The sequence below is a fragment of the Oryzias latipes genome, chromosome 19 (assembly GCF_002234675.1).
Source record: "Oryzias latipes chromosome 19, ASM223467v1".
Taxonomy (NCBI): domain Eukaryota; kingdom Metazoa; phylum Chordata; class Actinopteri; order Beloniformes; family Adrianichthyidae; genus Oryzias; species Oryzias latipes.
Genome location: NC_019877.2, coordinates 3,442,745 through 3,575,733, shown reverse-complemented (window position 1 = coordinate 3,575,733; position 132,989 = coordinate 3,442,745). Strand labels below are relative to the sequence as shown.

The 132,989-nt window shown below is 41.8% G+C and overlaps 3 protein-coding genes across 5 annotated transcripts; 2 read left to right on the top strand and 1 right to left on the bottom strand.

Moving 5' to 3' along the window:
• Nucleotides 1-2,424: 2,424 nt before the first annotated feature.
• tmem130 (transmembrane protein 130) lies at nucleotides 2,425-8,372 on the top strand. Of its 2 annotated transcripts, none has more exons than XM_011487876.3 (8): nucleotides 2,425-2,550; nucleotides 2,618-2,688; nucleotides 2,771-2,930; nucleotides 3,008-3,150; nucleotides 5,039-5,123; nucleotides 5,266-5,468; nucleotides 7,115-7,221; nucleotides 7,917-8,372. In XM_011487876.3, the coding sequence occupies exons 1-8, from the start codon at nucleotides 2,543-2,545 to the stop codon at nucleotides 8,055-8,057; spliced, it is 918 nt and encodes a 305-aa protein (XP_011486178.1). In that variant the 5' UTR covers nucleotides 2,425-2,542; the 3' UTR covers nucleotides 8,058-8,372. The 2 variants fall into 2 exon arrangements, with proteins under 2 accessions (XP_011486178.1, XP_004080199.1); XM_004080151.4 differs by having other exon boundaries at nucleotides 2,426-2,550; nucleotides 2,759-2,930.
• Nucleotides 8,373-12,843: 4,471 nt separating this feature from the next.
• On the bottom strand, nucleotides 12,844-21,134 carry LOC101167577 (neuronal pentraxin-2-like). 2 transcript variants are annotated; one of them, XM_011487875.3, is made up of 5 exons: nucleotides 20,175-21,134; nucleotides 18,444-18,663; nucleotides 18,116-18,357; nucleotides 17,859-18,038; nucleotides 12,844-14,727 (listed from the first exon to the last, which is right to left on the bottom strand). In XM_011487875.3, exons 1-5 carry the CDS (start codon nucleotides 20,613-20,615, stop codon nucleotides 14,497-14,499), a joined length of 1,314 nt encoding a protein of 437 aa, XP_011486177.1. In that variant the 5' UTR covers nucleotides 20,616-21,134; the 3' UTR covers nucleotides 12,844-14,496. The 2 variants fall into 2 exon arrangements, with proteins under 2 accessions (XP_011486177.1, XP_004080256.1); XM_004080208.4 differs by having other exon boundaries at nucleotides 18,116-18,360; nucleotides 20,175-21,128.
• A 5,280-nt stretch (nucleotides 21,135-26,414) lies between these two features.
• On the top strand, nucleotides 26,415-128,783 carry trrap (transformation/transcription domain associated protein; the record flags this gene model as incomplete). Its single annotated transcript, NM_001164878.1, is given in 74 exon segments — nucleotides 26,415-26,528; nucleotides 27,644-27,693; nucleotides 27,795-27,905; nucleotides 28,408-28,512; nucleotides 28,598-28,681; nucleotides 29,314-29,370; nucleotides 29,499-29,624; nucleotides 29,985-30,062; nucleotides 30,389-30,477; nucleotides 30,759-30,855; nucleotides 30,955-31,093; nucleotides 32,414-32,492; nucleotides 32,689-32,923; nucleotides 33,027-33,137; nucleotides 33,267-33,363; nucleotides 33,449-33,546; nucleotides 33,647-33,841; nucleotides 33,923-34,114; nucleotides 35,164-35,329; nucleotides 35,402-35,658; nucleotides 36,194-36,394; nucleotides 39,032-39,120; nucleotides 41,043-41,242; nucleotides 41,871-42,088; nucleotides 42,183-42,380; nucleotides 45,422-45,682; nucleotides 45,765-45,926; nucleotides 46,052-46,148; nucleotides 46,300-46,421; nucleotides 47,859-48,029; nucleotides 49,964-50,032; nucleotides 53,010-53,129; nucleotides 53,587-53,706; nucleotides 53,936-54,100; nucleotides 54,184-54,365; nucleotides 54,698-54,896; nucleotides 58,908-59,036; nucleotides 61,479-61,745; nucleotides 61,816-62,022; nucleotides 63,945-64,103; nucleotides 64,557-64,694; nucleotides 65,533-65,643; nucleotides 66,257-66,403; nucleotides 69,239-69,452; nucleotides 70,692-70,820; nucleotides 71,353-71,502; nucleotides 73,178-73,377; nucleotides 73,653-73,774; nucleotides 75,769-75,982; nucleotides 76,062-76,241; nucleotides 76,467-76,613; nucleotides 77,163-77,282; nucleotides 79,425-79,712; nucleotides 79,812-79,949; nucleotides 80,080-80,192; nucleotides 80,277-80,412; nucleotides 86,279-86,470; nucleotides 90,961-91,156; nucleotides 92,326-92,444; nucleotides 92,528-92,674; nucleotides 93,097-93,197; nucleotides 99,567-99,768; nucleotides 100,716-100,877; nucleotides 104,845-104,935; nucleotides 106,161-106,366; nucleotides 107,151-107,412; nucleotides 112,888-113,114; nucleotides 118,186-118,199; nucleotides 118,202-118,322; nucleotides 118,381-118,420; nucleotides 118,773-118,957; nucleotides 120,205-120,408; nucleotides 125,524-125,718; nucleotides 128,495-128,783. Coding segments are annotated over 74 exon segments (11,298 nt in total), but the record flags the coding sequence as incomplete, so codon positions are not given.
• Between the last annotated feature and the right edge of the window lie 4,206 nt (nucleotides 128,784-132,989).

Below are 132,989 nucleotides of genomic sequence, written 5' to 3'. Positions count from 1 at the left end.
TGAAATCAGGGTAGTTGGACCACCGGGGGGAGGAGCTGAGTCTGTCCATCCATCCCTCTTCTTTACCGGGGTCATGGGGTCGCCGGAGCCCAACCCAGCTCCAGCTGGGCGAAGGTGGGGTACAGTCACAGGGTCACAATCACACACTCATACACACTCACATGCACACTTTATGTGGTGGAGACAAACAGCTTAAATGAAAACCAAAAATAAATAGTAAATAACCGTCATTTGCAAACAAGCATAAGACATTTTCTCTCAGGGGATTTGTAAGATCGAATCAACCTCTTTATCCATAATTATGGTGGTTTCAGGAGCTGTAAAGACAGTTGGAATTTGTTATTAATCACTAACTTTATTTTATTTTACAAAGAAAGCTGCTCCAAAACCAAACATTTGTCTTTGAAGAGGTCATTTGCTCCCATGTGCTCTATGCCACCGTAAAGATGCTACGATACTATGGTTTCAGTTCGTTTCATTAAATCATCCAGAATTTAGCATAAAACGCAATTTATTTACAGCCTGAAGGAACTGCAAAGACTTTGAAGATGTCACATGATTTCAACACAACCCAGGAGATTTAAGCTCTTTATTCAGTAGAAGAAAAGAATTTGGCGACCCACACTTCTTCTTTAATGCTTTTTTTTTAAGCAGAACTGAGTGACATTTTCTAAACATAAAAACAAACTTCCCAGCTAAAATACAACTGTGTTCCTGGAATTATTTATTTTCTACTTGTTGTTTGGAATTTTACAGTGATTTCACTCTAAGATCTAAAATTTGTGTTTTTTTATTTACTCCCTTATTGCATTATTTATTTCTAATGAAATTTAAAAAATAGTTATACACACACACACATATATATATATAAAAAAAAAAAAAAACTTGCCCCTTTCACCCTTTCGTGGGTGGTTTCTCCTCCAAGCTCGGGTCCTCTACCAGAGGCCTGGGAGCTTGAGGGTCCTGCAGTATCTTAGCTGTTCCTAGCACTGCGCTTTTCTGGACTGAGAGGTCTGAGGTCTTTCCAGGTATCTGTTGTAGCCACTCCTCCAGCTTGGGGGTTACTGCCCCGAGTGCTCCAATTACCACAGGCACCACTGTCACCTTAATTTTCCAGGCTTTCTCCAGTTCTTCTCTGAGTCCCTGGTATTTCTCCAGTTTCTCATGTTCCTTCTTCCTGATGTTCCCGTCGCTTGGCACTGCCACATCCACCACAACGGCTTTCCTCTGTTCTTTATCCACCACTACAATGTCTGGTTGGTTCGCCATTACCATCCTATCAGTCTGGATCTGGAAGTCCCACAGGATTTTTGCCCTCTCATTCTCTACCACCTTCAGGGGTGTTTCCCATTTTGACCTTGGGGTTTCCAGTCCATATTCTGCACACATGTTCCTGTATATTATTCCAGCCACTTGATTGTGGCGCTCCATGTATGCTTTACCTGCCAGCATGGCAGGTAAAGCATACATATATATATATATATATGTATGCTTTACCTGCCAGCATGGCAGGTAAAGCATACATATATATATATATATATATATATATATATATATATATATATATATATATATATATATATATATATATATATATATATATATATATATATATATACATATATATATATATACATTATTTATACATTATTTAGCAGGTCAGGATTAAATGATACTCTTGCAATTTACGGTATTAAGGGGATAAAAGTCTAATTTTTTTTTTTACTGTAGCAATCTCTCCCTCAACTTAGTGGCCTAGAGGAAGAGTGTCTACCCTAAGACTTTAAGGCTGAGGGTTCAAATCCATGGTCAAGTCATACCAAGACACTCAGGGTGGTGTCCACTGCTCCCTGCTCTCCCAGCGGTGGGTCAAAATGCAGAAAATACATTTTTGCACACTCAGGCTTGAGACGAATGATGGGACTTTCTGAAATGTGCGCAGCTTTGGAAGAGGAAGAAAGTCACAAAAAGTCTTTTATCACACTTCACAGGAAAAAACAGCAGAGTGAGAAATGACTCAGCATTACTTAGTGATTTGTAAGCCTCTAAAAAATTCACAATACATGTTTTGACTAAAAGAAACGGCAAAGAAGAGAAGTTTTCATGAAGACATGTTTGAAAGAAGTACTTTGGTTTTGATTAAATTTTTGAATCTATATCAAATTTTACTGAAGGAATAAAAAATATGCAGGTAACTTGAGGTTTTGAAAATAAACTGAGTAGAATTTACATAAAATAAAACTATATTCGATAATAAAAGACCAGCTGACCCTTTTTTGTGTGTGGTTGTGATTCTCTCCACCTAACCTTTTCCGTTTATCTGCAGATAAACTGAAGGAAACGATGAAACCGTCCATGTCTGATGTGGTGTCATACCCCGCAGAGGAATGTGACCCCGGCTCAAAAAGCTGGCTGTTGTTTGTGAGCCTCATGACTGAAACGCATTACCGCGATTTCAAGCTCTTATAACTCCTGTTGGAGTCTCACAGCGGGATCCTTCAGATAATCGGCCCACTCTGACTTGGTGAGGTCCTCTGCAGACATGGAGAGGTAAATCAAACATGTGGAATAATGTTAAGGAGTGCATTTCTTAAAACCTCTGGATGTGTGATTACAGAAAACTTCAGGGTTGGATGCTGGTTCTCCTTCCAGCTGTGGTGTGGGCTGTGTCCCCAATGGCAGATCTGGGTATGTTCTCCACAAAATCTTTACCTTTTTTAACCTCAACTTAACAAAACATGCTGTGTCTTTAATCTAGAAAATATTGCAGGAAAGTTGGTTTTCTATCAAATGGAAGGTAATGCCACCTATGTGAGAGACTCAGGAGAACTGGCATCAGATGTTCCCACAGAGACGATGTTCGAACTCTACGATCCCCAAAGGAATTTCAGCAAAGCAAACTTTTCCTACACCTGGGATCTGGGGAATGGGTATGGAGCCGTCATGTTTGAGATTTTTTCAGGCCTGCAATGCTCACCGTGTTTCTTTTTTTTTGTGTTTGATGCAGGAAAGTGATCAAAGGGACCAAGCCGGTTGTCCGCTACCATTACTCGGAATCGGGGAACTACACACTGCGGCTGAAACTTGGAGCCAATATGACAGATGCTGCTGAAATCAGTGTGGTCTACTCTAGAGATGTCCAAGTGCTTGGTTTGTACTTTTATTTACACAAAAATGGTTTCTGGTACTCATTGAAAAGTTTGGTCCTGTATTTTCCTTAATGTGGGGATAAAAATAAAGTTTTATCAGCTTCTATTTTCTCAATCTAAAGTGATTTGATTCTTTAGAAGAAGGTAGAGGTTTTGTATCTTTCCCTCTCACGTGATTCGATACACGTCCACGAATTCGAAGATTTGAAGTTTTGTGTCAGCACACTCCAATTCTTTGAATCAGGGATCTGCAACCTTTTACACCTACATTGTGTCTCTCTGGTAAAAAATATATATATATAAGGATTTCATTTTAGAAAGTAACTGTAAAGCAGGGGTGTCAAACTCATTTCAGCGTAGCGGCTGTCCTCAAAGGCCAAATACAACTTATACATGTAACTAAATGTAACGAAAAATAAATGTAACTACTCCTTAATGTTAAATAACTCATTATCTATGTACTATAACTTTTTAAAGTGACAATTACAGTTGCATGGAAAACATATGTTTGCTTGTTACTCTAGCATAAATCCTTTTACATTTGATTCTGTCAGGTTAGGTTATATGGACAGTGTTTAAGTCCTAATGTATAGTGGCCCAATCCGATATTTCAAATCCAATTCCCCCTAGATATGAATAAACACACACCAATTCTTATTTATTATTTTAAGAAATTAAAAACTTTTAGCTCTCGCGGGCCACATAAAATGACATGGCGGGCCACATTTGGCCCTTGAGTTTGACACACGTGCTTTAGAGTAAAGATTAAGTAAGTAGTACAGTAAAATAGGAAATAGTAAACTAACTGAAGTTTTAATTAACTCCTTAACAAACAGTTGAAGAAAAGTACACAAGTCGAGCTAAAATCCTCTTAATTGATCAGTCAGTCATCCATAGCATAATTTTACTAAGGACATCCAATTGATAACCACAACAGAGCCTTAGGGTCACCATAAAAGAAAAATGATCATATTGAAAAAAAACTAGTTAAAAAGACAAAGAAAAAAATAGAAGAAGCATCATTTTTATGAGAAAAGAAATCCCCAAAATATTAAGTAAAATGTCTCTATTTCATAAGAAAAAAGTAACAAAATGAGAAAAAGTCGTAAAATCACGAGAAAGTCAGAATTTCAGAATAAAATATTGTATAAAAATGTGAGAAAAGTCTACATTTTACAACAAAATAGTCCTGAAATAAGAGATAAAACTGACTAAACTTTTTGAAATAAAGGGAATACAATGATGAGAAAAAAGTTGTTAATAATGAGAAAGTCAAAATTTTATAGGTAAAAAATGTAAAGGAAATGTGAGAAAAGTCAAAATTTTACTAGAAAAAAAGTTCTAAAAATGACAGAAAAACATCTAGATTTTATGAGAAAAATGTAGTAAAGTCGTGAGAAAAAGTTCTGAAATAATGTGAAAGTTGGAATTTTTGGGGGGGAAAAGGCAAAAATATGAGAAAGGTGAACTTGTGATAAGAAATAGTAATTTATGTTAATAGAAATTAAAAAGAAAAAGATCAAAACTGTATGAAAAAAAATCCTAACAACATGAGAGAGAAAAAAAGTTGAAATTTCATGAGAATTAAGGCAGACAGGTATGAGAAAATATTCATACAATTATTTTTCAGAAAGTCATAATTTACCAAGAAAACATCCTCCTTTTTCCAAAGTAAACTTTTACATTTAGCTTTTAAAATGTTTCACCAAAGACAATCGTACGATTACTGTTTAACTCATGTTGCAGGACGTTAAACCGCTCAAGAATCTCACTGTATTGTATGTACAACTTTATTGTAATCAAATTATACCTTTATTTTCTAAAAGCGTAACTAATATTCACTGATTTACTGAATAAAAAGAAAAACTAAAGTTTTATCCTCTGTGAAGATGCTGTGAAGAACGTCAAGATGAAGGGACCGTCAGACTATGCAGTCTCTCAGGACGCCAGTTTGGCCTTCCATGTCGATGGAAGGTAAACCACCAACATTAACATCATAGTTAAACGCAAGAATGTGAAAAGCTTTTTGAAAAAGAAAAAAAAATCTTTGAAAACTTCAAAAAATGTGGGATTCTGCAGAGAATAACAGCTTTTTTCCCCCTTTGTCTGGCTTTAGTCCTCCAATGTGGGTGTGCTGGCGTTTCCTGACAAACTGTGCGCCTGACAGCTCTGAGGGCTGCACGCTGACCATGCTGTACAACAGCACCCTGCAGCTCAACCACACCTTCACCACGGCTGGAGTCCAGTGCCTGGACATGAGCGTTCGCAACGACGTCAGCAAGCTGCAGACGTCCTTCAGCCTCTACGTCCGCAAAAACTGTGAGCTGACAAACCAAGCTGATAACAGTAGACTCTTTTATCTGGGGTCATGTGAATTTATCCTTTTCATCCTGTGGTTTGCTGGGTAGCTTCTTGCTCTGAACTAAAGGGTGTCTTAAGAGCGTCCAAAAAAATTAAGAAATAGTTTAACAAAAGTTATAGTTTGGGATGTTTTGGATGCAAATGCCAGTTATAGAACACGTGTCACACAGCCACTACCAACATTTTGCGCACGTATATAAATCTGTCATAAATATGTGGAAAAGGTGAGAAAAGCTGTGGTTCTTTACAATTTCACAGATGTATCACGAATGAACCACGTTAAAACCACATCCGTACGAATAAACCACGCAAAAAACACGTAAATCTATTAACCGTGAGTGATTTTTGCACTCTTCATATGCAATTCATTAGTGATTTGTGCGTTAATTACATAATTTTAATGAGATATGTGCAACGTTAATGTGATATAAAAGTTATACATCAGTGGTACATGCGTGAACAGTCCGTCAGACGTATGTGAAATGGTCGTGGAAAGCCAAACATTTGCACATGCCTTTCGCAAAATCACGCACAATTGCGTAAGATTTACATAATAAGTAAGCAAAGTGCATTAATTCCTGATAAAGCACACTTTGAAGGCCATTAACCCGCTTATACCATGATCACTTACAAAAGAAATGAATATTCAATCAGTTTTTAGTCCTTTATTCTTGTCAGTTTTTTGGTTTGGATCACTTTTTTCACAAAAAGCGGACTATTTGTGACGTGGTGAGGCGCGTTGTCACGGTAACGTGACAGTGCGCAGCTTAGCCGGATCAGACCTTGACTGCGGCAGCAAAGCAAAGCGATATCTATATGCTGGTCGTCACTTTGGGTCAAATAAAGCATCAGTTCAGAGAAAGTTCACCTCTTAATGCTTGTTTTTGTCCAGAGCTGCCAATCAGAATCGAGTAGGGTATTCACTAGGAGGACCATGGTATGATTGTGTATAAACCAGGTATAGTAAGAGAACATGGGTGAAAGAGAAAAGGAGCTCAAACATTTTTACAGTTAATTCCATTTGTATTTTTTTAGGGGTTTTAGTTTAAATTATTGGGGAAAAACTCACAAATATTGAGATTAACCTCAATATTTAAACTCAATGCTGTTTAATGTACAATTTCTGTATTTATAGTCAGTATTTTAATACATTACAACTAAAAAAAAGAGGAAAGGTTTGACGTTTATATTTAAGTTGCATCTTTATGAAAAGGGGATTTTTTTAAGGAAAATTGATTATTTACGCTGTCATGTGGTTTCTCACTATTTGTGATTATGCTGCATTGGTTCCATAACTGAGCGCAGTGATCACACTTGTCCTCACATGTCTGCTGTACTCAATTGATTTTCTATCTCTGTGACCCCTTCAGAGTTGAGATGTGTGCAGCTGTGAGCTGAATCACCATCATCATCATTCTTCCTTTTTGTTCAGATACCTTGTAAGGTAGCGTCAGGTTTGAAACATCCCCCCTTATCACTTGTTAGGAAGGAATTATATTGACTGTGAAACTCAATAAATGCGCTCCACATCATCGCTGTAAACATCTGATTAGATACAGCCTCACATCGTGACCTAGAAAATACTTTCTGTGTATTTGCTGCAGATAACGCGAACCTGCTCTTCATCTTGTCATGTGCCGCGGTTCTTGTGGCGACGTTCTCCTTTATTGTGGTCATCGCCTGTCGTCCCCATCACCAAAAAGGATCACAGGTAGAGTCCTTTTTTAAAAAGTCAGTACATTTAAGAAAATAAGAATGGACTGCAGGATTTTTAAGTATTTTCTTTTCCCACTCCAATCACCTTTGGATCTAGTTTCAAAGCGGTCTTTTCATTATAATTATGCTGTTTTTTGCCTAAATGAAACAAAAAATTGTCGTTTTCTCAGACGCAGTTTCTGCAGAGCGAGAGGAGTTCATTAGAAATTCACCTATGAGTTGGGGCTGCCCCCACTTCCCGACATCCAGCTGTTAATGTAACATTATGGGTGCAACAAAAATGGCGAGCAATATTGGTGCTATCCAGCCGTACAGTTATAAGTCAGACGCCAGTTTAGACGAGGACAATGTTAGTGGGGCAGGGAGCTTGGGGCTTCTTTGTCATACCTGCAAGCTGTCCAACTGCATTTTTTCATCTGCCCTTAAATTCACAAAGTTTTTAATAAAGAAATACTCAATCAATTTCAAGCTTAATTTTCTTTAAATGTGTCCTCCATCATTAGAAAAATGCCACAATAGCATGCTAAAAACACCAAAAACGCCATTTTTATCGGAGTGGGTCTTTACGGAGAATTCTTGCAAATGTTAACAAATAACATAACTTAAGAAGCCATAGAAATTCTTTGATTTTAAAAGAAAAAGAAATTCATCCCCCCCATTGACAAATGCAGATGTCTCATTGTCTTGCAGGTTGCTTCTTCCAGCAATGCTGTGTTTTTGAAGGACCAAGACGCAGAAGAGCAAAGCAAAATACACTTAAGTGTTTCCGCTGCGGAAAAGGGGGAGAGAGAGCCGCTGATTTCACAGCAGGGGCCCCAATATTCCACTTAAAAATCCCACTTAACATCCAGGAGCCTCCAGACTGTCTCTGTGTGAATTTCTTCAAGAACATCTGCAATAAAAATGTTCTGCTCTGCATATTTCTTGATGCTAAAGAGTGCATGACTCACACAAATTTGTCATGACTAAACTCCACAAAAATGTCTGTTCATCTGATCATCTTTTTACTAAACAACTAATTTGATGTTAGGCTGTCATGAATACTGGATTTAATTTAGAATGAATTTATTGCCATTTAAATTTTTGTCTAGATCTTCTTTTCTGTAATTTCACTTTTTAAAATGAATAAAGAACATGAAAACATTGTTTTTTTTTTCCTTTTTAAGAGAAAAATATGTAAGAAATTTCAAAATAACTAATAATAATAATAACTTTACGCATGACAGAGTTGTTGGTTAATTTTTCAGAATTCAAGCGTGTCTTTAGTGGAGCACATTCTTGCTAAAGTTACCATTACAACGTGTTTTCCAGTTCAGGTCATGTCTTTTCCAAAAAATTAAACAATCTTATTAAGAGATAAATTAAGATTTTTCTTTTATTTCTCCTTTTTTTAGTTTTACTTACTTTTTATTTTATTATTTATTACATTTTTCCATACATTAAGCTTTCCTTGTTCAGGTCTGGTAATTTCGTTTTTGTTTTGTTTTTTTGTTGGTAACCTTCTCAATATTCCAATTGCAAATCAACTCCGGTTATGTGCACTTCCACTTCTTGCCCAAAGTTAAAATCTCTTAAAAAGGTGTTTCCAAAACATAAATTTGATAGTAAATACTCCATCTGTTTGTTTATTGTTATGGATTTTATCCTTTAATAATCAAGGTTGACGTCAAATTTGACCAAAGAACTACTAACATTACATTATTAAACATGTTAATTATTTGCTGATAAAATCCTTCACTCTTGTCTTGTTCCTTGAAATGATCTATTTTGCTTCAACCGGTTATTGTTCACAACTTATTTAAATTATTTGCTGTCAGAATCCTCCCTGAGTCCATTATAATGGCTTTAGATTCCAGTTTCTTCTCTGGTATTGCTTACCTGTTATTTAACAGGTTTAACATCAATTTGTGTGTTGAGCCTGTAGAATCACAAGACAATAACATAGAAAAAATTTAAATAAACTTGATTATATAATTTAAGCAGAAAAAAAACAAAAGAGCATGTCCTTATTAAGTTTTTTTCAGTTTTCAAATTGAGAATTACATTTTTTAAAAAGCGGAGTTATAATAGAAAAAATTACAAATAGACTGGTGTTTGCTGTTTGGGAAGAAGTACTTCATATGTAAAAATATCAGCCTTTTTCAGCTGCTGAGTCTACGCAATTCTGACCTCCACTTTTTGACATAACTTCTGTTTGTCACAGCCGAAACACATTCTTAAAGTTTATTTGAACCTTTTGTTGTTCCGTACCTCCAGGCTTCCCTTAGACCCACCTGCTTCACCAAGAACTTTGTCATATTTATTTAAAGCTCTCTTTTTTTGTTTTGAAATTGAGTCTTTAATTGAAGATGATCCTTTAAAAAACATTATAAGGGATGATTAACATAAAATATTTATCTTTTAGATGTGCAGTCTGACAGATATTTGATTAAAACTGAGCGTGTCTCATTAAAAATGACCTAAACCTGTTCAGAATAGAAACTAAATACAACAATTTCTCTGCTGCACTTTAGAAAACTAGAGCAGAAGTGAAACATTCTTGGAAATTTGACACAAAGAATATTATGAAATTGAGAACTTCTTGTTTACTTGCACTTCTGTATCAGAAAAAGTTGGTTTCCCTTTGCTCAGCTGACTGTGTGCACTCATAAACAGTTCTACTGAGGCTACAGCACCTCCTACTGCTCATGTCTTATAAAAGAAAAACCAAACAAGTTGGATAACTATAATCCTTACAATTATCAAACTTAGTTCAGTTTTACTCCATGCAAATTCTTAAAACTATAAAAACAAAAAGTCTTATTGATTACAGGTATATTGGAAAGTTAAAAAAAAACCTTTTTCATGTTTCCAAAGCGTGTTCGTTTTCTGATTCCGATTAAAAGTGAAACTGTTGATTTATTTATTTATTTTGCGGCTGGGTAGCTCGGTTGGTAAGGTGGGAAGCTACCACGCAGGAAACCAGGGTTCGATTCCCGGAGGGGAATGAGCAATGGTACTGGGGGCAATTACCATATCAATGGCGAGCAGTTAACATCACCCAGTGAGGGTCCTTAGGCAAGACCCTTAACGCTACTGCCTCCCGAGCGCGGTTTCGGCTGCAGCTCACCGCTCCCCAAGGGGATGGGTCAAATGCGGAGAAAGAATTTCCCTTCGTGGGATAAAATACAGTGTATAAAAAAAAAAAAAAAAAAAAAAAAAATTATTCTTTTTATTTGTTGTGATCCTCATCTAGTCTCACATGACGTGATTATGGCAGGGTACACCTTGAACAGGTCGCCCATCTGTTGCAGGGCCACACACTGACATGCACACCTATAGGAGCAATTTAGAGACACCAATGAATCCATATGAAGCAGGTTTTTGGACTGTGGAGGAAGCCAGAATGCTCAGAGAAAACATACAAACTCCACACAGAAAGGTTCCAGCTAGGATTTGAACCACCATTCCACTTCATGCAACATCTTTAGACTGCGGTCACAAAAAGGATCCGTGCATCCAAGTTAACTTTGTTTCCATCATCTCACTCTTCTTAACTCTGGGTGTTTGACAGTCAGAAAAGTCTATTCAAGGTTGTGTAAAATGGACAATGGACATCTACTAAGCAGAGACTGATGTTTTGACATGTGACGTGTTCAGTGACAGGTCTCGCACCGGGAGTTAAGCTACCTGTACCAGGAGAATCTCTGAATGATGTCATGAAATGTGATTACCAGTGCTTTTGTACTGCTCCTTTAAATAAATCCGATCTCTAAACATCATCGGGGTCTTTCATGCATACACAGACACTGATCTGTGTGTAGTGAAAAGGTAGCTCCTCCCACACGAGTCTGGGGGTCAATTTATGGACATATTTTTGGACAGGCAAGCAGAATTTGACATGCAAATTGCGTTTGGTGTGAAGGCAGCTTGAGGCTCTCCTTTTTTTGCACAGGTTCTCACATAAATCGGCTTTGCACAACTGATGTGATATTTGCCTCTGAAATGAAAAGGATGAACTTGTTTGAGCAAATTTGAGTTTGTAACTTTTTTTTGGAGAAATTTCGTTGCGTGCGCTGGACGTGTTTTCTTGTGCGCTGAGAATGTGCGAGCGGCGGGCTGTTGGCCCTTGGCGGTTGGCAGCCGGTAGCCCTCGAACGGAATTTGATTACGACGCACACATCGTCCAGTCAGAGCTGCTGCCAGTCGGCGATCTGGCTACCGCCGTCCAGTTGTCGCCCGATTTTGTAATGGCGTCATCTATCTATGTAACTAACAACTGCTTGATTGTCGCCGTCTACATTCATGACCACGCCAACGATTTTCCAAAAAAACGCGTGGCAGCAGCCGTTTTTGAAGATTCTGCCAATGCCTTCCCATGGCGCTCTGGCAGTTGTAAAGTATGACCAAGGGGTGTGAGACACCAGGCCTTGAGGGCCAACATGCCCAAAACCCATCCTCATTATTTTTTCTTTTTGATTACCTGGATCAGGTGTGTTTTGAAGCTTCAATAGCAGGCTAGTTGGAAAACATAAAGGAGTTTAACACGTGTCTTAAGTTCATCAAACCTTTTTAGAATATGTAGAACTATTATAAAAACACTTTTGGTTTGGTGTCTTGGTTGAGGCCTTGAAGCTGCATGTCGTCTTCCTCGTTCTAAATAAATGAATAAAGTACATCAACAGATCTTGATTTGGAATGAATCATGATGTCAATGAGAGGGATAAATTGTTTTTCTGTCCATGGAGACACCGACAGTTTATGTAATAAACAAGCTTGTGTAACCTGATCTTTAATCACTCGGAAAAAAACAGACAGAAGAAGAATCACTTATTTTTAAATCAGGTTTGATTGGCTTGTTCTGTTGGATACACGATCTCAGCAGGTTGCAGTGGAGCAGAAGTTGTCCCCGATTTATCAAAGTCGAGCTCGTTGTTTTTGTTAATCACTGCGTCTAAACACGGGTAGATTAGATCTAGTTTAATGAATATCTGTAAGACTCCAGCTGTGATTTAACTCTCAAAACTGCTTTTCCGTTCTGCGGTTTGTTGCTCTCACTTTGATCTTAAATTGGAATTCCTCTATTCTTCTAGGCATCAAATGTCTCCTTTGGATTTTTGGTGAACAGTTTTGTCAAATTTTTTGAACAAGCGCTACTTTAGATCTTTCATTGCCACCAGCATCACCTGTATGACCATATCATCCCAATTTGCACAATTATTCTATTTATTTTTTGTTTGTTTGATCCGATAACTGAGAAAAATGAAGTAAGGAAATAAAGAAAGGACGAGAAAACAATGATACAAGGAGCAGAAATGCAGTTTGTTGGATGTGAAGCAACAATTCTTTGGTAGAACAGATAGGAGGCATTGTTGTACTGCACCATCTTTAACCTTTTGTCCTCACTAATCCTGCAGGAATCACACACCTGCTGTGTCAGTCGGAATAACCCGCTCAGCTTTAGCTATTTAACAACTGATCCCCTCTTTAACACATGGAAACCATAAACAGGATTATTCAAACTGATGTGCAGTGTGCCATGCTCAAACAAGGTGAAAGCCTGTGTCAAACGCATCATCGACAGAATACCAACACAACAGCAGGCTGAAGACCTATTAGAAGAAGACGAATGAAGCTCTTTTGCAACAGTTATTCTGTTTATTTCATCCAAAACAAATCCATGTCAAAAACCTGGAAAAAAAGACATTTAATAGCACTTACAGAAAGGCCACTGGACAGGGACTGCACTAAAAAACACAAAAAACGTTCAACTGAAATTACCTGTTTTAACATGAATCTGTTTCTGAATGTTTGACAACACACAGCACCCTCACAAAGAGCAATGTTGCACGTAATAAAAGCAATAAATCTATTTTATTTATTCTGGATTTGAAATAATTGGAAAAAAAAAGGCCAGAAGGCAGAACTTTCTTGTCACTCATATTTGCTATGCAAGCTGTTGCACTAAATCAGATGTAATTTTTAGATATACTGCAAGCAAGCATCTCAAAAAAACGGCACCGATTTGTATTTTTTCTGTTTTTACTTTTTTTAAAACCACAGAATGAGACATTTTTATGTTTTAGAGCAGGAAAACACCTGTAACTCTATATAATCATTCGTACTTTGATACCCACACTTCTGACACCCTCATTTCAAAACCATGATCAAAAATGACCTTAAAAACTATTGTGTGTGACTTGGTCAATGTTTTCTGCCCTGTAGTTCATCATTACTCCACTAGAGGCAGTAGAAGGGCTTGTCCTGCTCATTCCAAAATGGCTGCTTTCAAAAAAACTCAAAAACACTTTTGCCGGGAAACGTTTTGCTCAATTTTTGGGAACTTTATGGTGAAAATAACTTTTTTTTAAATGACAAATTTCTGTATTGAAAAAACTGCTAAATTAGTTGATAATTAATATTTTAAACTTGTGAACGAAAACATATCAAATCCCTTAATGTACCATAATTGATACTATTAATATCTCATTCAATCTAAATTGCAGAATTAGTTTTGTGGATTTAATCAAAGTTTATAAAGCATCTTAATACCAAAAATATTGATTTTTCCGGTCAATTCTTTGATGTAGTGGGCTTAACAGGGATGATTTAGGACCCTTCAGCGATTACGCTCGGCTTCTGATTCAAAATTTGCACTTAGGTGTGTTCCAACCACTCGCTGTTCATGAGACCTGGACCATTGAAAATATCTTACTTCCAGCTCCAATGAACTGAGATCAATTCACTCGCCATTTTTTCTAATTCTGAAGGCCGCCATGTTGGAGCCATGAAACGCCATACAGAAAGCGGTGATTGGTCCGAATCGGTCTGGATCATCGTTTCAATGGCAACCACTCTCACCAATCATAAGTGAAGTTGTTCGAAGGCCACACCCCTACCACTTATATGCAGGCTCGGGAGAATAACTGAGTAATAATAGCTGTTTATCTCTCTATAGAAGTCTAGGTGATTTTGGCTTCTTTGTGCCCGGAGTCACTTCCTGTTTGGAATGCAGGGGGGGAAGGGGTCCCTCAATCCGATTCTCATACAAAGTCAATAGTTCCAACCATTTTGCTTGTGTACAAGTTTTGGTGCCTCATGTTTCCACTAAAATTTTCCACCTGGTCTCAAATAAAATCAGGATTTTACCGGAAGCGAAACAAAGCAACAATGTTGCCACACTGTGAAATTAAATCCATAAAACAATGTGAAAGCGATCGATTCTGGAAAATCCTGAAAGGATTTTGGAAAAACCAGCAAACAAACTTTGAGGCAGACAGATGACAGAGATCTAGGCATTGGGGACACGCTCCCGACAGATTTCCAAGGGCCGTTTGGCCGCTCCTCTTCCAAAAATTTCCACGTTGCTCGCCAGCCAGGAGATCACATTCCCCGGGATGTAGGAGCTGCAGTTTGCCATGGACTGGATCTCAGTGGGCTTCAGGATCCGATCCCAAATGTTCACCTGACTCAGTTCCCCCACGAAAGCCTGTCCAGCATCGAAGCGCCCACCCACCACATCCTGCCAGGGCGAGAAACAGATTCATCAACAACACCCTAACAGTTTTAGTAAAACAGACGTGTCTTTATGCGTTAAAAACTTTTTTTCTCATGACTTATTGCTTTGTTGTAACGTAAATTACATTAACTAACATGCGTCCTGAAGTTTTCTAGCAATCATTTTAAAGCTGGAAATACAATTTAGGACAGCTTTCAAACTTTTCCTGTTAGTTTATTTACATAACACTGTTTTATTTTCCCCTTTCTGCCTAGATTTATGCATTCGGCAGCTGGTTAAAACAGTAAAAACAAATGTTTTATGTCGAAACTTCATTTTCTCTGCTCACCAGGAGACACCAACTGTAATCCTCCTGGGAAAGAAACATTCAAACATGTAAAATTCACAAAAAGTTTCCCGTTCTTTTCATTTACTTACAGACGACTTTCACTTTTATCCCTTTTTATTCTTTTGGGAATTGGTCACAACAAGCAACTTGTTTTTTTTTTTTTTCTTTCTTCAAGCTGTTTTGAATTCTATACAGGATTTGAAAAGCTGCAATTACAATCATCCCAAATCTCGCTTGTCCCAGTAGATAAACAGATTTTTAGAAACCATATAAAGGGGTTTACATATTTAGATGATTATATTAGTTTATTAAAGTTTATAGAAAATTTCCCTATATAGAAACGTCTTATGGAGTAAAAGTACTAATGTAAAAATTGCCAGTCCTTATATATAAAATAGTATTTGATAAAAACTCCATAGCCTTCAGTTTCAAACACATTGTAACGCCACTGAGCATGGCGGTGGAAGGATGATAATTAGGCATAGTTATGTAGACAAAAACTTATTTCCATTCATTTCTTCTTTTGGCCTGAACCTTTTTTCCACTTTAGTGTTTGGTGTGTGACTGTATTTACCCAGCATACCCAGTAAAACTCCAGCCTAATTAAAAAGAACTGATAAACTCAACAAACTGAAGCAGCATTAGAGGAAGTGAGGACAAAACCTCCCTAAAACATGCTGTACGTCACACAGATAACCTTAATTTGGGGGCATAAACATGCAGTTTAGGGTGAACCAGCATGAAGACTCAGATTTTATTGAGGAAAACAGACTTTCTGTTTGTGTTCATGTCTTTATGTGGTTATCCCAAAGTTAACATGATACCAATAAAAAAATGTTTTTAATTCTCAATCACCACATGTTTTGTTTGGTTTATTGGACTCAAAAACCAAGACTTGCGTGAAAACAGACTAGTTTTTGGTGTTACTAGCTTCTTTTTTTAAAGGCACCATACTGAAATGGAAGATTGGAATGCAATATGTGAGACATGATCAGCTTAACGCATGCATTCGTGCAGATTCTCAGTTCTCATTATGTCTGAACTTGAAATTCAGTTGATTTTATCTACAAACTTCTACCTGTGCCAACTCCTTGGTGAGAGTTCAGCGGTCCTTTAAGGTAAAGCAAATGTTAATCTGCTAACCTGCTTAGCAGACATGCTGATGTCAGTGTGAAGCAGCACTTGTTTACCTATGGAATAGTGAGCTTGTTAGCTTTTATGCCTTTGCTTTTGTGTATTTGATTGGATTAACGTGTGATTTTTATTTTTCCAATTTTGTCAGAAATCTGAATGTTAGACAAAAAAATCAAATCACTATAGTTTCATTTTAAACATTTAGAGCGATTCAGACAAATTTGTTTTTGAAATTAAAGCATCAGTTGTTGAACCAGTCAACCATGTAAACAACTACATAAACAAGTACTGGAGTACTGTATATGTGTTACTGCTGGAAAAAATACTTCATAGTCCCACTCTGATCATCTTTTGATCTATTTGCAAAGCGTTCCCTGTGGTCTTTTAATCATAACTATGCTGTTGTAGCCAAAAAAACTGTTGTTTTCTATGACATAGTTTCTGCAGAGCTGCAGGAGTTCATTAGAAATTCTCCTGTAACTGTTCCCCTCCCATTTGCTGAAGCTGCTCTTTGTTTACACTCTACTTCTAGCTTGGAGCTCTTCAAACCCACAGCCTAACGTTAGCGGTCCAACAAAAATGGTGAGCAATATTGGAGCTGTCCAGTCATACATTTCTGAACCAGACTTCAGCTCAGACAAGGAAAATGAAGACGTGTCTAGTCGCCAGAATGGAGCCAAGCAGGGAGCTTGTGGCCCGCCCAGTGTATTTTTTACATCACACGCTCTTTTTCTAGCCGCCTTTTTATTAGTCTGATCCTGATTTATAACAATTCGAATGAAGAAAAACTCGGAAATGGCATTTTAAGCTTGTTTTTCTAGAATAATGTCCTTCATCATCAGATAAATACCACAATAATGTAGAAACTGCAATTTTCATTGGAGTTTGTCTGTAAAAAATGTAACATTTTAAACTAAATCCAATCAATCAAATAAAAAAATACAAACATTTTAATTGGAGTGGCCCCTGTTGTCTAATGTTTCCACACAGCAGAGCCAAGCCATACGTCTCTTTTTAAAAATTAAAGTCCTTTTTCGTGTCTCTGTGCATTGTGTGTGGGATCATGGGGTGTATGTGTCACTGGACAAAGGGGGGGGGGGGGTGTATTTTGATGACTGTGTGTTTTTAAACTGTAAAGCGCTATGAGATGTAATGCAAGAAAGGTGCTTGTTTTAAAAAATAAAATAAAGGTTGCTTGATTTGGAACTGATGAAGTCTGATTAACATGTGTTTAAAGGTCTTTGTCCTTTAAAACAAACAACTGGTTTTTATTTTGCTCTTGATAGCAACAAAGGAAATCAGGCAACAGTGACATTAGTAAAAGAAATGTTACTAAAAGAAACTTTTTTTTCCATTTGTCCTCGTCTTCTTAAGTTGATGGTTAGTGTACCGCCAAAATAAGAGCAAAAACATGAAGATTTTGATGTTCGGCAGAAAAAACTATTTTCTTTTTGTTTTTATCAACTTCATGATGTCACTTCCCATCGGTTTTAGTAGTGTGTCACAATTTAAACATCATGTAAAGTCCGAATGCTGGCCACAGAGGGGTTTCACCCTCCATAAGGGTCGCTGAGAGAAAAGCTGGAGGGAATCAGGTGAACTTGGCTGAAGCTTTAGCATGAATGATTGGCCCATTAAGTGCCTCCTTTTTTTCCTTATATTCACATTTTACCTGCTCCTGCCCCAGGATGATGACCCCTCCAGGTTTGATAGGGTGCCAGGCTGCAAGGTTGTCCCCTGCTCCCAGCCTCTCCCCATCTTGATAAGCCTCCCACTGGCCGTCCCTAGTGCTCCAGCAGATGCAGATATGGTGCCACTTTCCATCACGCACCTCCAACGGCAGCTGAGCGACCTACAGCGATCACTGTAATTATGTTCCACTCATTATAATAAGCAGGAACCCTCCTCCCCCCTCCCCCCGAGACTTGCCTTGTCATTAATGAGCAGCTCGATTGGGTTGTTTCCCCATTCTATCAGAACAATCTCATTTGCTTGACCCGGCACTCCGTATGAGAATGGCGTCCCGATGCCAGGGCTGGAGCTGGACCTGATCCACATGCAGATGGTAAAGGCGTACATCTCTGGGAGGCTTTTGGTGAACCGGCCGTACAGGTAGTTGGTCCTCTGAGGGAGGCACAACTTAAACTGCTCTGGGGACTTGAAGTCCCCTCCTCCTGGCAAAAGACAGTTTTCATATATTTTTGTCTGCAGCTTCTGTGATGAATAGAAGCACAAATTGTTCATTGTGTAACTGTACCTTTCTCCAGCTCACTGATCCTCTCCACCAGGGCGTTCAGAGCGCTCTCTGTTTTCAGCCTGTAGGCCGCCGTGGCGTTGGACAGCATGCTCTTCTCCTGCTCCAGGCTACTGACTTTCTTCAGGAGCTGCTTCTCCAGCTCCCCCAGCCGACGCTGCAGCAGATCCCGGAGCTCACTTGGAAACGAGGCACCGGATATGTTGGCCCTCATTTGCTGTTGCTACGGAATCACGAGCGGAAGATCATGAGCAGGAACTACACACACATGATCAAAGACACTGATTCCTCCTGAGAGGTGACGTCTTGCATCTCTGTTTGACAAGTTGCCCCTCTAAGGTGTGCTCTGACAAACTCATGGAAACTTCTAACTTTGGTCTTGAGCTCCATCAGAAACCTGCCTCTCTTCTGGGCCACTTTCCTTTGCTTGTTTGCAAGAATGAAATGAGAGAACTTTGGAAAAGAAAAACATTTTTGTGCATTCTTTTGTGGGCTTTCCATAGCTTTTGTCCAATTCACTCAGTCCAAAAAGCATATTTCCGAGGTTGTTTTGCGACTTTTACGTTCGAGTGGTTGATTCTTTAAAAATGTGGTTCTGTAAATGGCCACTTCTCCAGGATCTTGCCTGCATCTGCTCAAAAGTTACCAGCAGAAAGCTCCAGAAACCCCTGTAACCCAACTCAGGCTAAAGCAGGCTTATATAATGAATGGATGGAGGGGTAGCCTACTTGCTGCAGAAGCAATATAAACACAAACCGCCTGATCAGGTTTAGTAGTTTTAGGTTAGCCACTTAGCAGGCTAAAATTATCCGTGCATCCAAAAAAAACCTTGTTTAGGTGACATTAATAATGAAACCTGATTGTCAGAGTGGCAACTGTTTTTTAAACTAAAGGTTCTGTGATTAAATTCACATAAATTCAGTGTTGATATTTGCCAACAGCTGGAAAACGATACTGCAAATTTAATGTTAAGATAACCATCTAACACATTTTATTCTCATTTTGGATCCCATTAACACGAAAAAAAAACACATTTGAGTGAAATTCTATTTGAGTCTGAGAATCTGGGCCAACATGACGTAACTTTGAGATGTCAAGTAATATCTTTTGACAAGACAAATGTGTGTTTAGGCATTTTAAACACAGTTTTCAGCCATTTTAACCTAAATATGCTCCTGCAAAGCGTTTCAAGGCCTGAAAGTATCATCCACAGAATTAAACACCTAAAATTTGTTCACAAATTAAAAATTTGGTATCGGAGTTTTTTTATCACTTTACTATATTTAAAACCAGATATAAAATCTATATTGCAAGAAATTAAAAACTAAGCCATCTAAGTGCATTATCTTAATTTATTATTAAAAACATTGTGATGTTTCTGTCTAAATGTTCTGACAATCTCACCAGCGACAAATGAATTTAAAAATAGTTATTTTTTCAAAAGAATTGGCAAACTAAAACATGTATCTATCTCTTTTGCTTTTGAATTTTGACTTTTTAAATATTTATAAATGAATAATTCAACGACAAATGCAATTATCATTGGAAATATCAGTCTAAAACTGAAGAAATTTACTTAAACTTGATGTAAATATGGGCGATTTTGCTGTTAAATAATTTACTAATACGTTTTTGCTTTAAATATGACACATTTTTTATCCTTGTTGAAAAATTTCCACAACCAACTGAGGATTTTACGCACGGCGCATTGCGCAGGGGAGTTGGTGAAATTACCTCCAAGTTCTCCAGCCGGTCCTTGAGCCCCTGCATGGTTTTTCCTAAATTCTCTATGGAGTCATTCGGATCTCTCGGAACATCTCCCATTGTGTTTTGCTTGTCTTTCCCCCATGACCCCCCTCTGCCGTACTTCATTTCGTTTGTGGCTGATGCGCAAAGGGACAGCTTTGTGGTCAGCTCGTTGATGGTGCCCAGCTGCTTGGAGATGGTTTCCTTCTGCTGTGATATGGTCTCTCGGAGCTGCATGACGGTGTTTCTGAGCTCCTCTTCCTGACCACCGACGCTCAGATCGGGTAGTAGTGTCACCGGACAGCTGGCGTCCCCGCTCATGGCGACCGCGCGACAGATGTAGCGCTTTCCGTCGTCTTCCTGGCCTCTGGTCAGTTTGACGCGCTCCATGGCGCAAAAGCACAACAGTCCGAACAAGAGGTAAAACATTTCGCTTCTGGTGATCGTTGCGCACAAACAAAACCTAAACTCTCGGCTCTGGTGTGGACTGCTCCCTGTTACGCGTAAAAGCCCAACCTGTCAGTCAAAATATAAAACAATAACGCGATCTTAACTCTTTCCAGAAAGTAGCGCCATGGAGCAAAACGCAGAAAATCCAATCAAGTGTGAGTCTGTCACTCTAAGCCCGTTAATGTGTCTTGCACTAATAAGACTATTTCAGGCGCAGAGAGCGCGCACAGTGGTGCTGAACGGACAGCTCATCTTGTGAAAGCGGATTACCAAAAGAGGTGTCTGAAGGAGCGCGTTGGTTGGTTGTAAATGTTGACGTCACGCCCCCGGGTGTAAAATTAGTGATTATTTGTTTGTTGAACTCATTTTCTCAATGACGCGTTTCCAATAGTTGTTTCCTAAGTTCTAATTGCAAATCATGCTCTTATTTTGAAGAACCCTTTCCCACTTTTTCCGTTACTGTCTCAAGAATGAAGCAAGATAACCACATCAAACATTTCTATCATTATTTTAAAGACCCCAGATTTAGGATCTGAACAAACAACAAACAATGCTGCGGCTTCATCAGCAGAAATTCATAATGAGGTCAAAATGAAATAAATACTACTGTATGGGGACAATCATTTGCAGGAGGGGGCATTTTAATAAAGCAAGCGATGAACACAGGATGTGGTGGTAAACAATTAGCAACGGTCCCCAGCCTGGCTGTGAAAGGTCACTGATGCCTGGTGTGTGCACTGGAAGACCCGCTGCGCACCTGGGTCATGCAGCATCCTGTGCTATAATTCCCACAGTGTGTCATGGGTTTCATGCAGTGAGAAGACATTAAAGACTAGGAAGCTGTTTGGAACAAAGAGAAGTCAGAGGATTGGTGCAAATGGTGAAAATATCTCTATTTGTTTTTAGAGACCCACTCTGATCATTTCTTGAGCTTTTTTATGTAATTTTAACCAAAATGTTAAAAACGGGTGTCATTTTCTAGGACATAAATGCTGCAGGAGTTTATTAGAAATTCACCTCTGAGTTGTAGGAGGTACAATTGTAGCAGAACACCCCCTGTCCCCTTTTCCGTCACCCAGAGCTGAGAGCCCACTGTTTACACAGACAATATGGCGACCAATATTGGAGAGACCCAGATGTAATGTTTCGTGTCATATGCCATTTTGGATGAGGAAAACAAAGATGTACATGGATTGGAGCATTTGGACGTATTTTCAATGCCACAAAAACGCTTTTCTTCAAACTGTGTTTTTTCATCTGCACTTGATTCAGAATCAGAATCAAAATCAGAATCCGATTCAGCTTTATTGGCCAACAGTGCATGTTCAAGGAATTTGGCTTCGGTGTCTTGTGCGGAGAGCTCGGAGTAGAACCGCTTCTCCTCCACATCGAAAGGAGCCAGTTGAGGTGGCTCGGGCATCTAGTTCGGATGCCTCCTGGACGCCTCCCTGGAGAGGTGTTCCGGGCATGTCCCACTGGGCGGAGGCCCCGGGGAAGACCCAGGACACGCTGGAGAGACTACGTCTCTCGGCTGGCCTGGGAACGTCTCAGGGTCCCCCCAGAGGAGCTGGAGGAAGTGGCCGGGGTGAGGGAAGTCTGGGCATCTCAGTCTGCTGCCCCCGCGACCCGGTCCCGGATAAGCGGAGGAAGATGGATGGATGGTCTTGTGCTGTCGTGCAAACCAGCAAGGTATGTAAAGGTGTAAAGAGGTAAGACCAAAAAGGATCAATAATAATTTTTAAAAAGTGATATAAGGTAGATATAGGCATAAATAAACATAACTAAATAAAAATAAAAAAGTAGATCCAGTCTGACAGTTGCTTTGATTTTGTTCTGTGTTCTTGAGTGGTCAGGATTCAGGAGTTCATCAGAGTGACGGATCAGGGGAAGGAGCTGTCTTTGTGGCGAGTGGTTTTGGTTTGCATTGTCCTAAAGCGCCGCCCTGTCAGGAGGAGGCTGAAAAGGTAACGTTCGGGATGAGAGGTGTCTTTTGCGATTCTGCCAAACCTGCTTCCTGACCCTGAACCGGATCCGGTCCTGAATGGAGGGAAGGCTGGAACCAACAATCCTCTCAGCAGACCGTGATGGATGTGGTCAGGACAGACTGGATTATTGCCGTGTAGAAGATGGTCAGCAGCTCCTGAGGCTGGTTGAACTTCTTAAGTTGTAGCAGGAAGTAAAACCTCTGCGGAGCCTTTTTCCGAAGTGAGTCAACTTGAGAGGTCCACTTAAGGTCCCTGAGATGGTGGACCTTGGGAACCTGTGTGAGTCTGTTGAGGGGACAGGGCTGTTGAGAAACAAATATCGTCATTCAATTTACAGATTTGCCACTGCAGCTGTTTTTGTGCCAAAATGTTATTTTTTCCGATTATTTCAGTTCAGCTGTTGTTTAAAATTGAGAGGTGATTAATATAAGATGCAGGTCTGTAAAATGATTTTAGTGATTAAAATGTTGGTTTTATATCCAAATGAATGGCAAAACTATGAATATTCTGATATATTCCCAAACTATTAAGTGCTAAATATGAATAAAACGTTTCAAATGAAAAGAAACTAATTCTTTTGGCTTTCGTTTGCATTTTTCCACGTCTAAAAAATGTTTCTCAAATTCTCCTTTTTTACCGATCATTTGGTTGAATGTAGCTTAGGAATTCACAGTTTTTTGGGTGCTCATTTTGGATTTGAGACTTCAATAATGAAAAGAATGACGTTGGAGTAGATCTTCTGGGAGCAGAAATGGACTATCAACACCTTCAGGCGGCTACTACACTTGGTTAAGATGCCTGTGGGAGTCTCTGCCTCCTTCTATGTAATTCTCACAGTGACATCACACCTATTTTCGGGTCGCTGTATAACACAGACCAAAGTAACCTGCTGGCAACAGCTCATAGAAATGGGAAAACTAGAATCTGATTACATGAAGAGGAACGCTGCCCCTCATACAATTAGGATTCTCTGTATCCGCCACATTCACAGAGACAAGAGCGTCGGTCAAAGCCTTTTCCAGCAAATAAGGTCAGCCTGAATGTAGATGGTGCTTTTAGGTGCATGAATGGATTGTGGAACATTTTTTATTTATTTCTTTATGATTCAGTCTCTGTCTCAAGGAAAGCACAGTTTTTCTATGGAGGAAATCATGCAATGGTGATCCAGCGACACATCAGCAAACGCACTGGTGTACCTTCAAAAACACACAAACCTAATGGACAGATGAGAGGTTTTTGTAAGCTGCAATGTGTCATCCTCTCTTTTTTTTTCAGGACAAAGACTTCATTAGCAGATGGAGGGAAAAGGATGACGTAAAAAAAAAAAAGAAAAAAGGACGGCTCCAAAAGCAAAAACACAAACATCTTCAAAATTACTTATGGAACCACTTGTGCAAAAGAAAAAGACGTGTCACGTTTTCTCTTATGACTTTCATGCACTGAGATCAGACTAGAGGGCTGTAAAGGAGTGGGGGCCCATTAGTACAGCCTTTAAGTACTACACAATAGATCAGCAAAAAAAATAAAAAAATGAAAGAACATCTTTATTTCTAGCTTAATAATTTTAAAATGTATTAAAGCAAAAAACTCTTGAACTAATTAAAATTCAAACTATTTTGACAAAACAATGAACAGTTTGTTGACCCTCCAGAACAAATAAAATGTGAAGCAATTTGTAATCTTTTGGTTTTGATATGGTAGCTCATGAGTTTCGTTACACAAACAAATATGACAAAATGGTAAAATAGACACGGCAACGTCAAAGTAAAACGATTCAAAAGCTCGTCCAACTACATAAAGAAGAAACATTTAGTGCCTAAACTGACTTCAGGTTTTTTTCATCACTATTTTTGATTTATGTTTAAGGTCCTATAAAATGCTGTTCTAAAGCCTTTAAAGGTAAACTATATCTATTTCATTTGGCACACTAAAGATCACATATTTTTATGAAGTATAAGTTATTATCACATCTCTGAGGCACCGCCTTTCGCTTCTTGTGGGTGACGCCCATTTCATGACATCAACCTGGAACCGGCCTCGACAGCGTCTATTGTGCACACAAATGGAAAGTGTTTTTGCAGATCACTGCTAGCTCCTTGAAGAAAGTGGGTGTGTGTGTTAGCCTGGAGGCGGTGCTGGCAGAGCAGACTCTTCCTGGAAGGGGCTGTTCCTCACTTTGTGACATCACAATGTGAGGACCTAGTCGTTTTCGTGGATTGGGGAGGGCTTGTGTTTAGGGCGCAGAGGTTTTTAGAAGATTATTCAGATTTGCATGAATGGAGCAAAATACAGCTTTTTTTTTACGTTAAAAGTTGATTTTGCATGAGCCCTTTAAGTAACTCTGGGTCTTGTTCGTGACTGAGGGGAGAACGGAGATTGACAGGTCCAGCAGCTGCAGTAATGCAGGCACCGATCTGTTGTGAAGAAAGAGCTGCGCCGAAAGGAAAAGCTCCTTATTTACAGGTAAATTTATGTTCCTATACTCTCATCAATGGTCATGACTTAGGATGAGGATAAGCGCCTCTAAAATCAGTTGGTCTTTTTTCAAGGCGCCCCATAGAGAGAGGGTGAGAAGCTTGGTCATTTGAGCTGAGCTTGAAGTGGAGCCCTCCGCTCCTCCACTTCCAAAGAAAGTGGTTGAGGGGGCTCAGGCATCTCCTTAGGACGTCTCCTTGGGGGGGGGGGGGGGGGGTGTTCCAGGCATGTCCCACACTAGGAGGAGGCATTTATGTTAATTAAATTCTAATATGTAAGATATAATTTCTGAAGACCTATGAAACAAATTTAAATGAAAACTTTTGATCGTTAGAAAATAAGAAATAAAATTTATTTATATGAATTCATAAAGGATGCATTCTTTTCTTTAATCTTTGATGCACAGCATCCCTCCAAAAGGAGAACCGTCACAGAAAGCAAAAGACCATTGTAAACGATGGTCTTAACACTACTCGTTTGTACAATGGATCCCTCCGATGGTACTAGTACACAACAATGTGTACATTTAGTCTAGACCAAGCAACCCCTGGTGAAATTATATGATTTTATTATTTGTTTTAAAATAAAATAAAAAGATCTAGTTTGCTCACAGCTAGTTTTTGTTTTTTATTAACCGGCGTTTAATAAAAAAAAAAATAAGAACGCGGAGTAATATCGTCAAACGCTTGCACTCAAACCGCTCGAGCGAGCGCGGCGAACACGGAGTTCTGTCAGCTTCCTGTCGGCGGCGCAGGGTGAGTACTACCGGTGTTCTTTCCAACTTTAAAATACTTTTCGTATAGTTTTACGAACGCGCGTGACGTGCAAACGAGTTGGGACCGTGTTCGTTTGTATTTTATGATTCCCTTTGGCTCCCACCTCCTTAAGTGTTGGCTTTTGTGTATGGGGATGCGCGGGGGGGGGGATTTCGTTTGCTAGTAATCGTGGAGTCTACCCTAAAAAAATTAAAGGCGATGTTTTTGCTTTACTTACTAAAGAAACACGCGTCTGCTAATTCTTAAGTAATGATCGCCAACACGGGTTTCGAAAAACATTAGTTTTATGGTTAAATGGTAGGAACTTGAAATTTGGTGCTACCCGGCGCACATTGTGACGTAATCACCACGCGCCCATCACATTGCTTCTTAAAAACATGTTGAATGACTTCTTCAATCGACGCGTGTGTGCTTATAGGAAATAAAATGTATATAGTTTATTTTTTAGTGAATTTGTCCTCTGTGGGTTTTATTTATTCAGTAGCTGATGAATTTGCGCTGACTGCACGGATCTGCGCAGACTCCCGCCTGGTCTGCCCCCCCAGCGGCCACCATCATGGCCTTCGTACCTGCGCCCAGCCCCACGGTGGTGGACCAGACCACTCTGATGAAGAAGTACCTGCAGTTTGTGGCAGCGCTCACAGACACCAACACACGTGAGTCTAAACAAGACCAATGTGTTCATTAATAAACGGTGCATTTGTTTGAGGAAATTTCTGGAATTTAAAATATAGAGTTTTGGTTCATCTAAAACATTACAGGATAGTTTCACTTGATTCAAACTGATTAGATGACTATTTGAAGTTGACTGAGTTTGTAAAAAAAAAAGAATATATAATAACTTTAATAACCCACTCCAATGAACGGCGTGTTTTTAAAATGTTCTTGTTGCGTTTTTCTGTTATGTAAAATTAAAACTGCATTTCTAAGTATTTCTTTATTCAAATTGTACTAAATCTGTAAAAATTCCGTTTAGATGCATGCAAACTACAAATGGTGGACCACTAGATCCCCGCTCCGCCACATTCTGATGCATCCACTTGCAGACAAATAGATCTATGAACGTCTTAGTTTTTCTCGTCAGATCTGGTTTCTGGATCTAAACTGTGCGGCTGGACGGCTCCAATACTGCTCGCCATTTTTTTTTTGCAGCGGTAAAGTTAGGTTTGGGTTGTGAGGGGCTGTAAGCTAGCAGGAGAGAGTGTAAACAAAGGGATGATGGGAAATGAGTGCCGTCTGCCAACAGTCCCGCCCACAACTCAGAGGGTGAATTTCTAATGAAAGTCTATGACTGAGAAAATGAAGAATTTTCAGATTTTGGCTAAAAACAGCATCATTACTGGGAATGCTTTGAAAATAAATCACAAGATGATTAGAGTGGGTCTTTAATATCATTTAATCTGCTATAAAAATGGAAAACAAGCATGAATATCTACTGATTGGAGGTGTTATAGATGAATAAAACGCAAGACTTTTGTAACTATGAGGCTACCGAGTGGAATAAAAATGACATCTGTGTGCTTAGTACGGGTGGCGTGATGAGAGCGATACGCTTTAGTCCAGTAAAAGGTACGAGTGCGTGTGTGAGTGTCTGCTGGTGTGTGTGTGGTTGCTTGTTTCTCGATGTACCTTTTGTTCATTCTGGACGGTGAAAGTAAAACTGATAAGAACTGAAAGCCCCAGCTAAGCACATTTGGGAGTTCAGCGAAACGGGCGCCGGCGTCCTCATCCTGTTGGATTAACGGCCGCTCTCTGTCCTTCAACCCCGCAGCCGACGAAACCAAGCTGAAGATGATGCAGGAGGTCAGCGAGAACTTTGAGGTGCGCTGCGTTCATTTTCCTTTCACTGGACGTGCAAAACGGTTTTATTTCCACTTTACGACTCCATGAATCTATGAGTGACTTGGACTTGTGTGTTTCAGAATGTGACCTCTTCACCTCAGTATTCCACCTTCCTGGAACACATCATCCCTCGCTTTCTGACATTTCTCCAGGATGGCGAGGTGCAGTTTCTTCAAGAGAAACCCACACAGGTATGTAGCTAAGCCAAGGTTCACAAGCCTGAAAGTAAAGTGAAAGTTGTCATTTGGACTTGGCTTAGCCAGCTCTTTGACCAGCTATTTCAACTTTAAAAACCAAGTCCAGATGACAACTTTTAAACCTACTACTGCGATGGAATCAACCTGGATGAATGAGAGTTTTCACAGACATAAAGTCAAAGAAATAGACCTGCAGAGCTGGAAAACAGAACACCAATGGGGGACCTTTCCTTTTTTTTATTATCGAGTTGGACATGATACAAAACACAATCCTGATGCATTACAGAAACAAGTGTTTATAATATTGTAAATCTTAAGTCAACAATGTTATTATAAAGTAAAAATAATGTGGCTAAGATGTTTCTATGAGGCTATTTTTGGCCGTTTTTAAATGGTATATTTAGGGACACAATCTGGACTAAAGTGCTTCGATTAAGAAGAATTTACCTGAATTCTGACTTTTTAGCTTTTCTAAACAATCTCTCCTTCTGTTCAGCAACTGAGAAAGTTGGTCCTGGAAATCATCCATCGCATTCCGACCAACGAGCACCTTCGCCCGCACGCCAAAAACATCTTAACTGTGATGTTTCGCTTCCTGGAGGTTTGGTTCAGTGTTTTTTATTGTTTTAAATTCATTGTTCTTTTCTTTATAAATGTAGGTTTCTTTTGATTATTTTGTGTTCTAGATTGAAAATGAAGAAAATGTGTTAATCTGCCTCCGCATCATCATCGAACTGCACAAACAGTTCCGTCCTCCGATCTCTCAGGAGGCGAGTATCTCTGTGCTCCTACTTTCTATGGTTTCTTATCTTTCAAGTCCCACTCTGATCATCTTCTGATCTATTTTCAAAGTGTTCCCAGTGGTCTTGTATTTACAATTATGTCATTATTTTTAGCCAAAATAAAGAAACCTGTATTGTTTTCTGGGAGATAGTTTCTGCAGAGCGCAGGAGTTCATTAGAACCTCCAAGTCGCCAACTTGCATCTGATTTTTCATTTCACAGTTGTAATAATTAATAATAATAATAGTTGTGATTAAAGAATTTAATAAAAGCAGACATAGCATCAGTAGCTGTCAATCAGGGCTGGGTTTAAAAGAAAAATAATGAATTAGATTGAATTGGCAAATGCTTTATTAATTGAGCTCATTACTTTTAAAGCTATTTATTAATTTTTTTAGGTTAAAAAACTGCTTCTTATTTGGTTTATGGTAAAAAAAATCAAATGATAATAATTAAATGTTTACTTTCCTTCGTTGTTGTTCACTAGTTGTATGAAAATAGTTTTTCTAAATAAAAATTTAACACATAAATTGATATAGAACGGATCCAAGTCCAAAGTCTGGTATGTTTGGTGATGATGCCCAGTTTTTATATAAATGTATGTTTTTTTTGCACCGCAGATTCACCACTTTTTGGACTTTGTGAAGCAGATCTACAAAGACCTGCCTAAAGTTGTTGTGAGTGTGATCACCATCATTTCCCCTGAATCGCACCTCCTCATTTCTTTTACTCATGTCAGCATGTTTTCATTGTTATTGCTTTCCCAAAAGAACGATTCTTTTGTTTTTTGTATACATCTGTTCAGGCCAGGTACTTTGAGAATCCCCAGGTGATCGCAGAAAACACGGTCCCATCTCCAGAGATGGTGGGAATGATCACATCAGTGTTGGTGAAGACCGCGCCCGAGAGGGAAGACAGTGAAACGCGAACTGTGAGATGGTGTTACTTTTATTACTTTGCTGCCTTTCTTTCTTGTTTTTGTTTTTTAAACAATACCGCGTGTCACCACTGGGTGGCAGTGTGGTTCCAATAGCAAGAAGAGGACTGTTCCGTTAGACTTAAAAAAAACACCTTTACATCTGAGAATGGAGATTTGATTCATTTTTTTAGGTTTATAAATGTCTTTATAATGATCAAAGATATACAATTAATTAACACAAATTTCAAAGAAATAAGTGTTTAAAGAAGATTCCTTGTGAAGATGGAAAGACTTTATGTTTATTAGAATCATTTAGGTCCTAAAATGTTATACTCCTTCTGTCTGACCTTTGTTTTTTTTCTCCTTCTTAAGCACACCATCATCCCTCGGGGGTCGTTGTCCCTGAAGGTGTTGGCAGAACTCCCCATCATTGTAGTTCTGATGTATCAAGTGAGTAATCTCCTCTTAATATTTCTCTTGGATCAGATTAAAAATTCTGAGACAGTAGCTGCTTTTACATGGACAAAAGTAATCAGAATAAACCACTAACCAACCAGACAAGGAATAAATTACAATTTTAGTTTATTTTGTTAAAAAATGTCAGGAATTTGTTTATATCCCGATCATTGTATGTATGTTTATAAGAAAATATGAAAGCGATCAACAGATGATGGAAAGGAGTTTTAGACCTCATCCCTGGAATTGGAGACTGTGGACTGGGGTTCGCTGCCTTAGATGAACTGACGCGTTCACTTGTTTTTCTTTATTTTTTTCAGCTCTACAAGCTGAGCATCCATAATGTGGTGTCAGAGTTTGTGCCGCTTATCATGAACACCATCATGCTACAGGTGTCTCCTCAAGCCAGGTGAGATCCATCTGCGGAACCAGTCGGATCATTCTGGAATCTTTACTTCTACTAAATCTTTGGTTAGGAAGTTTTGTCAAACAGGAAGTTGAATCAGCTGTCCAAAAGCAACATGGAGGAAAATCTGATCGTTTTTCTCCTCGACTTTTATGATAGATTTTCATATTTGTATGAAGACAATGATAGAAATTTCATCTCATTTCATTGCTTTTTTTTCCTACTTGGACTAAGACAGTCAAAAAAGTAGAGATACATTTTTTTCTAACTTTTTTCTTTTGCAGGCAACACAAACTTTATAATAAGGAGCTTTACGCAGACTTCATCGCAGCCCAAATCAAAACTCTGTCCTTTCTGGCTTACATCATCCGGATCTACCAGGTCAACACTTCAAGTCATTTTTGAGTATTTTAATGCACCCATACGTGTAACTGATTACCCAGAGTGACTAAACCTCGTTCTTTATCCGCCCCCCCCCAGGACCTGGTGGCGAAATACTCCCAGCAGATGGTGAAGGGGATGCTGCAGCTGCTGTCCAACTGCCCCCCGGAGACCGCTCACCTGCGCAAGGAGCTGCTCATTGCAGCCAAGCACATCTTGACCACCGACCTCCGCAGCCGTACGTTGACGTTGGATTACAGACTGCTTCAGATCTTTAGGAACAATTTTTATTATTTGTTTTTTTGTCCTAAATTTCTTTACATTTCTCGAAATCGTTCTAATTTTTTGCTGCCATAACAAAAAAATTGCGTTTTTGTAGCTGTAGTGATGCGTGAGGAGCACAGGAAGTCACTCTAAACTGGGGTGAATGCACGCCATTGTGCGGAAGTAGCTTCTTAGTCCTGGATTATCGAATGCAGCCAATCATCGTTCAGTATCCCTGTGGCATCATGTCAAAGGAAAATAACCAAAAGTTAAATGCAGTTACTTATCTTTTTCTTTTTTAACATTTTTATTTGTTCAAAAAAATGAGGGGGTCCCAATGGCGTGATCAGAAATCAGGCCCAATCACGTCGTTTCAGACGTTTCATATCGGAATCGTATGTTTCATTCCAATAAGGGGATCTGACAGCAAGTTTCTCTATTGGTTTGTCTTAACGTAAACATTTCAAAAGAAATATGATCATTAATTAATGAATTTTATATACGAGAGCTAACTAAACAGCAGAGAAACAGCTGCCAAGGGAGCGTCTACAAAGTGCAAATTTTAAGGGGAAAAAGATAAAAGAAAGTCTAAAAGGCAACAATAAAAATTTTTTTATTCATATGATCTTGTCATAAAAACTCATCATGTTAACGGCACAATAAACATTTTAGAAGATATTTATTTTTAAAAATTTTAAATGTATGCATGAATCTGATCAAAAACCTAAATAGTTTTGAAGATCCTAAAGCTTCAGAAAACTTTCTCATATGGCTAATTATCATCTATTAAGACTAGTTGGGTAACTTTTTTTCTAGTTCCAGAGGAATCACTGTACAAGTTTAAATAACAGGAAAGAGAAGTATTTGCGTCTGAAAATGAAAATACATGACAAAAAGGTTTAAAAAAAGATGTGTGCATGTACAAGGGAGAGCTGGAAGGAGTGCAAATACAAAAGGAGACATAGAAAATTGCACGTTAGCGATTATGAAAGACGGATTGCACAGTTGATAGTTGCACTAGTTTTACTTGATTGTTGAAACTACCTTGCAATGGTGCTTGTTTAAGTGATAACTGATGAAACGAAAGGTTCCATAAAGCTAGGGAGATATTTTAATGTGTTGCAAAAGCATCAGATCAGAACTCAAAATCGAATGACTCGAAATCAGGTTGGGCTCAGAAAACCTGATCAGGACATCCCTGTTGATAATGAACTATAAAGATGAAATAAAAAGGTGTTATAAAACGGTTTCTGCATCTATTTTGTAGTAAATCCTTTCTTTTGCCGTGTTGCAGAGTTCATTCCTTGCATGGACAAACTTTTCGATGAGGCCATCCTGATCGGATCCGGTTACACTGCCAGGGAAACTCTCAGGTGAGTTCTCGTACAGAACAGCCAGAACTTCTCTGAAGGTTAATCGCTGATTCGCAGGCTTTGTTGCTAGAATAAAGTCTCTTTCATATACGGTACAGGAAACGAGAACTGATGAAATCCCTTTGACCCTAATCCTCATTGTCTCTTTTTACTGCATTCGGTCTAACTTTTCTTTTCTTTTTTTTTTTCCCATTAGGCCCTTGGCCTACAGCACCCTGGCAGACCTGGTGCACCACGTCCGTCAGAACCTGCCCCTGACGGATTTGTCTCTAGCCGTGCAGCTCTTTGCCAAAAACATCGACGACGAGTCGCTTCCCAGTAACATCCAAACCATGTCCTGCAAGCTGCTCCTCAACCTGGTGGACTGCATTCGTTCCAAGTCGGAGCAGGAGAACGGGAATGGGCGGGACATTTTGATGAGGATGCTGGAGGTGAGAAGCTCCACCAAAACCATTTTTTAGCACACCCCGAGGCCGGGATCTGTTTTTTTTTCTTTCTTTTCCCTCTAACCATATTCATTTCTTTTGGAAACAGGTGTTTGTGTTGAAGTTTCACACTATTGCACGCTACCAGCTCGTCTCCATCTTCAAGAAATGCAAACCTCAGTCAGAAATGGGCGCGGTCGACCCGGGAGCTCTGCCTGGGGTCCCAGCCACGCCCACACCCCCAGCCAACCCCGCCATACCACCGCCCGCCCCTCCGACGCCTGTCCCTGCCGCGCCCACCCAACCGGGGACGGCGTTCGACCGACCCGGAGAGAAGGAGGACAAGCAGACGTTCCAGGTGTCGGACTGCCGCAGTTTAGTCAAGACTTTGGTGTGCGGCGTGAAGACGATTACGTGGGGCATCACTTCCTGTAAGGCCCCTGGAGGTGAGAGCGAAACAGCGGAAACATTTACAGATATTTCAAATAACTGTATTTCAATCCAGTATTTACCTGAATCTGTTTTCTACAGAAGCTCAGTTCATTCCTAACAAGCAGCTGCAGCCAAAGGAGACTCAGATCTACATCAAACTGGTGAAATATGCCATGCAGGCCTTGGACATCTACCAGGTTGGAACCTCTTAGGAGCCAAGTTGTTGTTTTTCTAGTTTCTGATACTGAGATCAAAGGAAAGTGAGCTGTGAGGCGTTGTGTTGTCCGTCCTGAACAGGTCCAGGTTGCCAACAACCAGCAAACCTACATCAGGGTGGCGAACTGCCAGACGGTTCGCATGAAGGAGGAGAAGGAGGTTCTGGAGCACTTTGCTGGCGTCTTCACCATGATGAACCCCCTCACTTTCAAGGAAATCTTTCAGACCACCGTGCCGTACATGGTGGAGAGGATCTCTAAAAACTACGCTTTGCAGGTAATCTTAAAAAAAAAAAGTTTATTTTGTTATTGTTTCATGTTTTATGGATTTCATATTTTTTGTTGTTGGACATTTCAGATCGTGGCTAACTCCTTCCTGGCCAATCTGTCGACTTCTGCCCTGTTTGCCACCATCCTGGTGGAGTATCTTCTGGAAAGGCTGCCGGAGATGGGCTCCAACGTGGAGCTGTCCAACCTTTACCTGAAACTTTTTAAGCTGGTCTTTGGCTCCGTTTCGCTGTTTGCAGCTGAGAACGAACAGATGCTGAAGGTAAATCTTTATGTTCATGTTTTCTTACATTCTGTCTAACATTAGACGTACAAATTTGATGTCAGCTGCCCTTTGCACACAGTTACAAGATTTTTGGGGTTATAAAAACTACCAATTTTGTCATTTCAAGGTAAAAGGCTAATATTTGAAGCCGATATTTATCTGCACAAATAAAGGAAAATATTGGCATAGAAATTGGAATATTTCAAACACCAACAATTAACTTTGTTTATTTAGAAAACAAGTACATAAAAAAGTAAATATATAGCTAGAAGTGCAGGAAGGAAATTCACTTTTTTTTTTTTTTTTAGAAAAGTTAAACAGTTCCCTGGAATTTATCATCATAAATAAAGTCAAAATTCAACTTAAAGTGCAAATCTTCTTTCTGTCAAAAAGTGTCATATCTTATGAGGTCAAATAAAAAGCTAAATAAATAAAAATCTTATTAAGTAAAGAAAACATTTTGGGAAAAATGTGTCTGTTAAATCGTCATTCCTGGTGGGCAGCACAATAGCAAAGTTGTCAAAGTTGTTGTTATCGCTGAAGATATGCTGACTTGACACTAATGGGGTGGTGCACAAAGAAAGGTTTTTTGTTTTTTTTTGTGTATGGAGGTTTTATACTTCGTTTGCAGCGCAGGAGGGAGGGGCCACAGTGATACCTGCGCACAGAGCAGCCGAGGCGCTCGTGCTGTTATGTTTCTCAGTATGTGGAGGACATACATCCATTTTTAATGCACGATTAACGGCGCACTACCAAAAGTGCTAGTTGTGTGACATGCAGAGGACTGAATGCGGGGCTTGCCTAACCAATCAGAGAAAAGCCCGGCTGAATCTGAGCCAAAATAAGCAGCTCAATATCGGCCTGTCGGATAAGAGAAAAAAAAGCCAGATGTTGATACAAGTCAAAATAACAGATATCGGTGCAGAGAATCAGTCTGGCTGATTAGAAACAGTCAACCGCTACTTCAAAGTATACGAACGCTTGTCGTGGGCTTTGTGCCTGACGAGAAGATTGAATCTTTACTAACACGATTGTCTTCCTCTTAGCCTCACCTCCACAAGATAGTGAACAGCTCCATGGAGCTGGCCCAATCAGCGAAGGAGCCCTACAACTACTTCCTGCTTCTGCGCGCCCTCTTCCGCTCTATTGGTGGAGGCAGTCACGACCTTCTCTACCAGGAGTTCCTGCCGCTGCTTCCCAACCTCCTGCAAGGTCCGGACTCCTAGACCGTCTGCCCCGAGCTGCAGGCTGGGCGACGTTTCTAACGCGTTGGTTCTGTGTCAGGTCTGAACATGCTGCAGAGCGGCCTTCACAAGCAGCACATGAAGGATCTGTTTGTGGAGTTGTGCCTGACGGTTCCGGTGCGTCTGAGCTCGCTCCTGCCCTACCTGCCCATGCTGATGGACCCGCTGGTGTCCGCTCTCAACGGCTCCCAGACGCTGGTCAGCCAGGGCCTTCGTACGCTGGAGCTGTGCGTGGACAACCTGCAGCCCGACTTCCTGTACGACCACATCCAGCCTGTCCGGGCTGAACTCATGCAGGTCAGACTGAAAGGGACCTTTTCCCCTCCGTCATCAGGAACGCAGTTAAACTGGATTAGTTTTTGGGTGGAAGATGGAGTTTATCTGCCATCTAGTGGAGCAAAGAGGACACAGCACTTTTCTGCACCAGAGAGCCATTAACACCACACATTTAAAGTAGTTAAAATTCTTTTAATGTTGGAGTTTTTAGGGGTTTGAACTCTGGTTTAAATCCAGTTTTATAACCACCCAACTGGAAAGTGTGTTAGATACATTTCTTGCCTGTTTTTTTCTCTACTTAACAGCGTCTCTTATGTGTTCAACTAAAAAAGTTTAAAGGGAAAAGCTCTTGGGTAAACTTTAAAAAGAGCTTCGGAAATGTTGAATTTGACTAAATAAATCTGTAGACTCTGCAGGATTTTCTTACTTTTAGGCTCAGATGGAGTTTGCCTCGTATAGTTCATACCAGCTTTTTCCTTTTTTTTTCTTCTTTTTTTTTTTTACTTACGTGTTTATTGGCGGCGTCCTGCCGACGGCTTTGTGATCACCACTTCAGGCTTTGTGGCGTACGCTCCGCAATCCCGCTGAAAGCATCTCCCACGTGGCTTACCGGGTGCTGGGAAAGTTCGGAGGCAGCAACAGGAAGATGCTGAAGGAATCCCAGAGGCTGCATTATGTGGTGACTGAGGTCCAGGGCCCCAGCATCAAGGCTGAGTTCACAGACTGCAAAGCGTCCATACAGCTTCCAATGGAGAAGGTAAGGAGCTGGTGTGGAGACGGGGGCTCTTTTCTTAATCCGGATTTACAGACCAAACCGCAATTCTAACTATTTCATAAATTATGTTTGAATAGTTGTTATATTTATGTATTTAATCACCATCATTTATAACATTATGCAGACTACAAGATCAACAGATTTAGAAAGAAGTAAATGGAATTCATCACTTTAAGCAACGTCAAACTCAAACGTTTTTTTCTGTCAACTTCCGGGTTAACTTCAGCAGGAAGCAAAAAATAAACATCACTGGTGTTTAACTATGAAGTCTAAAAAATGTTCCCCACAGTTTTTCCGTCCTCCAAGTTTTCTGACTACAGTTCCAGTAGATCGATGAGGAGAAGATAGAAAAAGACGACGCAGCAACACGTCAATAAAAATGGAACAACTAGAAAATATAGATTAATAACCAGACATATAAATAGATGAATTCATACATAATTATATAAATGAAAAATTGAACTGAATAGAAACGTTATCAATCCTGAAGTGAATTCAAAAGTGGCTAGCTGCTTGCAGAAAATAAATATAATAAAAAAAGAATTAAACGATAAAAACAGCCAAAGATCAAAATGTAAATATAATAAATCCATAAAATATTTATAAATTAAAACAATGAGGTTTACTATTGATGCTCTGTCAGGGAGTTGTACTGTCTTAAAGCACCAGGGACAAAATAAGCAAATTTAAATTCCGTAACGTAGAGTGAATTAAAAAGATAAATTCAATTGAGTAAAAAGACGAGTAACTTAAAATTATTTAAATATCTTATTTCAATGATTTATTTTAATATCAAATAAGGAAGTATTAAACACAATCATCATGGGGTTCGAACAGGACCGTATGACTATTATCCAGCGAGTTATGTAAAGACTGAAAATCATTTCTTTGTGTTGAAGAAACCTTTGTAATCCTTAATGTTTCTCCCCACTGAGAACCGTACATGTCTGTGAGTGAGGAGGTGTGTGTGCCCTTCAGGTAATTAAATGCACCTCCTGTTTGTGCTCCTCATCCCCAGTCAGTAATCATCAATCTAGTGTGGGCCGCCATGACGGCATTATTTGCTCTCACTAATGGCTGCTCCCTCTTCCTGGAGAGCCTGTGTGGGTCCTATCATTGTGGGCATTGGCATTTCCTCACACACACCCCCCCCCACACACACACATACACACACACAGGCTGTTTCATAAAGCCTATAATGCTTTAAACTGGTGGACAAAAGTTTGGCTTTCCAGCTTCCTCATTGTTTTTTTTTTTTTTTTTTTTTTTACTTTTATAAAAAAAAAAATTCATTATTAAGTTTGTGTTTTCAAAAAACAACAATTTTATCCATACTCATTTATCACAATCATTGATTGTAAATGTGAAAATGAGACATTGTAAATTAATTGGAGAAAAAAAAGACACATTGAAAACCTTTTTAAACTTAGCTTTTTAAACTTAGACATGTTGAAAATTTGAACAATTGAAGTTATAATTTTTGAGAGAAAAAAGTAACTAGAAAGAAATATTAAAAATTTGAACAGTCAAATTTGTAAATTAAAAATTAGACTTGAAAGAAATATAAAAAATGAAAAATGAATTGCCAGCGGCGGCTGGTAACCTTGTGGAAAATAAAAATTGGGCCATTTTAAAATCGGCATTAACCGCGACACCGCGCCCCCTGGTGGTTCATCACCGCGGTGATAAAAAATCCGACACCGTCACAGCTCTACGCGAGCGTGAAATGTGTCTGGACAGCCACTGAGCGTGGTTTAAATAAACTCATCCGTGGCTGTAGAATGTAACTCTTTCTTAAAACCTCCCCAGCCGCCGTGCAGCCAGTAAAAAAAAAACTGCGACTCTCGACTCCCAAGTTTTCTAAAAAACTTTTGGTGGCGGTGTCATGGCTTTGAGAGATCTGTGACCGTAGTCTTATGTTGAACCAGATTTGGACTCATGTGAGTCCAGGTTTTTAGAAATAAAACAAAAATCATCGGTGGAGGAGACACGGCACAGAGAAGATTGAGTGACAAGGTCAACAGCCAATCAGGATGCAGAACACTATCCATTGGGAAAACTAAAAAAATAATAATAAAAAAAATTCTGTAAAAACTGAAGCTTGTTATTGGAGGGGGGACCACTGTACAACACAATATTTAGCTATTTTTAAAGTGTTTGTCATATTGCTGACATCAATGTTTCCAATACACTGAAGTGTCGACAATTTAATTATGCAGCATCTTAATCTCCTCCCATTTGCTGGATTTTTTCCCTTTTTCATCCTCCCTCTGAGTGGCATTAATTGGTTCATTCTCTCCCTCTTGAAGCGCTCGGCCGCTGTGGCTTGACAGCCCATAATGTAGAAATGTTGATGACCTTTGATCTTCCAGATGGCGCACTCCGCTGCTTCTGCTTGCATTGCCTCCGCAACCCCAGAACGTATTTAAGAGATGTCCTCTCTCATAGTGGTTTAGCATTTTGTGTCACTCAGACGGAAGTTATGAAGACAAAGTAAACCGTTCCTGCTTCCTGTCCCCCCCCCCCCCCCCCCCCCCCCCCCGTCTCTTCTTAAAGGCAATAGAGACGGCTCTCGACTGCTTGAAGAGTGCCAACACAGAGCCGTACTACAGACGACAAGCCTGGGAGGTCATTAAGTGCTTCTTGGTTGCCATGACGAGCCTGGATGACAACAAACACGCTCTCTACCAGCTCCTGTCTCATCCCAAGTGAGCAAAAAAACTTTGCCGTTGTTCCTCTTTGTTTTCTGTCCCTTTAATACATTCCCTTTCGAGAGCGCTAATTATGCATTGGGAGGCCACCCGCCCTCTGTCAGGCTTCGCTGCGAGCCACCATCGCATACATGAGGAGACAAACGGGACAGGGGGGCGGGCGGTCTGCTGGGTTAGTCGCATTACCATCATTGATCTCCGGGCAGAGGCTAATTGACTTTCTTCTCTCTGTTGATGCTACACTGTGCCCCTTACGCTCTCATGTCATTACGCATAAACACACATTTCAACTCATACAGAAAAGTCTCTGTGTGCACGGGAATAATGAGGTGTGTCACTTCAAATCAGGGGGGTGTCTCTCTTTTAGCCCTTAAGATGTCTAACTCTGTCCCGCAGTAGTCCTGGACGGCACGGACCACATTGTTTTTGGAATTCTTCTGTTTTTTTGCGCCTTTCAGCAAACAATTTAGCCCCCGCCACAGACTTAAACACACCAGAATGCGCACGCGCTTAGTATCCGATTAAAAATGAATTTCTGACATAGGAAATGACCTCTCCCAAGAAATGATGACATCACAGCAGGAGAAACCATCAGAAAAATGAATGGGACCAAAATCTCCCCCAAAAATGTCAAAATCCACAAATAAAACCAAAGCGTGTATGGGGATATTCAATGGAAGTCCGAAAATTATTATGGGATGGCCTTAGCACTGATAGCGTCGTGGCCATTTTGTGGCAAAGCAAACTTTGGTGATTTTATTTATTTATTTATTTATTCCCCCCCCCCCCCCAATGTGGCAAAACAAAACTTGAAAATTTGTTGACCTTTGACCCGGGCAATGAGGCCACATCTTGAATATATACATTAAAAAAAACTACAAATTACCTTTAGGCCCAGCTACAAATTCGACTCCTCCTAGCGGTTTTGATCAATTGCGCCCTATCTCCCTGAGCGCCACTTTGGGAGGAAACTTGGGATTGAAGTATGAAGTTTTTGAATGGCGTTAACGTGGCGAGCTCGCAAAAAGGAGCATTGTTGTTTGCCCATTTTTTTGCTTTCGTTATTGTGAAATTTTGATACACAAATCCTTGGCTCAAGCTGAACGGACCAAAATGACAAATGATATGAACATATTAGGAATGAGGGCATGGTTGACCAAAAACCTCAGTTGCCAAGGAAATATCAAATTTTACTTCAGTTGATTCTTCTAAAAGTGACATAAATCTGTTCGTCAACCCCAGACGACTAAAAATTGAAATGGTTGCTATGGAGATAAAACCACCAGGAAAGCCGCCATTTTGAAAAATGGGTTTTATTCCACTCTGACCAGGGTATGGGCAGGCACAGGTGGCCCCCGCAGGCCAGACAATTTTGCCAGCTCTTCATCTTCTAAGATGTTGTTTTTACTTCACTGCTTCTTTTTCATGGCCCTAATTTACTTTGCTTCTGATGAGTGAAAAGGAAGAAACGGCGATTAGTCTGCTAAAGGGCAGCAGTGGGCATCTCTCCGAATGAGCAAAGGGGAAATTGATCCGATATCCTGCCGACGGTGCCACCCACCGCTGTCTCAGCCTGCCACGCCCCCTCCGCAGCCCACATCCACCTCCCTTTTCGCAGGAGTGCTTTTAAAACGACACTAATAAAATGAAGCGGTCCATCACGCCTGGCTGTGGCCTGTGGCGTTATAAAACACAAGCTCAAGCATGGGGAAAACAGCTGCTCCATCACTCCACGGCCCGGTTGCCTTCAGCTGCTGTAAATAACAAATATCCTGGCGGTAGGGGGGGAAGAAGTCGCAGGAACAGTTGGGCAAAGGGAGCTAAGTGGAAATGTTGGAGCAAATTGAATCAGAAGTCGTCTGTCTGTCACCTGTCTGTCAACTGCTAGCTCCTTTGCCGACTGGTTTTCTGTCCCGTAGCTTTACAGAGAAGTGGATTCCCAGCGTGATCATCTCTCACCGCTATAAAGCCCAAGACACACCGGCCCGCCGAACTTTTGAACAAGCCCTGACCGGGGCCTTCATGTCCGCCGTGATCAAAGACCTGAGGCCCAGCGCCCTGCCTTTCGTCGCCAGTCTGATCCGGCACTACACCATGGTCGCCGTGGCTCAACAGTGCGGTGAGGAACTGTTCCAGCAGTCGAGATGTATGCAAACAGATCCACATCCCCCCATCAGGTTTTTTTGTCCCGATCAGATTACGAGTCATTTGCTTTTTGATATTTTTTTAACGTAAAAAAAAGAACAAATTTAATAAAACAGATCCAGGTTTTTGTTATTTTAGTACCCTTCTTTGATTATTTAATATTTAAACAGAGCGTTTCTGTGCAGTAGCTTGACCAATCAATCACTCAATCAAATATAGAACAACTATCAACTAGAAAAAATTGAGACGGTTTGGTGACTTTAGCTTCAGAATCTTCAGAAATATTGAATATTCTGATCATAGTGATTTGCATCTTCATGAACAATTCCTAATGATTAAAAATTACTTTCTAAATTATAATTTTTATCTTTACAGAGTTTGCATTTTGTAGACGGGCCCCTTGGCCCTTGTGCTATCTTCTGGGGTCCAAATGACCCCACTCCCAATGTTAACGTGCCTCGGAGGCACAAGATAACACAAGGGCCTCCTGCTTATACTAATGCCGCATTCTGCTGGGGTGATCCATGATTTTGGATCGGGACATCATGGTCGAAAACATGCCGACCCTCTCCATAATCTCGCGGTTTCCTCTCCCTCTGCAGGCCCCTTCCTGCTCCCATGTTACCAGCTCGGCAGCCAGCCCAGCACAGCCATGTTCCACAGTGAGGAGAACGGCTCAAAGGGCATGGACCCGCTGGTCCTCATCGATGCCATAGCCATCTGCATGGCCTACGAGGAGAAGGAGCTGTGCAAGATTGGAGAAGTGGCTTTGGCTGTCATCTTCGATGTGGCCAGCATCATCCTTGGCTCCAAAGAGAGGGTAAACCATCAGTTTACCATCAGAAGTAGAGAACGATGTTGGTTTTCCTTCATCTGTTCCTTCGTGGTCACACTAATCGATGTGGTTCCTCCAGGCTTGCCAGCTGCCCTTGTTCTCTTACATCGTTGAGCGTCTGTGCGCCTGCTGCTACGAGCAGGCCTGGTACGCCAAGCTCGGTGGCGTGGTGTCCATCAAGTTCCTGATGGAGAGACTGCCTCTCATCTGGGTTCTTCAGAACCAGCTGACGTTCCTGAAAGCCCTGCTCTTTGTCATGATGGACCTCACAGGAGAAGTGAGACTTCTTTCTCTTTTTGTTTTTCCTTTTGCTTTTCGGGTTTTGTGTTTATTGGTGCTATAAAGTATTCAATAAATTATCTAGCAATTATTTATAGCAGTGTTTTTCAACCAGTGTACCGTGGGAAATGACCCATTTACTGATCTAAAAACATTTCCCATCTCCAGGATATCAGCTCTGTGTTCATCCAAACAGGCCCTGATAAAACACTGAGTAGTTAGGAATATGAACGATCATAAAATGCTGTTTTCTTTGTGTTTATTTGATTTTATTAAAGACACTTCAATAAGAATGGTGGTACCGCGATTTAGCCGCAGCTTTAGCTCTGTTTTGGGAAAAGTCCCGCCCCTTTAACTGTCTCCACCAATCATTCTTGGAGGCTTATTCACACGTCATCAGTCTGACCAATCAGAAGTGGTTAAAGTCTTCTTCCTTGTTCCGATTCTGCTCGTAAAGTCTGTCAGTTCCAACAAAAATACCAGCTAAATCTCGTCTTTATCGGTGTAGCTTTCCACAGAATCCGGTGTCAGACCGTGGAACAAGTGAACAAAACAATGAAGCTCAGAGAAGTGAATCTGTCTGCAATCTGCGGCAATTATGCACTACATCTCCCATGATGCATACGGTTAAAGTGACAGCGTCTCTGCGTAAAATGAGTCTTCCCTGTTAAACTCCTTGAAACCACAACGAGCACACATCAAACAGTTTTTAAATCTTCTTGATGAAATCAGAGGTAAACAGTTTAGTTCTCCAAACATCCCAGAGTTTGGTCCAAGTCATCTTTCTAAATGAAACACTTTTCTAATTAGGGTTGTGCCGATGGACGATATCATCGTCCATCGTGATGGGTGACTGACATCCCGATGGAGAGCCCACCATCGTGATGCCACGCCCCCGCCACGTTTCGCGTCGACACCATAAGCCGCGGTTACATGTACAAAATATCTTGATGGGATCAATGGTCGGATTAGAATCCAACCGTGTACATGGGCCCAGAAAAATGTTTTGAGAATATAAAAACGTTCACTAAGGTCACACTTTCCGTCGGAATAAATCATTCGCACATGCGCAGTAGGGTTTGAAAAACGGAAGGATATAAACTCCGCCGAGCGGCTTTTTTTCTTCAAACTTTATTGTATGTAACAATTCAATACAAAACATTGTTAAACAGCGCCGAGCGGCTATATACATTGACATGTCAGCTCGGTAAAATACGAGATGATCTTCTAAACGTGCTTTTAATAATGTTACGGTTATTATGAAACACCTGTTCGCTCATCATTTGAATTTTAATCCGTGTGGTCAGTGCTTTTTCTGAACGAAGCCAGGATTAGCAGTATGCTAACACGGGCTAACAACATTAGCTTTGGGTGGCGCTGCATGCTGTGAATAACATCAGCCTTTATTTAGTCGGGACACGACTGGAAACACAAATCCGCGTGATTGTTTGAATGTTTTCTAAGGACTGAGCGACATTTCTGCTTTGAAGCTCAAACCGCTGTGTGTCTGCTGACGATCCGAGCTGTGCTCAGACACACACTTTTAGACCCGGTTCTGAGTTCGGTAGGTAGTACCCCTAGAGCTGCGGGACGGATCGCAGTCTTAAATCTCCCACACATATCGCTCATGTACCCCCCCCCCCCCCCCCCCCCTTCCCATCAAACACAAAGCTGTAAGTCCGCACTCCTCCGGAAGTGCGGGAGCGGACTACTTCTCTTCTATTTTGTTTGTTACTTTTTTTGTTAAAGTCACTTCCCTCAGTTTATACTGGATCATCGCAGATTGGGAAATAAAATGAAAAAAGCAAAAAAACGAATAGCAGTTGTATAAGAACAAAAAATGTAAAAATACCCCCCCAACCCCCCCCCCCCCCCCCCCCCCCCCCGACGATGTCATCGTCCATCCCGATGGTTGACAGCAAACATCGTCAACGGCCAATTTAAGGGACATCGCCCAACCCTATTTCTAATAACGTCTGGGTTATTTTATATGTTAAACTTAAGAAGAAGTAATAACAACATTTAAGAAACAGGATGAAGGTGAAGTGGCCAACAGACACAAGTAAACTAAATTCAAACAATTTAATCATGTAAAAAGAAATAAAACATTTTTGTTAAAGTTTTCAAAGATTTCATCTTTGATTAAGACAAAAGAAAAACTAATAAAACTTCAACATGTTCACTTTTTGTGTAGCTACAAAAAACATAAATATGTTAGTTTTTTGTGTAAAATGTATTAAACATATTGTGATCATATAATTGTTCCAAAAATTACAGTTGGCTTTGCAGTAACATTGAAATAAATAAAAAAATAATAAATAAATCATTATTTAGAAAGAATATATTTGATTTTTTGTCAGGTTACATAAAATTTCATGTTAATAAACTGAAGGGAAAAACAACTACCATGGTAAAATTTCAAACAATCTAGTTAAAAATTATTACAGAAAACTAACTTAACTTTTATTACATCTTTTAGAAAAAACAGCTGCAACTTCCAGCTTTTTCTGCCCCAATTATCACAAGAATGCACATGAGATTATAGAGGGACTGTACATCAATACAGATTATGAGTTTTCTTTTTTGAATTTTTGGATGCGGTGTCAATTGTCAAGGAAAAAGTGTGCCTTGGCTCAAAAAAGGTTGAAAAACACTGATTTATAGCATTCAACCCAATGTTTTTATCATAGTACCTTCTGCCATTTTTTGGCGCTTAATTCCTTTTACAATTTTCAACCAGTTCTTTCATCTTTTTAAGATATTCCAGGATTTTTTGGATTTTTGCCTCCATTGAAAGTCATGGGGAATCCCTGGTGCAGAAGCTCGCTGGCATTTTTCACAAAAATATCTTTTTTGTTATTGTGCTGCTTTCACTTTATTTATGGTCAACATTGATCATTTCTTTATTTAAAATTTTTTTTGGGTGCAAATTATTACCCTTTAAGTTCAATTCTATTCAGCAATATAGCATTCAACCTTGCATTTTCTTCTGGAAGTGCAGCTCCTTCCAGTTTTTTTATTGATTTTTTCCCCCCGCAGGTATCAAACGGGGCAGTGGCCATGGCCAAAACCACCCTGGAGCAGTTGCTGGTGCGCTGTGCCACTCCTCTGAAGGATGAGGAGAAGACCGAGGAGCTGCTGGCTGCTCAGGAGAAGTCCTTCCACATGGTAACCCACGACCTGGTCCGGGAAGTCACTTCCCCCAACTCCACCGTCAGGAAGCAGGCCATGCACTCCCTGCAGGTGCTGGCCCAAGTTACCGGAAAGACTGTGACGGTGATTATGGAACCACACAAAGAGGTAACGCATGTTCCTTTAAGCTTCTCGGGATTTCAAGTGTCATTTTTGAGGGCCCTCTATTAACGAGATTTATTCCCTTCAGGTTTTGCAAGATATGGTTCCTCCCAAGAAACATCTGCTGCGACACCAGCCTGCTAATGCCCAGATCGGCCTAATGGAGGGCAACACGTTCTGCACCACCCTGCAGCCCCGCCTCTTCACCATGGACCTAAATGTCATGGAGCACAAGGTCTTTTACACAGAGGTGCGGAACTTCCACTCTTCATCTTTGAACGCCACGGTTTCACACAGAAGAGGGCTCCACCTGTCCTCAACTGATCAGTCGCTCCTTTCAGTTTGGTGAACTTGTCCTTCACTTTCTCCGTTTAGCTGCTGAACCTTTGTGAGGCAGAGGATGCAGCTCTGATGAAGCTTCCATGCTACAAGAGTCTTCCTTCCTTGGTTCCTCTCCGTATTGCCGCCCTCAGTACGTATCAATCCCCTCTCTGCATTTTCTTCTCCTGTTTTTGACAGCAACTTTTTCTTTCAAACCTTTTCATTCTGAGCGATAGAAGATTGGCAATGCTGTCTTTATTTCTGTTTTAGTAATTCTAAATTCTGCTAAAAATCCTCATTAGATGCCCTGGCAGCCTGCAACTATTTGCCCCAGTCCAGGGAGAAGATCATTGCTGCTCTGTTCAAAGCCCTAAACTCCACCAACAATGAGCTGCAGGAAGCAGGAGAAGCGTGCATGAGGAAGGTCTGTTCACTTCTTTTTTTTATGTAGTTATTTTCCTAAAAGACCCACCCCGACGGAAAAGGTGTTTTTAACATTGTAGGCATTTTTCTAATGGGGGCGGACACATGTAAAGAAACTTAAGCTCATAATTACAATTCATAGTATTTCTTCATTCTAACCGTTGTAAATCAGGAGGAGTCGTTTGAAAAAGATCGTATTTGTGACGTAGAATATGTGCTTAGCGGGCCACAAACTCCCCGATGCGTCCACTTTCAGACAAATAGATCCATGTAGGTCTTAGTTTTCCTCGTTCAGCTCCAATATTGCTCGCCATTTTTGTTGAACCCGTAATGTTAAGTTGTGAGCAGGCCAGCACCATAAATTGCAAACTTGTTGTCATCGCGAAAAAAGCCTGTGTGATACGAGTATCGCAATATCGCGATAAATATTTACCGTAAATGTTTTCGATCTCAGCTTGAAGTACTTGAAGAATAAGATGGAGGCATTTATGCATTTGACCCTGGAGTTTAATTGAAGTTACGTTGACTTTATTCTAACAAAACTGTTGCAGTGCAATGGAAAGTACGTACTATGTATCACAATTCATATCGTCTCTGCAGTATTGATCACTAATAAGGGATGGGGGTGGGGGGGTGCTTCATTCAAAAAGTCCTGCCAACCACTCTGAGGTGAATTTTTACTGACCGTCTGCTGCTCTGCAAAAACTGTCCTAGAAACCCCCACAGTTTTTTTTTTAAATTTGGGCTCAAAAGGGCATCATCATAACTAAAAGACCACTGGGAACGCTTTCGAGGATTCCAGTAATTCATGCTGCTACTTTTTTTTTTTAGTATTTCTGCCCTCGTTTTTGTTGGATTGTATTTAAAGCGTTTGTACCTTTTGCTGTCCTTAGTTTTCTCTGCTGATCTCTCCTCTCACTTTACCTAATCTGAGCCTTTCAGCTTTATCACACTTCTGCTGAACCAGCTCTTCCTCTATTCATCAAAATATCCACGCTATATTAGCCTCCATCCACCTTCTCTGAGCTCTTTTTTCTGTCATCGTCTTCAATACCTCATGTTATTTTTTTCCTCCTCCTTATTTTTCTTCATATTTTCTCTTTTTGCCCAATCTTTCATCTCTGCCCTACCTGCGCTAATGAGCGTTGCCATGGTTAGATCGATACAGGATGGAGTGTTTGTTCTCAGCGCTGAGAGGAAAATGAATGTGGCTGCCATGCATCATTCCCCTCCGTCTGTGTGAGCGCGTGCGTCATCAGTGTGGCATCCGTGCTTGTTTACAGCTCACAATGTCCTCGTTTGAGTGGCCTCTGCTCCTAAATAAAGACCCCGCGAGTAGGAATGACTTCATCAGCTGGTTATCATATCAGGGGGTGCTAAAGAAGAGCTTAGAATTCTGAATGTATGTCAACTAATGCACTCTCATTGTCCTGCTTAGTTCCTAGAGGGCGCCACCATTGAGGTGGACCAGATCCACACTCACATGCGGCCGTTGTTGATGATGCTCGGAGACTATCGGAGTCTGACGCTCAACGTTGTGAACCGCCTGACCTCTGTCACCCGGCTCTTCCCCAACTCCTTCAACGACAAGTTCTGTGATCAGATGATGGTGAGAAACGTTTGCATACACAACAATATCAATTCAGTAAAAATAAATAAAGTAAAAAAGTGATAAAAAAGAGAAACAGATAAACGTATGTATATATAAATTGTGTCACAATATAGATATAATAGAAATAATTTAAAAACCGCTAAAGTGCAAACATTTCAAAACACACTTATGGAGAAAAAAATCGTTCTGCCACACTTGATGGTCAGTAAAACTTGATGGTCAGTAAAACTTGATGGTCAGTAAAACTTGATGGACAGTAAAAGCACATCTCGGATCCAATGTGATCATCTTTTGATCTATTTTCAAAGCCTTCTCAGTGATCTTTTAAGGATGATGATGCCGTTTTTAGTTTGTGTTGTTTTCCGGACATAGTTTCTGCAGAGCGGCTTGTAGGCAGGACCTTTGGCATGGAGTAACCCCGTCCCCCCTTCCCCTCCCTGTTGCTGAGAGCTAAGAGCTGGCAGCTTTTGGCCCACCCAGCACATTTTCACAATGCTGAATCACAATGATTTGAATGAATGAATACTTAAAAATGTAATGTAATTCTTTATATTGGTCCTCCACCATGAGAAAAATGTTACAAAAACATGTTAAAACACCATTTTAATCAGACTGGATCTTAAATAAAGAGTTTATTCCAACAAAAACAGTTTAATAGTGAAGCTCTGCTGCTTCTGTCTCAACATTTTAACATTCAGTTCAGTGTTGTTAAAAGATCATTTTGTTGTGTGTTTTTGTTTTACTCATAAATTTACATTTTATCACATAAATGAGCATTTTTTTATTAATGACTAACCTTTCAGTCTTTTTCTGATTAAAAATAAAAGTCTCAAAATGAAATTATTCAGCTTAAGGGGAAATATTTTTCATGTGTTATCTGTTGTCGTTTGCCAGAGGCTTTTATCCAAAGTAGCTTCGGCATCCTGCCTTTTAAATAAAAACTGGTTATCCCTGAAGGAAAATACCAAAAACAAATAATGTATCTGTGATGCTAATATCAACCATTTCCTTATAAATATACCTCTTATTATCGTATCCTCAGTTTCTATAAAAATGTAATTTTTGATTTAAGATTTTTTTCTACATTCATAAATTCCCTAAAAACCTTTTGCCTATTTTTGCTCCATTCTCTGTTATTCATCTGCTTTCTACCTATTAGTTTGCCTTTTTTTTAACCAATTAATAATTGTTTTGTATTTTTCAATTACAGAATCCAGAGTTTCATTAAAAGTTTTTTGAAGCTTTTTTTTCTACATTGACACATTTTCTAAGAAAAGCTTTGCTTATCTTTGCTTTTCAGCTCTTGTTTACATCTGCATTCAACCTTTTCTTTCTGTTAAACAAAATCCAAATCCACTACTTTGGTTAACGTTTACTTTATTCATTGCACCGTCATCAACACAACGTCACTTCCCCTGCCTCTTGCCCTTTCACAATAAGAGCACACATGTGGAATTACCGTAAAACAAGTAAAGAAGTATTTATTTAACAGTTTCTGTATTTATAGCTTAACAATTTCACCTTCGTTTACCTGTTTTTAATTCCTTTTTAACATTTCCAAACTTCATTCCACCTGTTCAATCTTTGTTGGAGAAGATATTGAACACAAAAACCAGTTCAACTCTACGTGACAGAATTTTGGTGGTGTTGAGTATTTCCCAACTTTTCTGACTGTTTAAAGTCCCAGAACTTAAAATGAAACCTTGTTTCTATTTTTATCATTTATTTTTGGGTGATTTCTTGCTTTTGGAAAATGTTTTCTTATGTAAAGCACTTTGGATAACATGTGTTGGAAAAGTGTTAGTTTGATTTGATACGTTTTTTTTTTTTTTAAAGAATCTCTCAGGGAGTGTTCTTTTCGTTCTGTGTAGAAATATTCTCAACTCGCTTTGACATTTTCATTGTTGCCGTTCTGCCTTTTTGTTCCACAGCAACACCTGCGGAAATGGATGGAGGTGGTTGTGATAACGCATAAAGGAGGCCAGCGCAGCGATGGCAGTGTAAGTAAACCCATTTTATTCAGTTGCAACCTTTTACTGCTGTGGGGGAAAGAAAAAAGATTGCAAATCTTTAACTTTGATCGTTCACCTCTGCCCAGCAGAAGAACCATCATCTGGAGTCCAACCATAACTGCCAGATGCTAGATTTATTATTATTATTTTTTTCTGCAGCTGATTTGTTGTTCAAACACCAATTTACATTCGCCGCAGAGTGATGGAAAGTTTTCCTCGTGAGGAGCCGTAGTTGTAGTCCAGGCCCACACTGTGTGGCCTCCTCCCAGATGAGTTGTGAGTGTCCATATTTCAATCAATGATTAATTAGGCGCCAGGCAGGCGGCGGTGGGCCCAGCACTGCGCCTCCTCATTATCTCCTCGACAGATAACCTTGTAGCAGCAGAGAAAAGGTGACAGAGGCGGAAATTCTGCTTCTTCTCGCGTCTCTTTCTGACAGTTGGCCCTGACTCATCTTAAGAGGGAGTGTTTAATTAGATGCAAATTGGCCTTTTGTCTTTCCTGCCCTCCAAGTTGTGTTCTTTGTGTCTGTTGACAGCATGGCTGGCAGTGACACCACAGCCAGGGTCAGCCTAGCTTGATAACCACTAAAACCTGGGGGCCAAAATGGCGATAATCAAGCCATGATAGAGACTTTTTTTAAACAAACTTTATTGAGGCTGTTTGATTTTTTTTTTTTTTTTTTTTTTTGTTTTTTATGACTCAGATTTAACCATCGGCGGTACGTTAAATAGTTAATGGCTTATTTCCTGCTCTGGTGACGTGAACATTTTTATGGAAGCCGCCACGTTGGAGACAGATGCCGTCAGTATTGGCTTGAGTTGGTCTGAGTCATTGACTGTATGAGAATTGGATCGAGTGACTCCTCCCCCCTCGCATTCCAAACAGGAAGCCACAATCCCATAGACCTCCATGGAGAAATAAGCAGCTGTCACTCATCCTATTTGTCAGAAGAACCAGTCTTCCTCTGATAGCAAAACGTTTGACATATTTTGTATTTTCAAGTCGAAGGGGTGTGGCCGTCCAACAGGCTCACTTCTGTTGCCATAGAAGCGTGGACTTAGACCTATCAGACCAATCGCTGCTTACTGATGTCACCAATCTGTCCACACCCTTACCGTTTGAAGGTGGGCTACAAAAAACCTGTCTATCAAATGTTTTGAATGTTGGACAAGGGAGCCAGCAGGCCCCACCCACTTTTATTGAACAATCTGATTGGTCAGTTTATGACTTGAATAACATGAAATACAGAAAAAGTGTTAAGAAAATGAAAAAATTAGTACTATCAAGAAGATATTGATAAATAGGCAGCTGTTTATTTCTCCATAGAAGTCTATGGGACTTCCAAGCCCCCGCAGGTACTTCCTGTTTGGAACGCCATCAGTCCAGCTCTCACATTCAGTGATGCTTCCATGCTGGAAATAAGTCCGGTTACTCATAGCCCGTTCGGGTGATCTTATTGCCCTCTGTGTGGGTCAGAGTTGGACAGCGCACACACAAACACACACATGCTGTTGTGATGACTCTGATCACTGTCTCCCGTTCTGGTGCAGCCTGCGATGGAGGGTGTCGAGGTGAGATGTGACCCGGTGTTGCGTCCTCTGTTAGTGGTTTGGACCAGTGTGGTGGTAGAAGTGGACTGTATTTCTGTGTCCATGTGTCTGTAGTCCTCTTCAGGAATGTCATCCCAGGTTTAATCTAACTTCACATTCTGACTTTTTAGAAATTCTGCTGTTTTCTTTTCAGATTTTAAAATCAGGAGTCATAAACAACAATCATGCTTATTCTCCTACATTTGTTTAACTCATTTGACAGACTCATTAAGGCTACGTTCACACTGCGGGCTGAAACTACCCAATTCCGATTATTCTTTTGCCCCTATGCGACCTGTATCTGTTCTTTTCATGACAGTCTGGACGACACAGATCCGATCTTTTCAAATGCAACCCAGGCCTGAATCGGATACGTATCCGATCTTTTGAAATGCGACGGCTGTCTGACTGGCCAGGCCACATGTATCTGACCCGTACGTCATCGATACGCTACAAAAGTCATAATTCTGCATTGAAGCAGGTTGGAACCAGATCATAAACATCAACCATGGTGGACGATGCTGCTGAGACCAGTCAGTGGACGAGAAGCAAGGTCACTGATACTTATATTTGGGGTGACAGCTCTATTCAGGCCAAACTCAAGGGCTCTTATCGTAACCGGGCAATTTTAAAAAAAAAAATTCCAGCGAAATGGCCGAGCGTGGTGTCCCAAGGCAGATCCTCCTCCGGGGTTCATTTCCCCGTTGGGACCCTCAGATTCTCCAGAGTGGGTTAATAAAGAGTCAATAGCATTTATTCTGGGGGAAACGTTCTTTTATTACCGTTCTCCTTCCTCCCTAACACACAACATGAATGCGAGCCCCCACTGCCCCCCTCATTCTCTACCGCGCTGCACGCGCTCTCTCCTGTCTCTTACACACACGCGCGGCCCCAGCACATACACATCCCCATTCCACAATAGTGGTTACAGGCGATCCTGGCTCCAATGCCTTCTTAAAATGAAAAGATTGTTATTGTGCTGGCTCCTTTGTGAAAATAAATGTAATAATGCAAAAAGAGCTCCGCTGTTGACATCACTGTTGTTGACATCCATTGCTAACGTTTGCTACTTCCACAAACAACGAGTGACGTCGTTCACCGTTGAGTACTATTCTGCGGGTCACTTCTGGGTCATTTCAAGCTCACATAGGAGATCACAAAAGTTTGCATTTAATTGGAAATGTGAACGGCCTTGCAAAAAAAATCCGATTTTTTTTTCAAAAAATCAGAATTGAGCATTAAGCCCTGCAGTGTGAACGTCATCTTTCTACAGTGGCTGTCCTGTGGAGAAAATTATATTTGTCTCCAACGTATCCGTCCCGAGAACTTCGTCCTCCCCTCCTTTTGTTTTAATGATGAAACTTACCTTGTAGGAGATGAAGATCTGCTCTGCCATCATCAACCTGTTCCACCTGATCCCAGCTGCTCCTCAGACTTTAGTCAAACCTCTCCTGGAGGTGGTCATGAAGACGGAGCGCGCTATGCTGATTGAGGTGAGGCAGCAGCTGAAGGGATGAAGGTTCATGGTTAGAAAAGTCTGAAGAACTTTCCAGACTGAAGACCAAATCCTGGCAAATATTTTCTTTCTGTTGGTTCTGCAAGTGTGTGAAAATGCAGGAAACATGAAAGCTTTAATCTGAAATAAACCCAAGTGCAAAACTTTTCTGCTCATCTACCGTTCAAATGGGAATTTTTGTGGACAGTTTTGGATTTTGTGGGGAAAAAAACTTTCTGACTTGGGGTATTATATGTCCATTTGAAATCTAAACAGGCTTTTAAATAAATAATTGAATGCAATTTGTACAAAAAGATGTAATTTAATAGTAAAAGAAATGCCAACAACATATCAACTTTACATGGAAGGGGGGAAAAAAATGTACATTTTGACTTTATTAGAGCTGTTATTTCCATTTTTCAGCCCCCTTCTTCACTTGTCTTTGCTGTCTACAGGCCGGCAGTCCCTTCAGGGAGCCGCTGATCAAGTTTCTGACTCGTCACCCGTCCCAGACGGTGGAGCTGTTCATGATGGAGGCGACGCTCAATGATCCCCAATGGAGCCGGATGTTCATGGTCAGAAAATGGCATCTTTGAGAAATACTGAAGCCCTTGTTGATGTACTTGTCAATAAAAGGTTTTTGTTTGGGGACTTTCAATAAAATTAGGGTAAATTTCTCTTTTCAATGATCAAATGTTTCTTCTCGAGCCCACACTGCTTTTATTCTGAGTTTAAGTGCAGGAAATGGAAAATCTTCTGTTCTTTGGGTTTGATCAGTTCCAGTCATGTCGGTTTTCTTTGCAGAGTTTCCTGAAACACAAAGATGCCAAGCCACTCCGAGACGTGCTGGCTGCCAATCCCAACCGCTTCGTCCCCCTGCTCGTCCCCGCTGGCACAGCGGCGACCGTCCGACCTGGGTCTCCCTCCACCACCACGGCCAGACTGGACCTGCAGTTCCAAGCCATCAAGGTGAGCGTGGTCCCACGAGAAACCCGCGGATTCGTGGACCCCGCCGGACTGAACCCCCCCCTTTCCTCCGTCGGTCTGTGCAGATCATCAGCATCATTGTGAAGAACGACGAGGGTTGGCTGGCAGGGCAGCACTCCCTGGTCAGCCAGCTCAGACGAGTGTGGGTCAGCGAGGCCTTCCAGGAAAGACATCGCAAAGACAACATGTCCGCCACCAACTGGAAGGAGCCCAAGCTGCTGGCATATTGTCTGCTAAGCTACTGCAAGTATGTGGACTCCTTTAAAATAAAACAGCCTTGAGTTGAAAGAATTTTGAAAGGGGGAATTAGAGAAACTTATGTATGGAAAGAAATTCCTGATTATGGTTCATTTCTTTACCTTTAATGACCATTAAATTAGAAACACCCATTTTTATCAACATTTTCTAACTATTATTGTATTATTATTATAATTGTATGATCAAAATATTAAAATTTCTGCAGAGGGGCAGATTTGGTCTTCTTCTTAAAAGAAACTTAAACTTATTCCAAATGTTTGACTTACGATGACTGAGAATGTTGCACCCCTCGGTTAGACGTTTGGACCTTCTTGTCAACAGGCGCAACTACTCGGAGATCGAGCTGCTCTTCCAGCTGCTACGCGCTTTCACGGGCCGCTTCCTTTGCAACATGACCTTCCTGAAGGAGTATATGGAAGAGGAAATACCCAGAAATTACTCCATCGCCCAGAAACGCGCCCTGTTCTTCCGCTTCGTAGAATTCAACGATCCCCACTTCAACGACGAGCTGAAGGCAAAGGTACGTACGGAGCAAAACTTTATTCTTCCCTCAGTAAAATGCAGACTTGGAAGTTTCCATCAAAGTTTTGGTGAAGTTTGTTGTTTCAGATATAAGCTTGTATTTTTTAGTTCATGGTGGAGGCATCATTTTGTTCTGTCCTGCAAGCTGATGATGCATCCTTATGAATCATCCATGTAAGACCCCCACATTTTGCTTACTTTTCTTTCCCGTTGTGGAAAATGCTGCGTTCGAGGAGCTGATCTGTGTGACTTTTACGGTCGGAGCGTTTTGCGCTTTGGTGTAACCGGGAAGGTCGTCGTGTCTGCTTTGACCCTCGGAGGCTCACAGATGAATGCCCCTGTCCTCTCTACCAAATCTGCTGCTGCCAGCGCTCCAGCCAAAGGGTTTGCTTCTTAATTAAGCCCCCCCTTCCCTCACGCTGGCACACAAGCAGACGCAGACACAGGGGTGTACGCACACGCTCTGCACAGCTGGAATCCACACGTAACTGGACTCTTGAGGAGCGACAGCGCCTCTGTGAAACACAAAACGCTTGGCTCAATACAGCATGGCATGGCAGAAACGCACTTCTGCAATACGCTGCTAAAGGCACAATGAGAACAAAATACTAGGGTTGAGTATTGGCGAGAATCTGGCGGTACAGTAGGCATCACGATACACATGATGTCATGATACCATACATCACAAGACTGTGTAGTAGTTGGGGAGTAGGGAGAGACTTCAGATATAGCCAATATATCAAAAGTGTGCTGCGTAAATGTACTTTATGAGGTCATTTCTACTGGATTAAACAACCAAAGAAGTTGAACACAACACTAAGACACTGAACTACATGTTTGATAAATTTCAATTGATAAAAATGTGTTTCAGTTGTATTATTGCTAAATAAAATATTGTGATATTTCACAGAATTTTCTTTTTCCCCTGCACCCCTGCTAAATACCGTGCTGGGTCTTTTTTTTGTTTTTTTAGTTATGTCTGTTGCTGTACGGACTGCTAAATGGAGAGTTCAACTCATAGCTTTCTTGGCAGAAATGCTGGAATTGATTCTTTTTAAAACCAAAACTGAGAGCTCCAACACTCCCACTGCAAACCTCTATTGTGCCTCCACTGTTTTCCTTTCCTCTTAATTGTTGGCTGCCGCTGTGCAGCAGCTGCTCGCTGTGACTGGACCTACTGAGAAAAGATGTATTTCTGTGACAATAACTTTGTTGATTGGTGTATGAGTCACAAGCATGAGAACATATGTGGGTGGCATCTTCATTGACATTTAAATAATTGCCTTCAGCCTTTTCCCCCACAGGGAGAATACCACAGAAAGGCCTGTGTGTGTTTGCACATTCTTTGTTTGGCGTGCACCTGTAGAAAATGAGGTTTTTATACAAATATTTGAAAGAAACAGCAAGAACCTGCCTTAAGCTGCTGCTGAGTTTTCTTTTATCAGCTATTGATGGAAAAAATGTTGACCGTTTTTACTCTTTCGGAAGCCGAAGCATGCCGACACCCATACTTAGATCTGCTGGCTCCTGTAAACCATACGAATACATTTGCAGTTTGTTGTCAAACATTTTATGTCATTTTTTTTAAATTTTTTAAACTGCAATAATCACTTAAAGGCAAGCAATTGTCACCCGTTTGCTCTTGTATGATCCAGGACTGTAATGGCTGTAGGAAAGCTCTGATATTTGCGATTTGGTCCAAGAAAAATCGACTACGGATGTTGGTCCAAGATTGCTAATTCCCGATCTTGACAAATATAGTAAAGTATAGTAAAAATATGTTTCAGGCAATGTAATTAGTGCTCAAATAATGTTGGATTTAAGTATATGAACCAAAAGCATGCGCTACTGTCACAGGAAGTAAATAATCTTCAACGTAAAATGTCGGTGAAAGTTCTAATTTTCAAAGTAAAAGTATCAAGTGTGTTTTGTACTTTGGTACTTTCTTGTAAAAAGGAAGTCAGTGAAGATTTTCACTCATCCAGGTGGTTTAATCAGGAGGTGGAGTAGAAATGTCTAGAAGGAAGACATTTTTAAGCCCAGTTGCTATGACTCCACCTCAAGACGGAAATAAGTTGTCAACATTTTATTTGATTAAATATATTGAATAAATTAAGAGTATCCTTCGTTTATTGCAGGAGTTGCCTCGATAGGTCAAATCTGCAAAGTAGAACTGTAGATGTTTTAAGGCTGTAAAAACTCCTCTCTACACACTTTTTCAGACATTTTCACACTTTTCTCCCTTAAATTTTCAAGCCTTCACAGAAAAATGAGTCCAGTTTTATAGAACGCCAACAAAAAAGTGTCTGAGGATTTGGCAAACTGAGGGGATTGACTGACAAGGTCAACGGCCAATCAGGACCCAGAATGCACTGTTGGAAAATAAATGGAAGAAAAAAAGTGGTAGTATCTAAATTTTAAGGATGGAAAAACTGTGGAGAATATTTTCAGGATTTGCTCTTAAATGATCTAAACCAACAATAATGTTTATGATTTTCACTGCTGGAGTTGACCAGGAAGATGACTTCTAAGGGTCTTCTAAACGTCTAGCCACTACGTACATTATGGCATTTTTACATAGGTAATTTCCGCCTTTTGTGATACATGCGTGATATGTGTAATTTATAAGTGTTTCTTGCGTTCGTCGAGGATTTTAGCAGACGGGTGAATTTACGTGAATTTGGTTTTGAGTTATTAGGAGTTGAGAATTATGCGGTTGACACATATTTTACGTAGTTTATACGCAATTAATACATTAAACTTATACAAGTCTGTGTTTTTAGCGAGATGCAGATGCAAATCTCGTTTTCTTGTACCCCTGATGGATAACTTGTACCGCGAAAACTGCACACACATCACGTTCACGTACCTAATATACGCACAAATCACTAATGCATTCCATATAAACAGCGCAGTAATCGCACGTAATTCATCTTCTACGTTGATTTACGTGTTCTTTGCATGGTTTATTTGTACTTCTGTTGTTTTAACGTGGTTCATTCGTGATAAATCTGTGAAATTTTCATATAAAAAACCACAACTTTTCTCACTTTTTCCACGTGTTTACGTATGACCAATTTCCATCCGTGCAAAATGTCCGTAGTGGCTGTGTGACACGGCCTTTTGATGGGAAGAATCGTGGGTTGATGTGTGAATCGTTGATCTTGATTTGTGAATCCACAGCTCTAGTATTTTCTCTGGTGGCTTCCTCTTCATTGCAGCCATGTGTCCTGCCTCATATGAAAATAAAAAGCTTATTCCTCCCTTTTCTATCTGTTTAAACTCACAGTAGATGCTTGAAGCGGCTCGCTGATGATGGGCTCTTAGAAGGCATCGTTAAAAGGATTTGCTGTTACAGTGATGGATGCGTGCGACGCCGTGTGCGTGCACGGACGGGCCACAGCGGAGAGCAAAGCGCTGCTCGCCGCCTCTCTGTGGATGCGTTTCCGTCCGTCAGCCATGTCTGCTCACACTCCAGAATGTGTGTGGACGTCCCCCTAATGAAGAAGTTGGAGCATCTTCTTCCTCGCCGAGCACTGCCCTGCACCCCCCTTAAAATGATGGATTGAATGGGGAGGGGGGGGTTCATTAATAGATAGCAGCTTCTTTAATAAATGCAGTCATTAGCAGTATTGTGGTGGAGTCTTTCTGCATTTTAAAAGCTAATCAAGCCTCTTTTCACATCCCTGCAGGTTTCAGCATGTTAGGAAATTGAAAGGTTTTATCTGTCTTTGGAGATAGCATGGATTTCTGTTTTTTTCCTTTAAATGCTTACAGATAAATTAAAAAGATATATTGTTTCCTCCTTTAAAATTTACCTTATTAATCCTATAAACAAAAGTATTTAGTTTTCCTTTTATAAATGTCCCAAAAAGGCAAAGTGCTCATTAGTTTGTGGTTTCGTGAAGCTGAGCTATCACTATAAGCTTTAATTGCAAAACTGGGAAAGGAAGGAAACAAGTAAACATGGCAATATTTAAGAGTTTCTCCTGTTTCTCTGGTCTTCTAGGTGCTGCAGCACATCCTGAATCCCGCTTTCCTCTACAGCTTTGAGAAGGGAGAAGGCGAGCAGTTACTGGGACCTCCCAACCCCGAAGGGGACAATCCTGAGAGCATTACCAGTGTCTTCATCACCAAGGTACAGATGAGTGTCCGTCTTCCTTTAAGCCTCGGTCACAGCTGGCCATCTGTGGGTGCAAAATGGTCAAACCTGGATAGGGGAACAGGTGGCCCATATGAAATGTAAACCGTTCGGAGAGCCCATAGAGAGAAGTCTGTGAAAAACAAATATCCCATTGTGGGATAAGTAGATTCAACTAATTTTTTTTTTTAAATCATTAAAGTATTATGGCTAAAGGCCCGTACACACCGGGACGAATATTCGCCAGGCGTAATTCGCCAGCCTTTTTCGCCACGTTTTTTGTGTTCACACCCAGGCGATTTTCGCTGACGATGAGCCGAGCGAACATGCAATTTCATTCCCTGACATTAGATGGCGCTTAATGTAAAACAGAAATACTCCTGTACACAAGGTGGCGCTGCGCAACTTTACGCTTCTTAAAGACGCTTTTCACTCAGAAGAAGAGAGTAAGTATTTACACGCTTGTCAGAATAATACAAAGAAAACATGAATATTTCAAGCACCAGTAGCTCCAACTGGTGCTTGGTTCGGGGATATTTTAGAATGTCCGTCATTATTTCTTCGCGGCAGTGTAGACGCTACTTGGCGTCTATCTTCTTCGCTGGTATGTGTGCTCAGCAAGGCAGTTTTGTGTTTGAGCGCCCCCAAGTTGTGTTTTACTTCAACTTCAGAAGCTCCAGACACGTGTGCAAAAGCGGCATTCTCATCTCAATTTTTCGCGTCGGTGTGCACACTCTCATTGGTGCCCTTTGTTTAGTCACGAGGCGTTAAATTCGACCCGGTGTGAACGGGCCTTAAAGCTTTCAAAATGCTATCAGCTTTTTTTTCTATTGTAGTTGTGCTTGGATTTAAACTCGTCGTCTGCCAATATTTTGTTCTTATTTGGCTCACTTTACATCCTTTTATTGAGATATTTCCTCATCAATGACGATATTTTAAGAGGTATTGATGTTCTTTTTCTTAGTTTGTCTCCTTAATTTGATCCCATTTCATTCATCGGGCCAGACAATAATTCCTGCTGTAAATGTCACCGTGTGACTGTACCAAAAGGTCAGCATGTTTGTTTGTGCCGTGGCGGCCTTCATCACCAACAGCAGCTCCAATGGCTGCTAATGGCTCCTCATTTCCCCCCCTTTTCCGCTCTCTATATGAAGGAATCCTTCCTTTTATGTGCTTTTTAGCTTTCAATGGATATAGAACGCGTATGTTGGGTTGCGAATCAGATTGCCAGAGGTTTAAGCGACGTATGCAAACGAGAAGGCAAAAAAATAAAAATAAAATGGCACAGTTATCAAAGTAAAATATGCCTAAATGTGGAATCTTTGGGAAAGTTTTGGCCTTCATGAAGAAAAGTATAAATGTATAAAAAGACTTGACATTGCTACTAAAAGGCTGGTAAAGACACTTGTTTAATGTAACAGATGAAAAACCATATTCCTTTTGGAATTCATAAATATTTCTGCAATACTTTCTCAAAGTTCAGTTATATCGTGATGCATTAACTAATATGAGTGACTTTTATCGGCAAAACTATGCTTGTTTGGGCTAATTTACCTATAAATAAAATTAAGCTTTTTAAAAATGCGTCAGGAAGACAAATAATGACAAAAGCCCAAATCAGGCCTTTATATTGATCATGGGCTCATCACTGAAGTTTAATGTCTTGATGGGATTCATTAAGATCACATCCAACACTATAGGTTCCTGAAGATCCTATTTTTTCCTAAAGATGGAAAAGATTTTAGATTCATAAGGTAACATTACATTTTTGTTTGTATTTAGTTAAAAAACGACAGATTTATTCAGCAAATTTCTATAATAAAGGGTTTTTTGGGTATGAAAACGTTTCTTTTTTACAGAATAGGTGACCTTAACTGAACAGAGGAGAAATTATTTCATTAAGGAAAAGAAAAGCTGTTTTTTTTAATGACAGAGTAAATAGAGGGAATGAGAAATTAATAGAGAATAAACGAATAAAAATATGAGAGAAAAGTCAAATATTTACGAGAATAAAGTAATAAAAGTAGTATTTCCTCTAGTATTCTTGTGAAACCTCGGCTGAAGTGACTGCTTAAAATACATTTTACAGCTTTCATGCTGCAGTTTTTGTTTTTTCTTGCTTCTGAAATGTATGAGTTTATTTTGTTTTTTCTGTAACTTTATTCTCGAACAATATTGACTGTTTTTTATTTGCGTAAAAAGGACTCTATGACTTTTTTAATTCATTTTTTTACAACTTAATTCTCACAAAACATTGACTTATTTCTCATAATTCTATTTTATTTTCCTAAATTATTATTTTTATGGTGGCCCTAATACTTCGTTGTAGTTTTTGTCTTTAAAAAGTCAGGGGAAAAAATCATACGTTTTTGGATTTAATGAATGTATATATTGCATTTTTAAAATAAATATTATTTTTGATTAATCTGTCAATTAAAGGTGCTGGACCCCGAAAAACAGGGTGAGCTGTTGGACTCGCTGCGGATCTGCCTGCTGCAGTTCTCCACCCTGTTGGTGGAGCACGCGCCCCACCACATTCACGACAACAACAAGTCCCGCAACAGCAAGCTGCGGCGCCTCATGACCTTCGCCTGGCCGTGCCTGCTGCCTAAAGCCTGCGTGGACCCTGCCTGCAAATACAGCGGACACTTACTTCTAGCGCACATCATTGCAAAATTTGCCATCCATAAGAAGATAGTCTTACAGGTGAGCTGTGGGAGAGAAAAAATAAAAACGCAAATGAGAAGAGAGAGAGCAAGAAACTCTGTTTGTGTAGGTATTCCACAGCCTTTTGAAGGCCCACACCATGGAAGCCAGGGCTATTGTCCGTCAGGCCATGGCCATCCTGACCCCAGCGGTGCCGGCCCGAATGGAGGACGGCCACCAAATGCTGACCCACTGGACTCGAAAAATCATCGTGGAGGAAGGACACACAGTCCCACAGCTGGTTCACATTCTGCATCTTATAGTGCAACACTTCAGGGTGAGCCAATTTACGCGTATCGAATGTGTTTAGTACGCAATAATGACATAAATCTTGCGCAGTTGTGCGTGGTTTTTGCGCGATGCATACGCAAATTTGTACTTTTATGTCGCGTCACGCTCAAATTACTATACACGATACACGAATCACTAATGAGCAGCGGTTCACGGTCTACGTTGATATACGTGTCCTTTTCGTGGTTTATTCATACTTCTGCTGTGGTTCATTCCTGATACATCTCTGAAAATTTCCAGTAAAGACCACAACTTTTTTTCACCTTTTCCACGTATATTCTTGTATGACCTATTTTCTCCAGCGCAATATGTGCAAAGAAACGTACGCAGCGGCGGTGTGACACGGCCTTTAAATGCGACCGGTCCTCTCTACGACCCTCCACGGGCCAGGACAAGCCAAAAGCCTGCGGCGCCCGTACGGCTGTCCGTGAATAAGCCTCAAAGGAAAGCTGCCAGCAGGAATATTGAAAGGGCAGTTGCTGCTTTTGTGCTAACAGACAGGATTTGTGTCTGCTGGCAGTTCGCTGCTGACTAACGCAGGGAGAGAACAACAGTGAACCTGATTACCTGAGTGCCTCTTAACAAGGCCTCGTTGGAAAAGTTTCTCTGTGAGCTGTAGTCACCATTGTTACTGCGCCGCGCCGTCTCTTAATTACCGTCTGTTGCTTGCATTTGCATTAAAGACGATCCTTTCTAATCGGCGCAGCCGTCATATTTGTGAAGCCGTTAACAGGCGGGCATCATTTTCCTTTACTTCTGACCATCCTGCTTTAACTTCAAAGAGCCTTTTTAGCCCGTCACAGTCTTTTAGTGCGAGACTGACATTTCCCCTCAGCTTCCCCCTCTGTCTCTTTGACAGGCCACTCTCACTGGGCCAGATGACTAATCTAATGTAATCACATCTGCATAATTACACTGGGGAGGAGATAATGACAGACAGATGAGACGGACGAGAGTGTGTTTTTGATGAAGTCATACACAGACGGGTCTGCCTGCACACGTGATGGACAGGGCTTAGCCGCTCCGTCATTAAAGTCCTGCTCCGTTGACTATAATTACCCCCAGTGTGAGGAGCTTTAATATTCTTCCGCGCCGAAGGAAGATCGCAGATAGACATCTAATCTTTGGCGCTTCGCATGCGTTTGAGGGTCCGAGTTGAGTTTTCAGAAGCTAAGTGACTCTTGCAAGTGTTCAGGACCAAGTTTGAATCGCGTCCTTGAAACTAATTGAGTATATGATGTCCTAGTTTGAATGTTCAGACTCAGTGTTGGTGCGGAGTCCCAGAGGAATGGTGGAGCCCATTTCCACTCATGTGTTTTACCCCAAATCTTGCAGAAGATGCTTAGTTTGTAAGGATATTACACCTTTTTGATTAATTGCCTTATTTCTCAATCATCTATAGCTGTATTTTTCAGTTTATATCTTTATAATATTACTGCATTGTTTAAGACCAAAAAATATTACTGCAAAAGCTGAATTTAAGCATGTAAATATGGCTTAGTAGCTGCTAAGGTGATAGAAAGCAGTTCTATTCTGAAAAGACTTAGAGAAGGGACGTTCATCTCGTTTAAAGTAAAGTTTTGATGTTATTAAACTAATACATGATCAGATCAAAAAAGGGGTTTGATGAAGTCAAGTCTTTTTCGGTTCCTAGAAAATCTGAATAAAACTCTTTTATTTAAAAAATGAGAGTGGAGTCGGCCTCCAACCGTCCTGTTGTGTCACCCTTTAATGTATAAAACAAAAATTAGAAACTAAATAATATTATCTCATGTTTTTACAAAAGTTCTGTCGCTGCATAATTTGTTTCCAATGCACAATATTTGTCTGAAAATCTCTTATTGATAGAGGCAACAGCATTAAATGAAGGCTCGCTGTCCCACTTGAACCCAACCCTCTGTCTTGAAGGTGTACTACCCCGTCCGCCATCACCTGGTGCAGCACATGATCAGCGCCATGCAGCGCCTGGGCTTCACTCCCAGCGTGACCATCGAGCAGAGGAAGCTGGCTGTGGACCTGGCTGAGGTGGTGATAAAGTGGGAGTTGCAGAGGATCAAAGACCAGCAGGTGAAAGCAGCTCCTCCTCCAGCATCTATAACATTACCATCCATTTGGGACTCTTAAAATGGGGATGTGGAGACATTTCTTGGACACAAACCGTTTCAAAGTCTCAAAAAAAACAAAAGAAAGGATTTCCTGATATATTTGACACAACAATTAAAATGATAGTTTAATTTAAGTAAAGAAATCATTCATCTTTTGATTTATTTTCAAATCATTCCCAGTAGTCTTTTTATCTAGGACATAGTTTCTGCAGACTGGCAGGTCTTATTCAGAAATACTGTTGGGACGGTGCAACCCCACCCCCCTTCCCATTACCCATAACAGAGAGTTATGGGATAGTTTTTCTTTATCATTTAAATGATATTTTGTTCAGAGTTGCATAAAAAAATCTGAATTCTGTTCATCCAGATAAATGTCTGCCATTGATCTCTCATTCATCTTCCTTTGGCGTTGCAGCCGGAGTCTGAGGGCGAGGCAGTGGCGGGTGAAGGGACCAGCGGGGGAGCCGTGAAGAGGGGGCTGTCCCTCGATGCAGCCGCTGCCGCCGGTCAGGATGTTAAGAGATTCCGCACTGCGGCCGGCGCAGCCTCCACGGTGAGCTCAACCTGCAATTAATCAGATGGCAAATGAGTGTCGCTGTAATTAACAGCCTCAATGTCTCTTAACCCTTAGCGTACCGCCCATGTCTGTACTCTGCTGTGTGGGAAACGGCCCGATGAAAGAAAAAAAGCCTCATCGGAAACCTTTACTTGAATTCTTTGGGAGAAGTTTTCCTAAAAACCTGCTACAATTTCAATTGATTATCAGATTACAGGTTACAGATTCACTTGATTGCTCCCAAAATCATTTTTCACTTTTATTTTTTTGTGAGATGCTTTCTCACCTTTATAGTTCAAGTCCAGGCTGATGTTGTCACTTTGCTCTTCTCGCAACTGTATTGCTGACAAAATGTCTGGAGCCAGAAAGTCAATAATGCTAAAATAAAATTGTAATAATTTGCACCTATTGCATGAATAACGACGTGAATATACATGCAGAAAGTGAGAAAAGTTGTTGTCTTTTATATAAAATTTTCATAGATTCATCAGGAATGAACCACAACAACGGAAGGAATAAACCACTCAAAGTACACGTAAACCCGTCATTCATTAAAGTTCTTCACTTTGACATTCAGAGAGCAGAAATCACATGGCGTCAGCACCATGGTCAGCTCCCATCGCGGGCCCTCATGATGTTTTGTTTTAATTCACCTGATCTGCACCAGCTCTAAGTCACAGGAAACTGGCGCTAGCCGCAGCTGGGGAGATCCCGGCACATGTCCAGAGTCGCATTGGCCCCCGCTTTCCTTTCCCACCTACCACCAGAGACCCGAGCCTCCCCCCCCGCCTTGACAAGCCAGATGCTGCGAGTTCTCATATATTTCTGTTTTCAGGCGTTTGGTCGCAGTCAGTCCCTGCCAGGAGCGGAGAACCTGCTCAACAAGCCCGTTGAGAAGCAACACACGGACACTGTTGTCAACTTCCTCATCAGGATTGCTTGCCAGGTAAGATCTCCACGATGGTTTCACACTCACTTCATTATTTAGCCATTTCTGTTCAAATGAATCAAAAAAATATATTGGTCAAAACGTCGCTTAAAAAAAAAAAGAGAGAGGATCAAAATGTATGAGAATTTCTGGAGATATACAAATATTTTAAGATCATACGGGTTTCTAAAATGAAATCCTCTCAAAAGTCAACAAACATACAGATCCTCACACAGCTGTCACAGTGGCAGCTTGGACTTTGGTCAGCGCCTGAAGTCACGCTGCTCAGAACCCCCACAGGGGGCTTTATTCTCACTGCTCTTCCAGCCATCTCTGTATTTTTCTCTGTTTATTATAGTCTATTCAATCGTGACCTCTTAGAGATCCAAAGCTCTCCTTTGTGATACCAAGCTGGTCTCTTCTGAAGAATAAGAAAAAGATGCACCCTCTGGGGGAGAAATATCACTCAAAAACCAAACCTGGCATCCGTTTTCATTGATAATGCCAAGAATAAAGCCACAGTCTGGATGATCTGAACGATGCGGCAGAAGCTGCTGACGGATGCTTCTCCTTCTGTTTTAAGATAAAAGCCTGTTGCCATAGATACCAGCTTTCCTTCTGCTTTGACCAGGTGAACGACAGCACCAACGTCGCTGGCTCTCCCGGGGAGCTGCTGTCCCGCCGCTGCGTTAACCTGATGAAGACCGCCCTCCGGCCCGACATGTGGCCCCGCGCCGAGCTCAAGCTCCAGTGGTTTGACAAGCTGCTAATGACCGTGGTGAGACGGCATCTGGCCTCAGCATGATTGAAAAAACACAGATATGGCAAAACGTGTCATGATTATGTCGTCGCACCTCTTTAGTGCCACGCCAGAATCCATGCAATGGTATTAGTCGATGTTTTGAGCAGTGGATCCAGCTCCTCTGAACAGGTTTATGGGATCGGCAAAGTCATCCGCATCATCCGAGGTTTTCTTTTAGGCAGTGTTGAAATATCAGGAAATGCTGTAAAATAATGAAGCACTTTAAGGTTTATGGTTTTCATAAAACAAAAGTATTTTATTCTTTATACATAAGTGAAAATATTTTTTAAAAAATCTGACAGTGTTTCTGATGTTTATACTAGGGATGTCCCGAATCAATCACACGATCAGAAACAATTAGGATATTTTTTTAATTCTTATCCTTTATGATCACCACTACATATTTTAAACTCATTATTCCAAATAAATACTCTATTAGAAGTCTGCATATCTTGAGCAAATCAGATTTTATCAAACGTTTGGAGTTTCAGAAGGAGGCACACAATCGCAGTTTGGTAAAGTTAGAGAGATATTTACAGATTCAGACTCAATAACTCTTTTAATAAACGATTAAAACTGACAGCAAGTGTCTCGATTGGTTTGTTTTAACGCAAACCGCAACCTTCCAAGGCATTTTAAATGAAAGAAACATTTAGTTCTACTTTATTTATTTTTTTATGAGAAATGAACTGAGAGACGGGAGCGACACGCTGCCAAGGGACCGTCTACAAAGTACAAGCTCCAGGAAAAGTAAACAAAGAAAAAAAAAACAATAATGTACCAATTTGAGTGTTTGTTTGTTTTTCAACTGTGGTGTGTACAACAAAATGAAAAAGAAAAACATTGGAAGTTCCTAGAAACACGCTCAAAAATGACTGGAGTTTGAGAACAAAAAATCCCTGAAAAATAATAAACTGATCCTACAGATTTATTAAAGTTTGGATGAAATTCCTGATGCTTTTTTGGACGCCATAACCAGCGGACCGAAGTTCCCTGAAAAGTTTTAGGCTTAAGCTCCGCCTGAGTGCCTGTTTTATCTCCTCTGAGTCCTTTGTCCATTATCTGTAATACACAAAGTGAGGCACCAACAGCCATAATGGCAAAATAATGACAGTGGAGAGATAACCAGGGTGGGTCCGTGTTGGTTTGTGCCTTCTCATTTAAACTCCATCCCTCGTTCATCCCCTGCCACCGTGCCTCTCTGCGTATCTCTTCGCCTTTGTGGCGTCGAACCACTTCCCTTCTTCATCTTTCCGTTTTTGAATCCATCTTTTGCTCGCGCTGCTCGTCTCTCTGGTGTTTCTGTGGCGTCTTTGTTCGGGGAAGGTTATCGGCACGAGCTGGTTGTTTCCTTGCACGTTTCTTGTTCTCTTTCGGGGATCGCTTCATCGGCCGGGCCTTTCTCTCCCTGCTCTCACGCGTCCCGCAGGGGATGGCCTGACTTTTTAAAAAAAAAAAAAGCCTTTCTGAGGGTCTTATGCAGATGCGCGCTCTTCCAGCCCCTCGGGGATTCGCTCTACCTGCTCAGCCGTCTTACTCAGACTAATGAACAATGCTCCAAATCGGATTACCTTTTATCATCTCATTGTACTGGCATGGCAGTGATTAAGAGTCGGGGAGAGTGGCTGACGGGGGTCGGATGAGGAGCGTAAGAGGAGACGCGCATAAACATGCAGAAAATCCCAAACTCAATCACGTCGTGTTTGTGCTCCATCCAGAACAGGCTCCGGTTCTGCTCATACGAATCAATACAACCCTAATGTCTACCAGGAACCTTATCACGGGAGCTACCTTGTTCATTAGAAAAGGTTAGAGCCATGGATCTGTTCGCGATGATCCTTCTGGCCCTATCTATGTAAACCTGGATTGCAGTTTAGACAAATTAGGCCATTGATTTCTGATTAAGCTTCTATCACGAAGGCTTGTTTTACATGTAAAAAAAAAAACAAAAAAAACCTTGGTGTTAACTCTTTGGAACCTAGAGCCTAAAACGTTGTCTTCTTCGAAATTTAGCTCTGTATTTTCAATAAAAAAGACTACTTGCTTGCTTATCTGGTGTTGTTTTAATCAGCACGAGCTCGCCTGTTTTGTCATTTTTCCATGTTTTATTCGCACACCAGACATAAAAATCACACAAAAACTGAAACAACCGTCTGGAAAAAAGTGTTTACTTTTGCCCCAAAAATCTTCAACGAACCTTTTTTACAACGTTAAAGGCGAGTTTTAGGAGTAGTTCTATAAAACCACAAGAACAAATGTTTCCAACAAACTAATTTACATTTTTTTGAATGAAAATGCAAAGAAAACTCCTCGAAACTCACAGATTTCTTTGCCTCAGATAAATAAAGAGCTTCTGTTCAGCTGAGCACAGGGGGAGATTACAGGGAGATTACACACCTCCATGATGTGACCTTTCTTGTGTTGTTATACAAGCAGTGTCTGTACTTCAGTCTGACTGTGCGGCTTTAGCTTCCAGGCAGCCCAAAACATTTGAATTATTGTAAATGTTCCTTAATATCTCAGTGGAAAAGAATTTGACTGGACTCTTTTGGAGTAAAGTCTGATCTAGCTGGATTTGACTTTCGTGGTGAACTGCGCAGTTTGCGCATTTTTAGACGGCGCTGGTGCTGTTCTTGAAAGATCCTGCTGCTCCTCATCCCAACATAAAATAATGATCGGTTTTCTTGTTATATTCGATTTCTGATGGCTGATGGCTCCGCCCGGCCCCTGCGGCTGGTCCTCTGTTTTCATGCGAAAACGCATTAGTCAGTGTCAAAGGGTTAACCAGCGCATCTCTTGTTAACGTCTTAGGAACAGCCAGCACAAGCCAACATCTCCAACATCTGCACCGGACTGGAGATCCTGTCCTTCCTGCTGACTGTGCTGCAGTCCCCCGCCATACTGGCCCACTTCAAGCCGCTGCAGCGAGGCATTGCTGCATGCATGACCTGTGGGAACACCAAAGTTCTGCGGGCCGTCCACTCCCTTCTCTCTCGCCTCATGAGCATCTTCCCCACTGAACCAAGTAAGTAAGCAACCTGGAAGATCTGCTCCCTGCTTTGTTGGTGGATGCCATCCACAGTCTCATCGGTCAAAACAAAAGCATAAAGATCATTTTCTAATACTAAATTGGAATTCTTCTGATTTATTTGCCTGCAAACATTCTCAGACTTGAGCTCCTGATTCTTTACGAAAACTTATCCAGTTCTGTTCACACCTGGGGCCTAGAATTCAGCTCCTGTTTCAACTCGGTAACACCGAAGCTTTAGATCCATCTGTCGGCTACCATAACTCTTCAACCGTTTACGTAATTAACATAGTTCCAGCAAAATGTGGCTAAGTGGCATAACCCTAAAGGCTAAACTTTTATTTAAATCTTTTGCATTAATGGAACGAGTTCTCCTGTGGCGAAACTCCTTCATCACACAGAAACGTCGTCTTAGACGGTTCAAGCCTAGGCCAAGCTTAAATATAGTGGTCTCTCATTTATTGCATGGGTTATGCTCTAAAATAAAAAAAAACTTTTAAGGCTGTAAAACTGCCATCTATGTGCATTTTGGTTTGCTGGAAACACAAAAATTGCATAAAAGATTTTTCATAAAATAAATGTTTTTGGTGCTGCGGATCTGGTGATGTCTTTTTTTTTAGTTGTCATATTTTTGTTTGTGAGCTTAGTGGGTTCAGAAACCATCTGTTAATCGGTTTGTTAAGACTGCCACTTCATTTGTTTGGGCTTTGTTTTTGCCAGACTTGATGATTATTTACGGCCGCAGTGAATTGTGGTCATAACTGATATCGTACACAAATGGCGGAAGAAAAGACACGGCAGGAACTTCAGTTCAGGTTCCAAGTCTAAATCATGTCACATAAAAATCTAAGTCCAGATGACAACCCCTAAACCTACTACTATGATGGAATCAACATGGATGGATCGACATGTAACATAGGGTGCCAACTTTATGGTTCATTTGCAAAACTTTATTTTTTTAAGAATAAATAATCTGAAATATTTTCTGCTGCAAAATGGAGACTTACTGGGAGAAACTTGGACATTGCTTTGCAGAAAAGTGTATATTTCTCAAAGTTTGAAAGGTTCTCAGGTTTTAATTTCATTTTACAAATGGAGATTTTAAACAAACAAATGCTAAAAGGGCTATTAAATCTTTCACTTTTTACAGTTTTATGCCAAAAACCAGGTTTTCAAACGTTTTTTCTTCTTCTTGGTTGCTCTTCAATGATGCAAACATTGTTTTGTTTTTTTCAGGCACATCCAACGTGGCGTCCAAGTATGAGGAGCTGGAGTGTCTGTATGCAGCTGTGGGAAAAGTCATCTACGAGGGGCTCACCAACTACGAAAAAGCCACAAGCAACACCAATCCCACACAGCTTTTCGGTAAGACCCAATGTCCAGCTGTCTCATCATTTCATTAACGTTTGATACACATGGAGAAAAGTCACTTCCTCTTGTATCTTTAAAATCAAGAGGCCTCCTAAAAGTCGTCAAACGTGTGAGCAGGGAGTTAAAGGACAAGCTGAGAGAAACTAACATCTGGTTTGTTTAAACTAAAGACCAGCAGAGTAGAAAAAAAGGTCCATTCTGCATGGTCAAATATTACCATTATCCCAAAGAGGTGCAATTAAAACTTACATTTTGTAAATAGAATGGCACTTCTTAATGCGCTGATGTGATGTATCCTTCACGCCAGAAATTTCCATTTTAACATCTGTTTGACCACCTTATACGCCAAGAACTAACATCGCTCATTCCATCTCCTGCCCCTGCTGCAGTAAAACATTGACTTCCAATACTTTGTCGAGTGTTGAGAATGAGCAGCAGCTGTATGTCTGCTAGCGTCCCCTGAAGAAAGAGCGCGCGTTCTGCCTTTTTGTGGCGTTCACCCTCCTTTTTCCATTTATCTTCAAAGGAACGCTGATGATCCTGAAGTCAGCCTGCAGTTATAACGCCAGCTACATCGATCGCCTCATCTCCGTGTTCATGCGCTCGCTGCAGAAGATGGTTCGGGAACACCTGAGCCCCCAGCAGGCCAATCCGGGGGTGACTGAGACCAGCACAGGTACGTCTGTGGATAGACCTTAGAGGAAAAACACAGATCACAGTCATAACATCTGTTTTTTTTGTTGAGATTTTAAACCTATAAATGTTCAAATGATCTTTGAATTTAGTTTTTCCTCACAGAAGAACACTTTCTCATGAATATTCTTTGCACCACTGCTGTCCTGTCTGACGTGCAGAGCTTTGAAACCTGTCGCCTGAGCGACTGAACGTCATCCTGCTAGCAGATTTATGATTATGATTGTTGCGTATGATGACTGCAAGAGACTTCAGATGCTATCGGTCCTTCAAATGGGTCCTTAATGGCCGTATCGGGAAACGCTGACATTAGCCTCCTCTGTGGACAGTTAGTCACTAGACCAGCGAGGCTTTTACCTCTAAAGATTCTCCAGCTTTCAGTGATTCAATAACTGCGTCAGTTCCACCCGCACGGCTGTTTTGAAGCTTTTAAGGCCCACTCCGATGACAAACATGTGTTCACGTGTTCTTGTGGCAATTTTTGATGATGGAGGACATGTAGAAAGAAAATTCAGATCATTTTTGGATTTATGAGCATTTCTTTATTCAAATCGTTGTGAATCAAGAGCAGATGAAAACAAAATGCCAAAAAAAGGTCCATGTTCTGTTCCATTCTACAGACGGCTGTGCTATAAGGAACACTTCAAAGCTTTCATTTTTGTCAAAAAACAACAACAGCGGGGCTTATAACTCAGGGCGCCTTATGTATAGATTGATCAACGCAATTTCAGACTTACATGGCGTGAAAATGTCAGGTTTTTTAATGTTTAAACAAGTTTAGGTTCTGTTGTGACTACAGTAACTTGTAGCAAGGGACTGAAAACGTGTATCTTAAATCTCATATCTTGCAACTTGCCCCCTTTTTTTATGTATATATTCTTTTCGCCTGCTTCTGTTTAGTGGTTGAACGCACCTCTCTTCCTCCTCTGCTTTTTGTGTGCCAGCGTGTTCGCATCAAGTGAAATGGGCAAGATGTCGTCAAAAATAAATGCTGGAGACAACTTGAAAAGTATAAACGCCACTCTGGAGTTCGTCACAGTTCTCCTGGACGGTTGCAAGCAAATCCAACTTCAGTATGAACTAGACGGCGCCATTCTGGAGGCAATTCCTGATGACCGTGAAATCTAAAATGGCCTTAACGCAGCTAACTTTCTAGAGTTACTGTGAGCTTGTGTCTGACTCTTGTTTCGCTTTATGTGTCTTAAATATGACATCAGTTCAATAATGACTCCCTATAGTGTGAAAAATTTGGTACGTCTTTGTTTTCCTCGTTTAAGCATCTGGATAGCTCTGATATATTTTGGCGGATGGGTTATGTTAGCTTGGGGATTTGAGTGCCTGTAAGCTGGTGGGAGAGTGTAAACAGAGAGCTCTCAGTTATGGATGGCAGGAGTCCTGCCCGCAATTTAGAGGTGAATTTCTAACGAATTACTGCCACTTTACAGAAACTATGTCCTAGAAAATGAAACAGGTTTTTGGATTTTGGCTATAAACTGCAGAATCATAATTAAAATACCACAGAGAATGCTTTGAAAATACATCAAGATAATCAGAGCGGGAATTATAATCCAGGAGGACTTGAGAAATGCTTCAGAAGAAATGAAGATCAATCAGAGATTCCTTCGTGTGTTGTTTAAGTCGTCGTCTTGTTTCCACAGTGACCAGCGAGTTGATAATGCTGAGTCTGGACCTGGTGAAGACTCGGCTGTCCGTCATGAGCATGGAGATGAGGAAGAACTTCATCCAGGTCATTCTCACCTCCCTGATCGAGAAATCCGCCGACCCCAAAATCCTCCGCGCCGTTGTGAAGATCGTGGAGGAGTGGGTGAAAAACAATTCTCCCATGGCCGCCAACCAGGTGAGAAAGTTCCCGAAGTGGAGTTGCTAACAGATGACCAATGGGAACGCTCGACTCAGTCTCTGATAACCGGAGCAGTTTCTGAACTGATGACTGACTCAACTAAAGCCCCTTTTCTTCAATCCAGGAAGGTTGACAATGGCATAAAACACACAGAGATGTTCCTTCTTCCTATAAGCTGCGGGAAAACAATTGTTGCATTTTGTCAGTTTTGAGAAAAAAATCGTATTTCAATTTGTTTCCTCTTCTCGCGTCCGGTTTCTTTTCCCCCTTAGATGCCAAACCTGCGCGAGAAATCCATCTTGCTGGTGAAAATGATGACCTACATTGAGAAGCGTTTCCCTGATGAACTTGAGTTAAATGCCCAGTTCCTGGACCTGGTTAATTACGTCTACAGGTAATTACTGCCATTCATCACATGGTCAAATGGCCACGCCGGGGGGCTGCCATTGAATCCGCTTTAGCAAGAGGGAAGAAGGTCGGAAGGTCATGTTGGGGTTTGGCGTGGGAGAGATGCAAGAATAAAAGCAAGTCAAAGACAGGAGGATGGGAGGTGTCAACAATGGGTGTGGTGGACGGAGTGCAGGTGACCCAGAGCTCTTTCCACTCACTTTAAACAACCTCTGCCCCATAGTCACATCCCATCAGCAGACATTCCCTGTAAGGCCATGATTGACAGCTGGGGATGATAATAGAAAGATAAATCAGTTTTTTCTCCCCATTCTTGGTTGGAAAAATGGCTCAGCTTCAGAATACGCAGGACCTTTTATCCTGCTCCTTTTCTGTAATCCCCAGAAAGCTTCTTCAGAACAAAAGGAGGGTAAAAACGACCATTGCTTGTTGAGTTTATTGATTACCAGCAGTAAAGCTGGGCAGTTTGGTAATACATTTCATCTACAGGATGGAACATTTCTGTTGTTTTATATGAAGCACTCTCATTTACGACGATTTGTGGTTCAGCTTTGCTTCAAAACGTTCTTTATGCAGCAATCCAAAGCACCACAGAGGTTTGTAGACGTATGTCAGACCAGAATAGTTATGAAGACACCACATCCTGCTTTTCTTAAGCCTTTCAGAGCAAACTATAGCCATACATATGATAAAGACCAATTTTTTAAAATGAAATACGAGTTATTTTCTCAGCTCATTTTTCTACATGGAAGTAAGACGACTCGATCTGAGGCTCCGCCTTTGACCCCTTGTGGGTGCCGCCCATTTCATGATGTCATCCTAGAGTCAGCCTCGGCAGCGTTTCTCGCACAAAAACCAATTAACATCCAAACTTTTGCAAAGATAGATGTGCATATTGTGCATATAAAATGAGAAAGTGGGTGTGTCTGTTAGCCAGGGGGCGGAGCTGGCAGCACAGACTCTTCCTGGAAGGGGCGGTTCTTCACTTTCATATGTAGTTGTCTTCGTGGGTTGGGAGGGGCTGGTGCTCAGAGAGCAGGTTTTTCTTTTTCTTTACAACACTTAAAAGCCCAAAAAGAGTTGATTTTGCATAATAATGTACATGTCAATCAACATGAAGACTTGTACCCCAAAAAATGGCAACTGATGTCGCATCGACCTGTTTTCAAAATAAGACCGCGGCTCCCAAGAAAGTTGACGAGCAAAAGTCGCCCAAAAACAAGCAACAACATAAGCACCCCCCCCCTCCCTGTAACAAAGTTAACTTCATTGGCACATGTCACAATGTCTTACTTTGAAAATTCTTTTAAATCTCATGAAGGGAAGACATTTTTAGTTCATCAATGTATCATTTGAAAATGTCTTTTCCACATGGCAACTATATATGAGCTGCTCATAAAGTTTAAATTTTGATCTTATTTAGGGTTTTACTACATTAACATTCAGGTGTTTCAACGAAAGACCATTTGATAGACAATCAAACAATGTCAAATCGTCTGAAGTTTGATATATAGAACTGCTGATTGTATTGTTGTGTGCATTATTCTTGCTTTGATTACTTGAAATAAACCATTTCAAATCAAAATCAATACTTTTAACAGACCTGGACGAAATACTGATAATCATACATGTTCCAGTTTATTATTTCTGACTAAAAAGCAATGCTAAGTAGCTTGTCTTTTATTTTTTAAATAGAATAGAAGTTAATATTTCATATTTTTATAGAGTTGTTCTAAAAGGTGGTAGATCACAGAGTTAAACTTTTTGGGAAATTAATCAACTTTTCCTTTAAATATTTAATTCTAAAAACAAAAGTCTTCCTGTTTTATGACAAAAGAAAAAGGAAATTTGTTTCCTGGACTGATCCTTCAGATGAATGTTCCAGTAAATATTTCCAAATAAACTTTTATAAGGAAATGGAAAAAAAAGTTCAAGTGAAAATATCTTCTAACATTTCTTATTTTAACATGAACTCTTCAGGGATGAAAGCCTCTCAGGAAGTGACATCACATCCAAGCTGGAGCCTGCCTTCCTGTCTGGCCTTCGGTGCACTCAGCCTCTAATCAGGGCCAAGTTCTTCGAGGTGTTCGACGCCTCCATGAAGCGCCGCGTCTACGAGCGGCTGCTTTACATTTGCTGTTCTCAGAACTGGGAGGCCATGGGCAACCACTTCTGGATCAAACAGTGCATCGAGGTAAGAGAACTTTAACTTACATAATTGAGGGTTTCTTTGTGTGTTTTGATGCTTATATGATGGGTTCTTTATTTTCCAGTTATTGCTCGGGGTGTGTGAGCGAAACACCATCATCGGCACCAGCTGTCAGGGATCCATACTGCCCTCCATCACCAACGTCATCAACCTCGCTGACAGCCATGACCGCGCTGCCTTTGCCATGGCGACACACGTGAAGCAGGAGCTTCGTGAGAGGGAAAACAGTGAGACCAAGGAGGAGGTGGGTCACCTGTTAGAAGAGTGTTTGATACTTCAATCTGTAGATGGATTAGAAGATTTATCTGTGGAATCTGGATGTGTTACCATTAATCTTCAATTACCAAAAGGCAGCACTCTCTTAATATCATGTAAAGCTCCTTTTTAAGCAGCAATTAGTCCATCCAGTGAATTAAATGCCAATGCTCTTTAAATGGACTATAGGTTTCTCCCCAATTTCCTGTTGCAGGATGTGGAGATTGATATAGAATTAGCACCAGGGGACCAGACCGCCATTCCCAAGACTAAAGAGCAAGCGGAGAGAGACACGGGCAACCAACTGCACATGCTCACTAACCGTCACGACAAGTTCCTGGACTCGCTACGGGACGTCAAGGTAGAGTTCTGCAACTGTTAAAGTGGTATTACTCTATAAAAACCCTGTAAAATAATCTAAAGACTTAACTGACTTTATTCAAGTTCCACTCCGATCATCTGTTGATCTGTTTTCAAAGCGTCCCCCTTTAGCCTTTTTGGTCAGGATTATGCCGCTTTTAGCCAAAATCCGATAAACCCGTGTTGTGTTCTAGGACATTAGAAATTCACCTCTGTATTAAGATGGAGCAACCCCGCCCCCGTCCCCCTCCGTGTTACTGAGAGCTCGGAGCAAAGTTTGTAGCTGACGCAGTGTATTTTCTACATTACAAATGAGCTTTTTCTTCAAACAGAATTTTTCCATCTGCTCCTGATTCACCACAATTTAAACAAAGAAATACTCAGAAATGCAAATTTAGGCTTCATTTTCTTAGTATATCAGAAAAATGCCACAAGAACATGTCAGAAACACAGTTTTCTTTGGAGTGGGTCTTTAACTAAAAACAATTTTCAGCTCTGAAATCACTTCAAACCCTAAAAAAAGGGAGAATTAACTGTTACTTTCCCATAGACGGGTGCTCTCCTGAATGCGTTGGTTCAGCTCTGCCACATCTCCACACCTTTGGCTGAGAGGACGTGGGTGCAGCTGTTCCCCCGGCTGTGGAAGATCCTCTCTGACAGACAGCAGCATGTGAGAACAAAAAGCTCCCTCTGTCCAATTTTCCTTTATGCATGGCTGTTTTTCTTTCTTATTGCAGAAATCCAACATTTATCCTAGTGTTTGTTTTATTTTAGGTAGATTTGTTCCGACTATACTGCTAAAAGGAAGCCCAAAAATCCGAAAAGACTACTGACCTTCAAAAGAAAATCACTATAAAGTAGTAAAATGACCTGCACATGCAGCAAGTTCTTTTACTTGACAAGAAATCTTATATAAAAATATCAAAATCTAGAAACAAAGATATCCAGACAAGCATTCTAAAAGGAAACATAACCTAAAACGGGCAAAGTGTTGGACAAGAATTACTTTGAACCGAATGTTACACAACCCAATAATAAGCTTTTTTTGCTAGCTCTAAACAAGCAGTTTGTATTCTGAGTTTTTATGTGCCTAATTGTAGTTTATTTTGATTATGATAAAAAAAAAATGTGTACAAGTGAAAATCTGATTTTAGTACCAGTTGGCCCATCTCACAGTAGCACAAATTCTTAGAGCATGAATTTATATTTTTGTTTGCAAAATAATGACAATGAAAATAAGTTGTTTCGGTCTGAAATCAAGTTTTTCTATTGCCAAGAGTATGGAGCAAAAGGATTTTAAGAAAAGCTTGAAAAGGGGGGATAGCAAAGACAAGTTAAAACAACTTAAAACCTGGTCAAATATCTTGGATGTTCAAAAATATGGTTTAAAATCTTTGCAAGTATCAAATAGTTTACAGTGTGGGAGAAGCAAAGTGGCCTTCCTCCTTTTCTCTCCAAAAAACGTTGATTAATTGGATTAATTTATGCCAAAAAACGTGTTAAAAGATGCAAAAAAGAAGCCGTGAGAGGAGTTTAATCTAGCAGGTGCTGCTCCGCATGTTGCAGCTCTAGTGGTCTTGAATTAAAATGATTGAACTCTTAAACATCTGATGCAGCCACCTGTAAAACCCAAAACTCACTTTTTAGGGGCTGCATCTAAAGTAAAGCTTTTCTTCCTTGAAGTACATGCTACACAGGTATGACGGAAAATCATTTTTCCGCTTTTTATCCTGCAATGCAATGATGGCGACCATCGTGGTTCAAATGACTCACTTCTGCTCAGTGTAACATCTGTTCATTATGAGAACATGTGTGTGTCAGTCATGATTTTCAGAGCTCAACTCTGATCTTCCTTTTAATCCATTCTGTCCGCATGCGGCTGCTTGCAGAGGCTTTAACCCCGATAAAAGAAGCCGTCCACCTCAACCTTTTCTTCTTTATTCATCACAAAATCAAAATGTTTTGCCCTCCTTTCCAGAATAACCTCAAACATCACTTAAGAATTTATTACTTTTTTATGTTGTAGATGCTTCAATCTCAAAGATTAGGCCCAAAAAAAAAAAGTGTCAGATGTGTCGTTTTTCTTCCTCCTCATCTTTAGAAGCGTTCATTGTCAGACTCCTAACCGTGGATCTACCTGCTATAAAGTTCCTTGTTTTTTCTCGGCTGTCCCAGGCGACGTTATTTCTCCGCTGACGAGGCAAATAGTAACACACGGATCCGATTTTAAAAAAAACAACAAAAAAAAAAGCTATTGAAGGCTTTTTACCATGTTATCCATGTATGCAAAATAATTGTCAGATTCGCTTAAAAATCATCTTCTCACTGTCTATTTGGTTTTGTTTGTGTGGATGTTTTTTATTTTTTCCTTAAAGTTTCTTGAAGTGCGAAAATAAAATGGACATTTTTTGGATTTTGAAGCCATTTTTGTCCATCTCAACATTCTTCACACATCCAAGAGGGGCTTCTTTTGTAGGAATTTCTACGTTGCATAGACTCCTAATTGGAAGTGGTCGCTCGAGGGCGGAGTCACCGTAGCTTTACATTTATTTATTCCTTCAACTACAGTATTTATGTTTTCAGGACATCAGTGTAAATCCACTGGATCTTGTGTCGCACACACAGGAAGACTGCAGACAGTTTTTTGTTTGTCTGTTCCTCGACTTCTTCCTTGGCGTTATGTGCCTCTCTTTTCCTGTTTCACTGCTCCCTTTACTGGAAGAAGGCCTCATGTTTCTTGGAACAAAATGCCTTTATCAATACCACGTGTCCTTGATCTGCTGCTAAAGTAAAATGTGGATCTCCGTTCCAGGCTCTGTCCGGCGAGATGAGTCCGTTCCTGTGCAGCGGCAGTCACCAGGCCCAGAGGGACTGCCAGCCCAGCGCCCTGAACTGCTTCGTGGAAGCCATGTCCCAGTGCGTGCCCCCCATCCCCATCCGGCCCTGCGTGCTGAAGTATCTGGGCAAGACGCACAACCTGTGGCTGCGCTCCACCCTCATGCTGGAGCAGCAGGCCTTCGAGAAGGGCCTGAGCCTGCACAGCAAGCCCAAGCCCAGCACAGAGTTCTACGAGCAGGAGAGCATCACGCCGCCGCAGCAGGCACGACGACTCCTGCCACACAAAAGCTCGCATCAAGTCGCTTTGCGGCACATTTTCCAGATTTGTGTGCTAACGTCGTTCTGTCTCCTCTTTCCACAGGAGATTTTAGACTCCCTGGCAGAGCTGTATTCCCTTCTCCAGGAGGAGGACATGTGGGCAGGCTTATGGCAGAAGAGGTGCAAATTTCCCGAGACCGCCACAGCCATCGCCTACGAGCAGCATGGCTTCTTTGAACAGGTACATTTGGTTATTTTATGCAACTAATAGTTTTTCATCCTTTGAGATGATCCAGTTTATCAATCTTGATTGAAAGGAGCATTTTCTTCCACCTCCGTGAGCACATTTGACAATTGGTGTCCCCCTTTAGGCCCAAGAAAGTTACGAGAAAGCAATGGAAAAGGCAAGAAAGGAGCACGAGAAAAGCAACATCTCCCCCGCCATTTTTACCGAGTACCAGCTGTGGGAGGACCACTGGATACGGTACGGTGTCGGAAATGCGCTCAAATATGTCGCAACAGCTGTCAAATTCCTGGGAAAAAAAACCTCATTTATCTTCCTTCCCAGCTGTTCCAAGGAACTGAATCAGTGGGAGCCGCTGACTGAATACGGCCAGTCGAAAGGACACTCGAACCCTTATCTGGTGCTTGAGTGCGCCTGGAGGGTTTCCAATTGGGGTGCCATGAAGGAGGCTCTGGTCCAGGTGAGGAGAAAGCATCGAATTCGTAAACGCCGGCATTGTTTTTTTTTTTCCAAACCCGAAATTTTTGCAAGTATTTCTGTATTCCATTGGCCCTGGACTGCAAGAACCAGATAGTTTGAACATTTCTTCTTTCTTTACTGCGTCTTTGAGTGAAAATTTTGCCCACCACCACACACTGTAAAAGTCACCAAAATTTGCACATGCAGACAAAACAGAAAGAAGGGTAAACTTACAACCACAATCAAAGTTTCATTGACCTTTGACCTCACGAAACGGCCGCCATCTTGAATTATCCACCCAAAAACAACCATCGCCTTTAGTTCCAGTTACTAACTCCTTTAAGGGATTTCCCTCTACCGCCTCCTTACTAGTAGCATTGGGAGAAAAACTTGAGAAGTTCTAGAATTTGAACGACGTCAATGTGTTGCTCGCACATTTTTCCCTGGAATAGTTTAAAAAAAATTTACGACATGAATCGTTGACTGAAGCTGAATAAAACAATCTGACATACAATATGAACGTATTGGGAATGTGGGCGTGGTTAACAGACAAAAACGTCTGTTGCCAAGGAAATCCAAAAATTTACTTTTGCTGATTCTCCTAAAAATCACATAAACCTGTTGCCCCCCCCCCCCCCCCCCCCAAGTTTCCTAAAAATGAAATGGTTGCTATGGAGATAAAACCAACAGAAAAGCTACCATTTTAGTAAGTCAGTAATAGCAAAAGTATATAGCACTTTTCACAGAGAGCGACTCACAAACAAACAAACAGGCAAAAGTGAACACAAGTTAAAGTCAGATAAAAGCTCTCCTAAATAAAAATGTCTTAACTTTTGAAAGAAGTGCTTTTATTTTCCCATAAATCCGTGTCGTGCAGCTGTGACAAAAGGGGAGGGACTTGTGAAAGGAGGTCGAATGGGGGCGGCGAGGGTGGAGGGTTGGGCAGCACCATTGCGCTGTTTTTCTTCCACCTCTGCACCAGCGGATTCCAGTTGATCGCATAAATGGTTAAAGCGTTAAGCACTCGCTTAATATAGTTTTTTTTTAATCCAACTCTTCTGTTACTTGATATCATTGCCGTCCAGCCCCCCAATAACCCGCCCACCTCCAGAGATTATGCAGCTCAGCTGTTTTCCCTGTGAATTTAGGAGCCTGGCGTTTTCTGACGTGTGGCTAGGTGCTGAGCGGGGGATAGCACCCGACGTATAACAAATACTCCTGCTTTGCTCTTTCAAGGAGACTTGGAACCAATCTATCCAGCTGCTCTGTCCTGAGGTGACATCTAATTAAATTGTCTGGACGGCAACACCAAATTCGCTACACGCCGTCTTCCTCCTGGTTTCAGTCCCTCCTAGTTTGTATTCAGTCGTGTGCCACCCAAGCTTCTCCTTTTTTCTTTCTTTCTGTTCTTTCTGCTCTTATTGCCCTCTCTTCGTTCACCCTTCGCTCCACCATTCAGGCTGTAACCGTTAATATTTATGACAGCTGCTCGGGAGAATAATTACCTCCGCATCTGCTGGGGGGGGGGGGGGGGATTTGTTTTATGGCGAGGAAGAGTAGCAGGGCTTTTACTTCCCCCACTGCCCCCCTCCTCACCGGCGCAGAGGCCAAGTCCAAATGTCCCTGCTTTCAATTAAAGCTGGCTCTTGATAAGGGCGGCCCTGTCTCCAGGATATTCATCAGGCGTCACCTCTGATAACTGCGCGTTGACCGATCGCCGCAATTTTCCCGGCACCGAAGGAGCAAATCCAGCGAGACGCCACGGCCTTGTCTCTTCCCCGCTCTTTCCCCCTCGTCTTCCTTTTGGCCTTTTCCGGCTCCTGTAAACGCTCCGCAGCAGACCGCAGGTGCGACGTAGGAGGCTCCCCACGGCTATTATTTGTTTAGCGTTAATGCACTCAGCATTTTAATCAATAGCAGGACCTTTTCCACCCCTCCGCCTCTGTGCCAGACTCTTCAGGCTTATTAGTCATTTGTACAAAAGTCAAACTGAAGCCTTTCAGACAAACACATTGTTGTGTGTTTGTCTGAGTATTAAATTATGCACGGAGAGTGACACAGGCCTCTTCCCCTCAGTCGTGTTCATTTAATTAAAGCTGCCACATCACAGCACTGTGAGGAAAGTGGGCACTTCAGAGAAAAAAAAAACCCACCCAGACTGTCGGTGGACAATATGCAACCAAATGTATTTTTGCCTGCCAGAAACATCTGTCACGCGGCTCATTTAAACCTTTTCGAACAAGTTCTTTTCTGACTAGGCGCTTAATGAATATGTCAAGTAAAAGTTAACTTCCTTGAAGGTATGACGGGTGCAAAAACCAAGAAAAGTAGCTTTGAATGTAAGGATGTATGGTGGATCTACATTTTCTGCTGCAAAGCAGTGGGAAAATTTGCATAATTTATTTGCTGCATTTTTGTCCTCCGTTTGCCCATGACTTGCTTCCTTTATGGCAGGGGTCGGGAACCTATGGCTCGCGAGCCATATATGGCTCTTTTGATGGTCACATGTGGCTCGCAGACAAATCTTTAATTATACTTTTTTTTTCATTAGACCAGTCCTTCTCGGGCGCGATGCGATGCCAGAGGCGCGCAGTAGTAGCAGTGCTTGGAGAGAAAACTATCAGTTTACTATCATCTATTATTTCACAGAGTTTGTACCAGCCGGAAACCTGTGAATTGCCGTGCCTAAAACGGCGCGCTCCCGTCTCTGAGGAAGAGCGCGCAGTTGCGGGGACGGGATGTGTGAGGAAGGGGGGAGGGGGGGGGGGCAGCAGGTGAATCGCGCAGGGATTGTAAAAACGTAAACCCGCTGCCCGTCACTCACTGCAGCGTGAGTGTGTGTTTGGCTCCATGTCTGCATGTGATCAGTCTGTCTCACATCTACAGAACATTCAGACCTACGATCACGTTTAAAGTCTCAACGCCTGCATGAAGCAGAAACTCACCACGTATCAACCAGACTAGACCATCAGCAAAACTACCACGAATCATTTATTAGCAACAGCATAACGATGTTATTAAAAAGAATCCACAGACTTATTGTACTTTAAAAGTGTTAAAATTACATCAAATGCACACATTAATTTGTATTTTTAGTTTTAAAAATATTGTCGCGGACTGAGTTTAACTTGGCTGTTGGGCCTCGTTAAAAGTTCTGGAGTTCATGGAACGCATCGATCAAGTGATCTGATTGGCCCTCAGTTCTGTCGCTCAGCCTGTTGTTGGGGAGTTTGGACCAATGGGGTTCAGCTATGGGCCGAATAAGGGAAATGGGAGGACTGGAGCGGGAGCAGGGGAATAAAGTTGGGAGAAGTGCTCTCGTCTCGTCTCGGCGGGCGAGAATAAGGAGTTGCTGAATTAATTGTACGGCGTTTGTTAGGGGTCTGCAGTAACCAGAATAAAGAACCTTAAAAGAGGTTAAGTCTCCGTGCCTCAGTGTGGGGAAGGGACACTACATTATTGTATGGCTCTTTCAAAATTACATTTAAAAATATGTGGCGTTTATGGCTCTCTTGGCCAAAAAGGTTCCCGACCCCTGCTTTATGGGTTTTACATGACAACATGCATAAAACAATTTAGTAGCATGAACAATGATGCTACGGTCACATATACATCTGCCCCCGCGCGGTGGGGAGGCAGAATCCTTAAGATTTATGCCGCCTCCTGATATTTTTTATTATTATTTTAATACAAAATCCTCGGCGTGGTCACGAATGTAGTCAGCCGATTATGAAATTGAAATACGACAGGTGGGTGGCCACCATTGAATGGCCGGTGTAGACACCAAAACTGTTCGACCTGCAGTAAGTGTTCGGGGGCCTTCGACTAATGATGACGTCACATTACGTTAACCCCACTTGGACAAACTACGTAGCGTGGAGATCTGCTCGGGCTCTACATCTTTTCATTTCACGTTTCCTCTCGTACTCTAAAGTTCTTTTCCCTCATAAGGTGTGCCGGCCATAAATGTTATGTCTACAGAAAAATGTTGCCACAACCCACTTTGTAAAACGATCTGTGGCTGTTAGAATGAACCTGCTGCTCCACACGAGCGACCCGTGTCTCTGATCAGAGCGACTGGACTCGTAGCTTCGTGTTTGCGGGCAGGGACGGGTGTTTTGTCATGGCGGGCGCTCCTGGGGGAGGCTTCGGACCGCAGTCTGTCCGGCTCTGCCTGAGGGAGAAAGATGTGTCGGCTGGCGGAGGCGGCTTTTGACAAACAGTTATGTGAATGTGTTTCCAGTCGTGTCCAGACAAAATAAAGGCTGATTACAGGTCGTCCATGTTTTTCATGAAGAACTGTATTGGCGTGTTAACGATCGTACCGCAATTTTTTTATTAATTTTTTGTGCCGTAATTGGTCCAGACCAATCACCATCTTACACGTCATCAGACCAACGTGCAGCCAATAAAATAATATGATAACCTTATTAGTCGGAGGCCCCCAGTCTTGGTACCTACACCGGCAGCAGCTCTGATTGGACAATGTCTACATGTCCACGATCGACGGCCATTCATATCAAGTGCTGCCAGCCGCCGGGGGAGGGGGTTACAAAAAGCGGGCGATTCGCGACTCCGATTTTAAAGCACATATAATAATCTTTTTCAACCGCAGTTTGTAAAGACTTTCAGAGTCGCTGTGGTGCAGCGTTTTGTGCAGCATCAATGTCGTTTCCCCATTTGGACTTTTGGTAGCCAGAATCGCCAGATTGACGCCCGGTCATCGCCGGGCCCTTGGCCCAGTTCAGCGGCCCTCGTCAAGTTCTCTCTCGTGCTGCTAACGTAACAATCCTTGGCGGTGGGACGGCAGCACGGGGACAGGCGGGTGGCGGCCGCTCATCAGAAAATTTTGGGGATCTGGGAATCTACGAGTTTTTATCTCATAAATCTCGTAAATTTATGAGAAAAAAGTCATAGATTAACAAGGAGAAAACACCGAAGTTGTCCGTTTATCGGAGCATCGCTTGAAGATGAAAGATGTGGAGCCTTTTGTGAAGCTTTATTTCCGGATTATTATAGGTTTAAAACAAAGAGATTCTGAACCTTTTGGGAACTCAAAATCAGATTATTTTCAGTGGGGCTGTCTTCATTTGTAAAATAAGGAGCTCAGAGACATGTTTGGGTGTAGAGGACCGCTGCAGCCTTTATTTTCCCTTTCATTCACATTACCTGAAGTTCATTTGTCACCTTACGTCATGAACCTGTCATCCGAACACCAATGCGGAAGTAAACATATGCCCCCTCCGCCCCGTTTCATCATTAAACAACAAAGATGAATGAAAATAGTCTGTTATATTAGCATTAGAACGTTGAAAATGGCAAAAGTGCTCCTCCTCCTCAGACGGAAGCGTCACACAAACGTAGAGATGAAGGGAGAAAGGATTGAAGTGGAAAGCTGCAGGGATACCGATGGCTTCATCGGGCTGCAGAGATCCTGCAAACCAACCGTCAGTAAATAAAACTTTAATATATTGTAAATCAAACAAATGAGCTTCCAGACATTTGGAACGTTCAAGCTCATTCAGCTCACCTGTTCAACAAAGTTTAGTCGGTCTGCTCTGCTGCTGAGTGGCGTTCACCTGCTGCTCTCCATGCTCACTTCCACTTTAATCTCGTAAATTTACGAGTTTTTTTCTCATAAATTTACGAGTTTTTATCTCCTAAATTTCCGAGATAAAATCTCGTAAATTAACTTTTTTGGTGGCCCTAATACTCCGTCGTACATAAGTGAGCTGAATCTACAAATGGTAAAAAATCAGTTTATTATATTTCTCCGCTTTATAATCCTACAATTTATGTTTGAGTTGTTGTTGTGGTTTTTTTTAAATGATGAGCCTAAATGGCTTTATGTGCCAACTGACCTCCAGGTGGAGCTCAGCTGCCCCAAGGAGATGGCGTGGAAGGTGAACATGCACCGCGGCTACCTGGCCATCTGCAACCCAGAGGAGCAGCAGCTGAACTTCATCGAGCGGCTGGTGGAGATGGCGTCCAGCCTGGCCATCCGCGAGTGGAGGAGGCTGCCGCACATCGTGTCCCACGTGCACACGCCGCTGCTGCAGGTCGGCCATGGGGGGTTCCCCCGTCGAAAAAGCTGATTTCCACTTTATTGTTGCGGCCAATGAGATAGCGAAAAGGGAAAATCGGTTTATTATGATAAGCCCTCGAGGAGTTGAATGTCAAGAAGATCGGGAGGCCGTTGTGCAGCGCCGATAACGGCCCCCCCATCTCTGGCTCTCAATGCGTTCTCTAGAACTGAGAGGCAGCAGGACATGTGGGGAGAGGAAGAAAGAGAGGCAGTGTAGAATTCCGGTAATTACTTCCCTGCCATCAGATAGTGTTTGATTAAATACCTGCTGCTGAATCACATTTACATGATGAATGGGACGGTCTGAATGAAGGTTAGGAATGGACCATCAGCTGATATTAACAGATAATTGTGAAAAATATTGTCCTGTTTAATTGATTTTGTTTTTTGGGGAGTGGGGGGGGTTACTTCCAGCCTGCTGGGGGTCGGGTCTTCAGCGTGGCTATGATTCACGGCCTGTAACTTATCATAACGGCCACTTGAAGCCTTTGCTCCTCGTTATTGTGCAAACCAGTGTGAAGACGGGGGCCCCCCTCCTTCCATCTTCCTCCCAGTCCGGGGACCTGTAGTAAATCTGCATTCATGGCTCCATATCTCAGCTGCAGGGCCGCATGATTCACGAAGGGAGGCCGGCGCAAATCCTGAAGGCTTCAAACGCCATTTGAATCAAGTTATCACCAAATCCCGACTCTCAGCAGCAACTGACGATCAATGGATTATCACCCCCGCTATCGATTATGAGAGCTGGCATTAATATTGACTGATGAGTAGTTCTAATAGAATGATTGATTATGTGTTCGCAAAGCTGCTGCGGGGCAATCAATGAGGCTTCTTTTCAAGGAATGAAATAGAATCTCTGGCTTATCATTTTCCCATTTCGATCGTACTTCTTTATTTTTTTCTCTCCGCGTCGCATCACAGAAGATTAGCTATTGAAGTATAATAGGAGGACGTAATGATTTGCCCGACCAGAATATTACGGCAGGATAAAAATGTTGCTGCATTGTGTTTTCAGTACAAAGGCTGACCCTTTTTTTTGGTTTGCAGTTTTTTTTTCCCCCCATAAAAGTTTGTAATAATGAGTTAGATCAGATTTGAAGCATAAATGCACAATATCACAGCAATGTTTGGGGTTTTTTGGAGAGGTTTTGACAATTTTTGTCCTTTTTTATAGAAATTTTACGTTATTATCATGTTATATTCCTTAAAACGTTTTTTTTAATCACTTTTTAAATGTAGGAAAGAACAGAGCATGTGTAACTTAATGTGATTTATTTCTAAAAAGGGGACAAAGAGGACGCGTCGCTGTCTCAGATTGCGAAAAAGAGAAGGGGCTTCAACAAAACTTCCAAAAAAGTCTAATGAGAGACAAGGATGAGAACAGAAAGCTCCAATTTTATCCCATGACTTACAGATTTTATGATAGAATAGAGTAAAGTGGGCTTTGAATGCGTGTGGATGACGAGTCGTCTTTTTTTCCTTCCGGCGGAGCTCTCTGACTTTGTCTGTACTTCTCTTTCAACATCTTTAAAGCAAATGCGACACCTTATTAAGGGTTTGGAAATGATTTAAAAGTGTGAAGGATTTTCTCCTCCACTCCGTATGCGGTAAACTGTCTACAAGGACAATAAAAGAATCTGCAAACAGCATAGTTCATTATGACGGAGGGTTTTGGTCATCGTTGCTTAGATGGAATAAAACAGAACAGAGTCAAATGCTACATATTTACAAGGATTTCATCAAGCATCAATGGAAAACAAAGGTTGCTTACATCCGTAAACGTGTTAACAGGAAGTGGATGAAGTACCTAAAACGGCTTTCCTTGCTCGGAACATAAAGTGGATGCGGATGTCAGAAAACACGATTCAATTTACCAAAGATTTGATCGACCGGAGAGAGGAGTTTGTCCAGAGTAATGTCTGCTACTATTATGAGCTCCAGGAGGAAAACAAGCCATCAGGTGTCTTTGGGTACGAGCGGTCGCTGACATGAAACCCGCTGAGAATCATTTACATGCAGCCGATAAAATATTTACACCCACCTCTCTAAGGTTTATGCACCCGGCTTATTAGAAAAGCATTTCCTGTCTGGGTTTGACTCCAAAGAGGTGAGGAATGTTTTATAAACATGTCACTGTTGGCAAACTGTGCATTTCTATGAAACACGAATCGAAAAGTTCTGATCAGGCTGGTGTTCTGTCTCTCAGAAGTCGCCTTCCTGCTGCTGTTTGGGTTAAGGATGTGTTTTAAGATGGTACCCATGCTGGTGCCATATAAAAACACGCATTTTGGTGCTCCGGGTGAGACAGGCCAACCACTTGACGTGTATGATGGTCTGAAGAAAGACAGTCGTCATGGCGACGAGCGGTGAAACCCTTGTTTACTTCGACGTGTGTAAAAACGGGGATGTAACGCTGCAGAAAAACAGTGGAGGCCTCGTCCTTCAACCCGTCACGCTGCTTTAACGCAGTTTTTGCAAGAAATCTGCATGTTTTTTTTTCCCCTCCATTTTTTTTTTTTTTAGGCACCATTTCTAGCCCTATTTGAGAACCAGAACCTTTTTTAAAAGTTCAGTTTGGGCACCAGATATAATTCCAAAACCTTATTTTGGATTAGTCAATGACCACTTTAGTTTTTAGGGATTGAGCGTGGGTTTTGGAGGCGTTTGCAGATTAAAAAATGGTGTAGCATCTTAATAAAGATTAGGATTTATTCTTCAGTTTAGTTCACCCAAAATACACACATTTATTGGCCACATTTTTCTCTTCTTTCCCTATATAAACATGCGTACCTCTTAAATGTTTGCATACGTAAAAAACAAAATGTTTTCAGGATTAAATTCTCCACATATTTGTGACAGATTTTTTATCCAGCCATAGTCACCATAATTAGGATTTTTTTTTTTTTTTTATCACGGTGATCCGTGAGTGTCATCGTTACAGTTTGACTGTGTTCCCCACCCCGACAGCTCTCCCCAAAATAAACGTCCACAATCACACGCTAAGCTGAATAAAACTGTCGGTTTTATTCTCAGAAACTCCTTCCTCGGTATTTGGGTGTCAGACAGTTGCTGTTTTGGGCGCCGTCTGGTCACGCAGCTTGTTAAACGCAGCAACTCAAATTTGTGATGGCCAAAATACTTTTTATTTAAAGAATGCTTACAAGACGTGTTTACATATATTTATAGATTCCATTCGATTTATGAATATATTTTCAACTACAAAAAGAAAAAGCACCATTTCTCTTTTACATCCTTAATATTTTAGAGCTTTCAGGGATTTCAGAAGATGCATTTTTTTTTTTAGACTTTTTCTTCAAAAATAAAAGAAAAAATTACTGATCAGAAAAGTTGATAAAACAATTATTTTTAAGAAAAAATGAATCAAATTGAAAATGGATCAAAAGATGTTCAGAGTGTGTCTTTAAAATTTTTAGCGACTTCAGACAGAAATGAACAATTTAGTTCTCTAAACCAGCGTTTCTCAACCAGCGTGCCACGAAACTTTATTTCCACTAGTCTGAAAAACATTTCCCATCGCCGGGAAATCCGCTCAGCGTTCATCCAAACAGGTTTCACACCAAGGCGTTAGGAATTCAAAAACATATTAGATTTATTTGAATTCTATTTAAGATGCACTTAAAAAAAACTTCCTCCAAGCACAAAAACTTTTTTTCCTATAAATTAGTTAATTCAGGATTGACGTGTTTCCATTATGTGAATTTATTATCACAAGAAGGGAAGCCAACAGACACATTTAACTAAAAACAAACGCTTTCATCACCCAAACAGAAATAAAACATTTCTGTTAAAGTCACATTTTTGATTTAGATTGAATAAAAACCAATAAACCTCAGCACTTTCACCATTTCTCTATTTACAACTGAACTTGTCAAATGTTTAAGCGTGCAGTTGCTTTTGCACAAACAAACAAAAAAAAAAAATAGATCAGTTTAGAAAGAATATATTGTTTTTTGTGAGGTTAAATCAAATTTAATTAAAAAAACAGTTTATTAACTTTTAACTTATTTAGCTGAAAATTATTATTGAAAAACTACTGCAAGTTTTATTAGAACTTTGAGGAAAATCAGCTGTAACTTCCAGCTTTTTATGCCTCAATTATTACAGTAAAATCCGGGCGGGAGTGTGGAGAGACTGTACATTGATACAGATTATAACTGGGTTTTTTTGTGATTTTTGTCAAGGAAAAGGTATACCTTGGTTCAAAAACACTACTCTAAACAAAACTGTATAGTTTTCTCTCCAAAAATGTGAGCTTAGACTCGCTAATTCTATGTCTGAGTGTTTTGCGTTTGTCTGATTCTTGAAATTGGCTGCACTGCATGTGTAAAAAGCTGAGAGGAAATATTTCCCGTCAGATACCTTTTAAAGGTGATCTTTACTGGTTATGAAGTATGAAGGACTCCAGAAGTGTGAGCTGAATCCTAAACGGTCTCTTCTCACCAGGCGGCGCAGCAGATCATCGAGCTGCAGGAGGCAGCGCAGATTAATGCCGGACTTCAACCCGCAAACCTGGGCCGCAACACCAGCCTCCATGACATGAAGACCGTGGTGAAGACCTGGAGGAATCGACTGCCCATCGTTTCTGACGACCTCTCGCACTGGAGCAGCATTTTCATGTGGCGCCAGCACCACTATCAGGGTATGGCTTTCTGGCGGCGCCGCTTCAGGTTAAACGCTCAGTTCAGGTTTTTGCGCGGTGTCAGACTCCTGCGGAAAAACGCACTCAGGTTGCTGCTTTTCCGCGGGTTTCAGGAAGGTGTCTTCTTCAAAAGGCCACGTTGTGCAGAACCCCCTCAGGGTGTCTGCATTTGCAAATGTCAGCCGGCTAAAACACACCTCCGTCTCCACGGGAGACGCCGCACACACAGGCGCGCTCTCCTTCTCCAGTGGTGACTTTGAAACATTCAGAGAGGCTGCCGCTACAAAATGTGACGTCTCCAGCAACTTGAGCTCCAACCGGCTCTGTGAAATACTGTTCAGCAGCAGCGCGCCAATAAAAAACCTCTTCATTTAAACCCGACAGCCTTCAAAATCAAAGTGAAATGGAATTTTTCTCGATGAAATTCATCGCCACGGCTCATTTAGTGTTCAGTGTGTTTAATGTCCCCAGTGGCCTCCTCCGCGCTTCGCCAGCACGGCGCCGACTGCTGAAAGATCCTCACTCATCCCACTGTCACCTTCGCCTCCCATGTTAGGGCTGTCCAAACCTTTTTGCAAAGAGATTTGGTGAAATGCGTGAAGGCCTGAGATTCCTTTAACTATTTTAATAACCGTATATTTAAATAACCTATTTATTTCCACATTTCTCAGCAACAGCATACTTTTCATTTCTTCCCATAAAACAAATGCATCTACCGTACATATATTTTTGTGCACCGTTTGTTCCCGGTTAGCATGTATCGTCTGGCAGTCTATGTGAAACTGTAATTTAGCAAATCGACAAATCTTACCCGCCGTTTTTAGAAAGTGCGGCGTTTTTTTTTGCTGCACGTTGACGCTGTTGTCGTGGGTTTTCTCCCACGGCTTCCGGCTTCCTCCCACTGGCCAAAAACATACGTTTATAGGTAAATTGGTTACTCTTAATTGTACCCTAAGTCATTTGTGGCCCTGCGACAGACTGGCCACCTGTTCAGGATGTCCCCTGCTTGCCGATATAGGCTCCAGCAGCCCCGTGACCCCGAAAGGGGTTTAGACGATGAATGACAGAAAAATGAGTGAAAAAATTTGAACGTAGGCCGCATTTGGCCCACGGACTTTGGACAGGTTTGTCCTATGTGAAGGAAAATGTGGTGTTTTCTCTATACGCAGCCATAGTGACGGCGTACGAGACGAACACCCAACACGATCCCAACAACAACAACGCCATGCTGGGAGTCCACGCCTCCGCCTCTGCCATCATTCAGTACGGAAAGATAGGTCGCAAACAGGTACCCAAAGAGTGAAAATGTGTAAGAGAAACGGTATGTTTGCAGTTGTGTTTAAGAGAAAAAACGTGGTGCTGTGTCTCCAGGGGTTGGTGAACGTGGCTCTGGACATTCTGAGCCGCATCCACACCATCCCGACTGTCCCCATCGTGGACTGCTTCCAGAAGATCAGGCAGCAGGTCAAGTGCTACCTGCAGCTGGCCGGGGTCATGGGCAAGAACGAGTGCATGCAGGTGGGTCCTGCCCCGTCAGCAGCAGCTGGAGGGCGTTTCTGCCGTTACTCTGTCTCAAAGAGACGCTTGGACCGGCTCTAGATGACAGGTTACCGTGGTGAAGGGATCAAACCCACGGACTGCTCTGAATAATAGAAGCTGCTCAGCACACCACAAGTCATTAAAAGTGCGAGGAGACACCTTCTCTCCTCTCTCTTTTCTGTCTCATCTCGGCTTCTCTCCGTCTTCTTCTCCCACTGCACGCCGTTTGTCACGCCGGCCCACGAGAGACACCTCATCAGAGGCTCGCTGAAATGGAAGTTTAGAATGCCTTTTTTTCTCCTTAATGACCAGCGAGCAGTTTGTTATTGGCTTGTCATTACCGGAAAGCCCCGCCGCGTCTTCATGCTTCGCCTCTGATGCTTCCTTTCTTACTTTTTCAGGGTTTGGAGGTGATTGAGTCGACCAACCTGAAGTACTTCACCAAAGAGATGACAGCCGAGTTCTATGCTCTGAAGGGCATGTTCCTGGCTCAAATTAACAAGTATGTCCTTTCTGTTATTCCTTTGACAACTTGTGTAAAAAAAACTGTCATCTTTATTTGTGCCGGCTAACGTTTTCTTTCTAGCATTTATTATTCTTTCTCTCAGTCACTTTTTGTGTCGAATTTTCTTGTTGCTTGTTTCAGCTCACAAATGTTTGCAAAAATGCTCCTAAAGTCTCGTTTTTCAACTGTGAAAGTCAAATCACCTGATTGGATTCTCTCTCCTGCATCATCGCCAACTCACTTTTTATTCATGGACCCATTTGTTCCTCTAAAAACAAAGATCTTTTCAAGGTTTTGTGAAATATTACTAGCAACAAAAAAGTTTAAGGGTCTGTTACATCCCACCCCAAGGGAGGGAGAAAATAGGTAACATAAAGAAATAGTGATATTATGCCGGTCTGGGTAAAAGGCTGTCAGTGCAGCTGTTTATTTGAATGACAGCTGCAAAGGTAAAGGGCCTAACAAACTTAAAGGCTCAGGGACTAATGCAATAAATAACAAAACCAAAGTGGAACCTAAACTAGAGGGACGTCACCAAGAAGACACAAAGTACAAAGCATAATCTGAAAACAAAGATTACAAGTAGAGGGAAAACCAGGCCTTTTCCAAAGGCTTCTAATGCCACGTCCGACAACAGGGGCCAGCTGATTAAACAGATATGCTTCCCGCCCAGCCTGGTGATTGGAGGAGGGAAGGAGGCCGCAATCATCTCCTGCAGGAGGTGAAGTCGGGTGGTGTGGTGGAGGCTTCTGTAAAACACACAGACATATACACACCAAAGGCTTGGGGCCATAACAATGTCTTTCATATTTCCTCTGCAACCACAGCAAATGAATCGTTACGTTTTTTTATATCGGTCTTTAAAAATTTGCAAAATCTTGTTGTAGCTGTAGCTGACTTAATGTGCAAGACTGAAAATGAAGGAAGTGGCTTTCAAGGATGTCACATAATAAATATTGAAATTTATAATGCAATTATGGAGTTTTTAACTGATGTTTTTTTTTTATTTTTGCTGTCTATCGGAGCGCATCGGAAGAACAATTTACCGATTAATTATGTTTTAAACATTGTGTTGTACACTGCGAGCACTTTGCTTGTTTGTAGTCGTGGCGCCATCCTTGCCCATCTGCGGCGTGAAATCCACAGCTGCACCCAGGAAGTGTTTGAATGCAGCCGGCTGCATGCGTCCACCGCAAAGCCGGCGTTTAATGAGGGTCGAGTGAGCGGAAAATCTGAACGCGGAAGCCGAGCAGAATGCGCTGATGCTAACGAGCTGTCGGCTCGACTGCGCCTCCATATCGGGCCGCGTGGAGCCGGAAATTCAGCCTGAGCGGGACCATGAATTGGTTGTTTGGGGGTTTTCTTTCCTGTGGGACATATTTAAGACCTGGCAACCCAAGTGTGGTAAACGACACTTCATCTGTATCATCTGGTTATGAAAGTGTCAGCAATTAGCTTTTAGCGGCACGGGTTGACTTTGAAGCTTGCAGCTGCCCTCTTCATGCTCTGCTGGGTTGCCCAAAGTCGCCCCCCCCCCCCTTCAACACCGCCTTCAAGCCCATCACGGTTGACGTTACCCGGTGTCCTGAGGGGTGAAAGACAAATTGTGAAAGCCTTATTAAATGTATATGCAGCTCAATAATTAACTCGGGGCAATTTGCAGAAATCTCCGGGATCAGCAGAAGTTGCCTCCACCTCAGCAGGGTTTATTACAATCATTAAGTTTCCCGTACACCAGGGGAGAATTAACGGCAGAGCGGAGGTTAGGGGTTCGTCGTCGTCCCCCCTCGCGTGCATGAACGTGCGGGCTCAACCGCATGTGCTGCGCTTTTTGGGATCATTCAATTAAACGGGTGTCAGAGATTTGACAGCCTGTTGGGTCGCCTGTGCTCCTGTTGAGCCAGGTAGCAGAAACTCTTAATGTACTTTAACACCGCAAAGTGACGAAGGGAAACCCCATTAAAAGATTTCTGGAGGCTCTTTGGCTCCCACTCCCATAGCAATCAAGCTCCAATTTTTTTTTAATCACATGCCAAAATGCCTTCCATAATAACACATTTTAATTGATTGGTTTGGGAGACATTTCAGTGTTAGTAAGTAGTTTGGAAGCACTCCTAAAGTGGAAGGCCACTTACCCTCCTCGGCTCAGGAAGACTTTCTTTCTGTCTCGTGGAAAGCGGAGAGCCTCACAGCTTTATCTGGGTTTTCATTAACAAGAAGCAAAAAAACGAGTCTGACTGCATGTCAATATTGGCCAAGAAGCAATTTTAGATTGAAAAATAGCTGAAAATTCAAGGCAAGGCAAGGCAAGTTTATTTGTATAGCACAATTCGTACACAAAGTAATTCAAGGTGCTTCACAAAACAGAAAAGTGCATTAAAATCACAATACATCATAGAAATAATCAACATAAAATTTACTTTAAAAGAAAAGGAAGAAAGAAAAAAAAAGATTTAAAAAGAAAGGAAGGAAAGAAAGGTGCAGATAGGACCTTTCAGTCATATACACGGCTAAACAGAAATGTTTTAAGTCTAGATTTGAACATGAACACAGAAGAGGCCTGTCTTACGCCTTCAGGGAGGCTGTTCCAGATTTTAGCTGCAGAATATTGAAACGCTGATTCCCCTTGTTTAGTTCTGACTCTGGGCATCAACAGGAGGCCGGTCCCTGAGGTCCTCAGAGTACGAGATGGTTCATATGGCACTAACATGTCAGAGATGTACTTTGGTGCTCGGCCATGGAGAGACTTGTCAGAGCTGCTTTGAAGTCTATTCTTTGAGGTACAGGGAGCCAGTGCAAAGACCTGAGCACAGGACTAATGTGATCTTACTTCCTGGTTTTGGTCAGGACTCGAGCAGCAGCATTCTGGATGTACTGAAGCTGTTTTACAGCTCGTTTGGACAGGCCGGAGAGCAGGCCGTTACAGTAGTCTAACCTACTGGAGACAAATGCATGGATAAGTATCTCCAGGTCTCGCTTTGAGATTATGTTTTGGATTTTGGCAATGTTTTTCAGGTGGTAAAATGCCGCTGATGTTACTGACTTGATATGACTGTTAAAGTTCAGGTCAGAGTCCATGATTACCCCTAGATTTCTGACTTGATTTGAGGGTTTGAGAGACAGAGAATGAAGGTAGCTGCTGACAATTTCTCTTTGTTTCTGTGGGCCAAAAACAATAACTTCGGTCTTGTCTGAGTTTAGCTGGAGAAAGTTGTTCTGCATCCACGCGCTGATCTGTTGGAGGCAGTGGTTGAGAGAATCCACCGGCCCATATTCACCTGTTGTCAGTGACACATAGATCTGAGTATCATCTGCATAGTTGTGATAAGATATGTTATTACTGCGTATTAACTGCCCTAGTGGCAGCATGTAGAGGTTGAACAGAAGGGGTCCCAGGATCGATCCCTGGGGCACACCACAATTCAAGCCCATGTAGTCTGAGACACAACTCCCAATTTCAACAAAATATTTCCTGTCTTCTAGATAAGACTTGAGCCAACTTAGGGCAGATCCAGAGATGCCAACCCAGTCTTGGAGTCTGTGCAAAAGGATCCCATGATCAACAGTATCAAAGGCAGCGCTCAGGTCTAGCAGGATTAAGACAGAGACTTTTCCATCATCAGTGTTCAGGCGGATGTCATTGGTTACCTTGATAAGAGCAGTTTCTGTGCTATGATGGGGTCTAAAACCTGACTGGAAACATCAAATGAATTGTTTAATAAGAAAAAAGTCAGTGAGCTGTTGGTAGACAACTTTTTCAAGGACTTTTCCTAAAAATGGCAGATTAGAGATAGGTCTGTAATTATTCAGTACAGTGGGATCAAGACCGCTCTTTTTCAGGAGGGGTTTAATGACTGCAGTTTTTAAGGCCTCTGGAAATATTCCAGATTGAAGAGACATGTTAACTATTTGAGTAATTGATGGCAACACACTGTTCAGGACAGACTTTAGAAATCTAGTGGGTAACACATCAAGGCAGCATGTAGACAAGCTCAGACGGGTGATGGTCTCTTGGACAGTTTGGTCAGTGACAGGTATAAAGTGAGTCAGCTTAGAGTGAGTAGGTGGCCGTTCGATAGTTATATGTGTTGTGGAGTTGATGGCTTTTTTAATGCCCTGAACCTTGTCATTGAAAAATACAGCAAACTCATTACATTTAGGTGTACAAACCAATTCTATTGGTAGCTGGGTTGGAGGGTTAGTTAATCTGTTAACTGTTGTGAACAGGATACGAGAGTTGCTGCTGCAACTTCCAATTATTTCAGAGAAGTACCTTTCCCTTGTTTTGCATAAGATCTGGTTATAAGCGTACAACTCCGCCTTATATATTCCATAATGAACCTGGAGTTTTGACTTGCGCCACTTTCGCTCGGCTCTGCGGCACTGTTGTTTCTGTGCCCTGACTAGATCATCGTTCCTCCAGGGAGCTTTCTGTCTATGTTTTCTCAATTGAACTTTCATAGGGGCAATGGCATCCAGAACATTCAAGATGCTAGAAGTAACAGAATTCAGCATTTCATCAACATTGGCACCAGAGACGTTTTCAGGGTTTATCATTTCTACAAACTGTGCCCTAGTGCTCTCATTTATTTGTCTCCTTTGGACAACTGCAGGGCCAGGCGGTGGTTTGGGAGCAACAGACAGGTCAAAGAATACACAGAAATGATCAGAGAGGGCGACATCAACCACACTGACATTGTAAATAGTAACCCCCCTTGTGATGAGCAGGTCCAGAGTATGCCCTCTGCTGTGGGTGGGGCAACTCACATGCTGAATTAGACCAAAGGTTTCAAGGACAGCATTGAGCTCTTTTGCATTTCTGTCATTGACATTATCAACATGAACATTAAAATCACCTGTAATGACTAGACCATCAAAGTCTGTGCACACAACTGAGAGCATTTCAGTGAAATCATCAATAAAACTTTGGCTGTGCTGAGGAGGTTTGTACATAACTATGCAGAGTAAGGGAGGAGTTTGTTTTAACTCAATCTTAAAGGACACATACTCAAATGATGAAAACACACCAAATGATAGTCTGCGGGTTGCAATATTATCTCTAAACAGTGCAGAAACGCCTCCACCCTTTTTATTTTCTCGTATTTCCGATTCATGTTTGTAGTTGGGGGGAGTTCAGTGTTTGTTAAAGTCAAAATTGGGTCAGTTGTGTAAATTCAGCTGCTCACACGAATTTTTGAAAAGAATTGAGGCGATATTAGAGCAGATCATGGAAAAATGTGTTGTTTTAAACTTTACTAAACATGCATGTTGTGCAGTGGAATCATTTAGCTGACATGATCGAAATCAGATGTTACACCCCAATTAGGGGTCGGATATTTATTTTATTCTCACTGTTATGATTGGCACTATATAATTTAAGCTTATTAATCCAGATAACATACCAGAAGTCATAATTTCATAAACGATTACAACATTTTACTGTTGTAAACCACAGCAGAATACAGCACTGATTTGAACATGAGGTGCACAAAAACGGTTCAGAAAAGTTAGAGAGAGTTCCCCGATTTGGACTTTTAGAGTCAATAACTCTTTACATAAACTTTAAAACTGCAACTTAGAACTATTGGTTTGTCTTAATGAAAAAAAACCTACTAATGCATTTAATATATATATATATATATATATATATATATATATATATATATATATATATATATATATATATTAGTAAAGTTTAAAAATTTATAATTAAATAGAGAGACGGCAGTGAGACAGTGCCAAGGGACCGTCTACAAAGTGCAAGCTTCAGGTAAAAGTGATCCCCCCCAAAAGATCAATAAAGTCTTAAAAATCACCTGAACTAATACATGTTTACATTGATATGAACTATTCATGAATGATCATAATCATCTTTATAATAGAGGGAACTTGGAAATTATTAAAGCTACAGTCACCAAACTTTCTCAGGTGAATAATTATCACCTATGTTTACTAGGTTTTATCAGTTGATAGTTGCTCTATTTTTACTTGATTGTTCAAAGAGATGCTCTGTTTCAGTGTAAAAAGATGAAATAGAATCAAATTGGGTGAAACCTGGATCCGGATTTGATTTGTTCACATTTTTAATGTGTTGCAAAAGTATCAGATCAGGACTGTGTTTCGGCGAATTCTCAAAATCAAAATGGTTTAGAATCAAAAAACCTGATTGAGACATCCTTAATGTTTTTGTACCTTAATAATCCTAAAATGTGCTTTAGAAGGCTGTTGTAGATTTCGGTGCAGATGAAGATTTTGGTGGACATCAACTCTCTTGAAGGGCATTTATAGCTCCTTGATGAGACCGGCTCAGCTGTTGCCGTTTCTGTGGCTCTTCCATGTTTCACTTCTTTTTTCTTTCCTTTGCAGGTCAGAAGAGGCCAACAAGGCCTTCTCCGCCGCCGTGCAGATGCACGATGTGCTGGTGAAAGCCTGGGCCATGTGGGGAGACTATCTGGAGAACATCTTCGTCAAAGATCGGCAGTCCCACCTGGGCGTGTCGGCTATCACGTGCTACCTCCACGCCTGCCGCCACCAGAACGAGAGCAAGTCCCGCAAATACCTCGCCAAAGTAGGAGAGAAGTCTTTGCTTTTTGTCACATTACCCGCTTTCCATGTCACCTGACTTCTTCATCAGTCTTTTTTTTTATTTCTCTGTTTTCCTGGCCTCCTGTATGTCTCATGCATTATTGATACTGATGTTTGTCCAAAGTAGAAACGCAATAATAATTGGCTCAATTAGAGGCTTTCGATGCACAGAGAGGATGGCGTTTTTCATAGATCGGTTGTTATGTGAAGTGCATCTCGTGTCACTCAGACACTAATGACCTCCCCTGACGTTCCCGACACATCAATCCTGGCACCCGCTTCTAATAATTCTACTTTTCTCTCCGGTTCAGTTAGTGTTTGGTAAAGAGATAACCTTATGCTAACGAGAATTCGGCTCTGACTGACACTGGTAAACATTGAGCACGGCTAAATATAATAATTATATTTCATGGCCTTTCCATCGCCCTGGTAACTGTTTTCACATTCATGTCAGATGGGTTTTTTTTTTTTTCTTGTGGGTCCACTCCCAGTGACTGTGCTGCCAAACTGGGCTGGCAGTGCTTAAGCCTGATGGATGAAGCGGGGTGACCCGTTCTGCAGCCTCGGGTTGGCCTGTTTTAAAGAGTGTGGTGGGAGTCGACGTGCGGTTGAAGTCTTCATCGTCATGCAGATGCGAGCACTTCAGGGGAGGAGAAAGACCTTCCACACTGGCTCCGATTTGATAATAATAGGAACTGCCAAGATGCAGTCGTATTCCTCTCCTGCTGGGAACGGAGCCAGAGGAGCTGCAGCACGCTGAATAATGGTTAAGGGCTCACCTCCTCTTAACTTCTACCTCTAGTTACAGTTTCTGACCTATGCTGAGTATTGTAATCCGACTGGAATATTAAAAGAATCGACTCTTCTTCTTTATTCTTTTTTTTAAGTCTTGTTTTTCATTTTCTTATCCTTTTTCTCTCACACATTTAGGTGCTGTGGCTGCTCAGCTTCGATGACAAGAACACCCTGGCAGATGCTGTGGACAAATACTGCATTGGAGTTCCACCCATCCAGTGGTTGGCATGGATACCTCAGCTCCTAACCTGCTTAGTTGGGTCAGAAGGCAAACCTTTGCTGAACCTAATCAGTCAGGTGAGGCCTATTGGTTTAACGGAGACGTATCTGTTCTGGTTTACGCATCGTCTGCAAGCAGATGCATCAGAATGAAGCGGAGGAACGCGTTTTTTACGTCACCTTTTCAAAGTGTATTTTCTTTGTCTGCTCCTGATTCACAGCTATTTTAAAAAAGAATTACTCAGAACTACAATGTGAAGCTTACATTTCTTTGTCCTCCGCCATCCGAAAAATCGCCACAAGAACATGTTAAAAAACCCCAAAACACGATTTTTGATCTGAGTGGGTCTTTAAACCTCGTGCAGCCCCGCTTTCCAGTCGCATCCATTAATCATTCTTTAGCTTCTTTCATCCGTTTGGATCGGCACATCTGGCTGGTGTGTCAGCATTAGTCCTGCTGCACGTTCTTCTAATCAAGATAAATTAACTGCATTTACGCCAAAGTGGTCTCTCCTGCGTTCTATTTACCAAAAATTACACATTTGCATTTTTCCACCCCCTCCCTTTTTTTTTTTTTTTTTTTTTTTTACTTTTTTTTTTTTTATACAGCAATTTATGGGATTTCAATAGTGCCTGCCAAATTGGTTTTCAAATTATTTGTTCAAGAAATTATTATAAAGTTAATATTGTACGCATCCGCACTGCAGGAGCTGAGCTAGTAATTAAACCGAGGGCTAATTTGCTTTGCTTAATGGGCTATTATTTCTGCACAATTTGAAGAGGGTGATGTTCAAAGAGTAGTGCACTATAGCAAACAGCCTTCCTGCGTGGAGAGCAGGAATAATCCAGAAAGATATTAAAGGAAGTGTGATGGGGGGGGGGGGGGGATCGATAGAAAAGAATGAAATGACAAGGAGAGGGTCTGATAGATATGCTGAGTGCTGTCAGAGAACGCCGGTAATTAAAACCATTCTTGGAACACGCTGCTCCTCCATCCGACTCAGATTTTTATTCAAGTTTTCTTACGTTTTTAGTTATTTCATTTCAAATGTATTCGCTGTAGTTGATTGTGTCCTTCTGTTTTTCCAGGATTTTAGCAAAAACGGGACTTAAATTGCCAGAGAGCATTCGTCATGTTTACAGTGGGTCCTCGTTCTGAAAAAAACCCATTGTAGCCAAAATCTCCAAAAATAGCCCCCTTCCCTCGTTTTTTTTTATTTCTTTTCTTTGTTAAGAATCAGACGTTTTACTGTTTTGACTTTAAAAAGGAAAGTGCTGCTTGTGAACTAGTATAGATGAATAATTTTAATATTTAAATACATATAAATAGTAATATAGAAAGGGGGGGGTCCAAACAGGCTGTTAAGTTTCGTTTATCCCTCTTGAAAGTTTTACAGTAACAGATTTTTTTTAAGGCTGTCAAAACCCTCACTGTACACTTTATAGACTTTCCCCAGACGAACACAAACATTTTCACCCTTTTTTTTCCCCTCTTGTTTAACCATGTAACATTGGAGCTCGTAGGGCCTATGCCTATGCATGTAGGGCCTATGCCATGCATGTAGGGCCTATGCCATGCATGTAGGGCCTATGCCATGCATGTAGGGCCTATGCCTATGCATGTAGGGCCTATGCCTATGCATGTAGGGCCTATGCCTATGCATGTAGGGCCTATGCCATGCATGTAGGGCCTATGCCATGCATGTAGGGCCTATGCCATGCATGTAGGGCCTATGCCATGCATGTAGGGCCTATGCCTATGCATGTAGGGCCTATGCCTATGCATGTAGGGCCTATGCCATGCATGTAGGGCCTATGCCATGCATGTAGGGCCTATGCCTATGCATGTAGGGCCTATGCCATGCATGTAGGGCCTATGCCATGCATGTAGGGCCTATGCCATGCATGTAGGGCCTATGCCTATGCATGTAGGGCCTATGCCTATGCCTGTAGGGCCTATGCCATGCATGTAGGGACTATGCCATGCATGTAGGGCCTATGCCATGCATGTAGGGCCTATACCATGCATGTAGGGCCTATGCCATGCATTTACGGCCTATGCCATGCATGTAGGGCCTATGCCATGCATGTAGGGCCTATGCCATGCATGTAGGGCCTATGCCATGCATGTAGGGCCTATGCCATGCATGTAGGGCCTATGCCATGCATGTAGGGCCTATGCCATGCATGTAGGGCCTATGCCATGCATGTAGGGCCTATGCCATGCATGTAGGGCCTATGCCATGCATGTAGGGCCTATACCATGCGAAAAGCGTCCGTCATTCCTGCAGTAGATGGTGAAGCTTGCCGTACTGGGGAGTCTCTGAGCGATCTCATGAACCCGGACATGGAGAGCTCTTCAAAATCCTCCTGCTCTGTCATCATCATCCGTGTCCTCCAATGCTTTGTAAAGGAGAGGCCGTCAACGCTGTCATGTAGCGCTGAGGCTAAAAATCTTTGGCCATAGCTCCTCCCACCCAGGTCTGGAGTTTTGCGTTCTTGAACACATTTCTGGACGAATTTGATGCCCGAATGAGATTTGGTTTGAATGTTTGGTTACCCAAACATTGACACGTTTCACAAACCTCTTGTTTTGAAGAGACGACAAACATCTGTAGACTCATGTCAACATAAAAACTCCTTATTCTTTGGTTTAGAAGGAACTCCTCTTCTGGTCGTCTTCCCGTTTTGGATGATCAAAGGTGTCAGCCCTTTTTTTTTTCCTATCTAAAGAATGAAACATTCAAATGCATGACATCCCCTCTCCCCCTTGCCTGAATTATTTAGAGTTTCTCTGCTGCGGCGGGATGTTTAAAAAAGCGTACGCTGAAATATTGATGAAGGTGAGAAGAGGAGCGCCTGGGGGCAGATGCGGGGAGATGAATCAGAAGTTTGACGAGAATCCCCAGCACCTCTTCACACAAGCTCCCCCGCCCTCTCCTCCTCCTCCTCGCCTTCACCTTGTGCGCCGTGTGGCCTCCTCCCCGCAGCCCACCCCAGCTATGCCAAAATGAGACGTTCCTTATCTTACCGATAATGCAGCAATCTCTGCTGCTCCTCCTCCTCCTCCTCCTCCTTCTTCATCATTAATGCAGCTGTTAGCTGTCTGCTGGAAACTCCCCTTTGCTTCTGCTTTTCTCTTTGATTTGATCACTCAAACGACGAATCATCCATTAGCTACAAAAGCATCAAATTTTACAACAACATTTCTTCACAGCAGTTATTTAAACGTTCTTTTAGTTTTGATCTTTTTAATCGATTTATTTCTTTAAATGGACTCGTATGAAGGATTCGGGGGGGGGGGGGCTCTCAAAGCTAATGATCTTCACCATTTGGTTCACTCAAAGGGAACCAGAGTTCGTTTCCCCTGATAATCCGGAACCCATTTCCAGTCTGAATGCACCCTGGTCCGGGTCCAGGAACGAGGTAGTCTCAGTACGTTTCCAATCAGACTGAGCTTCGGTTCCCTCATGTTGTTTCATGTTCTTTTGCAATTACCAGAATGAAGCCCATTGAGAGAACTATTATTATAAAATTGGGAAATATAAATAAAATCGCATTTAATTCCTTGAAACCATCTAGGCTTTTCTCTATAATTTACTGTAACAGAGTCATCACATATTGGGTTTTTAATTAACTAAAATAAGATCGATTGTATTCAAATCTCCTGTTTGAAGCTCAAATGTCAACAGCAGCTTGATTCAAATCTGAGAGTGGAACTCAAAAACTTCAACAAATCCGTTCCATCTTCTCTGACGTGCATATTTTGGAACTTCAGACCTTCAGCATCGGTGACTTTTTTTTCTTCTGTAGCCTCGAAAACAATTTCATCATCAGTCACAGGGAGTTTGCTGGGAATCCAGGGCATGTTTCTGACTCCAAGCTTCAAACGGTCCCTTCAGCTTTATCAGTGGGATCTCTCACTGACACATAGAGGTGTACAGTAGCCTTTATCTAAATGGCTCGGCTCTCCTCTCTTCTTCCTTTGAAATTCTGTGGAAGGAGATCCTTTGAAATGTAATCTGTGACCCTCTTTTATCTGTAGGTGGGACGAGTGTACCCCCAGGCTGTCTACTTCCCCATCCGCACCCTCTACTTGACTCTCAAAATCGAGCAGAGGGAGCGCTACAAAAGTGGTGAGTAAACAGCTTTAACAGCACTCCTGAGTAAACGTCAAAAATAAAAATGAATAGGCAAAAAACTCTAATGAGGAAAATAAAAACACAAGCAAACATCTAACTCCACTAAGAAAACCATAAAATAGGTGAAAGTTTTCAATGCTGGTTTTCCAGAACCCTCTGCTGTTAATTACCTGGATCAGGTGTGTTTAGCCAATAAGGAGGCTTTCCACCCTAACCTCTACATAGTGCACTATATAGGGCGTTCGTCATTTTGTAGCGCCGTCCGAATCTACAATTCCAAAATCAAGTGCCCTGGAAATTTCCCAGAAGTCTCTGCGATAAACCAATGTGCATCAATGCTCACTAGATTGGTGAATATAGACCACAATACATTGCGTCTGAACAATTTTTTGCCAAATAATTTAAATTATTTTTTTTAATTCAATGAAATTGATGACTTTTAAAAAAATTTAAAAAAGGAGTGAGTGTGGTCTCTGATTTCCTTTCGCACTATATCGTTTTTTAGTAGTTAGGGTGGGAATTCGTCACAACCTAAGTCTCCGACCAGCGCAACCAAAGTTTCGTTGACCTTTGACCCCTGGGAGAGGCAGCCATCTAGAATTCAAAAAATAAAATTACCTTTAGTACCAGATTTTGATCTATTGCCTCCTGACTCCTTAAACATCTTTGGGAAAAAAATGTTGGATTTTAGAAGTTGTAGATTTTGACCAGCGATGGCAAGCTGGAAAATGTGGCGTTTCCCTTGTTGCTCGCCTGTTTTTTTTTACCAGAATAATGTAAAAATTGAATACACAAATCCATAGCTCAAGCTGGACCAAACAAAATAACATGAGACATGAACATATCCATGCATTTCCAGCCAGTCAACAAATTTAAATGGTTGCTATTGGGATAAAACCAAAGGATCTATTGTTGTTTTTCATGAATTAGTCACATGCGGCTGTGATCAGGGTGGCTAGGGAAGTAGTTGAGAATACGACCTGCATAGCAGCCGTTTAACCAGTAAGACCGGATCAAAGGGTGGGGGCGGATAGCGCCCGTCATATGTAATTCATGGCTTTCATTTAATTTAAAAAGCCTTATTTTTCAACAAGTGAAACACACTCGGATCCTTTTCTCTAACATAAAATTTGCTTAATGGTTGGTTTTTTTTTTTTTTACTGTTTGCTGTTCTACATTCCACTTGAATTTCCTTTTCTTTCCTTTGACACTTCCACAGATGCATCTGGGCAGCAGCAGCCCAGCTCGGTGGGGGCGCAGCCTCACTCCGGAGCCTCTGACCCCGGCCCCATTCGGGCCACGGCTCCTATGTGGCGCTGCAGCAGGATCATGCACATGCAGCGGGAGCTGCACCCCACCCTGCTCTCCTCCCTGGAGGGCATTGTGGACCAGATGGTGTGGTTCAGAGAGAACTGGCACGAGGAGGTGAGAGGAAACGGCTCGAATGGGTCTAATTCTGGGGCTTTGTGCGAGCTTGTGGCGGATCAGATGGTGAGAAAACGGCACAGCTGTTGGTGGGAATTTCCCATATAAAAGCAAGTCTGAGCGGACAGCTTGTGGATTTGTGCGTCTTACATCAAACAAAGGAGTTTTTTGTTTGTTTTGGAGCATCAGCGTGAAGACTGACTGGGAGTCTGGGGGGAAATAAACGTTGGAAGAAAGAAATGCAGGCGTGCGGCATATTTCCTTGTGATTTTCATGGCATCCTGAGTGATTCTTAAGCCCTCTTTTATCAGTCTCCCAGCATCACATTTTTGTTAAGCTGATTGTGCGCTCGTCGGTCCAGGAATTGAGCCGCAGACAATTGTCCAAACTGAAATTTACAAAACGGTTTAGCCGTGCTGGGCAGCTTCCCTGCACAGCATCTAATCTGTGCTTTAAAAGGAGCCTGCGACAGGAGACTGGGATAAGTGATGGATGGGTGCAGGGAGTGTGTGGGATGGGACGGGGGATTTAGGGCCTGTGGTTCGTTGAGGTGTGTATCTGTGTGATTACCTGTGATGATCTGGGGGCACTCAGCAGCAGCTGCAGGGTCTGTGCTTCATTCCAGAGAGCGTATGCTACTTCCTCTAGTGCGGACACATTCCTGTATCTAATTTTTTTGTCCTCGATGTTCAGTAAAAGTCCAATTAAACAGTTATTCTGGGCATATTAAAAAATTATCGCTGATCCCTAAAACAAAAAAAAAATGGTCTCCTTTTTCTTGCAGGTCTTGCGGCAGCTCCAGCAGGGTCTGGCTAAGTGCTACTCTGTGGCCTTTGAGAAGAGCGGCGCCGTGTCGGACGCCAAGATCACGCCGCACACGCTCAACTTCGTGAAGAAGCTGGTCAGCACCTTTGGTGTGGGCTTGGAGAACGTTTCCAATGTTTCCACCATGTTCTCCAGCGCTGCCTCCGAGTCGCTGGCCCGCAGGGCCCAGGCCACAGCGCAGGACCCCGTCTTCCAGAAAATGAAGGGCCAGTTCACCACAGGTCAGATGGCTTTTTCAAAAGAATTCCAATTTGTTTCATTATCTTAAACGTTTGCATAGCGTGCCGATCTTTTTTGGGTCTATTTTCAAAACGCTCACCGGTGCTCTTTTAATTATGATTATGCCGTTTTATGCCGAAATCATAAAACCCTTGTCGGAGCTCACGCAGCACATTTTCTACGTCCCAACGTAGTTCTTTTTCAAACGTTGTTGTTTTATCTGCTCCTAATTCACAATTTGGATAAAGAAGTTCTCAAACATGCAATTTTATTCTTAATGTTCTTAATAGACGTCCTCCAATCCCACAAGACCATGTTTAAAATGACGAAAATACACATTTTATGGTAAGGGGCCTTTAAGTCGATGTAAAGTCTCAATCGGAGGTCCTGGAGCGCATTTTGCTTTGAGCATTACGGCATTGTGCAATGTTTCCAATGCTTAAATATTGGAAATTTGGCAAATAGTTCACATCGTTAGGAACATCTTGTTGATGATGTGGAGGAGAATCAGATGGTCCTCCTTCTGAACTTGACATTTTTCTGATTTTTTTTTTTTTTAATTGAGACAATAATAAAAATGTCCTCTATTGTTATTATTTTTATTTTCTCCCTCCTCGGACTAATGCAGGACAGCAAGTCATCAGACTGGGTCACAGAGAGGCAGAAGTATGGCTGATTTCTGGAACCCAGACGTATTTAGCGATGCTTTTGTAGATACCTTAAAGTTTATGAACACATTTTTGGACAAGCATAAAGCAGTGAGTTTGACGGCGGCAAAGAAGAGGCAGTGGACGTGAATTTGACACACAAATCCTGTTTGAATTTTTTTTTTTGAAATCTAAAAATGTCAAGTTTCCGTGTCCAACACACTGGTTAAATTCTTCCGAATTCTGTGCCTTTTTGCCATCCAGCTGTTCCCAATCACAGGTTGTTTTTCCCCATTTCTGCCGTTTGACCTGCACAGTTCACAAACCGAAGTGACAGAAAGTGTGAGTTCACGGGCCGGTGTGTAAACAGCCCACATAACAGAAGCGCCGTTGCGTCCGTGCTTGTTTTCATCCTTATGGTCGTCTCATTTTTAGACTCGACAGCCACAGGCCTGAACCCTGCAAGTGCGATGTGTCCGCTCCAGCTTGGCCAAAAGGCTAAAAATGTGGGAGCATTTCCTGTCCAAACTCCATCTGACATTGAAGTTTCTTTTTCCTTACGTTTGCACGGATTTTAACATCACCTAAAAGCAGCAGATGTACATTTATGTTTATATATTTGCATGATTAGATTCCCTTTCATTCTGAATTGAACAAAAGTTAATATTCAGAGACCTTTTGTGCAGTTTCTCACTCTTCTAACATCAAATTAGTCACCTAAAAGAACGAGAAAGTGTCTTGAAAATCTGCTTAAACGTGTTTTACCAGCATAACTTTGTAAATCTACCATCACCTTCCTTTTAACAGTTTAGCCTTTGCTTTAAACACTTCCATTGGCCTGCATGTCGAGAGTAAAATGCGAGCTGCACAGACCAACAGGACAGGTGCGGTTTTGGTCGAGCCAAGGCCCCCACCGAGATGCTTCTCTCAAAATAATCACCCCTCTGTTGGAAGAGACCATGTGTCTGTTATTGTACATTGCATAAGGGAGTTGAAGCACAGTTCATTGGACAAAGAGTAAACAAGATCCGTCTGCAGCACCAGGGCGTTGAGCTGGCTCTTTTTTTCCCATGATGCTCGTCTCCTGGACTGCATTCATTTTCATTGCAATGTTGTGTTTTTATTCTTTTAAAACTCGCTTTGAAGACAAATGTTGAGCCTAAAGGTTTCCAACCCTGAGAGAAGCAAAAACGCAAGAGAGACCAGAAGGAGGTTTACTGGGGGTGAGCCAGAACTAATAATCATAGAAAACGCCTTAAGAGGAGAAGGTTCAAAAACAAGAATGAGATCCTGGGAAACCCCTAAAGTCAAGTGGAAAGGCATTAGCATCTCATGGTTGATTTGGACTCTGAAAGCGAGCGTGCCGCCGATGACTCTTTCCAGATGCTTCGGTGCCAGCTGCGCTCACGCAGCCGGGCGTAGACCGGGGCTTCTGCCTCGCAGGGTGCCTGCCGAGCATGGCGCTGCAGCTGTCCCCACAGCGAGGCGGGATCAGGGCCGACCGAGACGGAAACCACACAAGCTTCCCAGAGCGGAACAAACAGGGTATACAGACCTGCAGAGCAGCCAAGCTATCATTCCCGGCACCGCGTTAGTGGCTCATTCGCTTTCACGGGGCTTGTGGGCTGGAAAATATGGGGTTGTATGTTCACATATATAACATTTGGCAGCTGAGCAGCATTCAAATCCAATTACGGAGAATGTTGTTGGTATGAGTTTCTGTTTTAAATCTGTATCAAAGCCTTCTTTATGAAAGAATATACTTCCTGGCTCCATACTTTTTCTTACCGAGCGGTCATTGGCCATCTAAGGTGATTTTAATCATCCCACCTTCAGTTTGTGGTCTTTCAGAAGCTTTGAAGGGAAGCTTTTACAGCCAGAAATCCCACTATCCCCATCCAGGCTGCTGTGAGTCCCATGACTTCAGCTCACCAATCAGCCATAATAAAGTTAAATTGACTCCACCACACCACTCGAATTCAGACAATCCCACAGTGAGGCAAGACCGGGGCAGCGCACGAGGGAATTACGGTTCTATATAGAGAGGTGGCCCACCTTCTGAGTGTGGAGCCAGTAATTTGGTGCAGCAGTGCGGATCCTCTGCTGTCTGTCACGCAGGTCAGGTCGGGTGAGACCGCAGCCTCGGTGTCAGAGAGCAGCCCGGCTACTTTCCACAGGGCAGTCCGCCTCTCCGCATTCTGGTCCCCCCCTGAGCCGGGTCAGAGAGGAGTTCAAGGAAACTAAAATTACTCTCATCGGCTCCATTTCACTCGTCCTGAAGCAAAACTCCCTTCACTTTCAAAGTTACATTTATCCTACAGTTGTGAAGCAAAAATAAAGATGGTGGGCTATGATCTCATTCAAAGATTCCTAATTGACCTCCACAAGATCTTAACCGTCTCCCCCTCTTAAAAATCAACTTTGAACTTTTCCAACACTGCCCATTGCATGGCGTTGTGGAATCAAGCGCCTGTTGTGTGCAGGGCGCCAACTTGGGTCAAAGTTGGACATCACTGTTGAGCATTCTTACTTAGACTTTTTCACTATAAGATGAAACAAAAAACATAAACTAAATTTAGAAATACTTCAGCTGTTCGTGTTTCACCATTCACTGCTATCATTGAGGCAAAGAGGCCTGTCCCTAACTGAGTACACAAATGTGAAACTTCTCGTCACCATGTTAACCCTTTGACTTCGCAGTTTTAGCTCCAGTCTTCACATACTTTCAACTAGCGTAACTCTTTAACCGTTTGCCCAATAACGTAATTCCAGCTGATACTGAAGCGGAGAAAAGTCTCTTTTGTCCTCTTCAAAATTCACTGATTTGCAGTTCCTTCAAGGCTCGTACGGCCACCTTAAGGGACGTCATGAAAATGTAACGTACCATTTTCCTACGTGTGGTAAATGTATCGAGACGTATTCATAAGGCTAATAGAAGTTGCACTTGTAACTTATGGGTGATGCTGTCGTACGGTGCCTTTACGCCACACTAGCCATTAGTAAAGTGCGAGTACCTGGTCCTTACTGACTGTGTGCCAATGATGTGCACATGAGGCATTCCTCATTGCTAACAGGCAGCGCTGACGGGTTGTATAAGTGTTCTCTATGACCTGTCACCCACAGGACGATCGTAGAAAAAATGTGCATGAACATTTTCACTCTACAGGCTCACCGAGAGGTCGACGACCATGATATTTTGTGCGGACCACTTGTGTACCGCGTACAAGTTTGACCATTCAGACGGCCCGTATCCACCAGGGACATTTGTGACTCAGGCTTCAGTAAACTGGCCAGTGTTTAAAATGTGATTTAAACACTAGTTTGAAAACTTTGGGGACAGTATTGTGAGTCTGAATCACAGGCAAATGTTTTCACTGCCAAACGAATCAGCATCGACTTTAGTCTCTTCTTTACAGTGCGGAGTACTTTCAGACACATTGAAGCCGAGAGTCTTGTATACTTTTACCACTACCCTGCTTTCATAGGACTTTTTCAATTTGGAGGCAGGTGGATTGCAAGCAGTCAGACAGCAAAATAGAGGCACTCAGAAAAGAACATTGGCTGTTTTAAAGGGCTTATTTCAAGTATTAAGAAATCTGACTGTAGCAGAGATTGCAAGCGGTTTGAAATGGCAAGGCCATGCCGTTTCATGGATTCATTATAACGGGCAACATGTTGGCTGAAATAGGGGCCATAGAATGGAAAAGCTACTCAGCTGACTCCCCCTTGCTTTCAGAGTTATTGCTCCTGTTCATCACAGTTTGTTTGGTGCAAAATGGTAAAGGGAATTTAATACGCTGATTGTTAAGGCTTTAATATAATCTGCACCAGACCCCACCAATGAGTTCTTAATTCGATAAAGCAAACTGTCTTGCTTGATTTCATTCATTTGTCTTTAAAGCAGCTCTTGAGCAAGGCAGAGGCCAGTGCATGTGGACTGTTCCAACCATTAGTTCTATATGAGAACTTAGAAAACAGTTTACTTCTGGCTCCAACAAAATGAAGTCACTTTTGTGATGCTAACGTTGCTATGTTGGAGCCAGATGACGTCAGTAAGTATTGATTGGTCCGAAACGGTCATTGTCATTGTTTCAATGATAACCACTCTGACCAGGGCGGGGTTATTAAGGGGGCGGGTCGTGTCCCCCAGCAAAAAGTCTGTATTTTCGTTCTTTTCATTTGGAATGGCTGAGTAATAACGGTTTATCTCTCTATAGAGGTCTATTGGATTTTGGCTTACTGGAGCCAGAGGGAACTTCCTGTCTGAAACGGCAAGAGGGAGCGGTCACTCAGTCCAGTTCTCATATACAGGCAATGGCTCCAACAGACCTTTCCTAAATGTAGCCTACAAGCTTTTGTCATAAAAAAAAAAGAAAATAGAGTATTGCTAAGAAGGAGGCATTCCCAGGTCTCTCCAAATTGAATTTGCGCTGGAGAAGGAGCATTAAAAGTGTTTTTCATTTGAGTATATTTCCCAGAGTACATGCTGCCTGTGTTTCCTTTAATCCCACAAGTTATTTTCCTCTTAGTAAAGGCAAATTTGCATAAATAAGCTTGAAGGGCAGCTGCGGGATTTGAGGCTGGATTTCAAGTCATTAGGAAGTAGAGTTTGTTTACTGTAAATATCAAAATTATCCATCATGGTCGTAAGATTATTAAAATGCTAAACAGCTAAGGTATTTATAAAATATTTAATGCACCATTTATTTTCACTCTTTGGGAAGAAAAACAAAGAGGACAGCCAGAAAATAAGGAGAAAACAAGCAAAGGAAATCCAGTGCTTAAAGGAGGTTCTTCATCTTCATCGTTCCTGTTTTTCCCTCCTAACAGACTTTGACTTCAGTGTGCCAGGTTCCATGAAGCTCCACAATCTGATCTCCAAGCTGAAGAAGTGGATCAAGATCTTGGAGGCGAAGACGAAGCAGCTGCCCAAGTTTTTCCTGATCGAGGAGAAATGTCGCTTTCTCAGCAATTTCTCTGCGCAAACTGCTGAAGTGGAGATCCCAGGGGAGTTCCTGATGCCCAAACCTACACACTACTACATCAAGATTGCCAGGTTAGACGTCTTTGGTTATAGGAGAACTCCTAGCAAAACAAGGAGTTGTGGTTGTTATTCTGTGAACTGTTGCAAATTTCTGATGAATTTTGCATTAACCTCCCGCTTTGTGATGACCCGATTGCCCCAAAGGATTTAAAATGGTCCAATTATTAAAAAAGAATTAAAAACAACTTTTCTGCGCTGGAGGGCACAAATAAACAAACCCTTCCCTGGTGGAAACATGCTGCATCACCACTAGGGTTGGGCGATGTCCCCTAAATTGGCCGTTGACGATGTTTGCTGTCAACCATCGGGATGGACGATGACATCGTCGGGGGGGGGGGGGGGGGGTATTTTTGCATTTTTCGTTCTTATATAACTGCTATTCGTTATTTTGCTTTTTTCATTTTATTTCCCAACTAATGGTTAATCCGCGATGATCCAGTATAAACTGAGGGAAGTGACTTTAACAGAAAAAGTAACAAGCAAGATAGAAAAGAAGTAGTCCGCTCCCGCACTTCACTAGTGAAGTGGACCGGCGGAGTGCGGATTACAGCTTTGTGTTTGATGGGAAGGGGGGGGGGGTGCTTTGTTACATGAGCCGTATGTGTGGGAGATTTAAGACTGCGATCCGTCCCGCAGCTCTAGGGGTACAAGCAACCGAACTCAGAACCGGGTCTAAACGTGTGTCTGAGCACAGCTCGGATCGTCAGCACACACAGCGGTTTGAGCATCAAAGCAGAAATGTCGCTCAGTCCTTAGAAAACATTCAATCAATCACGTGGATTTGTGTTTCCAGTCGTGTCCCGACTAAATAAAGGCTGATGTTACACACAGGATGCAGCGCCACCCAAAGCTAATGTTGTTAGCCCGTGTTAGCATACTGCTAATCCTGGCTTCGTTCAGAAAAAGCACTGACCACACGGATTAAAATTCAAATGATGAGCGAACAGGTGTTTCATAATAACCGTAACATTATTAAAAGCACGTTTAGAAGGTCATCTTGTATTTTACCGAGCTGACATGTCAATGTATATAGCCGCTCGGCGCTGTTATCGTTTTGTATTGAATTGTTACATTCTATAAAGTTTGGAAAAAAAGCCGCTCGGCGGAAGTTGTATCCCCTTCCGGTTTTCAAACTGCGCATGTGCGAATACTGCGCATGTGCGAATGATTTATTCCGACCGAAATTGTGACCTTAGTGAACGTTTTTATATTCTGCGTTCATTTCTGATAATGCACACTTTGAAGGCCATTAACCCGCTTATACCATGGTCACTTACAAAAGAAATACATATTTAATCAGTTTTTAGTACTTTATTTATGTTAGTTTTTTTGGTTTATCTCTCTTTTTTTCACAAAAAGCGGACTATTTGTCACGCCTTGTAATGTAACCGTGACAACGTGCCGAGCCGGCACGAACCTTGACTGCAGCGGCTGAGGAAAGTGACATTTATGCTGATGGTCACGATGGTTAAATAAAGCATCAGTTCAGAGAAAGGTCACTTCTTACCGCTTGTTTGTGTCCAGATGATGAAGCTAAAGTTTGTTTTTAAAGAAGCCAGCGCAGTGATACAGAACATACAAGCTATGTTTTTAGGCATGCGTTATCACGGTTGATTATCACTTTTTAATGCACATCCAGCAGCCAATCAGAATCGAGTATTCACCCGGGCCATGGTTTGACAGACGATGATAACGCGACTGTTCGCTTCTCTGGCGGCGTTTAGTAGTTGCTAAGTATGATCGTGTAAACAATTCACCCGCAGACTGTTTCCGAAAAATGAGTAGCAGACATCCCACTATATTTATCAGGTGTAAAAAAAAAAAAGTATATGTCCATCAAACATGGATGATAAGAGGATAATGAAACAAAAACATCTCGGGAGCTAAAGTTGTGTCGCCAGTTTAAAAAAAAAAAAAAAAAAAAGACCAAAACACCCAACTTTCTTCCTTCCTTCTTCTGAAATGTGTTGTGGGAATACAGAAAGAATAATTTTGTTTTAGCTTTATCTACACACCCTACATGAGGTGTCGTTTTATTAGAGTTGATTAAACTACACGGTCTGTTGTTTATGACGTCACTGCGGCCACATGATGGTTTGCTACGATTTGTTGTGACCAACGATCTACATTAGTAAATCAATATCAAAAGTAAGGCAAAAAAAATAAAACCATGTGGTAACTTTAGTTATCTACGAGGGAACAGCAAGAGTCATATTCAAAACTGACGTGTCAAACATAAAACCAAATATTGTCTTATTTTCTTATTTTCCTTTAAAAAGTTCACACAACTTTAGCTATGAGCATTCAGAGATTTTACCACATAGATTTAGTTTCTTTATGTTGGGATATTTCAGTGCCATGATTAGCAGATATCTTTACCCTCACGGCGTTAAAGAATGAAAATTTCAAACATTCTGATTTTTTTAAATGTTTCATTTTTTGTCACATTTTTTGTCACTCCGGCTTCCTCCCACTGTCCAAAAACATGCTTCATTGGTTAGTTGGTTAGTATAAATTGAATGTGTGTATATGTGTGTATGATATGTACACATATTCCCATCTACACCTGGGGCTGGGATCGGCCCTTCCCTGGCTCTGGGGCGGGACGGGACAACCCTCTTGGGGCCCCCGGTCGCTCCGGGTGTCATCCGCTTCGGCTGCGGGGTCTGGAGGGGGGTGGGGTGGGGGGTCTTGTCGGCCCTGTCCTGTGGGGGGGCATTCTGGGGGAGGGGGGGGGGCCACTATTGATACGGGGCAGGGGGGGTTGACGGGTCGGGGTCTCCGCTGAGGCCATCGGCGGTTTCCCCGGCCGGTTGGCTGCCTCGGCCCCGTCGAGGCCTGACCAGAGCTCTTCTAGGGCCGGCGATTGGGGGTGGGGGCCGGGGCTTGCTCCGGGGGGGGCCAACGCTTTCTGGCTCCTCTCTCTCTGTGTGGGGGGGGTGGTGCTGGGCCTGGGGTGTCGGCGCCTCCGGGGGTGGGGCCCCTGGGCTGGGTGGGCCTGGCCCCCTTGTTGGGGGGGGGGCGGGGGACGGCTGTTTGACCACCGGGGGACAGTCTATCAGCTGTCCCCAACTTACCCCCTTCCTCATATAACCTCATAATAGGATGAGGGGGTGGGGGGCTTAGCCTGCGATGGGCCTTGGGGGGGGGTTACAAGGCAGTGGCCCCCCTCCTATGGTTGCCGTATGGAGTGGGCCCCCCCTCTTTCGGTTTTATTTGCACCTTAGACATGTAGGGCCCTTGGTAGGGGGGGTGCTTGGACATCACTGCCAGCAAGCAGCAGATGTCCTCCTAGCACCCTACCCGCCAATTTTAACCGCACCTTAGACATTTAGGGCCCCTTGGTGGGGAGGGTGAGGGGACGTCACTGTGAGTAATCAGGAGATGTCCCCTTAGTGCCCTACCCGCCAATTTTAACTGCACCCCCCCTTAGTACATACACCCCTCCCCCCTCAATATATACATCCCAACATAAACGCACACACATGCACACACACACTCTCTCAAACACACATACACGCACACACATTTTGCAAGGAAGGTGGGACCTGGGACCATCTGTCCCCTGCCTCTTCCCTGGTGGGGGGTACGGGCCCCTTTGCAACGGCGGCCGTGTCCCCGGGGTGCCGGCTTCCTGGGCCCGGCGGTGCTCTCTCCGCGCGGTGGGGGGGTTCACATTACATCTGAGCCGGGGGTGTTCGTGTCCCTGGGGGGTGGGTTCTGGTCCTCGCTCCTGAGTGCTGGGCCCCGCCAAATTTCCAACTGTGGCCGAGCCTGGTCGGGCCATATTTACAACACCCCTTGTGGGCCCTCCTTTTTCCCCGGGGTTCCCCCCTCCTGGGCGGGGGCGGCGGGCCCCTGCCTCGCTCTTCCCTGGACCAACCGTGGGCCGGGCGGATGGCTGCCTGGAGTGCGGAGCGGGTCTCCCTTGGGGGGTCCTGGCTCGTACCTGGGGTTGGGGCGGGGGGATGCCCGGAACTCCTGGGTGGTGGTGGGGTGCTCGTCTGGGGCTGTGGGCGTCCTTCTCCGGTGGTGCCCTGCGTTGGGTTCTCCCGGCGCGGCGGGGGGGCTGCTCTCCTGGTCGGGCTGGGGCGGCGCTCTCTCTCCCTCCGTGCCTCCCTGCTCTCTGGCTCTGGGGGCCTTGCGGCGGCCCTGCTGGCCCTGGCCTGGGTGGCGGGCTTGGTCGCCCGGGCGGTGGTTGTTCCCTGTCGGTTCCCGTGTGGCGTTGGGGGGATTCCGGCTGCCGCTGCTGGTGCGGTGGGGGTCTTGGGGTGGGGATGGCTGGGCACTCTCCCTCCTTCTTTTCACGTTCCACCATCCATTTTAGAAAAACATAAACACTCACCTGGGCACAGGTGTTAGCTCACCTTTGTACTAACAGTTTGCATGTCTGAATGACTGAAATATTTCACATTAGTTGGATTTAAGGCATAAGTATGCGTGTGAACACTATCTGTTTTGTGTACATGTCGACAGGTGGACATTTTTGCAACTAACAGGTGTGTTTATAACATTTGAGTGTGTGTGTGGACAGGCTCCGCCCTTTTTGTACTACATTTGAACCTTACCGTAATGATTAACAACCAGTAAACTTGTTGCTTTATGCTGCTTCATGGTCTTACCCCCCTTCCCCTCCTGTTTTCACCCTCCTGCCCCCCCCTCTCTCTGGCGTCCCTCTCTCTTCTTCCCCTCTTTCCTTTTCCGTCCGGTCCAACACCAAAGATTTTCAGACATGTTTGAAATTAATAAAGGTTGGCCTCAATTACAAAAGGGGTTTATTCAGGCATACCTTTGGTTTGTCTGAAGATTAATAACCCCTCTTGTTAAAGTAAAATATGTCCAACCCAAGAGGCCCTCAGCTCTCATCTGACTGCCCAGTTGTTGGACAGGACAAGTTAAAAAAAAAAAAAAAAAAAAAAAAAAAAAAAAAAATGATATGTGACCCTGCGACAGACTGCCAACCTGTCCAGGGTGTCCCCTGCCTTTGCCCACAAGTGGCTGGGATAGGCTCCAGCAGCCCCGTGACCCCGAAAGGGACAAACCGGAAGACGATGAGCCCTCTTTCTCCCCAGGATTAAGTTTGGTCTTCACTTGCGTCCAGGTTCATGCCCAGGGTGGAAATCGTTCAGAAACACAACACGGCTGCTCGCCGCCTCTACATCCGTGGCCACAACGGGAAGATCTACCCTTACCTGGTGATGAACGACGCCTGCCTGACCGAGTCTCGCCGGGAGGAGAGGGTCCTGCAGCTTCTCCGTCTCCTCAACCCCTGTCTGGAGAAGAGGAAGGAGACGACCAAGAGGCATCTATTCTTCACTGGTATGACTGGACTCAAAATAGAAAAATGTTTTTGATCTTTTCCAATCAGCGCGACTAGCAGATAATGATTTGGTCCAAAAGTTCGGCCTTTTACTGTCTTTGACCCCACTCGCTGTGGATCTCCGGCTCGCCTACAGCCCAGCTTTTCCCAAAGGAGTATTTTTGTTTTTTGTTTGGGTCCGTGGTTTGAGTCTTTGGCAAACAGGATTTGTTTGCTAGCAACCTTAGCTGCATGTTTCCTGTTTTTCCTCATCAGCATGGATTTTCTCACACCACTCTGTCATTTCTCCTCTTGGGGTTGGCTTTGATGTTATTTCTGTCAAACGTTCTCCTCTTGCCTTCGTCCCTGCAGTGCCCCGAGTGGTGGCAGTGTCCCCTCAGATGCGGCTGGTAGAGGACAACCCCTCGTCTCTGTCTCTGGTGGAAATCTACAAGCAGCGCTGCGCCAAGAAGGGCATCGAGCATGACAACCCCATCTCGCGATACTATGATCGTCTGGCTACCGTGCAAGCTCGAGGCACGCAGGCCAGCCACCAGGTATGGAGGTTTGGCTTCTTTAAGCTGCTCTGAGGCCACTTTATCCTTTTAAAACTAGATTATTTATTCAAAACTTTTCCTCAGTTGTGGCTATGTTTATTTATTTTTTGTACCAAAAAGAAATGAGTTGAAAAAGGAGAAGAAAAATACACAGTTTTAATGTTAATTTTTGGAATTTCTTTGAGAATTGTTTTTGAGTTGACACTTGTTTACTCAATAACACAGTAAAAGTAGCAGTTTTAAATATTTGCTGACTAATTTTCTGTACCAAAAGCTCAAATTTCTTTAGCCAAAGCATATTGTTGTGATTTCTGAAAGACGAACTGCAAAATTACTAAAGTTTGTGGACCTTAGACCTCATGATGAGGCTGCCATCTTGAGAAATCAACTGTAGTTCCAGCTACAAATAGGAATTTCGATCGGTCTCCTCGTAACTCCTCGAGCATCATTAGGAAGCTGCTTTGGAAAAGGTTTTGGATTTGGAAGTTGTAGATTTTGAACGGCATTAGCATGGCGAGCTCGTAAAAGGTGCGTTTTCCCGTTGCTCGCTGTTTTTTTTCCACCAGAATATTGTGGAAATTGAATTTGTGAATCATTTAGTCAAGCTGAACGAAGCGACATAACATAGGATATAAACATATTAGGAATGCGGGCGTTGTTATCCAAAAGCATCTCTTGCCAAGGAATTCCCAAAATTTACTTTTGCTAATTCTTCTAAAAGTTGCATAGACCTGTTTGTCAAAGTGGTTGCTATGGAGATAATGCAAACAGAAATTTTCAATTTCTAGCCCAGCTGAGCTGAGGGGGGGGGGCCTTCATTAACCCACTGAATACTTTTTTTTTTTTTAAAGTGTAATTCTTTTTAGCAATTTGTTACAAGCAGCTCTGACCAGGGGGGCAAGGGCAGAAGGCAGATACAATGCCACTCTAATTCTTTAACTTTTTTTTTGTTTTCATGACAAATTAATATTTGTATAATATTTAAAATGTATTAATGCAACATCGTAAGGTTAAGGGTGGGAATTAATGAGATTTTTGTTCCACCCACTCCTCTTTCAGACACTTTCTGTGCATCATCTTTATCCTTATATTTAACTATTTTATAAAGTAAAATACAAATAGTACGACATAATTAGTGATTCCAGTGCAAAACAGTTTTCAGAAACATTTTGAATCTTTATAAAAAAGTGTTATTTTATTAAAAAATAAAAGAAATTCCTCATGTCTCCTTTCTTCTTGATTGGCAGGTTCTCAGGGATATCTTGAAGGAGGTTCAGGGCAACATGGTTCCTCGCAGCATGCTGAAGGAGTGGGCTCTCCACACTTTCCCCAACGCCACAGATTACTGGACCTTCCGCAAGATGTTCACCATCCAGCTGGCCCTCATCGGCCTGGCAGAGTTCATGCTCCATCTCAACAGGCTGAACCCTGAGATGCTGCAGATAGCTCAGGTAGGAGGCACAAACATGTCCTCTGCTTGTTGAACCTGCCGTCAAGGACACGAAGGATCCATTTGACGGGCTAATTTAATAGATATACACACTCAGAGATGCATTAAGAGATCACTATTACCCTCTTCTTATCATATTCTCCCCTGTGACATTCACGCTGAGCCCATGAGTCAGTCATCCGCCGTCACTGCAAAGGCTGTTTTGACAGAACTTATATTCAGTGCCTCGGCTCGGTTATCAAAGACGTTCCAATTTGAAGGGCTCGTGTTTGTGTGTGCATGCCTGTCCCTTTCAGCGAACACACATTGCTCTGCTGTTCAGGGATGGCCTCCTCAAAGTCATTATTAAACATGATTGTGCAAGTTGGCCACCTCTCCCCTCCGATCCTAATCGGCCTTTGCTGACGGGCCTTCCTTTGGGCAGCTAAGCGCTGGTATTAAGCCCCCTCTCTGCCTGTTCCACTCCACAGATCCCATTAGACACAGGGTTACGGTGTGTAGAGGGAGCACACATACAAACACGCACACGCAAATGGAGACAGGCCAAGGACAGGACATCACAGCCAAAAAATTGAGGCAAACAAGGCTAAAACAGAAACCTGCTGATGAGGGATCTACAAATAAAAAAAGTTAGCTACAATTGACTTAAAGGCAAAGGAAAAATATAAATGGAGAGCGGATGAAGTTGTAAGGGAGAGAAAATGAGGTTGTAATAGAAAATAGATTAGTTTTTAGAACAAGACTTGATGAGGTTGTTTTTGGGACCAGATAGGTTTGTGAGAGACACCAGTTGATGATGTAACAGACTTAATGAGGGCGTGACAGAGACTTGATGAGGTTGTAACGGAGACTTGATGAGTTAAGTAAAAGACTTGATAAGGTTGTAACAGAGACTTGACGTGAGCGTAACACATATTGGACAGGTTGTAGTAGAGACTTGATAAGGTTGTAACGGAGACTTGATGAGGTTGTAACGGAGACTTGATGAGTTAAGTAAAAGACTTGATAAGGTTGTAACAGAGACTTGACGTGAGCGTAACACATATTGGACAGGTTGTAGTAGAGACTTGATAAGGTGGTAACGGAGACTTGATGAGGTTGTAACGGAGACTTGATGAGTTAAGTAAAAGACTTGATAAGGTTGTAACAGAGACTTGACGTGAGCGTAACACATATTGGACAGGGTTGCTCGAGAGGCTGGATGAGGTTGTAGTAGAGACTTGATGAGGTTGTAGTAGAGACTTGATGAGGTTGTAGCAGAGACTTGATGAGGTTGTAGCAGAGACTTGATGAGGTTGTAGCGGAGACTTGATGAGGTCGTAACGGAGCCTTGATGAGGTTGTTTTTGGGGCCAGATAGGTTTGTAAGAGACGCCTGTTGAGGATGTAACAGACTTGATGAGGTTGTAATGGAGACTTGATGAGGTTGTTTTTGGGGCCAGATAGGTTTGTAAGAGACGCCTGTTGAGGATGTAACAGACTTGATGAGGTTGTAATGGAGACTTGATGAGGTTGTAGCAGAGACTTGATGAGGTTGTAACAGAGACTTGATGAGGTTGTAACAGAGACTTGATGAGGTTGTAACGGAGACTTGATGAGGTTGTAACGGAGACTTGATGAGGTTGTAACGGAGACTTGATGAGGTTGTAACGGAGACTTGATGAGGTTGTAACGAAGACTTGATGAGGTTGTAACGGAGACTTGATGAGGTTGTAACGGAGACTTGATGAGGTTGTAACAGAGACTTGATGAGGTTGTAACGGAGACTTGATGAGGTTGTAACGGAGACTTGATGAGGTTGTAACAGAGACTTGATGAGGTTGTAACAGAGACTTGATGAGGTTGTAACAGAGACTTGATGAGGTTGTAACAGAGACTTGATGAGGTTGTAACAGAGACTTGATGAGGTTGTAACAGAGACTTGATGAGGTTGTAACAGAGACTTGATGAGGTTGTAACAGAGACTTGATGAGGTTGTAACAGAGACTTGATGAGGTTGTAACAGAGACTTGATGAGGTTGTAACAGAGACTTGATGAGGTTGTAACAGAGACTTGATGAGGTTGTAACAGAGACTTGATGAGGTTGTAACAGAGACTTGATGAGGTTGTAACAGACTTGATGAGGTCGTAACAGAGACTTGATGAGGTCGTAACAGAGACTTGATGAGGTCGTAACAGAGACTTGATGAGGTCGTAACAGAGACTTGATGAGGTCGTAACAGAGACTTGATGAGGTTGTAACAGAGACTTGATGAGGTCGTAACAGAGACTTGATGAGGTTGTAACAGAGACTTGATGAGGTTGTAACAGAGACTTGATGAGGTTGTAACAGAGACTTGATGAGGTCGTAACAGAGACTTGATGAGGTTGTAACAGAGACTTGATGAGGTTGTAACAGAGACTTGATGAGGTTGTAACAGAGACTTGATGAGGTCGTAACAGAGACTTGATGAGGTCGTAACAGAGACTTGATGAGGTCGTAACAGAGACTTCGTGACGGCATAACAGAGACTTCATGAGGTTGTAACGGAGACTTGATGAGGTTGTAACGGAGACTTGATGAGGTTGTAACAGAGACTTGATGAGGTTGTAACAGAGACTTGATGAGGTTGTAACAGAGACTTGATGAGGTTGTAACAGACTTGATGAGGTTGTAACAGAGACTTGATGAGGTTGTAACAGAGACTTGATGAGGTTGTAACAGAGACTTGATGAGGTTGTAACAGAGACTTGATGAGGTTGTAACAGAGACTTGATGAGGTTGTAACAGAGACTTGATGAGGTTGTAACAGAGACTTGATGAGGTCGTAACAGAGACTTCGTGACGGCATAACAGAGACTTGATGAGGTTGTAACAGAGACTTGATGAGGTTGTAACAGAGACTTGATGAGGTTGTAACAGAGACTTGATGAGGTTGTAACAGAGACTTGATGAGGTTGTAACAGAGACTTGATGAGGTTGTAACAGAGACTTGATGAGGTTGTAACAGAGACTTGATGAGGTTGTAACAGAGACTTGATGAGGTCGTAACAGAGACTTGATGAGGTCGTAACAGAGACTTGACGAGGTCGTAACAGAGACTTCGTGACGGCATAACAGAGACTTCATGAGGTTGTAACGGAGACTTGATGAGGTTGTAACGGAGACTTGATGAGGTTGTAACAGAGACTTGATGAGGTTGTAACAGAGACTTGATGAGGTTGTAACAGAGACTTGATGAGGTTGTAACAGAGACTTGATGAGGTTGTAATAGAGACTTGATGAGGTTGTAACAGAGACTTGATGAGGTCGTAACAGAGACTTGATGAGGTCGTAACAGAGACTTGATGAGGTCGTAACAGAGACTTGATGAGGTCGTAACAGAGACTTGATGAGGTCGTAACAGAGACTTGATGAGGTCGTAACAGAGACTTGATGAGGTCGTAACAGAGACTTGATGAGGTCGTAACAGAGACTTCGTGACGGCATAACAGAGACTTGATGAGGTTATTTTTGGGTCCAGATAGGTTTGTAAGAGACACCTGTTGATGATGTAATAGACTTGATGAGGTTGTAACGGAGACTTGATGAGGTTGTAACGGAGACTTGATGAGGTTGTAGCAGAGACTTGATAACTTTGCAACAGATACTCTGGGGTTGAAGCCCTTCTTTGACCTTCTTAGCATGATGGCTATCTTCAATCGAAATGTCAGCAGCTGCTTGGACTGCTAGGCAGGTTAGTGACCCTCATGTGGATTTTATTGACTTTTCTATCTACCACACATAAGGTTAAACGGCCGTGGCGTCTCACCATCCAGAGGTCAAAAGGCCATTTCAACAATGGCTGATAGAACATGAATAAATAAAGAGGAACTTGTGACATCTTCCTACAACACTTAACTCTTAGACTGCCCTGCACGTTTTAAACGTAGTTTGGTAACTACTCTTTCACAAGAAAATCTGCACATTTTCAATTTTCTTTAAAAAAAAAAAGTCTGCTTAAGTTTTGTATAAAATACTTAAAAATTTGAATCATCAAAAAATGAAAACCACTTGTAGCTTTTTTGACACTTTTAGTACAAATCAATTCTTGTTTTTTTCAACTGAAAAGCTTATTTTTATTTAGTGAAACATCCATTTTGATAATTAGGTAACACAACAGGGATTATGGAATGATTTTGAAAACCTTGAAAAGTTTTCTATTAAATCTAGTTAATACTTTCTTTTTTTTAAAAAACCCTACACATTTTCATGTAGAGTTTTGACCCTAAATGGTTTATTTTTAATGCCATCAACTTTCCAGCCATGGGTTTATTTTTTAAGGGTTGTTAAACAAATCTGATTTATTTGAATAATTCTGTTAGCTTTGCTGCTGGAATGCACACCCTCAATTAAATACAATAAATGCAAATTGAAAAACGTCAGGTCGCTTTATTGGTTTGCATGGAGAAAAGGGCCCTCAGAATATTCTTCTTTCACCTCCGACACTTGTCTAAAGTTCCCAGTCGCAGTTCTCCCCCGGGGTTCATAGCTCCTACTCGCCGCGCTCCCACTCCAACACGGCGTCACTCATTCACAGCAGACTACAAATGAAGCTAATCAGCGGCCTCTCATTCAGAGTGCTGCACAGAACCCTCTGCACGGCTTATCTGAGCCTCCTGGGAGCTGCTGCTGTCTCTGCCCCGCCGCCTTTAGGCCCCTCCGCAGGAGCGAATGGCAGCAGGTGAGGAAGGGGGGGAGTCGAGGATGAAAAGAACGGGTGGGGGAGCGAGCAGGAGCTGGAATGAAACGCTCAGCCATAAAGCTGTCAGAGCGCCTCACTCCTTCATATGAGAGAGCTTATCTTTTTGGAATGGCAGCTTGTGCAGCGGCCCTCTCGCACATAAATGCAGGCTTAAGAGATGAAAACCAGCCGGTATATATTGAAGTCACGAGGGAGCGACCAAAGACTGGGACTGAATGGAGAAGTATTGATGCTGTGCTGCAGATAGTTTGACATGTTATGTGTCTGGGTCACAGAGGTCAATAACCGCAGCCGTTTTGTAGACATGAGCCTCATTCTCTTCTGAAACGGAATGGAAAGAAATCTTCCTGATGTTCATAGACTCACTTCTGTCTCCTCCTCAATGTTTTCAGGACACGGGCAAGCTGAACGTCTCGTACTTCCGCTTTGACATCAACGACGCCACAGGCGACCTGGACGCCAACCGCCCCGTCCCGTTTCGCCTGACCCCAAACATCTCCGAGTTCCTGACCACCATCGGCGTCTCGGGTCCGCTCACCGCCTCCATGATTGCTGTGGCGCGATGCTTCGCACAGCCCAACTTCAAGGTAGATGTTAATGAAACGCAGGTTAAAGGAGTATTTTTCACCCTTTAACACCGGAACCGTCTCCGGCGACAGTAAACTTCTCAACCGATTTATTAACCTTGAACATAATTATTTTACTTAACATAAATTACTGGCATGATATATTTTTAGCCAATGCAGGTGATTTGTAATGCATTTTTTCTTGTCTTTGTTTAAATGTTTTATGTTTTATTTTTAATAGTAGGTTTTAATTTTTATTTTGATACCTTGAAGTTGTAAAAAAAAAGTAATCAAAAAGAGTAAAAACATTAAAAGAAAAGAAAATGAACCATGCCTGCAGTAAAAAAAAAAATGGTTTAAGTGTTTTTTTTATTACAGTACGCTGAAGAGAAAAAACAATAAGTTAATAAAATATTTTAGCGTTTTTGTCTCCTGGAAAAAAAAAAACCCACAACAGCATCTGTTTCATAGACACTTGACGGTTCACATTTGTAAAAACTTTATTGCTCAATGATTTTAGACGGAGGCTCAGCATGACACCACCAGACTGATGAAACCATTTTTTATGACACAGAGCTTAGAGGTTAGGTTTGTCCTGAGGAGAATCGTTTCTACTCAACTAAACATATTTACACTTAAGGCCCAAAAAACATCAAATATTCTGGATATCCAATCTGTTTGAGATATTAATTTATACGTCAATTAAAAAAATGTAGCCGTCTTTGGTCATTATAATGATAAATGGACATATTGAAGTAATTTATGAAAAAGAACAAAAGTAATAGTTGTTAGAACTGTTTGTTTCTGAATGTGTTGGAGAAGCTTTTTTTATTTAAAGTCTGGTTAAACCAGATTTTTATTTTGGTTAATAGTTTTTCTATTTTTTATGTTATGTTATGATTGTTTCTGTTCTCGTTGGAACTCAGTTTGTTTAAAGTCAAAGTATCCTAACTGTGCTTCACGGTTATTTTCAGTGAAAATAATTACGTTCTCATTCAAACTCAGTTTGTTTAAAATCAAATTATCGTAACTGTGCTTCAAATAAAAGCATAAACTGGATTGTTTTGAATATTTTTGCTGCAGTTTCACAAACTGAAGGGCAGCTGGAGAAGAACGGCTCCCTGTTGGTTAAGTTTGGTGCCGTTTTTTTAAAATTCTGCAGTAAATATCTTTAATGCGAGAAAAACGTTGTATAAAGAGCAAGGACAGGAATTATTTTCTCCACATTATTGTTGTTGATCTCATCTCGTGTCAGATGAGTCTGCAGCGTCTGTGAGGGACGCTGTGGTTTGGAGCTTCCTGCCCAGCTCCCAGACGTTCTTTGAGACTTGAAACAAGGTTTGCATCAAATGTGTGCAGCCGGGTCGCCGTTTCGTCTGTGTTTAGGTCCGGTTCATGCTCGGGCTGACTGATGTGGAGGAAGCAATAGTGCGTGAGATGGAAACAAACAAGAGAGCAGTGATGGGCGCCGCTCCAGTCACTGCCACAAGTCTGCGCTTATTGTGGTTGCAAGAAAAGGATGTTTCCCTGGAAAGCAGCGGAAAACAAACACTTACCATCCAGCCACTTAAATATAGTGGAGCCCTAAACGTGTAAACAAGGCTGAGCTTCTGGAAGTCATCTAAACGCGGCGTGCGTCTAGGCAGGCGGTGATTGGCGGCCTGAGTTGCGGCTTGGAAGTATTTATATTTCGTGTCACCATAACGGTCTGCCGACGCTACAGGGGTTTCCATGACGATGCCGGGTGCTCCGAAAAAGCTCCGCTTCATCTGCGTGTTTGAAACGTTCGTCCAAACGGAGGTCTCTGACGTTTTGCTGCTGTCATTCTGACCGAGTCATCAGAACGCCAAACGCTCCGGGATCGAGGCGGCGTTTTAGGAACCGCCGATGCTGAGATCAAGTAAACAGTTTTGACAGGAAGGAAAGGTTTGCATAAAATGCACAGTAGTCCACACTTTTGCTTAAAACCTCTGAAAAAAAGAGGAAGGTTTATTTGTAGCATATAAAGTGTTTGAAAATAAACCAACTATTTGTCTAAACATAGGTCACATGTCAAGAATAAAGCTTCAGCTGTCTTCTGTGCTTAAAAAATTATTTTTATTTTAGTTTAACAGTTAAAACAGTTAAATGATAATAGGAACTTAAACAAAATCATTTAAGTGTTAAACTGGGATTAAAATAAGGTTTTGTTTGCACAGAAGACAGCTCAAAGCTTTATTTGAAATAAATATTTGTCGTGTTTAGTGGAATAAAAGAAGCTACTTTTAGGTTTTCAGTTTCAAAAGTTGGAAAATGTATTTATTTAAAATGTAAACTGTAGAAAACGTTAGAGGAAATTTCTTTTTAAAGTTAATTTTTAACTTTTTTTTGTTGCTTTTCTTTCATTAAAACCCCAAAAAATAACTTCAATAAAAATTAGAAAATTCAATAAAAAGGAAAAAAATAAACCTAAAGAAAGAAATACTAAGAAAATAGAAAAAAAATAAACATAATGTCAAATAGAAAATTTAAAACATTTAAATAAATTGGAAAAAAACATGCTGAAAAACTGGAAGAAAAATGTTGCAGAAATACATAAAAAAGAATAGAAAACAATTCAAACAATAAAAAAATGAAAATAACGGCAACCAAAACATTAAACATAAAGAATTCAAATTAGAAAGTACAAAAAAGTGGTCAAAAAATATAAAATTTAAAACATTTAAAAAATAGACAAAAAATGGGGGAAATTGAAACAAAAATAGACAAACAAAAATCAAAAGATGTAAAAATGCTTATGTTGTTCCCATTCTGTCAGGTGGATGGAATCCTGAAGGCCGTTCTTCGGGACGAGATCATCGCGTGGCACAAAAAGACCCAGGAGGACACCTCCATACCCCTGTCTCCAGCCGGCCAGCCCGAGAACATGGACTCCCAGCAGCTGGTCTTGCTGGTCCAAAAGGCCGTGACCGCCATCATGACCCGCCTCCACAACCTGGCCCAGTTTGAGGGCGGAGAGAGTAAAGTGAACACGCTGGTGGCTGCGGCCAACAGCCTGGACAATCTGTGCCGCATGGATCCCGCCTGGCACCCCTGGCTCTGAGAGTAGCGGCAGCGACAGCAGCGACCACGACCCCATGAAATGTTGTGTAGGTTTTGTGTTGCACTGAATTAGTCAAAGGGACTCAATTCAGGTTTTCACAGTTTTTGAGAACTCTAGTTATCTTGTATTTATTTTTATAAAGCAAAAATCCACTGTTTGATGTTGTCTTTGAACATGATGGGAGAGTTTGAGCCAATTTATTGCATCAAATGTTGATTAATTTCCTCTTTTTACTTCTTCAGTCTTTTTTTTTTTCTGTTTTTACTTGAATGTAGTTTCTGTTCCCTGTCAAATGAGGAATATTTTTTGTAAATAACCCTATTTTTTTTATTTTTTTTACCACCAAAGTCCTCTCAAGCTGGCTTAGTTCTGCCTTTAGCCCCTCTGAGTTCAAGACATTCATGTCTTATCTAACAGATGTACTGTCTCCCACCTTGTAAATAAGCATTTTGTTCTAATAAAATGCTTTTTTATGATACAGAGGCTGTGGTAAGTTTCTCTCGTCTCACTGCCTGCAGCAGACTCTTCTTTCACTTTAAAAAAAATTAAACTTAGTGCAGTGCGTTTTATTTCCGCATTCCATTTTTTTTTTTCCTTTAAAAGTTGTAAAACGGCGGTAAGCGTCTCCATCTGCGGCTCACGTCTACTGCATCACTGTCACCGTGATAATTACCCTAAAGGACGCGCTCTGGGACATTATTGAGGTAATAACTCATGCTGCGAAATGAACTGATCTGATGGTAAAAAGTCATCCTCGCGGTTTGCAGCCGTTTACGGAGAGGCGCTTCGGTGCGGCGGGTTTGGGGATGGAATAACCTTCTGGTCTTTTCCCTCCTCTTGGTTGAAAGTCCTGCAAATGCAGCGTGGCGTGTCCGACCTGGCGGTGTCTGATTTATGCGTGCCGACTGGCCTCGCTTGACTTGTGCGCGGTGGTGAGCAGCCCGCCTTCACCCGTAAACAAAGGTTGCATCTCTGTTTGCTCCTGTCCCGTCAGGACCCAACAAGCTTACACTCTGAAAGGGCCACTCTGAGGAAAACCGTGTTTTTAACAAGTTCTTCTTGCATTTTTCTGATGATGGAGGACAAATATAAGGAAAATTAAGCTCAAATTTGTGTTTCTGAGTATTTCTTTATTAAAAACGTTGTGAATCAGGAGCAGATGAAAAAATGCCATTGGGAAAACACGCCGTCTCTGCCCTGAGCTCTCAGCAAAAGGGGAATGGGGGCGGGGTTGCTTCGGGTCCTGCCCATGTCCTAGAAAAGAATAGATTTTTGGGATTTTGGCTAAAATGGCATTATCTTAAATAAAAGACCACTTTGAAAAACCATAATTGGAGTGAAATTCAAATTCTTGAATAGAGCAGCTTGGATTTTTTAAACTTTTTGTTAACGTCTCAGTGCTGTAACGGGTTATGCTGGCACTTGACGGGTTGTTTTATTTCTGTCTTGTATTTCTCAAAAACCGCATTTGAGTCATTGTCCTGTTCCGCTGACTCATGGTTAACATTGAAATGTTTGGTGCTCATATCTGTTTGCGATAAACGCAAACAGTGGCTTTTGAAAAAAAATAGTTGTTTTTTTATTGGTTTTTGCCTAAATTAATTTTTGTCCAGGGCCTTTTTGACCCTTTTTATTGGTATTTTACAATTTGCTTTATTATTTTAACAATTTTTTGTTGAAAGGCTTGAAATGACAGATATTCTTCATTTTAAACTGGAATAAATATCCAATAATGTTGGCATTTTTTACTCAAAAAGTTTTTTTTGTTTCATAACTAAAGATCAAATATGCAGAGACAATATAAAATAAAATACATAGACAAGGTCAAAACGCTATTAAAAAATTGTCTAAAAAATTTTATTTACTGCCTTAAATTCCTGTTGCTTCTCTTTTCTACGCCCACTATGATCTTGTTCTGCTCAATTATCAAACCATGTTGCAATAAATGTGAAAAGTGAGCATCTTGGTACCAACTGAGTGCTAATTTCTTGTTTTTAACCATTTGGGTTTGTTGGTTTTGCCCAACAAAGATGCCTAAAATCGGTCTAACTCCACCCTCCTCACTGTTCTCCAGCCGTCCTGCTTTCACAGCCATTAACTAATCAAACGTCCTACCATGGTGTGGAGTTTGCGGCACTGCAGGGGAGTCGACTCTCGGTGTCTTCATGTAAACAAACAGTATTAATCAAAAAAAACAATTGTGTGTCGATGTGGAGCCAGGGAAGCGGCGTAGCTCATATCCAACAGCTTAGAATTTGTTTTGTTACTCAGGAAATGAGTCCCATTAGGATCCCCTAATGGCATTTTCACTCTGAGGAGTTTAGCTCATTAGCTTTGTGTCTAAAATCTGCCACAATGGTTTTAATTGCCCAAGCCGTTCACATGGCAGTCAGAGTCGCTGTCTCGGCGGCGGTGATTCCAACTCCGGATCCTCAGCTGTTTTCCTGATGGTTTAGAACTGAGAGAATAAGGAGGGAAATCGAGAGTTATTTTTGTACCAGATACATGAACAATGAAGAAGCCTATAATCGCTGGCGGTTAGGATGGGTTTTTTTGTGTTCTTAAAATGTTCTTGTGGCATTTTTCTGATGATGGAGGAAGAAAATTAATCTCTAAATTGCATTTCTGAGTATTTACTCAAATCATTGTAAAATCGGGAGCAGACGAAAAAATACAGTCTGAAAAAGATTGTATTTGTGACGCTGGGCCAGCCACAAGCTCTGGGTAAAGGGGGTAGGGTTGCTCTGTGCCAAGAGGCAAATTTGTAATGAACTACTGCCGCTCTGCAGCAACTATGTCCTAAAAAAAACATCACAGGTTTTTTTTTGTTTGTTTTTTGGCTAAAACATGCATAATCGTAATTGAAAGACCCCTCCGCTCCTTTGTGTTCACTATTTTGTGTTTGTGCGCCTCTCCTCAGCATCTCTGTCTTGATTTTCTCGTTTTTTTTCCATTCACAAACTGTCCTCCATAGATTTCAACAAACATCTGAGCTGGAATCCTCCGAGGAGATATTTTCTGACTCCAACAAAAGGTGAATTGGGTTAAAAGGACCTCTCCACCTTCAACGGGCACTCCTTTAATTTCCATGATTAGACGGCTCTTCTGCCGCTTCAATCAAGCGCTGCCCTAATCACACGAGTGGCTGGCTGAGTGGTATTCACACCATTCCTGATGTCAAGTACTGTTTAGCCCATCACGCGGACTCGGAAATCAATTTGTGTGCTGTGGGGCACGCGTCTCTGCCCGCATTGATTCAGAACCACGAGGCTCAAATGTTAGCAGAAAGTTGTACGAGAAAAGTGTAGCCGGGAGGTTTTTGTTGTAACCCTTGACGGTTTTTCTCGCAACGCTCGCCATAACATGAGGAACATGTGTCATACAAACATCTAACTGGAAGCATTTTGGTACTAAATATAAATATTACTCATTCTGAGATAAAATTCCAAAAAGATAACTAGTGGTTGGCTGTATCCCTCTGATCCATAATTATAGGTTTAGACAGAGTCTGCATTTTTCGTTTTTAAAATGAACTTTTAAAATAGTTACAATAATTAAATCATAAAAGAGTTAGAATTTCTTTAATGTCTCAATTTAATTCAAGATAAAATACACCGTGTGTCAAACAATCTCCTCCTGTTGACTTAAAAATGCAGGAAAGCCAAACATGGACTTTTCTATTTTTAGGACTCATCTTTTTCATTCTTTCTTTACTTTCACTATTTAATATAAACACATAAACATTGGTGTAGAATCTTGTTAAAAAAAAATCTATACTTTAGAAACTTGACCTCTAAACATACACTATTGTGCAGCAGACTATCAGAATATGTGCTTAAAGCTAATAATAAAAGACTGATGGCAGATTACACATTTATCATCACTTTGATCAGTTAGTTATCTGACATGTTAAATATCTAACAAAAAACAAAAAAATCCTTTTATTTTTATTGTTTTTCTTTTTCTTTTTTTTCTTTCTTTTTTTTCTTTAAACTTGTCCTGTCCAACAGCTGGGCAGTCAGATGAGAGCTGAGGGCCTCTTGGGTTGGACATATTTTACTTTAACAAGAGGGGTTATTAATCTTCAGACAAACCAAAGGTATGTCTGAATAAACCCCTTTTGTAATTGAGGCCAAACTTTATTAATTTCAAACATGTCTGAAAATCTTTGGTGTTGGACCGGACGGAAAAGGAAAGAGGGGAAGAAGAG

Excerpts from the sequence above, each read along its gene's own strand:
- tmem130 (XM_004080151.4), top strand. Across the intron at positions 3,151-5,038 it reads TAGAGATGTCCAAGTGCTTG|ATGCTGTGAAGAACGTCAAG; the intron begins GTTTGTACTTTT and ends TCCTCTGTGAAG. Across the intron at positions 7,222-7,916 it reads ATCACCAAAAAGGATCACAG|GTTGCTTCTTCCAGCAATGC; the intron begins GTAGAGTCCTTT and ends ATTGTCTTGCAG.
- LOC101167577 (XM_004080208.4), bottom strand. The coding sequence starts at position 20,615 with ATGTTTTACCTCTTGTTCGGACTGTTGTGCTTTTGCGCCATGGAGCGC. Across the intron at positions 18,361-18,443 it reads GATCAGTGAGCTGGAGAAAG|GAGGAGGGGACTTCAAGTCC; the intron begins GTACAGTTACAC and ends GTCTTTTGCCAG. Across the intron at positions 18,039-18,115 it reads AGCTGCTCATTAATGACAAG|GTCGCTCAGCTGCCGTTGGA; the intron begins GCAAGTCTCGGG and ends TGATCGCTGTAG.